The sequence below is a fragment of the Patagioenas fasciata genome, chromosome 20 (genome assembly GCF_037038585.1).
Source record: "Patagioenas fasciata isolate bPatFas1 chromosome 20, bPatFas1.hap1, whole genome shotgun sequence".
NCBI lineage: Eukaryota > Metazoa > Chordata > Aves > Columbiformes > Columbidae > Patagioenas > Patagioenas fasciata.
The window spans coordinates 992,458-1,132,649 of NC_092539.1; the positions used below are offsets into that span (position 1 = coordinate 992,458).

The 140,192-nt window shown below is 51.2% G+C and overlaps 6 protein-coding genes across 13 annotated transcripts; 2 read left to right on the top strand and 4 right to left on the bottom strand.

Annotated features, from left to right (window-relative positions):
- Positions 1–5,805: 5,805 nt before the first annotated feature.
- On the top strand, positions 5,806–13,540 carry LOC136110505 (ficolin-1-like). The gene is made up of 9 exons (XM_065853973.2): positions 5,806–5,884; positions 6,701–6,814; positions 7,555–7,608; positions 8,741–8,776; positions 10,008–10,043; positions 10,788–10,915; positions 11,345–11,474; positions 11,993–12,127; positions 13,017–13,540. Exons 1-9 carry the CDS (start codon positions 5,806–5,808, stop codon positions 13,262–13,264), a joined length of 960 nt encoding a protein of 319 aa, XP_065710045.2. The 3' UTR covers positions 13,265–13,540.
- A 2,778-nt stretch (positions 13,541–16,318) lies between these two features.
- LOC136110288 (dual specificity testis-specific protein kinase 1-like) lies at positions 16,319–62,238 on the bottom strand. 8 transcript variants are annotated; one of them, XM_071817451.1, is made up of 12 exons: positions 61,840–62,238; positions 60,827–61,046; positions 48,564–48,694; positions 32,290–32,489; positions 28,116–28,237; positions 27,913–27,979; positions 26,271–26,420; positions 24,460–24,600; positions 24,189–24,362; positions 23,535–23,618; positions 22,396–22,482; positions 16,319–21,024 (listed from the first exon to the last, which is right to left on the bottom strand). In XM_071817451.1, exons 4-12 carry the CDS (start codon positions 32,476–32,478, stop codon positions 20,923–20,925), a joined length of 1,116 nt encoding a protein of 371 aa, XP_071673552.1. In that variant the 5' UTR covers positions 32,479–32,489; positions 48,564–48,694; positions 60,827–61,046; positions 61,840–62,238; the 3' UTR covers positions 16,319–20,922. The 8 variants fall into 8 exon arrangements, with proteins under 8 accessions (XP_071673552.1, XP_071673553.1, XP_065709572.2 ...); XM_071817452.1 differs by lacking the exon at positions 60,827–61,046; XM_065853500.2 differs by lacking the exons at positions 60,827–61,046; positions 61,840–62,238 and adding an exon at positions 52,524–52,627 and having other exon boundaries at positions 27,931–27,979.
- Positions 62,239–62,314: 76 nt separating this feature from the next.
- On the top strand, positions 62,315–90,581 carry DPP7 (dipeptidyl peptidase 7). The gene is made up of 13 exons (XM_065853499.2): positions 62,315–62,449; positions 62,671–62,784; positions 66,100–66,239; positions 66,955–67,118; positions 69,319–69,454; positions 74,106–74,187; positions 75,847–76,013; positions 77,184–77,244; positions 85,922–86,040; positions 86,122–86,278; positions 86,579–86,643; positions 87,416–87,486; positions 88,039–90,581. Exons 1-13 carry the CDS (start codon positions 62,386–62,388, stop codon positions 88,178–88,180), a joined length of 1,482 nt encoding a protein of 493 aa, XP_065709571.1. The 5' UTR covers positions 62,315–62,385; the 3' UTR covers positions 88,181–90,581.
- Positions 76,779–84,994, bottom strand: LOC136110564 (kelch-like protein 9). The gene is given in 6 exon segments (XM_065854095.2): positions 76,779–78,472; positions 79,637–79,797; positions 82,221–82,473; positions 83,605–84,677; positions 84,680–84,887; positions 84,889–84,994. Coding segments are annotated over 6 exon segments (2,160 nt in total). The 5' UTR covers positions 84,955–84,994; the 3' UTR covers positions 76,779–78,073.
- Positions 90,582–93,459: 2,878 nt separating the features above from the next.
- Positions 93,460–116,952, bottom strand: MAN1B1 (mannosidase alpha class 1B member 1). Its single transcript, XM_065853520.2, has 13 exons — positions 116,732–116,952; positions 114,505–114,613; positions 113,619–113,755; positions 112,448–112,608; positions 111,002–111,111; positions 108,505–108,690; positions 106,220–106,368; positions 105,392–105,580; positions 104,209–104,399; positions 100,074–100,194; positions 97,281–97,478; positions 96,811–96,942; positions 93,460–95,975 (listed from the first exon to the last, which is right to left on the bottom strand). Exons 1-13 carry the CDS (start codon positions 116,870–116,872, stop codon positions 95,772–95,774), a joined length of 2,028 nt encoding a protein of 675 aa, XP_065709592.2. The 5' UTR covers positions 116,873–116,952; the 3' UTR covers positions 93,460–95,771.
- Positions 116,953–118,979: 2,027 nt separating this feature from the next.
- Positions 118,980–138,271, bottom strand: UAP1L1 (UDP-N-acetylglucosamine pyrophosphorylase 1 like 1). Its single transcript, XM_065853871.2, has 9 exons — positions 137,976–138,271; positions 130,508–130,712; positions 128,756–128,931; positions 127,514–127,686; positions 126,070–126,263; positions 125,131–125,271; positions 122,820–123,005; positions 121,997–122,063; positions 118,980–121,057 (listed from the first exon to the last, which is right to left on the bottom strand). The coding sequence occupies exons 1-9, from the start codon at positions 138,250–138,252 to the stop codon at positions 120,971–120,973; spliced, it is 1,506 nt and encodes a 501-aa protein (XP_065709943.2). The 5' UTR covers positions 138,253–138,271; the 3' UTR covers positions 118,980–120,970.
- Between the last annotated feature and the right edge of the window lie 1,921 nt (positions 138,272–140,192).

Sequence of the window (140,192 nt, forward strand, 5' to 3'; positions counted from 1 at the left end):
CCTGCCCTCCCAGTGGTGGGGAGATGACAGGTGAACATGAGGAATCACTGTGCCCCAGGGCTGTCACTGTCAACACCGACCACGTGTGTACTTGAGGACAGGCACAGTGGGGCACAACAGGTGCTAAAGGGCCATCAACTGCCCTATTGAAAGCTCTGGATCTCACTGGGGTGCACGCAAGATTAAAGTGCTCTGAGCCAGAAGTTACGCCAGGAGGACCTCTGGGGATTGAGACAATGTCAGAGAAACTGCCAGGAAAACAGGCAGGCTGGACACAGCTCCAGTGGATACCAAATCAGCACACAAGGTGTTGGACTGAGTGGCCAATGAACCAAATCATTAACACTGAATCTGCACCTTTCCTCTCCAGGCTCAGCTGAACACCATCACTATGAAACCAGCCTGAAAAGACTTACAATAAAGAAAATACAATAAAGTCCAGCCCTGCAGAAAACCAGGGAAGTCTGTCCCTCAACTCTCCTGAAAATCCAGTTCTCATTCTCCACATTAAGAAGTCCGGCATGTTTTTATGGCTTGTATTGCACAATGTCTAGAGGGAGACTGAAAACCTGGACTGGGCAACTGTGCTTGACACACAGCACTGCAGAGAGCGATGTCTGCTGAGGGAAAGCTTCCTGCTCTCAGCTTTGCAGCTGCTTAACTCTGTAAAGTCACTGGAGGGAAGTCAGGAGAGCAGGAAAATCCACCAGTGGAGAGGAAGGAAATATTGTTATGCAGCGGTCACTAAAAAATGGGACTTTTGAGGCCTGAAATGGGGGCGATAGGAGAAATGTATGTAAAACCTTCACCAAGAACCAAATAAGTCATGCATGCAGGTATACCTTCCAGTTGTGTGACATCTGTCTGGTCCAAAACCAGGCAAATTGTTGGAAAAATTATTCTGCTATTTGGCTCCTGCCATCCTTGTCTGGTGTGCACACCCCCACCAGATGTCCCTGCAGTGAGAACCGGCTTTGCCCCTTTCCTGAGCACATTCCTCATCCAACCAGTTGTGGCAGGGCAACCAGTCCCACTTATGTCTCACTGCTCCGTACATGGGAAAATTAATATCAGCAAAGAAAATGCTCTTGGGCATTGCCTTTCCACTCTTCAGGGTTCATCTGAACAGGGAGGGTGCAGAGCAGCTTCCGCCGGACCACAAGTCACATCTCTCTGCCTTTGCTCTCAGTGAGGAGCAGCTGCCAGCCTCTCACAGAGCAGAAAAGCTGTTAACAGAGATCAAAAAATAAGTTAGAAATGGAATGAAGCAGGAAATATCTTGTCAAAGCAGAGGCTGGTAGGGAAGAAACCACTAAAATTAAATACTTTCTGGGTGGGCTGTCTCAATATATCACCATAAAGAGAGTTAAGCAAAGGCTCTCCAACATCAGCTCTTAGAGGAAACCAAGCAAATGCCAAACCAAATGTTCAGCAAGAACATGCAGCTGGTGTGCAACAACTGATAGCGACCTGTCCTAATGGCTCTTGGAATTAGGAAATCACTGTGCCAGTGTATGGAAATGTGGCAAAGGAACCACTAGATGGAGTTTCAAAGTGGGTGCTCTATGTTCACAAATCACTGCCCTGCCTGGCTGCCCAGTTCTAAGCCGTGTGCTGCAGCCAGCACCAGCCATGGCTCAGGCTGGCTTTGCTCTGACCAGCAGGAAGGGTCTGTAGGCACCAGTCAAGACCAGTGGAACAAGCAGCTTGAGGTTCTCACAGCCAGGAGTTTCCACTGAAGCTGCCCTGTGATGCTGCCTTGTTCAGCGGCACAGCCTGTGAAACCCAAGAGGTGAGCAAGCGTAACTCCTCCCACTTCTCCCCCACATTTTTCCCACCCTGGTGAGGACAACTGTCTTTGGAAACTCTACCGGCTACCTGTGCCTTTTTGGAGCTTTGCTAATTCCTTGGAGCTGGTTTTGTAGTAAGGAAATGTGAAGCAGGGCTCTTAGTGCTGAGGGGCTTGGGCACTCAGAGATGCCATATGTTCACAAAACCCAGAAGCAGAAAGGGAAAAATAAGGGACATCTTTTGAAAAAACTACTGTCTTAGCCCACCACAGATACTAAGACTGGTTATGGGCTGAAGAAATTCTCCCTTAGATATTCATTAAAAAAAAAAAAAAAAAAAGAAAAAAGGTTAAAAGCTATAAATAGGACAGCCCACAAAAGGTGAAGCCAGAAGAACATCTTTCCTTGCTGATTTGGATGATAACCTACCCTTGCAGGTTGACATCAAAGTGCATGGAAGCTCCCCTTGCACTGGTGCCGACTCCCAAGCAAGCTCTTATTTCACATCACTTAGATCTGTCAGAGCTCCCCAGCGCCAACTGTCTGCCCTTCTTGCAGCGTTAGGAGTTGCGTGGCAATGTCCTTGTGTTGTCCCAAAGCCAGGGTTCTGCCACCTGGTGTGCAAAAAAAGCCAAATTGTAGCATACAGAGATGAGATATTGTTTATAACAGAGTTGTGCGAGCCTGGATGCTGGAATAGAGCCAGCACACCAGAAAGAAGATAACAGCCTTTATATACAAGATCTTATCACTACTCAGGGCAGTTCTAAAAAGTCAGTTGGTTACAAATTTGCATATTGCATTACATAATCCTTTTAGCGTACAGTGAGCAGCGTCCAGCTAAAGGACTCTGCATCCAACAGTCTTGAGATGTGTTAAAGCAAAACTCAACTAATTGTGTGGGCTCCAAAATGTCTAAAGCTGCAAGGTCAGTCTCTCTGATAAGGTGTTTTGCAAGTCACCCTTATCTTTGTGAGACTGACGTAAAACTGGAAGGATTTACATATCTTTAGGTTAGCAATTGCAGAAAGAAGTCATTTGTTTAAGTGGTGATGACAACACTTGGTTTAGTGTAGTGAATGAGGGATGGACTCTCAGTAAGGTGAAATGAGAGACATTTATTACGAATTCAGGCTTGCATTTATACTCGCCATGATACTTGCTCAAGCATTTTCTGATTTGCTAAGTTAGTCATTACATAAGCACTGTATTTTGTGTTCTCACCAAAATTACTGCCATAAAAGTATTTTTTGGTCTATCACAAGCTACCCCCCTGTCCTTGATGTACCACGTAGCATACAGTACATGCTTTTTTGTATTTTTCCACTAATGCTTGTTCTCACGCTGTTGACTCAGTTTCTCACAAGCCTGATCTTAGTGTGCTGCCACAGGTTAGCACAGATCAGAGGAATGCAATGACTGGGGAAACTGTTTGTTGTTTTAGGTACTTATGGCTTTTGCAGCTTGTCCCATCCTCCCTGCACAGCTCTAGCGTCCTGGTGGCAGCAGAGCCCCAGGACCCCACCAGAAGCCAGGATTTCACCTACAGTTCTGCATTCATCAGTGCTAAGTCCCCCGTTGCACACAGTTATGAACTTTTGGAAGCACTTCTGTCATCTGGTTGTGCCTTCTGGTATGCTAAGCTTCATTTCTTGGAGATTTGCAGATCATTTCAGTTCTGGGGACTTCGCTCCAGGCATTTATGTCTCCAGGGGTGAAGTGAGGGGTCGCAGTGCTCAGAGGTGCTCCCCATTCACCCAGGGTGCTTAAAATTCTCATTTTGTCATTCTCAGAGTGATCCTGGACTTCTAAGACTCAGAGGGGACATTTCCCAGGACTCAAGGGAGAATCTGCAAAGAAAAAAGAATTGCTGATGGTGTAAATGATCGGGCCCCTGCAATCTTCACTGGGCCCTGGGATGAGGAAAAGCAATTAAGGACATATTGATCACTGGGCCAATTTCAAAATCTACCCTGGGGGCCTGACCTACTTTGGACTGAGCTTATTCAGTGGCAGTTTCCTCCCTGTTCCCAAAAGCAGCTGCATCCACAGGACACTGCTGCTGTCCTCAGAGGGAACTGGGGTGACATCTCCAGGTGTTCCCCAGGCTGGATGGAGCCCACAGCTGGTAACACCCACGGGAACGTGTTGGTGCTGGGCAGACGTCACAGCTGTGCCCACAACGTGCGTTCTCAGCCCAGCCCAGAGCTGGTCACCCCCTAATGAGCACCTGGAACAGCTGGGCAAACCCGTTCTTACTTGTATTTTTTTTCCTTTTTGTGTGTGACAGGACAGGTCCAGCCTGGAGCCCTTGAGAGGCTGTAACAATGGGGTAATCTGCAAGGCCAGTTTTGCTTTTTGAAGTGATTTACCAAGAGAAACAGCTGAGGGCAGCAGCTTTTGCCTCCAGATAGTGGGAACAAGGTATTGCAGCCATTTCCAGGCACAGAGCGCAAGGTACAAGGCATTGGGCAGGAGAAGGCTCCTCAGTGCCAGGGACAGGCTCTTTTCATCTCTGCCTGCCCCATGGGGTGAACAAAGATCCATCCAAATGGGGACGGTGCATAAGTCCCTGCTCACCCTGTACCCGCCCTGCACAGAGCTCTCCCTCCCTGGCAGCTCAGAGACACGTGGTCATCCTGCTTCTCTTTCCTTCTGAAAGGGGGAAAAAAGAAGCTGCTCTCATTTCGCCCAGGAATTGTGTGCAGAGCGCTTGCCACCAATGAGATACTTTTTCCCATGTAAAGCAAAATCCAAACTGGAATGCAACCAGTCTGATCACAATCCCTCTGAATTCCCTTCACTTTTTACAGATGGGAGCAGGAAAGTAAGGTGTGCATTGCCCTGCCAGAATTGGTTCTCAGGAACAACAATAATCCTAACTGGATTATTATTTTATATGCATGTATATATGAATATGCATAAGAATGTGTATACGAGTGTATATATGGGCTATTTAGGGGACACAGAATATAAATGACAACCAAATGCTTCTCTCTCCCAGGCCTTCTCCCGTTGGCTTAGCATTAAAATAGATTGCCGTATATCATTGGAATTTCAGATGTTAGAGGGACTTCACGGTAGAAGTGAGTGTTTGAGGGAGAGCTGTGTTCTCCCTCTGGTATTCTGATAGCTGGGAAATGCTGCAAGAAATCACGGTCTGCTCGGAACTGGGGTGCAACAATACGGAGAAAGAACAATAAATTCTGCCCTCTAATAAAACTCATAAATTTTACAGGCTCTGTGTCTGAAGGTAACGTGGGGATTCCACTTGATGAGACAGTTTGGACCTCTAATAATGCTGCCACAAATGATCAGAGCATGGGGCACAGCAACAGCGAAGTAAAACAGAGGTGCTGCTCCCTGTTACAATGAACAGGGACCGGAGGAAAAAACAGGTGGGGAAACAAAATCAAATATGCTCTGCGCACTTAACTTTGCCTGGATACACAGAGTTTTAATTCTGTGTCAGCCATGGATCATGTACAGACTGAAACCTCTGTGTGGAGGGTTGCAAAGCGACTCTGGGCTGCAGAGCACTGGAGCACGAGCTGTGCGGCATTCCTGCCGCTGGCCTCAGCTGACCTCGCGCTTTCTGTCTCCCAGTGCCTCAGTTTCCCCATCTACACAGTAAGCTCTGCTTTTTGCAAATGGCCACGGGCAGGCAGGACGAGGGGAGCTGTCTGCACTTAGCAAAAACTGTGGGTTTTCTGGTTCATTTCCTCTATAAATACAACATGGGAGGGGAAAGGCATCCAAAATTTGCAGAGCAGAGGCAGACAGGCTGGGACAGCCAGGCAAGCGCTTTCCATCAGACTGTGGAAAGTGGCTGATCCGGGAAAGAGCCTGCGAAGCAGCCGGAGTCCCAGACCTGAGAGCAGGCAGGGGCCGAGCGCAGGGGTGGAGCTGACACGGTGGGTTCTGTTGGGTATAAAAGGCGTACGCGGGTCAATGCCAACCGCAGCGCCTGGGACGTGGCCGAGGGGACAGCAGAGAGCGGAGAGCAGTGCCAGCCATGGGAGCAGCAGCCCCAGCCCTCCTGGTCCTGCTCAGCCTGACAGCAGCTGTTTGTGATGCCCAGAACACCTGCCCAGGTGAGTGCGGCGCAAATCCTGCCACCCTGAGACAGCCTGTTTCATCTCCTCCATAACACAAGGAGCTTGGGGTGGAGGGGGATGGGGAAATATATGATTTTTTCCTTCTGTGCTTTTTAAAATTCATCTGAATGTGGGAGAAGGGTAAGGGGAGGGGGCTGAAATCTCAGCAGCCACTTCACAGAACTGCTGACTCCAACCAAAGGTGTAGCATCCTCCCCCACTCATCAGTGGGATCTCCAGGAACAGGCTGTCCCAGTTAAGATTTTCCATCTTGGTTACAGGTTTTTATACAAGGTGCCTTGGCCCAGTTACTAAAACATGCAGAGCAATACAAAGGGTGAGTCAGGTGCTTGCTAGGTGCCAGGCACCCGGCAACTCGGGCGCGCTGCACAGTGCAGCTCTCTGCCTGTGCTCCTCGGGAAGGCCGTAGGAGAGATTTCAAATTGATCTGCTGTCCAGAAATTAGGTAGAACCTTTACTGTCCACAGATCCATCAATGTCACTTACTCTGCTGTCAATACCCCCAAGGCATCTCTCTGCTTTTGTTTTATGAAGTACATTTGTCATGCATGTAATGCCATAAATAACAGCCTTCTCTCCCACTGAACTCCCTGGAAGACAGAAAGATTTAGTGACTAGCTCGTTTAATATGGGAGATCCTCAACGCTATCTGTTAACCCACACACCAACTCCAAACTCCCACTCTCATTCATTTTGTTTGCACTGTTCCTGAACCCCAGAAGGTTTGGTTTCCTCTCCAAGACATTTCAGAGCCCTAATAATCTCCACAAAGTCTGTCTCCATTTCCCTCAGATGTGAAAATAGTGGGGCTGGGTGACGCCGACCGGCTCGCCGTTCTCCAAGGATGCCCAGGGATCCCAGGCGCCTCTGGCCCAAAAGGAGAACCGGGTCTCCCAGGGACAAAAGGTGAGGCCACAAAAGCCAGCGGTGATCACTGCAACGTGAGATGGCTTTGCTGCTTTGGGCGAGGGGAGCAGGCAGAGGCCGAGGCTGGAGTGGCGGCCGGCCCGGCTCTGGCTCCTGTGAGCAGCTGGAAAGTCACATAGGAGTGGAAAACACCGCATCTAGAGATGTGCTGGTGTAAGTGGAGTCGCCTTTTTTCCCCTGAGTTCTGTCACAAGTCTGAAATGGTCTTGGGGTGTGAAGTGTCATAACTGATTTGGTTTTTTCTGCAGTAAAAATATCTAGTTATTTTCTGGATCACTATTTAACAGTCTGGGTGGGAGGTCGTGATGCTCCTGCATGTCTGCTGGGACCAGTACGGGAACTGTGCTGGCACTCGCCACAGTAAGCAAAGGAGATGGGGGGGTCCTTCAGGGTTTTAATGCCAGTCCATGGAGGAGGGGACTCACATTAGCAGACAGAGCAGATCCACCACTGCAAAATCCATGGACTGGCTCCAAACTGTACAAAACTCATAGGAAATCATACGTGAACTGCAAATTAGGACTTAAGACTGGCAGTACCAGTGTAGCGTAGCTTCAATAGCAGAAAAAGACTAAGATATGTTGCAAGATAGAACCTGATTAACAAAACCAAGTGTCCTTGTTCCTGTGAAAGCCAAGGCCCAGCTGCCTGTGCTTCTGTATCATCTCCCCTCGGGTCAGTTTGAAATGTGTGCACACAAACTGAGTCTTTCCTTGCAGGAGAAATGGGAGCACAGGGACTCCCTGGAAAAGCAGGACCACCTGGTATAAAAGGTAATGCATGACATATTCAGCCCTAATCCATAAATCTACCCAAGTTCAGGACATGCATTGGAAGACTGGGTCCGCAGAGATGAGCTATAGAGCTGGCCATAGTCCAAGAAACAGCCCTGAAGTAGGAAAGCAAGATTTGGGAGCATGAATCTTACATGAGGTGAGGACTAGAAACAGTGTCCTTGAATTGCACCACATCACAGAGAAAGAAACTACTCTTCTTCTCAAAGTTCCCCACTGGCCCTTACTAGCCTCCTAAAATCAGACGCTTCCCCATTCCCCACTCCCTCCCTAACCTGCCTCCACCACAACAAACCTGCCCAAGTGCCCCCTCTCTGAGGAGCTTTGGTGCTCCGGCCACGATGCTGAGCGCTGGCGCACAGACACGATGCTGAGCGCTGCCAGTTGCCCCCAGGCTGGGACTCAACCTGCAGTGGATCCCGTTTGACCAGAAGAATGGGGTCAAACCACCAGGAAACAGCTGGCAGAGGGTGAAGCATGGAGGGAAGGTTTGTTTGTTTTTGCAATGGGATGAGCCCCTGAAAAGAGCAAGGTGTCTGCTGAGAAATCGGCTTTCACTCCATCCAGGCTGTGCTTAAGGCCTTTAGCAGGATCTGTGTGCTGCAGACACTAGGAGCGTGTCTCTCTAAATAAAGCAGTTCCCACCACAGGGTGGCACCGAGGGACTGGGCACTGGTGCACTGACTGGCTGGGAAAACAGCCCCTTTGCATGCTGCACATATCGCTGTTTCCTGGCCAAAAGCACTTGAGACCTCAGCTGAAACCCCAGCCTGGGATGGATGAACCACTGAAAAAGCAGCTGTTGCCCAAAGTCTCACAGGTACCTGACTGAAAACAGAAAGGCCCCACAAGATATTACTGAGGTGGAGCTGTGGATCCCCCACACGCTCCAGCAGACGGAGCAGTATTGCAGTATTTCTCTCTCCTCGTGTTCTGCTCTTCCTGCTATTCCCAGAGACGCTGCCGGTCCAGAGTAGCTGGGCTGGGACACCCAGCACAGCGCTAGGGTTTCGCTCCAGCACCTCCTGTGCATTTGGGTCATATGGAGGCGGCCAGTTGGGGACCCGCAGTAATTCATTCACATTCAGCATTTTCCTCTTGTCTTTTGCAGGAGCAGCTGGAGAGCCTGGCTTCCCAGGACTAAAAGGTAAATCATGCTGGGCTGAATTTAGCATAGGAGCTGGTTTAGACTCTTCCAGCCTGTGCTGTCCTGGAACAACCCACCAGGTGGGAGCAGCTATGGAGAAACAGAAGTGCCACAGCCGGGGCTGTTTGGTGACAGTTGTGCCTCACCACAGGCTCAGCCCCAGCCGGGTGGGGTGAACAGCCCGTCTCCAAAGCAGCTGCTCAGCAATGGGGCTGCCCCAGGCTGGGGTGCCTGATCTGCTGCCCAGCACCCGCAGCTACAGAAACCGCAGGGCTTCACGTGCCCCAGCCTTAGGGAACAGCCAGATTTGGGCACACCAGAGGAACGTGTCCCTCTATCAGCACTAGCAATAGGGTAGGGGGAAAACAAGGTGGTTTTTTTTTTCCTGATGCCATCATCCTGCACGGAAGGGTCACTGTCACCCTTCACTGAGCACTGCCTGCACTGCAGCTTCCCCCACTGCAGCTGGGGGCCAAGAGCTGCTGATCTGGTGGCTACTTTGGCACATTTGCTCCAGCTGTCACAGCTGCTCCCAAATTACTGAGTAAAACCCTCTGCCAGCACCAATCATTCCCATCTTGGGCTTCTGACCCTGCCTTCCCATGGGTGCGTTTCCTCTTCCTTCCCACACCCGTATTCTTCTGTGCCATGTGTCCCAGCCCAATGGGATTGACTGGCACTAAACAGTGGTACCCAACTCCATGGGCTGGCCAGCAGCAGGCAGCCAGGTCCAGAAGAGACATGTCTGGTGTCAGCCTTGCTGTTTGGACCTCCCAGTCAGGGGAAAATATATCATGCCATGTCCAACAGCCCAAGAGAGTCAAGGCTGATGCTCGCTGTGCATCTCTGATGTGTCCCACTCCTCTGGCAGCCTGCTGTGTGACCTGGAGAGCTGGCCCCAGTGACCGAGGGTGCTGGGTGTCACAGCTCTGATCACGGGAGGCTGAGACTTGAGTTCCCACCTGCACAGATGTGCTTTTGATGGGATGGTGGGTCTCATCTGTCAGGCTCGGGGATGGCCAGAGCAGAACATATATTGACTTACCCTTTTTGCCAGGTCTCTCTGTGCCTCTGTTGTGCGTGGAGATGAGCTGAATACTCACTCTAACATCACAGCCCTCTACCAACCAGCAGGATCTGTCTCGAAATGCAAATGATGCTAAGTGCTGGAGGAGGGGAGGGCAGGGTTTAGAAAGGTGAAGAGGAATTGATGGTGTTGTTTGTCCAACAGGAACGAAAGGAGAGCCTGGATTTCCAGAAACATGGGGTGAGTTTCGGTCCTTCATGCCACCATTGGCTTTGCACAGCAGATGATGGGGAGTCCCTGTGCCAGGAGTGGGGTCAGGGCAGCAGTAAAGACAAGTGGAGGAAGGAGTAAGGAAATATCACTGTTAACCCATTTGCTTCTCACATCCACATGTAGCTTCTGTAAGCTGGGATGTCTGATGGGGACCATTCCAGTCAATCTTTTGGCATTTGTGAATCTGAGCTTCTGTCATCAGGTGTGGGTTTTGGAAGGAAAAATAAATGTATACCTAATACATATGTATATATTCAAAAGTGCCGTCTGTCCAATCCACAGAGGATGATCTGAGCACTGTTTTCTGTATTACAGGTAGGTGTATTTCTGTGTCACCACTCCTTTGCTGCCAACCACCCACACACTGTCTGTGCCCACCACAGAGCCCAGACAAATGCCTGGATCATGCGTTTGTCATCTTGCTCAGAGCAGCTCCATTAGCCAGACCTGCAAAAGAGTCATTGCAGAGGAGAGGAGTCTGAGCACCTTAGACCATCTCGTAGAAGTTGCCCATCTCCCCTGTGACACCCGGATGAGGTGCAGGGGGTTTGGCTCCCGGGAGGTGTGCGCCAGGGTCCTGCAGCGCAAAGCACTGGTGGGAGGATGAACAGCTTAACGCCTCCAGCTCAGGGCATGAGGCTGCTGCCCTCCCTGGGTGCAGTGAGCACGTTATAACTCTTCCCGCTTGATCTCTTTCCCTGCTTTGCACAGAAGCCAGGAACTGCCAAGAACTATCGGGTAAGGGGAAGATCCTGAGCGGCTGGTACACCATCTACCCCCAAGGCTGTAATGCCACTACTGTTTTCTGCGACATGGACACGGATGGTGGAGGATGGATCGTGAGTAGGATGAGGAGAGGGAGGTTTCTATGTCCCTGCACTTGTTTTTATTAAGACTGCAATGGATGGCATCAAAATAGAAACAAAAAGGGAGGAAAACACACACTGAGGGACAGCTGAGGTTCACGTCAGCAAGCCTGAGAGAATCCCTGTGGACGCAGGGAATGGAACTCTCCTGTGAGCTGTGTCTGGAAGCAGGCTGGGCACCACTGCCGGCCTCCATCTGCAAACCATCTCCTCCCCATTTCCATGGTCAGGCGGAGGAGGTCTGTGAGCAAGGGATTCCCCTGGGCTTTGGTCCCCAGAGATCCACAGGAGTGTCCTGACACAGGGGGAGCATTTGCTGTGGTGGGGCTGTGCCACCTGGGTGCTTCAGGTGGTTTTTTGGGGGTGGGTGGCCTGGCAGGGCTGAGTCTCTCCTTTCCTCAGGTTTTCCAGAGGCGCTGGGATGGGTCCGTGAACTTCTTGCGAGACTGGGATTCATACAAACGAGGCTTTGGCAGCCAGCTGACAGAGTTCTGGCTGGGGAACGACAACATCCACTTCCTCACCTCGCTGGGTAAGTTCTGCCTCTGTCCTGGGACGGGACCCTGGGAATCCAACCCCTGTACCACACGCGGTCATTAAAGGACTTTGAACTTGTCACATCCATCTGAGGCCCTCAACTCTTAATCCCAAATAACATGGACCTTAAAAAAGGGAAAAACTAGAAGCCAGGGAAGAGAATGAGCTGTCTGCATGACCTGTGCTGGAGATGGACCAACATATCTTCCTACCAGGACTGGTTGTGATGGAGCCACCTTGTTCACACAGCCTTGGACTCACAGTTGTGTGCAGGACTCCTGGGTGTGTAGCTCTCAGTGCCCATCACCACCCAACACTGGATCAGAAAAGGTGTTTCACAACAAAGCTATCAAAGGTACAGGAGGTTCTGCAGGAATTGCAAATAAATCATAATGTCTCAAGTAGTGGAAGCTCCTCACAAGTTAGCTCAGGGCTCCTAAAACCCTTCACCCTGAAATCCAGATGAGTACTCACTGTCAGCCCCGCACCACCACTGTCCCACTTCTCTTCTAGGACCCTGTGAGCTCCGCATTGACCTGAGAGACTTCGAAAACAACTACTATTTTGCCAAGTACGCTTCATTCAGAGTTTTAGGAGAGTCTGAGAAATACAAACTGGTTCTAGGAGACTTCCTTGGTGGAAATGCCGGTAAGTTAGCAGCAGCTCAATGGGAAAGGCTGTTTTCTGGAGCATGTCAGAAGTGTTCAGCATTTCTAGTGCAGAGCTATATCATGCAAACTCCTTGTACCATCTACATTTTGGGTCAATTTTTTAAAACTGGCCATGGTACTCCAGGTGGTAAAAGTGACCTCTGGGTGCAGGGAAGGACAGGGAAACTCGTCACCCACAGAAATGTGACCCAGAGCATTATCTACAAGCTCAGCCACATGATTTAGCAGCAAACATGGAGCCTGGTCCTGAGCAGCAGCTCATCCAGGGTAACCTTCCCAACAGTTCTGCAGCAGCTGGACCAAGTTCTGCTTTCGGTTACATTACAAGGAAATACTTGCCCATGAGGTCGGGCATTTCCAGAGCTGGGGTGCTGTTCAGTACTCGCAGCATCAGCACTGCATCCTCTTCATGCTTGATGCTTTGCTCTTCTTTGAAAAGCAAAAAATCCCCTGCAAAATCCAGTACCTTTCATGCAGGAATGAGTGAAACCAACACCTAAGAGCAGAACTCTGGGTTTATCTGGCTTTGTACATAGCAACTCTGTCTAATAGTCCAGAGCTCAGTTTGTCTGCAGAGAACCTGAGTGGTGCAAGACAAGTGACACCTGTGTAACTGCGAGGACAATCTGGCTCATTTGGTTGACATCGGTAAGTTCTCAGTGTGTTTTAGCAGTCCCGGCAGAGCTCAGGGTATTCCTTGTCTCCAGGACCAAGGAAGAAACTGAGCCAGTCAAGAGAATAGCAGGATTTACAAAATCTGCATTGCAACCAGCAAGACCTACTGATGCCCTGCAGTGGTGCAAAGACACGTTAGGTTCCCTTTTGTACCCTCTACTGCAGTAACTGTGAACATGTACTCTCTGCAGGAGACTCCTTATCATACCACAAGGACATGCCATTTTCAACAACAGACCAGGACAACGACATGAGCTCCTTTAACTGTGCCACAGAATACAAGGGAGCGTGGTGGTACAACGACTGCCACTACTCCAACCTGAACGGGATGTACTGGCTGGGTGCTCACGGGAGCTATGCTGATGGCATGAACTGGAAGACCGGCAAAGAATACCATTACTCCTATAAGCGAACAGAAATGAAATTCAGGCCAGTGTAACATGGCAAGAGGGTGTGTGACGAGTACCAACAGGAACCATTCAACAGCCAAGAGAAGACAATGTTATTCAAGGGCAAAATTGCACCAGGAAGGATATTACAGGGTGTGCCTTCAGCCTCGAGCAGACTTTTAGAGACCAGAAGAGATTGTTGCTGGTTTGACCTCCTGTAAGCACCAGACTCACCCTGGACTATCTCCAGCAGCCCCACAGATGCTGACTGAACCCGAGCATCTTTTTCTGAAAAGTGTGTTACCTTGGCTTAAAGACCAGGTGATAGGGGAGCTACTGCATCTCAGTAAAGCTCTCAGATATTGTTACCTTAAATGGTAATTACTGGTAATTTTCAGTCCAGTCCAGGTATTTGAAGCCTGCAGTGTTCTTGCAGCCTCTTTTTCTCTTGGACCCAAGAGCCATCTGAAGTGAACTGAATTCCTGACCCCTGGTCTCTCCCTGAAGGCTGTGATGGAGCCAAAATGTAGACCAGCGTGAACAGGAGTGAGCTTCCAGCACAGGGTTGTCAGCACTGCCGCCTCCTCACCTTCCCACTGCCTCACACAACGTGTGCTCCAGGACCTCCGGTGTGACCTCAGCTCCTGGGCCCACAGCAGCACTGCCCAGCACTTCCCACCATGACACCTGCAGCTGGACTCAGAGCAGCTCCAGCCAGGGCACATTTCTAGATCTCAGTCTTCAGCTGCTGCAGACAAGGAGCTGGCACAAGGCAGTCTGTCCAGCAACGTGTGGGAACAAGACACTGCAGCAGTAACAAGTCAGGCCTTGCACAGCTGGACATCGTGTAGCATTTGAAGATGGGCTGTCTGCTGGCAGGTGGAGGCAGTTCATCCACTCTGTATGATGTTTTAGCAGAACTGGTTAAAGGATCTCTTCTTCCTGGACACTGCTCCTGGCCTCCTCCTCCCCACAGCTGACACAGATGAGCAGAGCCTAATGATAACTCCTCACCGCAGGGACAGACCACAGTCGGTGGATGCAGAGTATTTATTTGTGTTATGTTCCTAATGGTCCAGGTTTACCGCACTGCTTATTGCACAGATGTGCAGCAAGGGCAGGTCCAACAGTGAATCCAAACCTTGTGAGTTGGAAAAGCAAAGAGGCCACTCACCCAGCACACCATGGCAGGTCAACAACGTGCTAAGAAATAATTGTGAGGTTTTGCACCTCTCTATTCACTAGGTGCTCACTTCCCCTTTTCAGGTACCATGAGAAAGTGCATCTGAGCAGAGAAGTCCCATAGTCACTCATCCATCTGCAGGAGCTCTGTGTTGTTTTTATCCTGCTCCCAATCAGAATGATGTGCCCTCAGCAAGAGCAGGACCAGGGTCCCGCAGCATCCAGTTCTGTCTCATCCAATCAGCCGGTCACGCTGTTGTCCACAAGCAGCTTCTCAGAGAGGCCCAAGCATGCCACAGACCCACAGACACCTCTGCAGAGACACACGAGCTAGTGCGACATCCCCAGCTTTAACCCAGCTAAAAGTGATGACTCTCCTTTCTCTGCTCCCCGCTATCCTCTCCTCTCACTACACAGAGGATTTCAACATTTAAATTTCATCTGTGAAGAACACCAATGTTAAAGGGATTCAGAGAACATCAAGAACAGCTTACCCAAGCTCATCTAGGCAATATGCCCAGACAGCCACCTGACTCCATAGAGGGAATACTCAGGTACGACGAGCCAACACCAGTGCTAGGCAAGGTGTTTTGGACCTGGCTGCAGATGTAAATTCTCTTGTGTCCCCTAGGCTGGCGCAGTAAGCCACACACTGGCACTGCATCTCATCCAGCACAAATCCCACCCATTTTCTCGCTAAGGGTCCCTGGAAAAAAAGCAGGATAGCCCCGATCAATCTGTGACTGATTCTGGCCACTGCTCAAGGCTTTTCCTCTGTGTCCTGGAAAGCTCAGGGATCGGGTTTCCATTTTGTGTTTGAAAACCCTCTCCTACTCATTAGCAAATCTGGAAAGGGCCAGCTCTGAAGCCTAAAAATTACAATGTCCCTGGAGTTTCTCCAGACATTTCCCTTGCTGCAAATAACAGCAAGTGAGGCTGGAGGAGTCACCAGAGGAGCAGAGGGCCAGGCTATGGGGCATGGGGAGAGGACCTGGTTTCTGCCGTATCAGGGAGCCAGACACATGATGAGAAACTGGCTTGTTGATTCATAGTCATCTGAAAGCCAAAGCAGGGACAAACTTGTCCTCTCTGGCCAGCCTCCTGGCCAGATCAAGGCTCCCTCTGGTGATTCCCCGCCTGTACTGTCTGGGACATGGGAAGATCAGCAGTCCACACCACCCATGGCATTACTGCCAGCCTCCAAGGGCTGCATGGACGTTCTTTCTGGGGAGGAACACAGGACTTTGGCCACACACAAGTGCCCAGAGAATTCACAGCTGTAAATCTGAAAGCTGACTGACTTCAAGAAACCGGACTTCAGAAGGAAAGATCTTTGTACCTAACACTGATGACTATCCTGTGAGGAGCTCAGAGAACTGAGCCTCAGTGCTGCCCTATGATTTGTGTTTGGATGTGGCAGACCCAGTGGTCCCGGTCTCGTGAACGCCCTCCTCCAGTTTCTGAGGTGTCTGTGCAACAGGGTTGCATCTGAAGAGTAACGAATGCCATGTACAAGCCAGCACAAACCAAACTGCAGCCGGGGAAGTGAAATAATTTCACTGCAGTTTGGTCCTTTTGGCTTACGGGCTGCTGGGGTGGAAAAGATGAATCCAACACCCTTCGCACTGTGCTTGTGCTGCTGCTGTTTCCTTGTGCCCACCCAACCGAAGTGAAGGGATTGACTTAAGACACCAGCTGTCCCTGCCACAAAATGAGGCACGGGTGGGCAATGGACTCAAAATACCACTTTTCATAGGTAATACTCTTCTGTAAATTACTTTTGATTAGAGGTTTATTATGCCAGCTATGCTGATAGAGCAAAGTTGTTCATTTAGTTGTGTTCCATGCCTATACTTGGAAAACAGGGAATTACAGCAGCACCACTCAGCAGACCCAGGATGATGAAACACAGCAGCCAGGGCTGATGTGGAAAAGAACCAATAGACTTTATTTCCAAATGGCATTTATAAAAACAAACAAACAAAGATACAATGGAGGACACAAGAGTGCACGGCCTGTGGGGTGCAGCATGGCCAGGTCCATGCTGTTGGCATCTGCCAAGCAAGTGGTCTACAGACAGAAGAGAGGCAGACAAAGCAGCTCCTGGTCAGGTCCAGCAAAGGCAAACCTGCTGCACGGCCCAGACCCTCCACCCACCATCAGAGTTGCTTCAGTTCAGTGCCAGGACTCTGAGACATGAAATTCAACCACTGACCTCAGCTTTGCATGAGACTGGTGTTGGGAAGCCCAGCACAGGGGCTTGTTCCTGGGCGGCATCTCAGCAGGTTTCCCATGCTTGCCTCCCCCTCCAGCTCTTAACAGTGAAGGGAAACTCTTCACCCAAGAGATGCACCAGACAAATTCCCAGACCTCTTCTGTTCTCTGCAGACTCCCAACATTGCTGCCACCTGCCCCTACAGCAGGAACTTCTAGCAAAGACCTGACAGCCTTCATTCTCCTGTGATCCAGCATGTGGCCTCAGCATGAAAGTGGACGGGGCACACAACAAGCCCAGAAGAAACACAGTTCTGATCCATCACAGCTCAGACCATGCTGGCTAATGCCATCCTCTGTGCAGAAAATACCCACCCCCTCTGGATCTGTTTAATCCTTAAGCAGCCTTCTTACACCCCGGCAGATAAATAAAACCAAAATATCTTTCTTCACCACAGCATCACTGAAGTACGCACAACTCTAGATACATCCTACTGTGTCCCAGCCCCATGGTTGTTGCTCTGCTTGACCAGAGTCAGATGTCCAGCTGGGGAAGGACCAGCCCTGTCTGCAGTGGGGCACCAGCAGTACCAGCCGTGCTGCTCCTGGGAATGGGGTGGCCAGGAGAGGAGCAGCCCTGCAGGGAAGTGACCTGGAACAAGACACCTTCACCCCGTAACAGGCTATTGGAGGGATCACTCTTCCTTTAGTCTACTCCTGTGCGGGGGTGCAGAAGAACAAACTCCAGCTTGGCAGACCAGGCAGCACGGGGAAGGCTGGTGAAAGGTTTTGTGAAAGCAATCCATCTAGCCAGGGACTGAGCCAAGGTGGACGGCTTCATCCATAGTGACCTTTGGAAAAGGTTTCATATTCTTAACACTTCGGGTGTTCGGACACACTGTTGGATTCCTCATTCTCAAGACTCTTCCTGTATGGATGAAGAGCCCAGAGGAGCCTGGGAAGCCTTGTGAGGTTGCAGTTGGCTCCTCAGGTCTGTCTTCTGGGCGCCAAACATATACCCTGTGATTTTTGTCCAACACATCTCTGTGATGCTGGTGGTGGCTGCCTCTCACTGAAAACACACACATATATCGATGCCATTTGTTGCAGTTCATTTCACTCCACTGGTATGAAGTCCACCAACTAGTGCAAGGCAAAAAGTGGCCACTCTCTTTCCTCCGGGTTGAAAAGCTTCCCTTATTTTCAGTCTTCTACTTCTCAAGGTTTTGCTTCCCTCATTGGCAGTATCCAGCCAGGATGAAGGGGTCTGCTGGGCAGTTTGCTGTTAAACGGGAGGTTTCTTGTGCAAATAAGTCAGTAACCCACAAATGCACAATGGCACCTCTGGGGAGTGAGGAGCTGCAGATCACAGAATCAGAGACTATGGAATGGTTTGGGTTGGAAGAGACCTCTGGAGATCATCTAGTCCAACCCATCAACCTGACTGCTAAAGCAGGTTTACCAGAGCAGATTGCATGGGATCACATCCAGGCAGGTTTGAATGGCTCAGAGAAGGAGACTCCACACCCGCTCTGGGCAGCCTGGGCCAGGCTCTGGCACCTCCCAGCAGAGAAGTTTCTGCTCATGTTCAGATGGAGCCTCCTGTGTTTCAGTCTGTGCCTGTTGCCCCTCACCCTGGTGCTGGGCACCACTGAACAGAGTCTGGTCCATCCTGACACCCACCCTGAGATATTGATCCATTGATCAGATCCCTCTCAGCTTCTCCAGCTGAACAGCCCCAGCTCTCTCAGTGTCTCCTCATGTGAAAGATGCTCCAGACCCCTCAGCATCTTTGTGTCCCTCTGCTGGACTCTCCAGTGATTCCTTGTCCTTCTTAAACTGGGGAGCCCAGAACTGGACACAACTCCAGATGTGGCCTCACCAGGGCCTCACGTGCCCCAGGTACCATTGGCCCCCTCGGCCACAAGGCCACATTGCTGACCCATGGCCACCCTGTTGTCCACCAGGACTCCCAGGTCCTTCTCTGCAGAGCTGCTTTCAGCAGGTCCACCCCTCACCTCTGCTGCTGCCTGGGGTTGTTCCTCCCCAGTGCAGGACTCTACACTTGCCCTTGTTGAATCCCACCAGGTTCTTCTCTGCCCACTCCTCCAGCCCATCCAGGTCTCGCTGGATGGCAGCACAGCCTTCTGGTGCATCAACCATTCCTCCCAGTTTGGGATCATCCGCAAACTTGCTGAGGGTGCACTCAGTCTCTTCATCCAAGTCACTAATGAGGAGGTTGATCAAGACTGGGCCCAGCAGGGACCCCTGGGGAAGCCCACTAACTACAGACCTTCAACCAGACTCTGCACCGTCGATCACAGCCCTCTGAGCTCTGCCATCCAGACAGTTCACGATCCATCTCACTGTCCATTCGTCCAACCCACAGTTCCTGAGCTTGCCTGTGACGATGTTGTGGGACACAGTGTCCAAAGCCTTGCTCAAGTCAAGGCTGACAACACCCACTGCTCTCCCCTCCCCTCCCCAGTCAGCCATGCCATCACAGAAGGCTGTCAGGTTGGTCAAGCGTGTTTTCCTCCTGGTGCATCCATGCTGACTACTCCTGGAAACCATCTCTTCCTCCATGTGCTTGGAGATGACATCCAGAATGAGTTGTTTCACCACCTTCCCAGGGATGGAGGTGAGGCTGACTGGCCTGTAGCTTCCTGGGTCATCCTTCTTGCCCTTTTTGAAGACTGGAGTGACACTGACTTTCTTCCAGTCCTCAGGCACCTCTCCTGTTCTCCATGACCTTTCAAAGATGATGGAGAGCAGCTCAGTACAATGCTTCCAAGAGGTGTGCTGAGCTCACTACCATGGTGCCATTTATTGCATCTCATGCCAGGTACCATTTCCTTATGATCCCTGGTGAAAATTCACCATGTTCCTCCACTATGCCTGTGTCCCAGCACACCACTGACATCCCTCTGTGCAGGCGCCACAGCACAAAGACATTGGGCTATATATGACACCAAATTACAGCTCCAAGAGCTTGAGATGGGGCCCTCAGGCAGGCCTACCCCTGTATGGGAGAAAAGCCATGGACTGAAGGCCCATTGGGCTGAACACTGCACAAATACTTTTTGTTGGACAGATGAACAATCTGTGCTCCAAGAGCTTACAGTCTACAGGAACAAAGCCACAGCCCCACCACTATACAGACATTACACCTATTTACACCCACAAACATTTTGGTCCCAGCAGAAAATGTCTTTCAGATCAATGGTTTAGCAATCAGCTGATCTGGGCACAGGCACTTGAGTGCTCATCTTTTTCTCTTAACTTGCAATGCAGACCATTTCTAGCTATTATTCTTTCCACCACGCGCTTGGATCTGCAGCCCCAGCACCCTCCTCTGGCCCACAGAAGGAAACATGGCGTCAAACCCAAGTCCTTTCCTGGAAGCCTGAGCCTTGGGGCCTGCACAGGTGTCCCACATCACTGAGAAGGTGCTGGGTCAGGCAGAGAAGTGTGTGAGATGCTGGATGATGCTGGACCCAGGTCTGCCTCGTCTCGGCCTCACAAGCTGCTGGCAGTGTGCTCATCTTTGAGCCCGGTTGAGTGTGGCAGGGAGAAATCCAGACTGCTGTGATGCTGGGACATGCGTCTGACAAAGCTTTTTGGAGGGGGGATATTAGTCAGTTAGTTTGCCCCACAATAAGGCACACCGACCCGTCGCCTCGCCCGTGCAGGCTGGCACCCCTCGGTGGCCCCAGCAGACTCTGAAATCTTGCTGGCTGCCTCTGAGTGCGGGTGCACCCAGCGCAATGCCAGGAGACCCAGCCAGAGCCCTCACAGAGCACACCTGCCCTACACGGCTGCCAGACCGTGCCTTAAGGCTTTGAAATATGAGGTGACTCTGAGGCCTCTCCTTCACACTGCACAGACTCCAGCCCCCAAGAGGCGATTCCCCTAGGCCATGAGGATGGAGAAGGGAAGACCCTGGGTCTGGGGGGCATGGGGAAGCAGGAGAGCATGATGTTTCTGTCAGGGATTTGGAAAGCATCCGCAAGGGAATTCAGGTGCCTCCAGAATCATTTGCTTTCAACAAGTAAACAGACAAAGGTTGCTCAGCATCCTAATTATGTCTGTTAAAAATCTTACCTAGGAAAAAGATACCCTTGCTAAGTCCCTTCTTCATTTTAACCATGTTTTCCATCCAAGAAATCAAATACCGAGACCATGATTAAATAAACACGAGTGCATGGTTTAGCTTTTCCCTTCCCCGCTTTCCTTCTTCACTCCTGATCCCCCAGGTAGTTCATTTACAGTTTGAGTGATTCTCTGCCCAGCCTCCCAGGAGGCAGGCAGCTCAGCCTGAAAGCTGATTGTCCCTCCAAGGCTCCAGGCTCTCCGCCACATCCTCCAGCTCCTCCAGGATTTCGGAGAAAGACGGTCTCTTAAATGCTTCTACCTGGAATGAGAAGGGAAAGCTGAAGAGGACACCCCAGACAGGAGGCGGGTGCTCTGCAGCAGCTCTGCTGGGTCCCCAAGGCTGAGCAACAGTATCCATCCATCGTTATCACTGGTCCGGGTCACACACCTGCTGGTGGAACCTTCTGCCACCACCCCTTGGTGATCCAGGCCCAGGCTGCGGCAACCGAGCAGCCACAGGACAGGTCCCATGGTGCGGTGCAGCTCAAGCACAGGCAGCGAGATGCTGAAAACAACCCTGACGTACCCAACCTGGACAGAGTGTGGGAACCGCTCATCTGAGAACCCACCCAAATGGTGCAGGGGCAGGTGCTGTGCAGGGAAAGGCTGCAGGAAGGAACCAGGAGGGAGGTGTATCAATCCCTGAGCCTTTTCCTGACAGTCAGGATCTGACTGTCTTGCCTCCCTGATGCAGCTCATCCTCAGTGAACTGTGATCCCCCAGCCCTCTCATTCCCATCGGGGTGTGCCCAAAATGAGGGACACGGCCCGGGGCACCACCACCTCGCACCCCCACCGTGCCCTCCTGGGGCTGCCCCCAAGGGCCATTTCTGGCAGAAGCTCGTTATTCTATCAGCTTGCATTAGGAAGCCACCATCAGATATACAAGACCTGAACACACATAAATGTAAGACGGCTGCTCACATGAATCATTCCTCTGATTCAGGGCAAGTTATTCAGAAATCCTTGAGACCCATGCAAGGATTTAATTCCATTTACTGCCTTGAACAATTAGGTGCATTATGATCACCCACCTCCTCCACTCTGCCTGATTACTGCCTTTGTTTTCTCTTCCTTTCAGAGATTAACTTGGATCCTTGTTTTCTCTCTGCTTGGCCTCCCGAGGCCTTGGGCAGCATGGGGAGGCCCCCTGGTTTTCACCATTACCTTTCAAGACAGGTTGAAGAGCTGTGCTCTGATGGTATCTGTGACACCAAAGCTGCTGGCAGTGAGGCAGTGCCCTCCAGACAGGATCAGTGGGTGCCCCTGCCTGCAGCCTGGCTTAGGGAGGGACTGGACACGACCACCAACCTGCGTCCCACTCCGGGGTTGACATGCAAGGGAACAGGCAGGACCTTGGGATGTTCTGAGCTGTAATACACAAACTAAACACTTCGCCTAGGGGCAAAACAGTTTGGTGGATGGAAGATCTCATCACTTCACAGCTGAAGTGGCAGAGCCACTCATTTGCAGCCAGCATGTCTATGTGCTTGCACCAAGAGCAGCTCTCCAGGGTTCACAAAAATTTTGGTCTCTGTCACACAAGTGTGATGCAAATCCAACAAAACAAACAGACACACACATACACAAAACAACAAACAAACAAAGAAAAACATTAGCAAGAATCTCACCCGACAGCAGCTGGCAGCGAGGTCCACCAGCCGCTTGGGGCATTCACTGATCATCCCTTGGAAGGCAGCAACATCCAAGCCATAATCCTGTGAGGAATGAGAAAAAATATGCAGGAAAGACTTCAGCTATAAATTCCTTTAAAACCTCTTCATCCTCTTCAAGATGTTAATGCACAAAATGCTCAGTGTTTAAAGCTTTTAGGATCTCCATAACAGGTATTTTACTGACAGCTATGCAAAATTACTGGGGCAAGATGAGCTCTGGTAGGACTGCACAGACGGTGAACCATCAGCAGAGCTGTGGGACTGCAGCACCGTCTGCCTGCTCTGTGCTCTCCCCGTGGGGCACCACGCGTCCTCCTGAAAAAGCTCAGACTAAGGCAATAAGAGACTCAAAGGCAGAGACCAGTGGAGGAACCATCACCAGGTGCTGAGGACAGGAACGCAGATAATCTGGTGTTGCAGCAGCAACTGAGGGTCACAGGGGTCCAGCCAGCAGTTTCCATAACTACAGCTTCATCCCTTCAGACTTCAAAGCCTCTGATATGTAATCCTCCTTCATCTTGTGAACACGCATGGAGAGTTAGCTCCTGTTCAGTCTCACAGGAACATGGAACAATCTCTGGTCACTGCAGGTTCTTTGCATTGCTCCTTGGAAAGCAGCAATTTGCTGTTTTCCTGATGGATTTTTCATCTCTGTTCAGGACAAACTTTCCCTTCCCACTTTGTGGAAGGGAAATGTTGCAACTACCAAAACAAAAAAGGCCATGTTTTCAGGGAAGACCACTGCTTCCACATGAACTGTGTACTAACTGCAACATATTTGAAAATAAATGTTTGTGATGAAAATTGTGTTTAACCTGGCACTTCAATGGAGAAGCTGAAATGTCAAAGTGAAATGAAATATTTGGAACTGAGATCTTTAAACAGAAGCACTTCCTCTCAAATAGGGTAGAAACTATAGATGCACTGAACTCTTGTGTACTGAAAAGCTAGAGATTGGATTTTCCCATGGAAAAACCGCGAGAAACCTGAGTGGGAACACATACACGTGTGTACAGACCTGTCTGGTCCAGAGAGAAGCCACAATCTGGTACCATGGAGAAAACACCTTTAGATTTGGCTGCAGGAACTGTTACCTTAGTCCTGGGAAGCACTTCAGGGTCAGCTGGGATCCTGCCCAGGGTTTCACAGAGGACAATGCCAAAGGAAAACACATCCACCTGCAGAAGGGGTGGGAGAGCGGGAGCGGGGACAGGGCACGCACAGAAGTAAAGCATGAGAAAGGGGAGTACCAGTGACAAGGTCTTTCCATTAGTTATGCAAAAGCCCACCAAAAAAGACCATTGGAGATGGAGGCAGCAAACTCCTAAACTCCTTCTGGGCTCTGAACCCCCTGAGAAACACCGCAGCCGCACTTGGACTCCAGTCCCACCTTCAGGAAGTCTGGCCCTGTGCTCTTGTTCAGCGTGTCTGGTGCTGCTACCACAGCTCTGGTACCACCTGCCACAGCCTCACTGGGCTGTAACTCATCAAACTTCTTCCACAGAGAGACTTCACTGTGTTTGCCCACGGCAGCAATCCATTTCTCTGAAAGTTTAACTTAACAAGGCCACAGAAGGAACTTCTGAGTGGAACACTATTAAGCAAAGGTCTGGCTAGCAGGGCAATGTTCCCTGGGGAAGGAGAGAAGACCTCTTCTGCTGTTGGGACATGTCACCAGCAAGCAGAGGAGATATCTCGCTCACTCAGAGCTCTGAGGCTGAGCAAGGAGCTGAGCAGCAGTGCCATACCTTCCGGTCATAGGGCTCTCCCCGAAGCATCTCAGGAGCCATCCAGAAAGCAGAGCCCACCAGAGACAGCTTCCTCTCCACATCCTTCACAGGCAGCTCCGTCACCTCCCTGGCCAGCCCGAAGTCCGTCACCAGCGCCTCGCGGCTCCGCGGAGTCAGGCGAATGAGGCAGTTCTGAAAGGAGCCCACGGGGCACGGCATGAGATGCCCGGTGAGGAGGAAAGGGCCTGGACACTTCACTGAGCAGCATCTCCCCAGCCCTCAGCCCCACCTTGCTGTTACAGCTCTCCCCTGCATCCTGGCAGCACATGGAGTGTGCAGGGCTCATTAGGGATGGACCAATCACATCTGAAGCCAGGAAAAGTCCTTTGAAGATGCTGCTCAATGAACATGATGATCCACATCCTTTTATCTGAAAGAGACTCGAAAGGTGCCTGTCGACTTTGTTCACCTGTCAGCCAAAGGCAGCAGGATCACAGCCGCAGCCCTTCTCACTGCCCGTGGCCACACACCTCTAACATGGTTTTCTGGAGAAATTCCCATGAAATTATCTTAAGGTTTCTGAAAACTCCAGCAATTTCAGCCTGTTCAGTTCCCCAGGATTTCATCCTTAGCATCTGTTCCCAGGGCTTTCCCTTCACTTCAAGTGAGCACATACATCCTTCTCTATCTTCAGCCATCGTCACTGCAAGCTTCCTGGGTTTCCCCGGAGAAGGATGAACCTCCCTCAGGACCGAACCACCACAGTGACACAGAAGGGAGCGGCAGGGACCTTCAGCACTTTCCACAAGCAGATCTGGAAAGCTCCTGAGCTCATCAGTCACCAACAAATAGGAAATTACATCTCACCTGGCTTACGAGCATAGTGGCCAAGAAACCTGCGCGCAGAGTGAACCAGTTTCTTGCCTTGTCCTTGCCTGGTGTTTGCAATTTCATGGTTAGTAACTGAGCCAAGTAAACAGTTTGAGATTACAAAGGTGAGTTTCATTCTGGTGCTGATGTCTCTCAAGACCGTAATGCTTGACTGGCTTCCCCACTGTCAACCTTCATCAATATTTCAAGCTTCTCTTAAAAAGCTCACAAAGCACCAACAAAAATGGCTGATAAGAGATACACCATGACCTATCCTGCATCAACTGCAAGGACTTGCAGGCTCCAATTTCACAAATCACCAAGCCAGCCTCCGGTGTCCCCTGATACACATAAGGTCCAGGCTGGTGGCAAATCCCTCAGCTCCCGTTCCCTGTGATATCATGGACATGCTGCATCTCTAGCTGAGGTTTGGATAGTTTTGCCCAAGAGAGATCAACAAAGCACAGTCTCCCCATGTTCCTACTGCCACACCAGTGGCAGAGGAAGAGCCACGTCAAAGCCTGTCCCCATGGACAAACCTGAGAGTGCAAAGCCCCAGCTGCCGTTCCTGCCCCATCAAGCAGCAAGAGCCCAGGCCGAGGAACGCAGCCTTCCAGCCAGAGGGCCAGTATGCCCGGAACATGATGTGCCTTTGGGCCTCCAGGTGCCAGTCGTCACAGCTGGCACACTGGCAGGGTGTGAAACCCATGGAGGTGACCATCCTAAAATAGGTGACCTGGACCCTCTGGATCAAGGAGGAACAACTTCTCTGCCCTTGAGTTAGGAGACACTCATCTACCGAGCTCTGCTGGGGCTCTGCAAACAGACAGGGACCATCTCACACAGCAGTTGCTCCAGAGCCCATGATCAGCTCCTGGTAGCAACAACGTCCTTCTTGCTGTGAGCAGGAAAGGAAGCCTCTAAATGTGGCAGAGCTTCTCCTGCAATGATAGGCAAAGAAAACCATGTGCAATACTGCACGCATTTCCATGTGGTTTCTTTTCTGACAACAACAGCCCTTGGAGCAATAAACTTTTCTCTCTGTCTGGGTTTCCTGCTTGGCAAGTTTCCTTGACTGCACAGGGATTAACATGGAGAAGAGGATCAGTGCGAGGCCTGAGGTCTCCTGGTTACAGCCGTAAGGGGTCCTTGTACGGTCCCATAGCACAGTTGCCTTCAGCAGCGTCATGGTTTAAGGTCTGGGGTGCCATCCCCTTTTCAGCTGCCTACCTTGGAGTTGAGATCTCGGTGGTAGATATTCTTGGAGTGCAGGTAGATCATTCCTCTGGTGATGTCTGACGCTAAGTCCACTTTTTCCTTCCACATCAAAGCAATGTCTTTGCAGGCCAGGAGCTCCTCCAGGCAACCCCCATTCACATACTGTGAAGAGAGACATAAAGCAGGTGGCTGTGCAGCTGGGCACAGGGTCCCCTGCAGCTTCCCGGGTACTGAACCTCCCTCGCCAACCCCGGAGCCCCTCTGCTGGGATGGAGGTTGGGAATTACACCTCCCACGGGGCACCTGTGTGCGGTACGGTAAAACACCCCTCCTGGCGCAGCTCATCACTGCTGGCCTCTGGGCTTTGCCCCGCTGAGGGACAGCGGTGTAAGCCAGCGATGTTCCTCACTCAGAGGCACTGAACTAGAGGCAGAAAGCCTGGCAGCGGCTCAGTGGATGTGTTCTGTCACCGGCAGCGCAGGAGCAAGGTGACACCTCGCCGCTATCAGCCCAGGCTTTTCCATTAGACCACATCACCATCCCAGAATCACCATGGAGGTCCTCCCACTCTCCATCTACTTTACTTTTGTGCTGGTTTGACTGAAAATGGGTTAATTTTCTTTGTGCAGTTAGAAACCTTTCTTTTCCATAGCCAGCACGGTCATTCTTTGGACTTAGTTTGAGAACAAGAGATACCAGCCCAGCACAGAGTTAATGTGTTTAATTGCTCTGGTCTGAGAGCCACGGACACTCTGAGCTGTGCCCACAGGTGTGAGGCAGCGAGGAAGGGGATGGACGGACAGAGCTGGACTGACAGCGGACTCAGCAGTGACCGCGTTCCAGCCCATTGGCGTCAGGCTCCAGATTTAAGAGTGGGGCCTTCTGGTTTCTCATCCCCTTTTCTCTTGCTCGTCTGCTCTGCTCACTCTCTCTCTGGGGCGCAGCCAGGGGAGTGCTTGGTGTGGGACGTTTAGTTTGTTCTTTTGCCATTTTGTAGAGGCCTCTGAGCCTTTCTGCCTTTTTCCTCCCTTTTCTCTCTCCAGGATCGGCTGTGGGACCAGGTGCCATTTTCTGGCACTGGCTGCTCAGTGTGTTCATGAGGAACTGCCCTGAGCTGCCCTGAGTATCTTTTATTTCTCTTTTTTATATATATATCTGTATATATATATATATATATATATATATTTACCAGCAGTGTATTAGTATTTTGTTTTTTTATTAAACCGTGTTTATCTCAATCCAATTTTCTCCCTTCCCTTTCAATTCTCTCCCCTGTTGGGGGCTGGGAAGGGGGTCAGTGAGCAGCTATGGTGGTTTTATTGCCAGCTCAGGCTAAACCACGACAACTTTCTACTCCTGCCCTCCATACCTGGCTCCTCTTCTCCCCGCCAGCTGGCGCATTCTGGCGTTTTGGTGGTACCAAGCCAACCTGAGGCACTTTTTGGCTTTCCTGCCTGAATCTCATGGCCCTGCAGTAACTATGCCCCACTTCAGCTGTGACCAGCTGTAGGGCAGAAAGGACCAGAAGCCCCTCCAAGGCAATCTTGCTAGACGAGAGCCATTCAGTGGTGCACGAGTCAGAGAGGTGCAGATATGCATTACAGGTTATCATCTGCCTGCAGATGATCTATCTCCCTGCCTACAGCACACTTACAAGCAAGAAAACCTTTACCTCCAGAATGGGGTACAGCTTGTCATCTTTCACACATATCCCAAGGTACCTAAGCAGAACACATTAAAAAAAAGAAAGCAGCCATCAATGTTGAGCCCAGTTCCTCACTGAAGAACTGCCCTAGAGACACCAGCCCCAGCCCTGCCAGCCAGGGCCCCCTGCGCAGGGCTGAAGGGTGTGCCCACCTGACGATGTTGGGGTGGGACAGCTTCTGCAGCAGGCTGATCTCACGCACAATCACCTCTTGGTCCACGTCGTTCTTGTAGATCTTCACCACCATCACTTTACAAGAAGCAGCCTGGGTCACCTGGAGCCAAGGTTGGAGCAGGACATCTCAGCTTCCAGAGGTCTGCCAGCCCCTCTGGACAGCAGCATCCCTTCTCCGTCACATCTGATTTTCCTGCTGCCCAGGGCTTTGCACAGTCATTTGCACAAGTGCAAAGTGCTGTCCCTTCTGCACAAGCTCCACTCCAGTGATGCCTCCCTGGGTGGCTGGGCACAGCTAAGTCCCTCCTGTTCCAACACATCACAACACTCTCTGCCAAAATGTGTGTGTTTCTTGGGCTGGTGCAGTTTCTCAGACCACGCTGGGTCATCACAGACCTGACCTTCTGTCCTCCGATGTGTTGCATTCAACGTCCTTTCCCAACCACAGCCTTCCCAACATCTCCATCCCTCCTTCCTATCTGGGTCTGATGATTCTGCAAGGCTGTTGGCCGCACTCATCCCCAATTCCTTCCGCAGCCCTGCCCATGGCCAGTTCCCCTCCATCCAGGCTCTGCCAGACAGATACAACAAAGAAAGTACAGAGCCAGTTTATCTCTCCCTCACATCCCAGGATGGAGGTCCTGTGTCTGCTACCCAGCTCTGTGCTAAACTGAACCTCTGCTGTGGACATGTCGCTCCTGGGGCTTCCCTGGGGCAGGGGCACCGGAAGCTGAAGAACAGAAAACAAAATTATTTTCCCCACTTTACAACACTGAACAGATTGAGCAAGCGTTTTTAGGAGGAAATTTGCCGGCCCCTGTGGAGGCCCCGGGGCTGGGCAGTACGGGCTGGGCAGTATGGAACGCAGGGCTCGTGCCGGCCGCAAGGACATGCGAGGTCCCCGGGCTCTCAGCGCTGACAGGACCATCCCGGGTCCCTGCGCTGCAGCTCACGTCACCTGGGCTGACAATCAAATAGCAGTTTCCAGAACACATCACAGAGCATTGTGGTACTTTACCATCTCCACCCTCAATTAACGTCTGTTTTAAGGAGACTCGTGTAAGGCATGGCCTACACTGATGTCCTGACAGGTCTCCCAAGGCTAGCAGAGAATCCAGACATGTTCAATTTTATCTCATTTTGAGGTTTGTTGAGTTTAGTTTGGTTTTTTTTAAGGCAAAAATAGTTTAGACACAGCATGAGCTGGCTTAAGAGCAGCACTCTGAGTCCCAAAGTCACCCGTTGCTCTCTGCGGTGGTCAGTTTACGGAGAAGGTTACTAGCCCTGGTGAGGAGAACTAAGAGCTGCATGTAAGACCCAGCTGGGCTGGAAGGAGAGGAAGGTTCGTTATGATCAGAGTCACAGAACAACCTGTCTTGGGAGTAACATGAACTTCCTTTCGGAAGGAACGCAACCTGATAGTTGATGTTGCCGCTGGAATAACTCTGCCTCTCTACTCGAGCGGGTTGGAAGGAAGCCAGGGCTCCGACACCCTCACCTGATGGGACTTCATAACTACCGACTGTGGGTCACTAATCAGATGTAACTGATTATTATCTGTAATTGCACAGATGTAAATATAAGAGATGCTATCAGTCATCATCACCCAAAGATTGAGAGTGCCCTTGTGCCCAGGACAGAGTACAGGGAGCATCTGAAAACCACAAGATCTGAAAAACTTTCAGAAGAGCTAATCCTGTGTTTCAGTGAGACATCTGTACCAACTCTGGTGGAGCCACTGAGCTACACTGAGCTTCCCGGTGAGGCTGCACGTCCCAGCGAACACCAACAGAGCTCACAGACACCGCCTGGGCCGGTGGAGTCGGTGAGAGCTGACGAGTTCTTGTCCACAAGGGAATGCAAAGTCCAGCCTGGTCTGGCAAAGAAATGACTGAAAAGCAATGACCCATACCCAAGAAACAGTAGCGGGAGAGATGGGCAAAGGTTAATGGGCTCAGAAGCCTCTTCCAAGAACACAGGCCCTCAGACTTTGCTCTGGCCAACATGGAGCAGCCCTTGGTCTGCTCTAAATCACATAAAGTGCCCGGTTTTGTCCTGGATCAGTGTGAGAACCAGGGAAGTGCAGAGGGACCTCCAAGGCATTCTCATTTCATGATAATGAGTGATGAAGGGCAAAGAGCTTGTGTCAGCCTTAAGTGGAGAAATGTGAAAATTCGGCACTGGAAACTGCAGAAAGACACAGAGTGGGACTGTGCTTCCTAAGGTGTGTGCGGAACTTTGAGGGCCAACAGAGAAAGAGTTCGGAGGCTCCTTTGGGCAGTGCCTTAGACCAGGCTCAGAGAAAATGAAGTCACATTGCATTTCTCTCCTGCTATTGAGCACCTCAGGACCCTACGTATGAGACAGTTGCCCATGAAAGCAGCTTCATGCTTTCCCCAGGAGAAACTTGAATAGTTCCTTATTGCACATCAAAAAACCTAAGGCAGAAAAAGAGGGAAAATACCTTGTGCCAGGGCATGCAATACACAACCCACAGAGCAGGAGGCTGTGCCCAGACCTTTCGAGTCTGAGTCACCAAGTAGAACCACGCAAAACCTCCTTCTTCAGCCTACCCACATATAACAACTCCTGAGAATTGGCTTAACAGAAGGACAAAGGATGGCAAAAGCAGGCAGCCAGCACTTCAGGGAGTCTGTCCTTGCTGTGGGAGTGCGTTGGAAGACAGCGTCTGTTGGCAAAGAGCTTCGAAGGACCATCACCAGTGACGCTTCACAGCAGGAGTGGTACTGTTCAGTACCAGTCCACAGGGCACTGGTTGACCCAGGAGGACCACAAGTCATCCAAGAACTTGATTACAGTCACGTTCAATTTCTCAGACAAATGTCAAGTCCCCACAGAGGACTGTCCTTGCCCCAAGTCCTCCTCTGCTGTCTTCTTACTAATTGATCCACAGCGTTCCATTCATTTTGTTTGCATCTCTTTTTCTGCTTCTACTTCAAGACATTACTTCATTTTCATGCAAGATCTGTGTCTGCAGCCAACTGCTGGAATTTCATTCAGTGCCAGGGCAAGAAGAAAATGCCACATATGGAGGAAACAGCAACTGTTACTATGAAAAGCTGCTAGATAAAGGAAAAATAAGGCAATGACAACAACGTGCTGCATATGCATAGAAAGCACTTACTAGAAGGAAGGCTGAGGTGGGGAGAGGTATTTGTCATATATTGCTCCAGTCTACAAAGAGATGCCATAGACCTTTGGCTGGAGATTCCCCCTGAACAGCTTTAGTGCACCGTCCCTGGACCTGAAGTTCACCCTTCACTGCTTTATCACAGCACCAAGCCCAGATGCAGGAGAGGAGGAGACAGACTGTTGAGAAAGCAATATGCGTTTATCTGTCCAACTTGCATGTTTTCTGCAGTTGCATGTTCCAGGAGCAGCATTGGAGGGGGAGCAAAGAACAGCATCCTGGATCCTGTGCTTGCTCAGAGAGGGTTAAACAAACTCCCACACCAGTGGAGCTTGGTGCAACAAGTGCCTCACAGCAGAGAGAAAAGCAGGTTTGCTCTGGTGACACACCATCTGCATGAGGCACTGGCTCAGAGGGAGCCACGGGTCCCCTGGCATTAAGGCAGCAGAGGCAGAAGTGCACGGAGCAGCAGCCTGTCCTGGCAGGACGCTGCCCCAGGTCCCCTGCTCTTCTCCAGCATCACCGCAACGCAGGCAAGAGCCAGGGAGGGGTGACAGCGCCGGTGTCCCCACGGGGCGTGGGTGGCAGGTATTCGGGGAGACACACACAGCTTAAATTTACATTCTTTTTCTCTATATATTTTGCTACAGTTTTGACAACAAAACCTGCACAGAGCATAGATATCCCCTAATCTCATCCAACACACAGCTTAGCTCCCTGACAAGCCTGTTGTATGGCCAGATGACAGTATCAACGAACATTGACTGAGTCCTCTCATCTCCTTTTTCACTATGGAAGGGGACACGTACATCAAAGGCACTGTGCTAGGTGCACAGAGGGGAGTGTCCTTTCCCTCCCTCACCCCATCCCACCCGCCAGGGTAAGCCGGGAGGTGTGAAGATGAGGAAATAAGCTCAGGCACAAGCTCCTCAGGTGAGGCACCATCTAAACACCCTGAGCTGCTGTCACACGGGTCACCGGCTGCCTGCGTGTCGGGTTACCTTGTATACTTTGGAGAAGAAGCCGCTGCCTATCAGCTCGGCGTTGAAGTTTTCCCAGAACTCTAGCTTCCTGACAGCCGTGCGCAGCCGCTGCCAGCGGTCCACCTGGCAGTAGGTGTCGGACGACTCGCCGTAGTACTGCGTGGGGCCGGAGGGCTCCGGTGCGATCAGCCCTGCCTCGCACATCATGGGGACAGCAGCTAAAACACAGTGAACCTCATAGTGAGCCAACAGCAGCATTTGGACATTGAACAAGTACCTGCACTAGAGACCAGGACTGGACAAAGCCTCAGGAACAGAGGGAGAGGAGACAACGCGACAAGATGGGTCTTATGAGGAGTGGTTGAGGGAACTGGGGCTGTTTACCCTGGAGAACAGGAGTTGAGGGGAGACCTTATCGCTCTCTGAACTGCCTGAAAGGAGCTTGGAGCATGGAGGCTGTTGGTGTCTGCTCCCATGTAACAAGTGACAGGACAAGAGGAAATGGCCTCAAGTTATGCCGGGGAAGGTTTAGATTGGGTATTAGGAAAAAATTCTTCCCAGAAAGGTCTGTCAGGCACTGGAACAGGCTGCCCAGGGCAGTGGTGGAGTCACCATTCCTGGAGGGGTTTAAAAGGTGTTCAGACGACGTTTTTAAGGACATGGGTTAGTGCTAGGGTTACGTTATGGTTGGACTCGATGATCCTGAGGGTCTCTTCCAACTGAAATGATTCTATGAGTCTAAGGTGATGCACCCTGCAGCACACGTTGCACTGGAAGTGCCCATGGGTGCTGTCTCCTGGATAAGTCACCCCAGGCCTAGGCCTGCCTCATGCAGATTGTATTTGGACTTCTTTAGAATAGGACCTAAAATGTCAAATTAGCACATAGTCACTCACATGTTCTAAAGGTTTACAATAGATAGGATGTATTACCTTCAACACATCATAGTGCAGCCCACGAAAAGTCAAGGGGACTCTGTCTTGCTTAGCCAGCTTATATTGGGTTAAAAGCCACTGTCTTAATTGGGCTCTTAGCATAGGTCACACGCCACATCCTGATGCCACATCCACGACCCCAGAGCTCCAGACAGGGCTCAGCTCCTATTGCAGACAGAGGGTCACGGCTGGAGTGTGCGAGTAAGAAACACTCAACCTTAAAAGGGTCCTCTCTTGGCAGATGCCTACAGTTCATTACAAACCCTAAAGAATCACAGAACAAGGAAATGCCCCAGCAACCCTCCTCCTGTCTGTGTATCCCAAATTTGACTCCAAGCTCCATGTATCTCCACTAAATTGTCTTCTTTTTCCACTGCTCTGATTCTCATACTTCCCTCTCCAGCCCCCTCCCTCTCTTCCACCTTTTATAGCATCACTTGCCTCCAGTTATTAATATTTCTAAAAATGCAGGGAAAGCAAATCCAGTGGAAAATGGGCCTCCGACACCGAGTGAGGTGAATAAGGCACCTGTTTCGGGATAACTGCACACAGCTGTTGGTACACAACACGGCTGTCTGAGCACCTTCCACTCACAACATGTGCTCAGACTCCCGGGGGCTGGTGAGCTGCTTTTCTGATTGCAACCAGATGAAATAACAAAGATGAGCAAAGGTAAGCTCTGCCCTCCCTGCGTTTCTGTCTTGGGTCTTTCACCAACCAAGGAGCTGCACCAGCATCCCCTGATCTCATAGATTATTTCATGGCTGCTTTTCTTCTACAGGGTGAGGCAAAATCTGCACTGAGACACATACAAAACATTTGCACTGGCCACCTCGTCACCTGCAGCCCAGCCAAGATCCAAAGAGAGAGCAACCAAACGTGGGCAGACAGATGTGATGCAGGGCTGAGCGGGACAGGAGGAGCTGAGGGCCGGGACATGGGACAGGCAGACGGTGCTGAGCAGGCAGGATCCCTGACACCAACAGCAGGCGAGCTCCAGACTGAAACTCAGGGAGCTACAACGCAGGGGAACAACAGCATGGACTTGTGAAAGCAGGCAGACCGCAAAGCTGGCACCAGAGGACAGTACCACACAGGGTGCAGGAATCAGGGCTGACTGCACCGCAGACACCTGCAGGACCAAAGCCTCATGAACATGGGAGCCTGTGGCCGTGATCACTCAGATGAAAGAGGTTACAGAGACACAGCTTCACCCCTGCTCTAAGCCAAGGACGCACAACCAAGGAACATCCCATGACGGGACACAGCTGCAGGGACTTGCCTGGAGGTTTTTGCCCGGGGACAGTCACTGCTCCTGACAGCACCATCCGAAACGCAGCCGTGCTGGGCACCCTCCCATTGAGCCTGCACCAGGTGCTGCAGACCGGCACAAGGGACAAAGGAGCTCATACAGAAGCAGGGGACAGCACCCACACCAATGACACTCTGCTGCTAAAGCCACCCTGCTCTGGCTGTGTCACTGGAGGTATCACCTTCCCACAGGGACAATTCATCCAGATTCTGCAAGGGTCTCTCTGGTGTACAGAACGCCCAGCTCTGGCAGGGCTTGGGGCACCAGTGCAGCAGGGCAGGGGCAGCAAAGGGCTGTTACTGCCCAAGGCCATGCTCAGCATGAACGGCCGAGGAGCAGGAGGGCAGACACAGGAGGTGCAGCAGCTCCAGGCCAAGCAAGTGGTGCTTCACAGTCAGCGAGACACAGAGGAGCTCCTCCACATCCTGCACAACCGGCCAGGACATAAGGGGATGCTGACAGGATCTTACAGATCCTGCTGACGCCAAGACCCCAATGAAACACGGAGAAGTGGCAAAGGGTCACCTTGCGCATTGGACCCATCTTTGAGGATGCACTCCCAGGGTTTATCAGCTCCTGCCCCCCAGCCCCGGGACACAGGGGTGCCCCCTCCTGCTGTGTGGGTGGCAAAACCCCAGAGTGCCAGTTGCTCACTGGCAGAGCAACCGCTGCTCTCGCCACCAGACGTGTCTACCCAGCAGGCTCTGAAAGCCGCTCCCTCCACTTCAGCACCCTTCAGTAACAAAGGAAGGAGAAAGGGAAGCCTTTCCCTGGCAGAGCAGCAGGTCTGCAGGTGCCCTGAGGCCCAGCCACCCGGAGCCCCTCCTGCCTGCACAGTGACCTGGGCACGGGTGTGACGGGTCAGCTCGGGCAGGGCAGGCTGCCTGGGCCTGCCCCTTCAGCAGGGAACGGTTTCCTTTTCAGAGGCCTCTCTGTTCAGTGCTTTTCCCATGTACCATCTCCTGCCATGACCTAGTTCATCAATTGCTGCTTTGTCCAGTAAAGAATCCCTGCAGCACCCCCAGCATGCTGGGAACGGCCCCTCATGTTATGCCGCTGAGTGGGAGTTGAGTCTTTATTTTCTGCTTATAAATGTGGCTGTTTGTCCTCAGATTAGTGATGACATGTAGGCTGGAGGAGAAAATGGCCTTTCAAAATGCCAAGAGTTATTTAAAGGTTTCCTAGGAGCCAGGGAAGGAGGGTGGGAGAAGGAGGGGAGCGGGAAGGGCGGGCTGGGGCACAGCCCACGGCCCCGGGCAGCCGGGCAGGCGCATCCTCAGCCACCAGCAAGGTTTGGAGCACCCAGAGCAGCGCTTCTGTCTGACCAGGCAAAGAGCTGGGGCAGCTGCCTGTACCTGCGGTGATCCCAGCTTGAATCCAGCTGATGGGTGGGTGACCAGGCTCCAGCACGGGAGGAGGCTCATCCCCTTCAAGGCAGGGAGATGGGAGGCAGAGAGGGGACCATGGGACACCGGCTTCCACCATCCTCTGGGGAAACTGCCCATGTCCCCAAGCTTTCAGCTGCACCTGCAGTGAGCAAGGAGTTCCCTCTGTACAGAGAGGCCAACACGCACCTCCCGGCTCCCCCAGGGCGGCAAGAAGCACCGAGGAAGCAGCTCACAGGCAGCCAAGAAGTGTTTGGATGCTGTGACCTTTCATTGCAGGGAACCCACTCCTTGACAGATTAAAAACATGAAGTCAGTAGCCATTTTGAAAAGCAGACTTGAGGCACTGTCTTCCTCTGGGCTTTCCCTGTCTGCAGACAACAGAGGCACCCGCACACCCTCCAGAGCAGCTCTGCCAGACCCATGCACAGCCAGATATGGCCCGACATGTACCCAGGCCCAGGCTCTGCTGCAAGGATGCAAACCCCAGGCTTCAAATCCCTCTTCTAAACAGCAATTTTCCTGCCCTCACCCGTCAGACAGCCCATGTGCCGCCCCGCCACCGCTCCCAGGGCTTCCCCTCATCAGGAAAGCCGGGAGCTTCTCCCCAGCCTCCTCTGCTGGACCGGCCTCAGGGACCCCCCTGCACCAGGCAGCGCAGCAGGATGTGAAAGCTCATCTGGTGCTCAGTAACACGGCAGCAAAAGCCGCCTGTGAGTGGGACCACTCTGAGACAGAACATCTTCACCAGGACAGCAGGGAACCAGCACTGGGGTGTGTGAATGGGGTAACCCCCTGTTCTGATGGAGAAGCGCTGTGCACTGTGTGTGTGCACGTGCGCAGGATTTGGCCTTGGGGGATCAGGTACAGAAGGATGTTTACAAATCTGTGGGTGCTTATGAACATGTTGTAAGCACCTAGCACTGGGGTTTAACTGTCGTGTTGCTGATCCTGACGCTTCACTGATGGCCAGTTGGTTACACCAATAAATCAGTAAATCACTTCATTCCCCAAATGGTTTAAACCACGAGTTGAGTGTTTTCTCTTGCAGCACAGGCGCGGGGGGCACGGGGGTCCCTGCAGCCCCCCCGTCCTGCCCTGCGGCTCTGGGCTCACCCGGCCCAGGGCTGAGCAGCTCCCAGGTGAGAACACAGAGCAAATCCAGATAACAACAGTGACATTACATGAGATCATCTGTTTAAGCCAGATGAACAAAACACCTCCGTAGAGTTAATCACCATTTATCTCTGCCAACAGAAATGGACTTTCTTCCATTCTGGCTTTTTATAACTGACACCAGCAAACCTTCCTGTAGCATGAGGAAAATGTAGCAGGTCAAGCAAAACCAAAATAGTTCTGCTGACCAGTACTATGTCATTGATCCCTAAAAATATATCATCAATATTTTTGAGTTCTTGACCCACAAAGAAAAAAAGAAAGGAAAAAAATCTTTCCCGAATACTCCCAGCTTGGGAAGGAGGCTGAAGAGAGACCACAGCTCGCGCTGCACACTGGAAGGGACGGTTTTGTGTGTACACAGTGACCTTCACAGCTGCAAGGGCGCCGGACAGCCCCGCAGCTCCCAGCATCAACCAGCGTCCGCGGGGCCCAGCTGGCTGTCCTGGGTGCAACTGCCACGCAAGTGAGCAATCAGCTTTCTGTAGACATCCTCACACACAAGAACATCAAGATAGTCTAAGCTTGGCTGTTTCCCTCAAGCTAATCCAAATATATCTGATCTCTACAGCCAAAGAGATAGTACCTCTTGAAAAATAAACAAAACCAAACCAAACAAAAAAACCCAACAGAATCAGGAAGGAAAATTCCTCTCGCCACAGGAAGACAAATTAAAGTAAATTACACAGCAGGGATAAAGGGATACTTGCATTTCATTTGAGCATGAATGCATTTTTCATAAAACAAAATACAAACAGCCCAGAAAGTAAAACTTTAAAAGCTCAGGACAAGCTACTGGCAGGATAAATGATTTTTACTTTGCACATGCAAGCGCCTGCTACGCTGCTGTCAACATGGGCACCTGCGAGGCACGGAGCGGTTGGAATCCTGCCCTCCCGGGACAGCACCGTGCTCACACGGCCAAGATCACATCTTGGACTGCAGTCCCAGTTGTGACTTAGCTGCTCTGATTTCAAACCTGTTCCTTGCCAGGTAAGAAAGAAACTGTAGGAGAGATCTAAAATCTGGGAAATCTGCTTCCCCAGGAGATTTCAACACAAAGGAGTCAGGAGAGAAATGATGGCTAAAATATCCTTTTGTTGAGGGGAAAATGCCAAGTACTAGGGACAAGTGAATTATAAGATCCAGCAAACAGGAACTCAGATGATCGAAGAGGACAGCAGGTTCTCTGCACAGCACAGTTCTTTGTTATAACAATAAATCCCTTTCAAAATCTGAAATAGTTAAAAGATTCCGCACGTTATGCTGAGAAAGGATCTAAGCATTGGAAAATCTGATGAGGACAACAAGATGCGTGTTATTCAGAAAACAACCTAACCAAAAAGCATGAAGTTTCCAGGTGAAGATCTAGGGCTGATGCCATCTGCAAGGGGGAGACAAGCTCTTCAGATCTTCTGGCCCCAGAAATCAGTATTTCCCCAAGGTTTTCAAGGAGAGATTGTCTGTAATTCTAGCTTTAGCAATGAAGATTTTTGAAGTGGAGAGGGACTGGCTCCTCCAGCAACTTTGACCCCTCCCCACACAAGTCTCCAGGGGAATGAAGACACAGCCAGTCCCACTTGAAATGGCTTCCACAAAACTGGTAAAGACCCATCAACCAGGATGCATAAAGACATTTAGGCAGGTTAGACACAGTTTGGCCTCTAGCAGAGTTAAGGACAGTCAGGCGCCCAAGTCTCCCAAGAAGAACTTGGCTCTTCTGTACTGTTTTGCACGCGTTGAACCCAACCACGTGTGCAGGTCTGTGCGGGTCCTGCCCAGTGACTCTTCCCGAGCTCAGAAAGTGCCACAGCACTGATGGGTGTGTGTCCTGAAAGAAGGGAACAGGACAGCACAAGTGAAGATGCCTCCAAGTGTGCCGGTTTGACTGAAAATGGGTTAATTTTCTTTGTGCAGTTAGAAACCTTTCTTTTCCATAGCCAGCACAGTCACTCTTTGGACTTAGTTTGAGAACAAGAGATACCAGCCCAGCACAGAGTTAATGTGTTTAATTGCTCTGGTCTGAGAGCCAAGGACACTCTGAGCTGTGCCCACAGGTGTGAGGCAGCGAGGAAGGGGATGGACGGACAGAGCTGGACTGACAGCGGACTCAGCAGTGACCGCGTTCCAGCCCATTGGCGTCAGGCTAATTATTTAAGGAGAGTTGGGAGCTTCCGGTTTGGTCTTTCGCTTTCTCTCTTCTCTTCGCTCCTTTTGGTGCAGCCAGGGGAGTTTTTGGTCGGGACGTTCAGTTCTGCCTTTTGCCGTTTTGCAGAGGCCTCTGGTTTTTTGCCTTTTTCCTCTTTTCTCTCTCTGGGATCGGCTGTTTGGACCGGGTGCAGCTTGCTGGGACTGGCTGCTCAGTTGTGGACAGAGTTTGTGAGGAATTGCCTTGAGTATCTTTTATTTCTATTTTATATATATATATTTACTAGCAGTGTATTAGTATTCTGTTATTTTATCAAACTGTGTTTATCTCAATCCAAGTTTCTCCCTTCCCTTTCGCTTCTCTCCCCTGTTGGGGTTGTGGTGGCTGCACTGCCAGTGCGGGTTAGACCGCGACCCCAGGGCGGTGAGCAGAGAACTCGAGCTGGCTCGCCTGGCACAGCGGCTGGTGATCGACTGGGCACACAGCTTCCTTTAAGATGGAAAGGAGCAGAAAAGAGTAGAAAAAAATGGTCGTAACAACTCAGCAGTCACAAGCCCAGTCCCACACATTCACTGTCTCTCTCTGCTCCCTTTGCTACGCTCTTCATGCATTTTCTGTGATTTTTATTTTAATTCTGGAAACTCGTGATACAGGACCCCTAATTGATGTCATAAGGCACTTATTTCACCAGCATATATAAACTTCATTTTCCACTGATATTTAATTGACGCTGCACAAATGAAAGAGCAGAACAGAGCACGTGGGTGTTTCAAAGGAAGCTCAGTGTGTGGGAACTGTCAAGCGTGTGAGCTGGTGAGAACACCCCCAGCCCACCCTCTCCATCAAGAACACATTAGGATGATAAAAGATACCGTGACCTTACTGCTGAAGCACTGAGGCATCACCTGATAGCAATTGCTGTCACTTGTTCTCGTTACAGCCCAGAAACGAGGGCTGGAGGCTGTGGAAGGACCGAGGAGGGCGGTGGGGGCCGCGCTGTCAAACAGCCCATGAAGGGCTGGGCTCTTTGCAAACCCGAATGTGCTCCACAGCAGGTGAAAACTGAGCCCTTTGTCTTTGGGGTTTCCAACCAACACCTCAAAGATAAACCTCAACCACTCTGTGTTTTTTCCAGAAGCCAAGAGATGATTTGTAGTTCAAGGATTGTTCTCAGTGCAGATGGGCAGAGTCCTAAGCTGGAAGAAAGGCTTGGGCTGTCTGTGACTGCCGGTGATCACCCCAAGGGGAACGAGCCTCTGTGTCCATCCCTCCTCAAACGCCAAAAGGCAGTAACAGCACTTTGCTGGTATTGCAAGACATTCTGATATCTCAGCAAAGAAAATCCCACGTGCAACAACCAGCACTGCTCCTCATCAGGGAGAACATGGTTTCCTGCCCCTTGAATTCTCTCCTGCATGTCTTGCTCGGCCTCCTGAAGCGTTTGCCACCTCCTGTCCCTAGCACGCCAGGCTGGAGATGGCCACATGCTGGGAGTGCACCGGCAGCTCACCGCAGCATTAACCACCTGACATTAACAATGCTTTAGATGCTCAATAAGCTGCTGGAACTGCACATGGTCTTTGCCAGCTGTTTCTGAGCGATGCCAAAGCTCCTCTGCTGAGCTTCACACACAAGCCATCACTACACCGGGTAAGCAGCTCTCCTCCTAAACCTGGTCTCCCTCTTTTCAAGCCACCAGACAGCACTTGGTTCCTGCCAGCTCTTATATCCAATGCATTAAACACCCACAAAAAACCACTGAATATAAACAGCACCAAATCCCCTGAAAGCACTTCATTTGGGAATGCTTAGAGGGCATTAACTGCACTTTGCACTTTGGGAACCAGCTGGGGAGAAACTTTATTTTACACACAGAAAACCATCAGGAAATGGCTCAATGTCACCGAACTGTCCCAGCACCATTTTGGAGAGGACCCAGCAGACCTGAGACCCATGCTCCAGCCATATCTCCATCCCTTAAAGACATGGGGATGAGTTGGGTGAAGAAGACAGCTAATGGGGACCCAGCTCCTGTTAAACGCTGTATCCACAGAAGGAGGAAGGAGGAAGGAGGAGACCAATGGGTCTGTGGGGCTGTTGCTGTTGGGGACAGGGACCATGAAGCTCTGTTCTTTTGAGGCTGTTCCTAGGGAAACACTAACCTGACAAACATTTTAAGGTCTCTGAAATCCGTAAGTGGGCAGACACCAGCGTCACCACTGTGACCGACCATGCTGCTCCATGAGATTATTCATGTAACGGCACAGAAAAATCCTGCAGAAGTGAGTAAGGAGCTGACTCAGGACCCCTGGGCTGCAGCCCCAGCCAGCATCTCCTCGGCATCACTTTTCCTCCTTCTTCCTCTTCTTGGCTTTCCTCAGCCCTTCAGGACAGGGACCAGCTCTTAACCTGCACAGAGCTGATAAAATGGGGCAAGTGCTCCCACAACACTTCCCACCATTTATCCCAGTGGGAAATCTGGCCTGGGAGCCCCTGAGCACAAGGACTCCATCCCTGGGCTGGGGATGAAGGGACGGTACCACCTCGGCTAACAGCACTTGCTTGGCCCCCTTCCCCTGCCACACAGAAGCTGTGCTGTCTGCCATCTCCTGCCCGCTTTGATACACTGAATGCTCTCATTAGGCATCAGTTCAGCTGAAAAACATTTTTGCAGGGCTTGTTCTCAGCTGGATGAGTCCCTGCTGCACCTCAGCACCTCCAGTGCTGTCTCACAGGCAGGATGGACCTTCCCTTCCCTTTGCAGCCTGGACTGGTGCTGGGCGAGCACTCGTCTGTTGCAGCGTCAGCCCGGAGCAGAGGCCGCAGCTCTGCGGTTGAGGACGGGCACGTTCCGAGGTGCTCCAGGCTGGGCAGCGCAGCCTCCAGCACAGCCCCTTGGAGGCTGGATCAGTGCAGAGCCGGCACAGCCCGGCTGCTGGGTCTGTCCAGAGCTTCATCTCACACAGTCACAGAGTGTCAGGGGTTGAAGGGCCCTGGAAAGCTCATCCAGTGCAATCCCCCATGGAGCAGGAACACCCAGCTGAGGTTCCACAGGAAGGTGTCCAGGCGGGTTTGAATGTCTGCACAGAAGGAGACTCCACAACCTCCCTGGGCAGCCTGGGCCAGGCTCTGATACCCTCACCAGGAAGAAGTTGCTTCTCAAATTCAAGTGGAACCTCCTGTGTTCCAGTTTGTACCCATTACCCCTTGTCCTGTCACTGGTTGTCACCGAGAAGAGCCTGGCTCCATCCTCCTGACACTGCCCCCTCCATATTGATCCCCATGAATGAGTCGCCCCTCAGTTTCCTCCAGCTCCAGAGCCCCAGCTCCCTCAGCCTTTCCTCACACGGGAGATGCTCCACTCCCTTCAGCATCTTGGTGGCTGCGCTGGACTCTCTCCAGCTGTTCCCTGTCCTTCTGGAGCTGAGGGGCCACAACTGGACACAATATTCCAGGTGTGGTCTCCCCAGGGCAGAGCAGAGGGGCAGGAGAACCTCTCTGACCTACTGACCACCCCCTTCTAACCCACCCTCCTCCTGTTCAATGCAAAGCACCCTGAGCCAGGGAACTGCGCGCTCCCTGGCGCCTGACAGTTGGCCCTTTGCTGATATTCATGCAAAGCCGTATTTGCATCAAGCTGGGGAGGAAGGAAGGGACAGCCCTGTGCAACCTGTTGCTGGCCTGTTTCCACAGGAAAGCCACACTCTGCAGCGTCCTGCAGCCAAGACGGGAGGTGGAAAGCCATGGACACAGCACAGAGCATCCGTGTCTCTGTGAATCAGCCAGGGGCTTTTGCACCATCTGCAGCCAGCCAGGGAAAGAGCATCTGCTGTGCCCCTGCTCTGACTCCAAATGGCGTTTTGGCCCCACATCCACTTACAAATCAACACTTCCCACCACCTCGGGCATGCAGCAATGCAGGAAAAGGTGATACTTTTTTCAGACATCTCAGGTACTTCATCAGTTTAAGGGAGAGCAAATAAACCCCTGGCTCATCAAGCATGAAAAGCACCCATTCATCACCTGCATGTCCCATTCACCACTCTCAGGTGAGCAAAGTTTCTCATTCTAAGTCCAGAGCTGCCCAAAGAGCACCACTGTCATCATGGGCGCCGCTCTCATGCCATGGCACCGAGCATCAGCACAAGGCACTGTGCGACATTTAAATACAGCGCAAACGGGAACCAGAATAAGCTCTTCAAACTGCTCCAAGCCGTTCTTTGGCAGGTGTACCGACAGAGCAGAGGGTTCAGTTGAAACTGGCACATAAGAAACAACTGCGGCAGCTGTCCTGAAACAGGGCACCTGAAATAAGATGTGGTCCATTTGGGATCCTGGGTACTGGGGCTGCCAGGAAGCTTAAAGCTCTCAACAGAAGAGTGAGGGATGCATGTGTGCTGGGCATTCGAGATCTGATCATTACGCTAACTGGAGAGGGGGGAAGCTGCTCTGCCCCGCAGGGCTCTGGGGACGCTCCCAAGGGGCTCCCGATGGTGGGAGCGCAGCCGTGTCTCCAGGGCAGAGGAATGGAGCTGCGGGCTGGGCTGTGCTCCCACTCAGGGACAGCGCCTGCCCACCTGCCCCAGCACCCAAAAGGACCTGGGCAAGGCAGGATGCACCCTGCACCCGGTACCGAGGACACAACAGAACGATACCCCAGGAGGTGGGATCAGTCTTCCTTGGAAAGTGCTGCTCTTTCTCCAGTGACAGTTAAGATGACTAGGGACCCACTTGGACCAGGCCCCCCACTTTCAGAGAATTAAACCTGGTGAGAGGTGACCCTGGGCCCCAAATACCCTCGAGGATCTGAGCCTTAGTTTGCCCTTCTGCTGACAGCAGCTGAGAGACACCTGAGGGAAACAGCTTGAGAATTAAAACGAAGAAAATCCAGTCTTTAATGTAAGGGCCACCCCCATTCTGGCAGGGGACAATCCCTCGGCTGAGGGAGCACAGCTTGGCACAGAGACGCCAGCACAAAACACCAGCGTGCAGGGAAATCCAGATGCAACACAATGCTCTAACTCAGGCTCACGCCAATGAACAGCCCACTGGATCTGGTCACAACAGAGGTGCATTGAACAGCCTCTGTGCGCCCCTTCCCTCACCATCACGGCTTCCCACTCTTGCCCTGACGCCCTTTCCTGTTCAGCGATGCTTGGACTCTGCTTCATTTTCCAGGCATGCGACACTTAAGGCAAAACCAAAGCACCACCCTTGTGTTAAGCAGAAATTGTTCATCCTATTCCCTTCCTAAAGAGACCACTTTTCCCCTCTGCACTTTTGCAGGTCATGGTTCAAGGATAAAGATCAGCCAAAGAGCTGCTGAGAGGACAGAGAAAAGCTGCCCTGAGCAGACACACAGCAGGCACCCCCAGCTGAATCCCAACCCTGCATAATCAGCTGTGAATTGGACTCATGCTTCCTAATCCTGTCTCCAGGGAAGGATGCATGTGCCTCCCTGGGGGGACAGCTCCAATGTGACTTAATTAACTCTTGATCCACCATGAAAGGAAGCTTCCCCTGGGCTGAGCCATGCCAAAATATCCATATTCCCCAACCCTTTCAGTCTGGCTGCCTTGGAAGTGAAAAGATGATCACTCAGAACCAGGACTTCGCATGCCCCAGATTGCCCTCTGGATGTGTTTCTCTACCTCTGTCATCCACAGAAGTGTCTGGGGCACTATCCAGACAAATCACAGCCCAACACAGCGCCCCCACAACCCCTCTGCGCCTCATTTCCCAGTCTGCACAAGCAGAAGAGCCCAAGCCCCCCACAGCCGCAGTCCCTGCAGAGGTGGCACCTCGGACCGAGCCGCCCTGTGCTGGGCAGCGTGACGAGGACCAGGCGGTGGTGGGTCCCCAAGCAAGAGGCATGTGGGCAGCAGACCTGAACCCAGCAGGGGACACAGACGGGCTGGTGAACCTGGTGTGGGACCTTGCTGGTTCAGATGGGTCACCCTGAAAGAAATCCTGCCCCTTGGAAGCTTGAGAAGCCCCCCAGCAGATGCTTCCCCTTGCCCATTTTCCACTCTCCAGCCAAAGCAGGATCGTAGTAAATATGCGGCAGATAGAGCTGAAACCCAGTTAGAGCACCTCAGATATTATTTTTCCCAGCAGTGAAAAATTAATCACAGCAGCCCTATTGACTCCAGCTGCTCCGTCCCCAGCGCTGGAGCTCTGGTCTTCAGCAGCTGAAAAACTGATCATTCCAGGCAGTTTAAAACAAATTAATGAAAGACAAACAATTTGGAGTAAATTTTCTCAACCTGTCACAGATAAGGAGCAGAAAACCACTTTTCTGCTTCTTAGCCCTCTTCCTGCAAAAAACAAGAGCAAAATTATTTCAATGGGTTTGGTAGAGTCTGCTGTTGCTTTGAAGCTTTCTCTACACTGGATAAACACATTTTCAGGGCTGCCGTCACTGCACTGTGCAGCACGGGAACCACGCGCTCCCTCTCCCTCTACACGAAGTCAGGAGCTGATTCACCAGCTCGCTTCTCAGTCTCTGCCACCCAAACCTTCCCAGGAGCTGGTGTGACAGCCAAGGCTGTTAGGCTGGTGCAAAAGTAATCGTGGGTTTTGCATTGTTGAAATTTGCCATTTGATATCGGAATACCTGCTTAAATAAATGGGGTTATGATATACATCACATTAATGCACTTTTCTCACTTTATGTTTTTTTGCTACTGACTTATTACTAGCTGTTGATTTTATATTTATTTCAGACTATAGAAATTATGTTAGACAAAAAGCAAATTTGAGTGATTTTCTTATTCGAGTTCAAAATGGGTTGTCAAGCAGCAGAGACAACTCGCAACATAACAACGCATTTGGCCCAGGAACTGCTGCACTGCAGTGGTGGCGCAAGAGGCTGCACGAAGGGGCCGGGAGCCCTGGAGACGAGGAGCATAGTGGTGGCCATCAGAAGGTGACGATGACCAACCGAGAGTGATCATCTCAGATGATCCTCTGACGACTGCGTGAGAAGTTACTGAAGAACTCAATGTCGACCATTTTATGGTCATTCGGCACTTGAAGCAAATTGGAAAAGTGAAAAAGCTCAATATGTGGCTGCCTCATGAGCACCATTTTGAAGTGTTGCCTTCTCTTATTCTACGCAACAATGAACCATTTCTCAATCAGATTGTGACGTGCAATGAAAAGTGGAATTCATACAACAACTGGCAATGACTAACTCAGTGGCTGGGCCAAGAAGAACCTCCAAAGCACTTCCCAAAGCCAAACCTGCACAAAAGAAAAGGTCACGGTCACTGTTCGGTGTTCTGCTGCCAGTCTGACCCACTACAGCTTTCTGAATCCCAGCGAAACCTTCACACCTGAGGAATATGCTCAGCAAACCGATGAGATGCACCAAAAACTGCAATGCCTGCAGCCAGCATCGGTCAACAGAAAGGGCCAAATTCTTCCCCACGACAACGCCCGACCGCACATCGCACAACCAGCGCTTCAAAAGCTGAACAAACTGGGCTACAACGTTCTGCCTCACCCTCCATATTCACCAGACCTCTTGCCAACCGACCACCATTTCTTCAAGCACCTTGAGAACTTTTTGCAGGGAAAATGCTTCCACAATGAGAAGGATGCAGAAAATGCTTTCCAAGAGTTTGGCGAATCCTGAAGCATGGATTTTTATGCTACAGAATAAGCAAACTTATTTCTCGTTGGTAAAAATATGCTGATTGTAATGGTTCCTGTTTTGGTTAATAAAGATGTGTTTGAGCCTGGTTATAATGATTTAAAATCCACGGTCCAAAACTGCAGTTACTTCTGCACCAACCTAACACCTCTGTTCCTCTGGCTGCACCAACGGGCACACAAGGAGAACACACCGGCTGCAAGGCCCTGTGTTGTGAGAAACGTGACTGAGGCTCTAGGTCTCGGCTGTGGCAGAGATTTTTGAATTGTAAAAATAGATACATTAATTCAGGTTTGTTGGGTTTTTTTCCTGCAACAGATTAATGCGTGTCCAGAAAAAAAACACTTCAAGAAACAGCTGCTGAGGACAGGAGGCCAGTGAGGGAGCACCCCATGGGCACCGGGCCCCTCCATCTCACCTCTGCTCAGGGACTGAAACCACAGCGATCCACCTGCCAGAGGCTGTGTGAGATCGGTAAGTCAGAAATAATTTAAAAGCCCCTGCTTTGAGAGGGAGGTAACTGGACCCAGCTCAGCAGGGCAGGCGAGTGCTTTCCCAGGAGTTCAGCATCTCCACAGCAATCTGGGCACCACAACCGCCCTGCGCTTGGCTCTTGCGCTGGTCCCAGCAGCCAGGCTGCAAGGACACGGGAGAGATGGTCTCGGCTCCAGGAGCCCCCGGGACACGTCCTGCAGGACAGGAATCCTTCCCAGGGAGTGAAGGAGGGTGAACTCGAATCCTGCCATGTCAGGGCAGGGTTTGTCTGTCTGCCTTAGGGCAGTATGCCAAGCTGAGTTTGCCTCAAGCACCCAGGCCTGCTCTCCTGTAACACCCTGCTCTCCTCTTACCAGCTCCTGCTGCATCTCAGCCACCACTGGCTTATTAAAGACCCTATTTGAACACGAGCCAACAGTGGGTCCTCACAGCCAAGAAGGCCCCATGTCCCGGTGCACCCAGCACAGCACGGCCAGCCGGGCAGGAGGGGATCGTCCCGCTCTGCTCTGCTCGGCCTCACCTGCAGCATTCACTGTGTGCAGGGCTGGGGACACAGGAGAAAAGGAGATAAAGCTGCTGGAGGGTGTCCAGAGGAGGGACAGCGAGTTGGGGAAGGGTTGGAGGGGAAGCCGGATGAGCAGCGGCTGCAGTCCCTGGGTTTGCTCAGCTGGAGCAGAGCAGACTGAGGGCAGAGCCCATGGGCTGCAGGTTCCTCAGCAGGAGCAGGAGGGGCAGGGCTGAGCTCTTCTCTGTGACAGTGACAGAGCCCAGGGAACGGCAGAAGATGAGACAGGGGGGGTCAGTGGGACATGAGGAAAAGGTTCTTCCCCCAGAGGTGCTGGACACTGAACAGGCTCCCAGGGAGGTGTCACGGCCCAACCTGACAGTGTTCAACAAGAGACTGGACAGCGTCCTCAGACACACGGGGTGACCTGTGGGGTGTCCTGTGCAGGGACAGCAATTGGAACCGATGATCCATGTGGGTCCTTCCAGCTCAGGACATTCTATTCTATGATATGACTTGTGGGAAGTTGAACTTCAGCTGGCTGAGAAGATGCCCAGTTCTCCTGCACACCTCAGAAAGTCAGGTTACCCCTGCTAGGGAAATCAATCAGTCACTGACACCCATTAAATCAGTTTCTCCATGTAATGGTATATAAACAAGCAGTATTTGCACGAGAACCTGTTATAAGAAGTTTCTCAAGACAAGCAAGCTGTTTCACAGAGCTCCGCACACATCACAGGCAGCCGATGCCAGGGACGCTGAACGCAGCCCAGTCTCTCTCCAGGGAACGAGGTATCGCTCAGCAGCTCCTAAAGGGCCAAGGAAAGAGAAATAAATTTGCGCCCAAGATGAACATTTTCTTACCAATGTAGCACAGCAGACTGAGCCCTAAGGCAATCCCAGCCCTGTACAGGGGTTCCTTCATACCAGTCCACAATCACAAAGCAAGGCTGTTGCTAACAGATGGGAAAACTAAAGCTAAAACGTAGGAAAAGCAAGTTAAGTGACTTGCCCAAGGCCACATGATGAGCCAGTGTCAGGGCGGAGTGTCAAGTCTGAGCTGTGAGGGCTAAGAAGGGCCTCCCTTCCCCTGAGCTCACAGACCCAGCTCTGCCCATTTGCCTTCCAGGCTTCCACTTGCAGCTCAGCACGGAGGGGACACAGCGATTTGTACTGAATAGCTCTCCGTGCGTGTTTTGCTCTGTGAATCTGACCAGTAAAGCTTTTGAAGCTACACAAATTTTTAGAATCATAGAATCATTTTGGTTGGAAGAGACCCTTGGGATCATCGAGTCCAACCATAACCCAACTCTAGCACTAACCCATGTCCCTGGGAACCTTGTCTAAACTCCTTTTAAACCCCTCCAGGGATGGTGACTCCAGCACTGCCCTGGGCAGCCTGTTCAATGCCCCACAGCCCTTTGGGGAAGAATTTTTTCCTAATATCCAATCTAAACCTCCCCTGGCACAACATGAGGCCGTTTTCTCTTGTCCTATCACTTGCTACTTGGGAGCAGAGCCCAACCCCCTCCATGCTCCAAGCTCCTTTCAGGCAGTTCAGAGATCAGAAGGTCTCCCCTCAGCTCCTGTTCTCCAGCTGAACCCCCCAGCTCCCTCAGCTGCTCCCATCACACTTGTGCTCCAGCTCCTCACCAGCTCTGTCACCCCAGAACACACCTCGGCCAGAAGCTGCACAGCTCGGCGGCTCCGTCTGCTGCACGGGGAGCAGGATCAGATCTGCTGAGACTGAACAACCACGTGCTAAACAGCAGCAACACGACACTTCATGTTCGATGGCAAGAGCCTTAAGCACTCATGTTGAAGATCAGATGGGGTAGGAGCCAAAGCATTTGCCATCAATGCTCAAAGTTGAAAGTTGCCTCAGAAACTGTGCTCCAAGTCAAAACCCCATGGCCTGCTGCTTTACATAAACTTCTCATTGCAAAATCTGCCCTTTGGGGAGAAGATTGTGCAAGACCCAATTTGAACAGCAGGAATGACCCTGGTGTTTTTTCTTTAAAGGCTCTGATGTTTTAAACTCTCACTGCAGGAAACCACCAGGTTTCAGTTCCTCAGCAGAAGAAAACCTACTTCTGTGCTCACAAGGCAGCACAAGCAGCAGCTTCTCCATACAGCAACAGGCCAGGAGGTGGCACAAAAAAAATCACCATTTCTGCCATAAGTGGGCTTTCCCACTTACGCCCCCTGCTCTCCAGATAACTCCCATGCTGCTCTGCAGGTACATTTGGGTGCAGTTTGAAGATACAAAACATACTCCCAAAAGCTTTGCCAGCTGGTGCAGAAAGGTGCTTTGGTTACAAGGCGACCTCCAGCTCACACATTGCTTTGGGATCCTCTGAAAAATCACTAGAAAGCACCAAGCCTGATGATCACAGGGCTAATTATTTAAAGAGAAAATAACAACAGCGTATCAACAGCAAGCATCAGCAGTGCGGACTGCTGAGGGATTTACTGGACCGTGCCTTGAGGACCAGCACAAGAGAGATGCTGGACACAGAGCTGCACCTCACCCCACACATCCTCCTCACCAAGTGCAAGCAGTGACACTCCTGGTAAAGTGCCCATTCCCGGTGAGCAAGATTCAGTGGGACAAAGACGAGCAAAGACGTGCCGGGTACCCCGAGCGCCTCAGCCCTGACTCTTGCCCGCGGAAGGACCATGGACCAGGTGAACCCTCCAGCGAGGTCCCTGCGGGGCTCTGGGTGCACGCCTGGGTGAGCTGATGTCCCATCCTGGTGCACCCTCATCCTTACTGCCCAGGCCCAGCTTCAGTTTATGTTCTTTTTCTGTTCAGGGACAGGAGCACTTTAACTCTTGCCTTATGATTTATAACCATCCACACGCAGGTGGCTCCATTTTGAACACTTCAGCTCCAGCTGGTGCCTCTTTGGCCTCTTGCAGGTTCATGCCAGGCTGTGACTGACCTTGCAGGATATGAGCAATTTTTTTCACGACTCAGTGGTGGCTTTTTACCATTTGTTTACCCCACAGATTTACCTACACTTTGCACACAGTTTTTACATAGCCTCCAACTCAGTTTTACCTGCTTTCTGTTTGTGTTTGTTTGCTGGTTTTTTTCTTTAAAGAGGAACAATATGCATTTGGGACTGAAGCTGAGGGCAGGATCCTGCAGCTCAAGCATGCTCTCTCCTGGGGACGGTTTCTGCACTGGAATTGCTGAATTTGGCTTGGAAATGGAACCAGGAGAGCCTGGAGGTGCTGGGCCACAGAGGTGGGAGAATCCTGCCCGAGCCGATCTGAGCCGTTCCTGCGGCAGCACCAGCTCCTCGGGCTGCTCTTGGCAGATCCATATCGCCAAGCCAGGTGCACCAAGAAAGGGTGGGGAAAGAGGGACCTTCTCTGCAAAGCAGAAACTGGGCTGAAAAACATATCTTTCCTTCAGCAAACCAACCTAAGTCAGCGTGGGTACCATCTGTGCAAGCGGTATCGGAGCAGCATTGATGGCAAACTGTTCCATAGAATCAGAGAGTCATCCTGGTTGGCAGAGACCCTCAAGATCATTGAGTCCAACCATAACCCAGCCCTGACACTGCCCCATGTCCTGAGAACCTCATGTCCGTCTGTCCAACCCTCCAGGAATGGTGACTCCAGCACTGCCCTGGGCAGCCTGTTCCAATGCCCAACAGCCTTTTCTGTGAAAAAATTGTTCCTTATATCCAATCTAAACCTCCCCTGGTACAACCTGAGGCCATTCCCTCTTGTCCTATCACTTGCTACCTGGAGACCAACACCCTCCATGCTACAATCCCATGTCAGGCAGTTGCAAGAGTGATAAGGTCTCCCCTCAGCTCCCTGTTCTCCAGGCTAAACAGCTCAGACATAATTTGCTTGGACATAGGGAAGGATGACACAAAGCAACTGTCTAGAAACCCCACACCAAACACAAATTCTACTCCACACACACTCCCACCCATGGAACCTGCTTTTTCCTCGCAGTCTTCCAAAAAACCCAGAGCCCTTCTCTGAACTAAGCCAAGGGACACTGCCAGAGACACTGGGCTCCATGGACCACCGAGCAGGTCCCAGGAGCAGCAGCTAGGAAACCACGCCTGGCTCTGCTCAGAACCAGCCCAGGCCAGGGGAACCGCGCTGACCCGGAGCCGCTCGTCTTCGCCATCACCCCAGGAGCAGCAGGTCCCCACCCCCGAGCCGCTGCCGCCACGGCAAAGCGCAGAGCCGGCTCTCGGGACCAGAATCAGCTCGGTCTCCATCCACTGAAGGAGGGAGCTGGGCAGCGAGCAGGGCTCCATGAACAGAACACTGTCCGCTCGCAGCTCGCTCCCGGCAGGGCCCCAGTGCCGGAGGGACCGGGGCTGCCCGCCCTGGACAGCGGGACCGCAGCTGCGGGTGGCGCCTCTGCCCGGGCTGGTTCCCCCGCCCGCGGCTCCGCTCCTGGAGAACGGAAAGAGTCCGAGGGCGCTCGGGGAGCGGGGCGGGGAGGCCCGTGTCCCGCGGGGTCAGACCCGCCAGCTCCGGAGCTTCCCGGCGGCGGGACACGGCGGGACACGGCGGGACACGGCGGGACACGGCGGGACACGGCGCGAGGCAGCCCGGGCCCTGGCTCAGCGCTCCCGCCCTGCCCGAGCACCGACTCACCGGCTCCGCTCGGCCCTGCTGGGCCCAGCTCCTGCGGGGCGCGCTGCCCCGGCCCCACAGCGGCTCGGCTCGGCTCGGCTCGGCTCGGCTCGGCTCGGCACGGCGCGGACACGGCGCGGCTCGGCTCGGCACGGCTCGGCTCGGCACGGCTCGGCTCGGCCCCGCCCGCCCCCCGGCGATGCGCCACCCCCCGTGCCGTGCACCTGCCCCCTCCACATCATCCCCTCAGAAACACGCCCTCCCACCCCCCCAGGGCTCTCCCGGTGCCGCTGCCCCCGCCCAGCACACGGCACCGGCTCCGCTCCCGCTGCCCCGGGGGGTTCCCCACGCCCAAGCTCCTCCGTGGAGCAACCAAAGGCGACCCACAGCTGTGCCCCCCCGTGCCCCCCTCCAGGTCAGGAATGTCCCCGTGGCTGGCCGGGCAGAGCCCTTGCCCTGCACGCTGGCCCCTGGACGATGGCTGAGGGCTGCTCAGGGCAAAGTCCGTTCAAATTCCAGACACGCTGCACATGCCGGTCTCGCAAGGGCACCATCGTTAGACCCCGGGCTGCTAAACGGTGACAGATCCTGGCACCGGCACTTCCCAGTACGTGCATGAAGCCAGAAGAGCTTGTAGGACCCCAGCCTGAGGAAAAAAAAGTATTTCCTATTCCCATCTCAGACAGCGGGCCAAGTCTCCTCACTTCTCCATCTCTGCCTCCTCTCACAGCTGCTCTCCCATCCCTTCACCCCCAGGATAAGGGTGCTCGTACACGTAGACACAGCACCCACCACCACTCCAGCTCTCCAGGACCCCCAGGGCAGGAGCAGGATGAGCCCCCTCTCATGTGTAACAGGCACTGTCACATTTCTCCATCAATACAAATGGTGCTGCAACACAAGGTGAAGGTCACAGCAACCCCACTACGAAGGCACCCAGGACTCCTTCAGGTTATTTGATTAGGACAAGACAAACAAAAATGTGGGTCATGCAGGAGGCAGCTGGGACTCGAGGAATGCAGCTGGTGACAAGCAAGGCTGGGCAGCCACAGCAGGTACAGCTGTGCCGCGGCAGTGACCGGGGTGCTCCCAGGCACGGTGGGGCTCCCAGGACTGCAGCGTGGGACAAGGAATGAGCTCAGCCCTCTGTCCCCCAGCACTCCTGTCCCCACTGAGCAGCAGGGTCGGGGAGCGGCGCAGGCAAGAAGGGGCACTCAGCCCCTCTCGCTGGGGACAGCCCACGCTGCCACTGGGGAGGCACACGGAGCCGGGGCAGCGTTTGTCCCGGGCAGTGACACAGGCTGGAGCTGCCACACAGGCTCTCCTGGGTGAGGGTCTTCAAATCCCCTCTGCAGAGGGATTAACCCGCCAGGGGAGTTTCCCTCAATAAGAACAAAATCAGGCAGAGCAAAGATGGCTGGTTGGATATGGCAGGAAATTTAATTTTAGGGGTGTCACAGACCCTCTTGCCCAGAAGCACTGTGGATCCCTCCCCCAGAGCTGGTGTGTGGAGAGCAACATCAGCTGTACAGACCACAGGCAAGTTCTGCCCACATCTCCCCAAAGCCTCAGACACCATGTCTTGAGGCCCTTTGTACTTCTACATGACAACAACCACCAAGAGAAGCAACAAAAATGCCTTCTCTCTGAGATATCCAGGGGTCACGTGAAAGGTAGATTTTGCAGCTCACAACACAGGATGCATTTTCAGAGCCACTTTCTAGTACAGAAAGACAGCACTTAGACAGAACTAGCTGTTAAAGCACTTAATGGCTTGTCGATACCCAACTTTAAGAATATTTACTGCTGTCTCGTAAACATGGTTGCTAAGATGCAGCTGTACAATGAGAAACCACGTTCAGCAGTGTCCTTGCACTGCAGCGCAGGGTCTGGGAGCAGCTGGGGGGCAGTGACGGCCCCGGGGCTGCGCAGCACGGGGTGCTCACAGGTCAGGCTACAAACTCCTCCTCAAAGCGGTGACCATGTCAGGCACATTTTCCTTACGAACAATGCCACAAACGCAGTGGGAGCAACCAGATTTGAACGTGTGGCATTAGGAGCTCGTCAGCCAGGGCTGTGCTCTGGGTACCTATAGCTCTGTGGCTCCGTTTTCTTTAGGGGAAACCGGGAAAGGGATTAACAGGGAGTAAAACCAATTCCATTCATGGGGCAGATGTGTCAGCAATCTCAGCAAACCCAACAGGTCAGCCAGGCAAGTCGATTTGCAGGGTGAAACTTCCATGACCCAAAGCACACATTTGGACACGGACGCATCTCCAGTTACTTTTGTGGCCAGTTCCAGGCACATCTCACTGCAGTGCAGCTGTGGCTGGCATGGCCTGCTCCCCCGGCAGCTCTCCTGCTGTCCCTGTCCTCACTCCTGCCCCATCCTTCTCCAACGTCCATCACAAGCAACATCCTCAGTGCTAAGGTGAGGACCCCAGCTCCCTTCTCACCTTTCACTTTTCTAAGCACAGACGTCCCTTCGCAGGCCGGGTACCTGTGTGATGCACCCAGCCGTGGTCACCACAGAGCGCCCTGCTGCGCTGTCCTGCCTCACCTGTGAGCATGGGTCATTCTCCCTGCAACAAGCAGCCCCAGAGCAGCCCTGCCTGCCCGTACAGCTGGCAGGGCAGCAAACACCAACGGGTGTCCCAGCAGAGAGGTGCTGTGCCCATGCTCAGCCGCAGTCCAGCTGCACAACACACAAGCAGCCCCATCAACACCAGCTGGATGGCTCAGTGGCCCCAGTGTCCACGTCATCAAGGTGAACGGACTCCAGACAGACAACCAACCAGTAACATGGCTTTCAGGCAGACACAGTGCCAGTAACGACCTGGCAGACTTGATGGCTGAGAAGCACCTGCATTACTCTGCAGAAAACCACAAGACCACCCAGGTGTAAGTACCACTTACATTGCCTCTTGTAAGAATTTCCTTCTCTTGTCCAGGTGCTTTTCTCCTCTGGCAAGACCTAAACTGTCCCATCCCTCGCAGCTCCCCCAGCCGAGCCGGCCCATGGCCCCAGGCACAGCAGGGGCTCCAGCAGCACCCCCAGGCAGCAGCTCTGCTCTGACAGAGGCTCGAACACCCTCCTCCAGCTCCGCTTTGAATCACTTCAGGATTATCAGGGGCCCTGGGAGGTTGTCGAGGATGTTCTTTCCTGTGCGCCCGCAGAAATTAAACACAGGTCAAAGGGTGTACTAAGCCTTCCATCTGAAGCCCAGCCCACGACACCAGGTGGTTCTGGGCATTTCCAAGTCACCCAGCAGCCAGACTGCCCCATCGGGAACTGGTGGGTGACAGCTGCCTGTCCCAAACGCTGGAGGTCTCTGCAGGTGGACGTTGAAAGATCATTGACAGATCCATAGGCATGACAGCCAGAGCCAGGATTTGGTCCCAAAGCATCAGCCTGAAGAGGAATCTCTGTCACGTGCAAAAGAGCACAGCAGAGAGGGTCCAGCATATGAAAATCCCTCTGCTGAGGATGGATGGGACCCCAGGTGCGTTTCAGTGAATGCCCTGATCTTGGGAGAACCCCTGGGTAAGGGACCTCTGGGACACCCAGCCGGGCCTGCAGACAAGGGCAAATACAGGAGCAGAAAGACACTGGAGATGGGTCTAAGCATCTCCTTTTTCAGACCCAAACTCACAGGAAGGCCGTGTCCTCCAAAGCCCAGCCTGATCTCACTCTGTGGGTCATTCAGTGCAGTGCAAGATATTTCTTCCCTTTGTGCTCATTGCTCTAGAAAAGACTTGTGCAATCACACTTCCTCCACCTGTTTGTCCTGCCTTGGACAATTTTGGGGCTCACTTGTCATTTCAGCCACATTTGACAGAAGAGTTAAGGCCTCAGAGGCGCTTGGTTTTGTGAAAACAGCACATAGGGAAGGGAGACCCTGTTTGTGCTCTCAGTGCAGGAGGGGCTGCAGCCTTTAGCAGACAGCTGAGAATCCACAACTGCCCGAAGGCCCAGCAGTGGGAGAGGCTCTGGTGGGAGCTTGTACCTTCTTAGACACTAAGAATAGCATAGCAGCTTTCCCAACTGAGAGAAACCCTTGAAGAGCGCCCCTAGTCAGCACAGAGACTGCCCAGGTCTGCCAAAATATCTGCAGCAGCTCCTCTTGCCAGCCTGGAATGACCAGGGGATTGTTGACACTGAATAGAGCACCACAGAATTGGGTCCTGCCAGAAGGGGGAACTTTATAGCTTGAGAAATTGTGTGTATGAACCCTTCTCATACCCCAGAGAAGGAAAAGTCTGGTTGATGTGTCACCCACAGGCACCGTGGCTCACTTTGGTCCTCTGAACAAGCCTGGGGTTGCCACTGAGTCCCGTCCCACACCAGCACCTCCCGGTTTGCTGCACAGCTGTCCCAGCCTCGCACACCCCTCAGCAGCCGCCCCAAGACCTTGTCCTTGAGCACCCTTGAGGACTGATAAGGTCCCTGCCTGCCAGCCCCAACACAGGCAGACGTGTGTCCTGGTGCGTTCCCAGCCACGGGACCTGCTGCACCCTGTGCGGAAATGGGAGAGGCCGGGACTCCAGGAGGAGCAGCGAGTGCAGGGAGACCCTGGCCTCAGCTCTCCCGCCTGCAGAACGTGACTCTCACCAGCTGCTCCGTGTGAGGAGCCGCTCACGGCTGGGACGGCCCTTCTGTCACTGCCAGCCCAGCCACTCTGCCCATGGGCAAGTTCCCGTTTTCTGGCTTGTGAAAATCACTCTTAGCTTTTGGCATCCCTGAACCTTACTCAAGGATGGACCGTGTCCTCCTGCAAAACACAACAGCCAAGTGCCACCGGATGTCACACACAGCCCAACCATGCCCCACACCCAACTGGATTGGGAGGCATTGCTTGCAGAACAAATTCAGAGCAATGAACACCTGCCAGCAGTGCACAGACTGCTCAAGGTAAGAAAAGACAATGGTGAAAGTGCAATTTCTGGTGGCAGAGCCCCTCACCAGCATTCACTGACACCTTCCCCAGGCTACACAGCAGCTGCGGGGCCCTTCTAGTTTGTGCCCCCTCTTCCCTGCAGTGTGGAGCTGCGGGCCCCATGGCAGCCTGTCCCCCAGTGCCATTAGCAGATGTGGTGCACCCAGAACACCAATCATGGCATGTCCTGAGGCCGTGGTGCCCAGCGCCAAGGATCTGACGCCCTGCACGGTGCTGCTCTGCACAGCAGAGCTGCCCTGGCCCGGCCGGTGCACCTCACCGACCACCTCAGGGAGGTCTCGGTGCCACTAAACCTGACCTCCTGAAAGCCTTGTCAGAAGGCTGGTGGTGTAGCACCATTTCGCACAGCACATGCACATCCTGCTCTGGCAAGATTGATGTTAGCACTTGGTCACCCAGCTGTCACAAACCACACGGCGCCTCCTGGATCCACCGCTCAGCGCTGCAGCTCCCAGCTCGCTGCACTCCCCAAGACATGGATCCTTTGTACCTCCAGGGCCGCCACGCTGAGCTGTGGCTCAAGTAGCTGCTAGCATGGCCTCAGGAACATCCACCCAGTGCTTTACAGCAAAAGACAAGGCCAAACCTTTCCTCTGACCACCAACAGGTCCAAAAGAAGATGAGGGGAAGCACAACCTCTGCAAGGAGGCACCCCAGGCAGACACTGCAGCTCTCTGCATCACGGCTACCCCATCACTGCCCCCAAGCGCCCCTCACCAGCACACACAGCAACGGCTGTGCCGGTTCTGCAACCCAGAAGAAATCCAGCTGCCACCGACAGGCATGGCCGCATCCTCCCCAGCGCTGGCACCAGGCTCTGCACCACCTCGTGAGCCAGGCCTGAACACCAATCCCTCAGAAAATTAACTCAACAGAAGGAAAGGGAAACTGTTTTTCAGCTGTCTCAGCTCCTGGCTCCTGCTCTTCACCCAACACCACAAACCCACACCTGGTCGGGGAAGGGGTGCCCCCTTCTCCGAGCTCTGACCAAGTGGTCAGGTAAGCTCGGCCTTTCTGCCATTACAGGGCCAGCTTCCCACCCCCGCTGCCTCTTTGGCCTCAGAAGTACACAGACCAATGTCCAATGCTCCTCTTTCTCAATCCTTGACCACCGCCTCCTGTGTTTTTCTCCACTGCTCCACACACTCAAGTGTAGGGATCTCTTCCAAAATGAAGCTGCATTTTTTTTTTTTGTCCCAGGGGATGTTCAAGACTGTCAGCTGTGAGCAAGGGAGAGGACACAGTGTCCAAATACACAAGATCTGTACACTCAGTGAGACCGCTCCAAGTCTCGGTGCTGCTCCACGCTGTAAGAGAAGCACCCTGGGGAGCAGAGGGAGCAGAGTGGGGCAGAGGAGCCAGGACTCTCATCTGGGCACCGCTCCGGTGTCACGGGGTGGGCGCTGACAGCGCTCGGTCTCAGCCGTGGCTCCAGTGCTGCCCAGAGCCCCCAGCCCCGCAGCACTGTCCAGCCTGTCCTGGGCATTGCTTGATCCAAAGGAGCTCTGGGAATTTTTGTAAGCAAAGATACATAGATCCCGCTTCCTCCGAAGGGGGGAACTGAAGTCACACAGTTACTACGTGCATGGCTGTTTATAACCCACTATAGGCTCAACCCCTCTTCCTACTATCAGTGTGTTTCCATCCTGCCCATTAGGACCACAGGACCCTTAGACTGGCCGTTCTCCAGCTGACACAGACAATGGGAACCAGCCCATGGCAGCGCAGTGCCACGGGTTATCAGAACAAGACATGCTGCTCAGTTCAGACAGGACAGGTGCCCGATGTCTCTGCTTTCACAGAACAGGAACGTAGGAGCAGTGAACCGGGACAGATGGAGCAAGGATTTACATTATTTTACATGAACAGACAAAATACAAAGGCAGTCTAGAGATACAGGACGGTGCTGTCTGGGTCCAGAGGTCACTCCAAACACCCCCTGCTCTCTCATCCCACCGAGGCCAAGGATTCGATCAAGCAGGGTTGGAAGGCGCGTGTCCAGCTGGAGCTGCCCAGAGCCGACAGTCAGCAAGAGCCACCAGGGAAGGACTCGCCTTCTCAGTTTAGTATCTTTGGATGAGTTTAATATTATTGACAGAAGAGGGACAAAACCAGACTATTTCTTTTTCTTCAGATCTTGGCAAGGCTTCGGCTCTTTGTCCTATCCACCAGCAAGTATTTTCATTTCTGAAGATACTAACAGCCCTCTAAAAGGCATTATTTTATTAGGATCTGTTAACACAAAAGGCTTTGGTGAAGAAACCTTTTCCTCAGCCCAGGACAAATGTCTTTGCCCGTATCACCTCACGGATTTCCCTAACCTCTTCATACAGCTTGGCAATGAGTACAAATCTGCTCTTCTTCCCCTAAGCCCTGGATTACACACCTCACAGCCATTTCTAGGAGCCTAAATCTGCAAAGCTCCTTGGGACCAAATTTAGATAATCAGTAGTCTGAAAATAAGATCTTAATCCTGGTCCATGCAGCACAACCCTGAGTCCACACAGGACCCGCTCCAAGGACCAGTTGCAGCCTTTCCTCTCCACTGCAAAATCAAATGATTTCCTGTTAGTATGTTTAGTTTTCTTTGTATCAGGTCACATTTTAAACTAACACAAGTCTGCCAACTCTCCAGTGGTTTATAAAGTGAAGAGGCTCCTGTGTCACAGCCGCCTTCTCTCTCGGGAGATGGGAAGAAAGTTGCTTGAGCCTCATCCTTTGCAGAAATAAACCTGTTCAGGAGCATCGAGCTGAAACTGCTTTTAAAACAACAGTTCTTAAAAAATCTGGGACTTCAAAGTCTTAATTATAAAGCTACTCTACTGAAAGCACAAACCTGGGAGTGCAAGAAATTGATTTTTTTAAAAATAACATAATTGAAATACTGCTCAGAACTCCTCTGAGTATAATATTTTAATTCTATTAAATTCATAAAGCATAAATCTTAGACAAGTTTCAGACAAGAAATAGGCAGGATCTGTGTATCTCCTCAGGTGGGAACCCAAGTACACAAATCAGCCCTCGAGAAGCCCTGGCCAGACACTCGTGTGTCCTGGGAGCCTGGTGCTGTCCCTACATCATGTCAGACAGGCCAGATCTGACTTCTGCTGATATTTCAATCCTGTGCCCGCCTGGCCCAGGCCGACCTCTCACGCTGCCGTTGCCTCTGTGTGGCTGCAGATGGTAACAGCAGATGTGAAAATGCTCCTGCAGCGTCCCACCCATTACCAGATCCTTTAAATCCTCCGTAACAGCTCCTTTGGCCTTCAGTGAGCTAAAACCCTTCCTTGTAAAATATAAACTTCGACGACATTCACAGACATCTTATAAATTGCAACATTTTGAATAAGCTGACAATGTACTGACCCTTTGGGGTAAAACCAGGCCCTTTTTTGCACGTTTACACAGCACTTGGCATCAGAAGATCAAGCCAGATCCCAGGTACTGCTGAGTCAGCTCGGCCACGCTGTCAGGTCCAGCTCTGCACAGTGTGAAGTGTGACCTTCTCCAACCCCCTTTTCCTTCAGGGCCGTGGGCTCTTTGGGGTAATTGCTGAGGAACCAGCAGCATCTCTGGAACCAAAAACCTAGAGAAATCACCCATTAAATAACTTCATGCTGCTCTCAGAGCAGCGTAAGATTCTCTTTCCCCAGTCTGACCAACCTGAGGGTCACCAGTGCGTCACCACCAGTGCAACACCACCAGTGCAACACCACCATAAGGACGGGCTCTGCTCTCACCACACACTTTTTGCCCAGAGTGAGGAGCATCCCCCAGCTGCCCCCTCACCCACTGCTCCTCACCAGAGACGTGGACACGAGTCGACAAACCCCCCAGTGGATCCCTCCCGGTTTCCTCCTGTGCCACATCCCCTCTCCTGCCCTCGCTGGGTGCTGAGCCGAGTGGCCGTGGCCCCCGCACTGGCTGGGCTTTCACGCCTCCTCAGCTCCTCCTTCTCACTCAAAAACATCACGGAGGACACCTGAGGTGCCACCATCTGTCCTTGCAAAGGTGAAATAAATTAACTGAACAGCAGAGTCAGTTATACTGTTAAGTGGCATTCATTATTTTATCAGCACTGGGGAGCTCTGGGGATCATCCTCCATAAGTGCTCCAACGCCCGGATGCTCTTGCATTGCTTATATTCACATAATTATTACATATGCATTACAGTTTTTGAAAATTTTGACATACATCTATACTAAAAATGCTTTAATCAATAAAATGTTATAAAATAAAATGATTGTTATAATTGTTTAGTTTCTTACAATACACCTATTAATTATTAGTTAAATATAAACTAAGCACTCCACTTGTAAACAATGTGTTCATCTTGGCTCCCTCTTGTCATGCAGAAGGATCTAAAACTTGAAAAATACCCCTTCGTTTTGCAGGTGGTCAGAAAGCACGGATCTCACGTCGATTGGTTCATGCCGGGTACATCTTCTGTAACTCAACCACAGCGCACACGAACCCGGCCGCTTCTCTTCAGGGGGCTGCGACCGTTGGGCACCGGGCGGCAAACGCTGCAGAGGTTTGAGGAGCAGGAGCCGCAATGAGAACCCGGGACACCCGGCGGCGCCGCGGACAGCACGGTACCGAGGGGCGGCACTGAGCCCGCGGATGCCCCCTCAGCCCCGCTGCGGGCCCGGGCCGGGCCGGGCTGGCCGGGCAGCGGGAGAAGCCGCGGACACGCGAACACCGCTCTGCCCCAGCCCCAAACCCCTGCACCCCGCAAAGGGCCCAGGAGGCGACGCCCGCCCGCTGCCCCGTCAGGCATCACAGCGGTGCCTCGGTAGACATGGCGCTCACGTCGTCACGTGACGGGGAGGCAGGTCGCCACGTGATGCCGCTGCTCCGGCGATCATGTGACCAGCTGCCCGGGGTTCCCACGCGGGAGCACGATCCGCGCGCTGGAGGTTGCCATGGGAACGCGGTGGCCGCTGCTGCTGCTCCTCCCGCCGCTGCTGCTGCCGGCGGCCGCTCCCGGTGGGTGCCCCGAACCGCCCCGGCCCTGCCACGGGACCCACGGGCAGCCCGGGGCCGAGCCCGGAGTGGGACCCTCCAGCCGGCCTCCCTGGGCCCCGGACGGGGCTTCGAACCGTCCTCCCTGGGCGGGAGCCCCCAGCCGGGCGGGGAGCGCTGGGCGGGTGCCCCGGGGTCCCCCGGGCCCGGTTGCCGGTTCCCGTGTGGTGATTGTTCCGCTCCAGCTGCCGGGCCGGCGGGGCCCGGCCTGCAGGAGCAGTTCTTCCCGCAGGTGCGGGATCACTTCAGCTTCGAGCGTGACGGCAACGAGACCTTCCCGCAGCGGTTCCTGCTCTCAGGTGGGTCCTGGGCTGTGCTGCCCGAGCCGCTCCCGGCCCCGCAGGGCTGTGCCGGTCGGGTTGCGTTGCTGAGCCATCCGCTCCTGCAGCGGGCAGAGAACGCCCTGGTTGGGTGCTCAGAGCTGCCAGGAGCCGGTGTGAGCTGAGCGCCGGTCACTCGGTGTCACCCGTGTCCTCCCTCCGGTCTGTGGCTCTGGCCGCGGGTGCGGGACTGACCCCTGCGGCAAGAACACGCTGACAGCAGCGGCCGTGTGAGGCTCACACCAGGGCTGGCTCCGAGCCACGGCGCTGACACGGAGAAATAACCTGAACAGCAGAGTCAGTTACACTGTTAAGCTGCGTTCTTAATTTTATCAGTGCTGGGGAGCTCTGGGGATCATCCTCCGTAAGTACCCCCAAGACTGAATGCTCTTGCATTGCTTATATTCACATAATTATTACATATGCATTACAATTTTTGAAAATTTTGACATACAATACATCTAAACTAAGAAACAATTAATGATGTTAGTTCTAGTTGTTTAGTTTCTTACTTACAATACATCTAGCAATTATTAATTAAATACAAACTAAGCATTCTGCTTCTAAACAATGTATCACTTAATCTTCTGTCTCCCTCTTGTCATGCAGAAGGATTTAAGCTTGAAAAATATCCCCTCGTTTTGCAGGTGGTCAGAAAGCATTTATCTCATATGGATTGGTTAATGATGGGTACGTCTTTTGTAACTTAATCAGACCGTACGTGAATTTGGCAGCTTCTCTTCGGCATCCCTTACAAGCGCAGCTCAGTGCTCTTAGTGCTGCAGGAAAAACAAATAGTGACCTCAACAATGCACTGTGTACCCGTCATTCTTAGGAGTGAAGATAACTGCTCTTGGGTCAGTGTTTTGCATTATTCAAAGCCCTGCACCTTTAGATAGCTTAAGCCGTGCTGAACAATGAGGGTGCCCAGCAAGGAGCCGGCAGCGTCCTCCTTTCTTTCTAGTCAAATAACAAGTTATCTTCTGTGCACCAGACAGGGAGAGGAGGCTCGGCTGAGCAGCCTGTGACCTGAAAGATGGCACTTTCAGTAGCTGCTGTCGCGTGATTTCCAGTGCTGCCTGCTTGGAGAAACCCGGGGGAGAACAAGGGTGGAGCTGTGAGGAGCAGCAGCGCGGAGCGGCCCAGCCGAGGCTGCACCCGCGGCCTCTCCCTCCACATCCCGGTTCTCTGCAGCTTGTTCAGCACCCGCACCCACTCACAGACGTTTCACCAAGCGTGAATTCCTGGATCAGTTCAGCCCAGAGACAGGGAACACTGGTGACTTTTGATAGCGTGCTCAAGGCTGAAATGTCACTGATTAAGTGGCCATTTTTGAACAGAACTTCAGGATCTCCTAGTTGTGCCGCATTTCACAAGTTTGTTTTCTTTTTAAAGTGTTGTTTTGTCTGTGTGTCCTGGGCAGAGCTGAGCGATATTTCTGAGAAACAAAACATTAAGATCACATTTCTGCTGGTTTGCAAATAATTTCTTACTCAAAAATCCTGTGAGAAGTTCCGTCCCGTCCACTGCTTCTTGTGCAATATGAGACTTTCCACATTATCAGTGGGAACTTGAAGGAGACTGTTATTTCACAGCCAGGCAGCTGACTGTCTGGAGGTTAGCTGGCGGTTCCCCGGGGTTTCAGTCTAAAAATAGACACCTTTCTAAGCAACCCATATAGTTTGGTTTTGGCTCCTATGAATGGTTGTTTACTGCAGGAGCCACGAAGCATTTCAGACGAGAAGCCAGAGTAAAGACAGCGCTTGAGTTTCCTGCCTGGTACCCGGAGCAAATGCAACACGGACAATCAGGCTCTTTTTTTAGCAAAGAGCAGCAGTTTTGCTCACAAAAGGTTTCAAGCCCATTTCCAAGCCAGATCCTGCTTTGGCAAGTCAGTGTTGAGAATACCAAGAATTAAATTCACATATCTCTGTTAATAGCAGTAGCCTTGTGTGACATGTCCATAGGGCAACCGCTGGTGGAGAGTCCCAGTGGATGATGTGGCAATGCGTTGAAATCAGCATTTAACTGATGGTCTGGGGTCTGCTGTTGAACAAAGCTATTTATTATCCCACTCAATTCCTGTGCAACTTAAGATAAGCTAAAACCAAACATTTGTTAAAGTCAGCAAGCATTAAAGCAACTGTTTGTTAGATAAGCAAGTGCTTGTATCATAGAGCAGCTTGTCCTGCCAGGCACAGTTTGCCTTCAGTTATAAACACATCAGAGGGTGAAGCACATCATATGTCATCATATATATGTGTTATGTCATATGATAAATATATGTGTGTTACGTATATAACATACATCATCAGCAGCAAATCCTGGGCTGCATCCCCAGCCCTGTAAGCAGCAAGTTTGGGCGATCCTGCCCCTCTGCCCTGCTCTATGAGACCCCCCTGCAGTGCTGGTCCAGCTCTGGGTCCTCAGCACAGGACACACATGGAGCTGCTGGAGAGGGGCCAGAGGAGCCCCAGGAATGACCCGAGGCTGGAACAGCTCTGCTGGGGACAGGTGAGAGAGCTGGGGTGTTCAGTCTGGCCTTTCCAGACTTAAAGGAGAAAGACGGAGAGAGATGTTTTACCAAGGCCAGTAGTGACAGGACAAGGGGTGATGGTTTTAAACTGAGGGTGGATTTGGATTGGACGTAAGGAAGACATTTTTTATTATGAGGACGGTGAGACACTGCCCAGAGAAGCAGTGGACGCCTCATCGTGGAAGCGTTTGAAGTCAGGGTGGATGGGGAAGGTGTCCCTGTGGGAAGGGGCTTGAGCTGCATGATCTTTGAAGGCCCTTTCCAACCCAAACCATTCTGCCATCTGTGATCTGCAGCCGGGCTCTGTGTTACACATCAGAGCAGGGGCAGCGGGAAGATGCAGGCAATTCCCTGACATCCGTTCTGTGGGAAAAGTGTTTTGGGATGAGTTGGGCTGAAAAGGGTATATAAGTAGGAAATTGCTGGTTTGGGGGGCAACTGTTTCCAAATGCCTTGCAGAACTTTAGATTTTAGGGATTTAAAGGCAGAAGTGGAAGTTCCAGGCCATGTGCTGATCTCATGGAAGCTCTTATTTACCCCACTCAAATGAGAGATTTCTCTTGCCTGGCCTTTCCGACACCTTCGTGCCCTGGCTCAGGTCCTGGGGATGAGCCTGTCCACAGTGCTCTTCCTTGTTAAGCTCCTGCCCAAACTCACCAAAAGTAGCCCCGTTCCATGATGGTGTGTGGTTTTGGTTTGGTGGTGGGTTTTTTGCTTGGTTGGGTTTGGGTTTAACTTTCTTCTGTCTATTATCTCAGCAAAGTTCTGGAAGAAAGGATTTGGACCCATCTTTTTCTATACTGGCAATGAAGGTGACATCTGGATTTTTGCTCAGAACTCTGACTTCATATTTGAATTAGCAGAGGAACAGCAAGCGCTTGTGATTTTTGCCGAGCATGTGAGTATTTTAGTCATGCATACTACAGAGTCTTGTCATGTTCAGTATTGCCGAATTCAGCTTTCTGTAGGTCTGAAAAATCCTAACGCCTCTTGCTGTGAAGCTGAAGTACACATGCCGTCAGCTTTCTCCCCACGGTGGAGCTTTGTACATAACCGTGGCCTCTGAAGTTTTTTTCCTATGCCTACCAGCAGTCCAGGGCACAGACTGCTGTTCCAGTACAACCTACACCACTGTGTATTTCCTTTAGAACAGTGCTTTTGGTAGGAGTTTCCACAGGCCTTGAACTCCACACTGGACTAGGAAGCTATTTTGTTTGGATAATATTTAATCTCTGTAGCCTGCGAAGTCCCAAGGCAACCTTTCCCACACCACTCTATTAAATTTGCTATTCCATAACTTATGCATGAAGAGATTACTCTGTTCCCTTTTCTAGCTGGGGGTTTCAGGAGAGAGACACATGAGAGAGGCACACACCAAGGGCCCACTTGGCACCCACTGAACTTGTCATGGAGTGTCCATCCTCTCCAGGGTATGACCTGCAAGTCTCTGTTTATCAGACGCAGGAGACAAGGCAGTTCCTCAGTTACAAACTGGAGGACACCGTGTGTTCTGTTATCGTTCCTGTTTGCACACACTTATCCCAGTTCTATAGTGCGAACAGAGAGACCCAGACCTGGACAGCAGCGTTTCCACAGCATCTCTTTCCTTTCAGAGGTACTATGGGAAGTCTCTTCCATTTGGACTTGAGTCAATGCAGCCGAAGAACACCGGTCTGCTCACCGTGGAACAAGCCCTCGCTGACTATGCAGTGCTAATTACTGAGCTTCAGCAGCAGTACGGTGCTGCGGACTGTCCTGTCATTGCTTTTGGAGGCAGGTAAGGGTTGCGCGCTCCTTCCCATCTCCACCTCCTTTCCCAGCCACAGTCGTGCTCTTCTCATAGATCTGTTTGGCTCTCAAGCAAGTTGTAAAGGCTGAGCTTTACTCTGTGGGATAGAGAGCAGATCCACCTGTGCCTGAGCTCCTCAGAGCTCATCACCAGGTCCCAGCCAGCTCTCCCGTGAAGAATTAGTGTTGGTCATGATTCCTTTGGGGAAGCACCGCTGACTGGATGTTTCTGGGCATCTTCAATGTATGTCAGCCAGGTCTTCAGAAAATGAGAAATTCTTCCTGCACAATAAGAACATTTTACAGTGGAAATACAGGAGACTAAAAGTTGGTGGAATATTCTTTCCAGGGGCTACCAAGCTTTTTACTAAACACAGCTTCTTTAGCAACATCCACCCATTTTCCTTGCAGGCTTCTTTATAATTCTGCTCTCCAGCCTGCTGCTTGGTTGCTCCTGGCTTCCCAGCAGAAATCCTTCCCTAAAGCGCTTGCTGTGCTCCAGCTCTAAGCTGCGTTGGTGTGATGTCCTCGTCCCTTGGGTGGCTCCCCACACTTACAGCAGAGCAACGTTTCCCTTTAAAAAGCTTCCACTGAGTGCAGGGCGTCTAACTGAGCTGCAATGAGCGAACAAGCACTGGAGCTGACACTTGTCACTGAGCTTCCAGCTCACAGAGGTGGTGCTGGGCCTGTTGATCTCGGGGTGTCTGTGCCGTGGCTGCCGGGCCAGCAGCGCTGTCAGCAGGGCCGGAGCTGTCCTGGGGTGGGGGCTCAGACAGCTGGCGGCGTCTAAATCAGTCCGCAGCAGCCCCGAACAGCACTAACCCCACGTGAAGAACACGGCCATACAGCCGTGCCAGAGCAGCACAGCATTCCCCATGGCTGGAAAAAGAGCCCTCTTCTGTTGCTTATAACTTGGCCAAACTTTAACCTGAAATTACTTGTAATAGGCTTCTACTAATGCCTGTTTCCAAGACCAGGGTTAGAGAAATGCATATTTCTTTACATGTGGGTGATATGGAAATGATATTTACTGCAACCACTTGAGGTGGTGGGGAGGGAGACTTGAATACCTGGAAGCTTGAAGTCAGACTGGGTGTTACCTGCATTTTGGGGATTTCATTTGCCACCCCCAGGAGTGACCACAGAGTAACTCCACAAACATCAGCATATCACAGAATCCCAGAGTGTCAGGGGTTGGAAGGGACCTGGAAAGCTCATCCAGTGCAATCCCCCATGGAGCAGGAACACCCAGCTGAGGTTCCACAGGAAGGGGTCCAGGCGGGTTTGAATGTCTGCAGAGAAGGAGACTCCACAGCCTCCCTGGGCAGCCTGGGCCAGGCTCTGCCACCCTCACCAGGAAGAAGTTTCTTCTCATATTTCAGTGGAACCTCCTGTGTTCCAGTTTGCACCCATTGCCCCTTGTCCTGTCACTGGTTGTCACCGAGAAGAGCCCGGCTCCATCCTCCTGACACTCACCATTTATATATTTATAAACATTAATGAGGTGTTCATATGAATGAATGTTGTCCCCTTGAGTTTTTCTAGTAACCCTTGATATACCTGTACATATATACCTGTAAGACTAGGTTATATATGCCAACTGCCCTACCTGCTGCAGGCCCTGACACCAAGGTGTCTTTGAGGTTTTTTGTGGTATTTGTTAATGTCTTCCCTTCCCTCCACCAGTGCTGATCACCTATGCAGCTGTTATTTGGGGATACTCTTCACTTCGCAGCACTAGGGAGGGCTGCGTGTTCTGTAGTGTTCGGGGCACCCTATGCTAAAAGCCTGGCTGGTCTTTATAATCCTGTCTGCAAAACGTGTCTCCTTCCCCCATTGAAGAGCTTCACTTGAGCCCCTCTGGGTTCTGCGCTGGAGCTCTCAGGGCACACTCAGGATGGGGCAGAGTTCAATCCTCGGGCAGGATTTGTGTTTGGCTGCAGAAGAAAGCTGAGCTGCTGTGTTCCCACCGGCGCTGGCTCGAGCGAAGGCCAGTGAGAACACACTGTGTGCTGCCCACTGCCCAGAACTGGACCTTTTCACGTAAGGATGGCATCGACTAGCTATGCATAGACTTGTTGCCTTGGGTTAGGTGAGCCTGTGAATGCTGGCCTTAACTTTTGAGTTACTCTGTTATAAGCTGTCTGTTAGAGGAAATATTAAGAAGTCTCTTGTTTGTCCTGTGGCAGCTACGGAGGAATGCTGAGTGCTTACATGAGGATGAAGTACCCAAACATCGTGTCGGGAGCATTAGCTGCCAGTGCTCCTCTGCTGTCTGTGGCTGGGCTTGGAGACCCCACGCAGTTCTTCAGAGATGTAACAGCAGTAAGTAGCATCTCTTTTGAGGAGCATTGTTTTTCTCCTTTAAGGAGGCTGGATGTTTTTCCTCTTCCATGTGTTTAAACATATTTCTTCGCAGCGTCAGTGCTGGGCAGAGAATGCAGTTGAATGGGAAGCTGGAAGGAGCAGCAGCAGCTGCAGATGTGATGCTGAGCTCTACCATAGCTGTGGCACTGGGCCCAAAGGTGCTGGTCTGTTGAGCAGCACAACTCAGTTCCAGCACTTCCAGTACCACTAGGGATTCACTTCCCCATTTCTAGTGACTTAATTGTATTACACCCTGAAAGTTTTCCTTTGTGCCTGGCTGAACCCCCTTTGGGTAATTTATTCTTCAGGTTCTCTCCCAAAATGCTGTATTTTGCACTGATGTCAATACCCAGAGGAAGGTGGTATTGCTTAGAACTGACTTAGTTTGTAAGGAAATGTACTGCCTGGTAGTACTGAAATCTTGTGATAGTGTCTGTTTTGCCTCTTTTTCAACATGAGTTTCTAGACTGGGCTGACACAGGTGGCTCTGCATGAACTACCTGTGTATGAAACTTGTGGTCTTTTTGCTCTTATTTACATATATGAAAACCTTATTTCAATGCAGAGAGTTACAAGACAGATAGCATTACCGGTAAGTGTAAAGAAGATACTATTGTATGAAAACAAACACAATAGCATTAGAAACTCTAACTGTATAAGAGAATAAAGACATCTTATCTTAAAATTACATGTTTTAAAACAAAAAATGTGATAGTACTTAATCATCTAACGGGTCCTGCAGTGGGAATGCTTCCCTGGTTGAAGCAGATTCCTTCTCAGAAGCCCTTTCCAGCTGAGAGCTCTGTCTTGCTTCAGATGTGAATATATTGTGAGTCATTAACACACCCCTGAAATTAGGGCTTTGACCTTTACATGTGAAAAAACATTTCCAGTTGATTTTAAAATATGCTCTGTCTGCAGTGGTAAGCCGACCTCTGCGCTGAGAAAGCAAGCACTTTGCGTTGTTTTCAAAGTAGTTCCTTCCACATTCAGTGTGTTCACATAAATCTGAATTCAATTGTTCCTCTTGGTGAGACAACCCGTGGGAGCTGTTAAAACGAATGAAGACACAAACCCTTCATGAGTCATTGCAGGAGCTCTCTCTTCTCTGAGTCACAGTGCGTTGTCTCAAAGCAGCTTTCTCTGTGACTTCTGCTGACCTTTTCCAGCTCACTTCATAAGCCTCCAGGTCACAGGGCAAGTGAGCAAAGGGCAGAAACCTGATATTGCATAAGGCATTTGGGTAAGATCAGGTTATATATGCCCACTGCCCTACCTGCTGCAGGCAGAAAGCTCCTGTGTGAATACACACATAGAAACATAGAATCATTTCAGCTGGAAGAGACCCTCAGGATCATTGAGTCCAACCATAACCTAACCTGACTCTAGCGCTAAACCATGTCCATGAGAACCTCGTCTAAATGCCTTTTAAACCCCTCCAGGGATGGTGACTCCAGCACTGCCCTGGGCAGCCTGTTCCAATGCCCCACAGCCCTTTGGGGAAGAAATTGTTCCCCAGATCCAACCTCAACCTCCCCTGGCACAACTTGAGGCCGTTTCCTCTGCTCCTGGCGCTTGTTCCTGGGGAGCAGAGCCCGACCCCCCTGGCTCCAAGCTCCTTTCAGGCAGTTCAGAGATCAGAAGGTCTCCCCTCAGCTCCTGTTCTCCAGCTGAACTCCCCAGGTCCCTCAGCCGCTCCCATCACACTTGTGCTCCAGCCCCTCACCAGCTCCGTTCCCTTCTCCCAACTCGCTCCAGCACCTCAAGGCCTTTCTTGGTGAGAGGGGCCCAGAACTGCCCCCAGGATTCGAGGTTTGGCCTCCCCAGTGCCCAGCACAGTGACACAATCACTTCTCTAATCCTGCTGGCCACACTATTCCTGATACAAGCCAGGATGCTGGTGGCCTCTTGGCCACCTGGGCACACACTGGCTCATGTTCAGCCGCTGTCACCAACACCCCCAGGTCCTTTTCCACCGGGCACTTTCCAACCGCTCTTCCCCAGCCTGCAGCGTTCATGGGGTTGTTGTGACCCAGGTGCAGGACCCGGCACTTGGCCTTGTTGAACCTCAGACAATTGGCCTCAGCCCAGCGATCCAGCTGGTACTTCCCATAAGGCAGGAGCTGCTCGGGCCGTTACCTTCAGATCAGACATCTGGATGAGGTGGAATTCAAAAGAGTAAAGGTGGCAGTCTGGAGGGAGAACAGCTTTCCTTGGAACGGCTGTAATGCCTCCTGCCTCTGCTTCTGCAATAGCTCCGCTGAACTGGTCCTGGGTCTGCAGGGGAGACTGGGGTGGGTGCTGGTTCCTCAGCAGGTGAGAACAGAGCAGAACGGGTGCTGGTTCCTCAGCAGGTGAGAATGGAACAAGTGGTGGTTCCTCAGCAGGTGAGAGTAGAACAGGTGGTGGTTCCTCAGCAGGTGAGAGTAGAACAGGTGGTGGTTCCTCAGCAGGTGAGTGTAGAACAGGTGGTGGTTCCTCAGCAGGTGAGTGTAGAACAGGTGGTGGTTCCTCAGCAGGTGAGAGTAGAACAGGTGGTGGTTCCTCAGCAGGTGAGAGTAGAACAGGTGGTGGTTCCTCGGCAGGTGAGTGTAGAACAGGTGGTGGTTCCTCGGCAGGTGAGAGTAGAACAGGTGGTGGTTCCTCGGCAGGTGAGAGTAGAACAGGTGGTGGTTCCTCGGCAGGTGAGTGTAGAACAGGTGGTGGTTCCTCGGCAGGTGAGAGTAGAACAGGTGGTGGTTCCTCGGCAGGTGAGAGTAGAACAGGTGGTGGTTCCTCAGCAGGTGAGAGTAGAACAGGTGGTGGTTCCTCAGCAGGTGAGAGTAGAACAGGTGGTGGTTCCTCAGCAGGTGAGAGTAGAACAGGTGGTGGTTCCTCGGCAGGTGAGTGTAGAACAGGTGGTGGTTCCTCGGCAGGTGAGTGTAGAACAGGTGGTGGTTCCTCAGCAGGTGAGAGTAGAACAGGTGGTGGTTCCTCAGCAGGTGAGAGTAGAACAGGTGGTGGTTCCTCAGCAGGTGAGTGTAGAACAGGTGGTGGTTCCTCGGCAGGTAAGAGTAGAACAGGTGGTGGTTCCTCAGCAGGTGAGAGTAGAACAGGTGGTGGTTCCTCGGCAGGTGAGAGTAGAACAGGTGGTGGTTCCTCGGCGGGCGGGCAGGGCAGCAGCCCCGCGCTGCCTCGTGGGGAGCTCAGCTGTTGCAGTAGCCAGGGCAGACCTGCTCCTCTGCCCCAGGCTGATCCATCCCCACACTCCAATTAGAGCCATTAGTAGATGAAGATCAGTAAGTGCATCCAGAAGGAGATCTGGAACTCCTAAATAGATGGCCAGGTAAAATGTGGAAAACTCCACAGTGGTTTCTCTAAGCCTAACTAACAGGCAAAGGCAGAGTTAAGAATAAAAGAAAGGTCTCATGTTTCTTTTTAGTTGAGGTTGGGTCTTTGTAATAAAAAGGCTTAACTAGTGATTTGTCACTACTTAACTATTGCTCTAGCAGGGCAAAGGAACCTTAAAAGAGCCCTAATAATTCTTACTATGACAAAGCACAGGTTGCCAGCAGATCTCAAACTGACTTGTGATCTGACAGAAGAGAAACAGTTTGGGTTGCTAGAGCCCTTAGTGGCAGGAACAACTTGTTCTCCAGCATAACCAGCCACAGCTCTTCAAACACACCGTAACTGCTTTTTGAGGATCGGTGATGTCTTTCCCAAGCAAAAGGACACGGCCTTCTTGGTCAGCTGGCAGGTCACCGGCAGGCCTAGGGAAAGCAGGTCTGGGTTCCCAAGCCAACTCTCTACCCTCCGTGTATAACTGACCTCTGCACGGCTCCTTCCCACAGACAGAGTGCAGATGGAAGGACGCTGTTGTGTGTTGAAAAATAAAAAATAATAGTTATAAAAATTTAAAAAAAAAGTCTTTTGGGCCTAGCAGCCTGGTGTGCTCTGCCCACGTCCTGGCTGATGTGTTTCTGCTTGCTGCTTCGTGTTCAGTCCAGTGGCTGCACTAAGTGCAGAGTGTTGTGCCCACCAGCTCATCCCATGGCCTGGTGACACCGCTGCTGTGCTGTGAGTGCTGCAGACTGCTGGTGTCTGCTGGGACGTGCTGGTTGTCAGCGCTGGTGTCTCTGCTGGGATGTGCTGGTTGTCAGCGCTGGTGTCTCTGCTGGGACGTGCTGGTTGTCAGCGCTGGTGTCTCTGCTGGGATGTGCTGGTTGTCAGCGCTGGTGTCTCTGCTGGGACGTGCTGGTTGTCAGCGCTGGTGTCTCTGCTGGGACGTGCTGGTTGTCAGCGCTGGTGTCTCTGCTGGGACGTGCTGGTTGTCAGCGCTGGTGTCTCTGCTGGGACGTGCTGGTTGTCAGCGCTGGTGTCTCTGCTGGGATGTGCTGGTTGTCAGCGCTGGTGTCTCTGCTGGGACGTGCTGGTTGTCAGCACTGGTGTCTCTGCTGGGACGTGCTGGTTGTCTGGAGGACAAGGCGGAAGCGCTGGTGTCACTGCTCCTGGAGATGCAGATGAGGTTCTGACCATGCAGTAACCTGTGTCACCTCCTGGCACTCCAGGCAGTTCTTCCCGGTGCAGCCTGTGCAACCCTGATCCTGTGTCTTTTCTGTCCCTTTAGGATTTCGACAGGTCCGGCCCAGGCTGCGTCCCAGCTGTCCGCAAAGCCTTCCAGCAGATCAAGGATCTGTTCCTGCGTGGAGGTGAGCAGAACCAGCCCCGAGATGGCTTCCCAAGGGCAGCCAGTGGGCAGGCCCGGCTGCCTGGAAAACACTGGTTTGGTTTTCTTCAGCTAGGTTTTGAATTGGTTCAGCTAAATCAATGCAAATGCCTACCCGGCTGCCTTTTTCTGCTTGCATGATTGATTTTTTGTTTAGTGAGCAGTTTCAGTTAGCATTAAAATTAGTAACTGACACCAAAATGAATGCATCTATGTGGAAGCTTGTACAGTGTTAATGAAACCATGTTTTCTGCACAAGTGCGAAAACACCCGCAGGTGCAAACCACTGTCATTTTATGCTGGCAAAGCCTCATGTTTCACCAGATATTTGTCCTCAACACCCACACCACTGACAGCTCTTCAGGTGGGTATGACAGCTGCATGGCTCAGCTCACTAGACATAGCTGAGAAATATTTGGAAAGCAGTGTAGGTCTCAAAGCAGCTGTCACGATCTCCTTCGTCCCCGCCTGGGGACAGTTAGGTGATGTCAAGGGCAGGAACCGATGAAGACCTCTGTGATGTCTCCCAAGTTGACCAGGCTGGATAGTGTGGGCCGATGCAGCATCTCCTGGGAGCCCTGCGTGGTGCTGGAACCGTCGCAGTGGGTCCGTGGTCTGTCTCAAGGCCTGGTTTGGGCTGTGGTGCTGCGGGGCAGGGTCTGCGTGCCTCCGACAGCCGCTGTCACTGCCTTGCTGCAGGGGCTGCTCCTGCCATTGCCCAGAGAAGCCAGGGGTCCAAAACCCCATTTAGCTTTGGGTCAAAGCAGGAAATACGTTACCATTAAATAGCCAACGTCTTCAAGGTCCGTCTGGGGCCACACTGTCTGCAACGGGATGGATAAGGTGGGATTATTTAAGACTTAGGCCCTCGAGTGAGTGCAGGTCCCAGACCTTGGGTTTCCAAGTACAGACGGCCAGGCTGTGATGGGAGCTTGTAGGGTCGCACCGGGACAGACAGGAACTGCAACTCCAAAACATGGGGAATGGAAATGAAGGGAGTGTGTTTCCCCAGCAGAAATACAAAGGTATATGAGTGCAGCTTGAAGGAATCTCTTCTAAGATAAATTTCCTGACTCCAGCTGACCCGAAGTTCGAAGGCACATCTCAGGAGTTTTTGTGACTTTGTGAGGACTGTTCTTACTTGGCAATTCTTACTGCAAATGCACCCATCTCCCAGGGAGCTCTTGTTTTGTTTTCCTGACAGCTCTTCTGGCTGTTGAATCCCGCTGGGACCTGTGTGCTGGACCCTGCTCTCCTGCGGAAGAGCTCGGCTGGGGATGCTGCCCTGCAGGGTGCACTGCAGTGGGGAGGCAGCCGTGGGACACCGAGCTGCTCTTGTGGCTGTGCCAGCGGGGCTGCTGCTGTCGGGGGGCGCTGACTCCTCCGGGCACACCTGGGGGTGTCCGTGGCTCTGGCAGGGGCAGCCCCTGGGCCATGGGCCACGTCAGGCCCTGAGGCTGCACCGGGAGCTGTGCCTGAATAACCACATGTGTGCAAATTCGGATGTAACGTGTCCTTCCCACTAGAAACCTTATCTGTGTGTTACAGCATCTCCTTATGCCTGAGTGAAACAAGATGCTGAAGCCTGATATTATTTTCCTCTGTTGAAGTTTGTGCTTTTTTGTTTTCCTTCCTTCTGCAGCCTATGATGAAATCAGCAGCAAAATGTCCACGTGCAATAAGATCTCTACCAAGGAGGATGTTTACCAACTTTTTGGGTTTGCTAGAAATGCCTTCACCATGATGGCCATGATGGACTACCCGTACAAAACCGATTTCATGGGCCACCTCCCTGCCAACCCAGTGAAGGTGGGTAGTACCGGGACACGAGCGAGTCTCCATTTCTGGTGTGCACCTCGGGGGGGGCTGCGCAGGCCGGGGTGCGGTCAGACGCACATCGGTGATGGCGACACGGGGTTAGTGGTGGATGTTGCAGCACTTCCACTCTAACAGTGAATCTACGCCTTTTAAACTCCTCTGTGACGGTGAGTGCTGTGTTTGCAGTGCATTCCTGTAGGGCCCATCAGGAGGGTTTGCTGGAGCCGCTCCTGCCCTGCTCTGCCGTCACCTTAGACACCTCAGCCTGTGCAAACTGGTTGACTTCAGCTTTTAAACACTAAAAACCTATAGTGTTTGAAAAAATGTAGTTTTGTTGTAGCCCACCTCAACACTATTTCATAAATGTCTTTTTCTTAGTCGGTAGGGATAGAGATCCAAAAATTAGGATGCTTTGTAAGTAGCGCCTAGGAAGATGACGTACCTCAGAATGTAATGCAGAGAAATGTCTGCTGCTGTGGGACTGGAAAACCTGTAAACTTTCAAGAAAGACGGAGATGGCAAAGTGTGGGAAGGCACCTGGTTCTTCGTGGTGACAAAGATTCCTCAGACAGCAGCTGCTGTTGGAGGTCCCAGCTCTGAACCCACATCAGCAGCTGCTGTTGCAAATCTGGAGCGCGGTCGGGCGGGTGCTGCCGCTCACCACGCCGATGCGACTCGATTTGCCTCTGGCTTTGTGTCGTTTATGGTTTGAGTCCTACCCGGAGCAAAATGCATCCTGTGCAGGAGTTGGTAGGGGCTGCGCTGTGCTGGGAGCCGGGAGCTGCTGTCCCTGGCTCCACTGGGCATCCAGCTTAACAACCTGTAAGGTGGAAATCATTATTCTACCCTCCCTTGAGGAGAGCATTGAAATGTTCTGACTGCAGGAAGTAGGAACTGCTGTGTATCACTGTGGCCTCTCCACAGCTGTTTGACTTGGAAAGGGAACTGTTTGTCCTGGCCCTGTCTCCTTGTCTCTATGTATTTTGTTACTAAAAGGGAGGAAAACAAACAAACAATCAAAAAAAACCTCTTGCATTAGGCCCTTGGAAAGCTGCTGAACCATAAAATGTGTGATAATTTGAATGAATCTTCCAGCTTAGCCCTCCTGTGGAGCTGAGACTGTTAACCGTCTGCAATTTACTTGTAATGTGTCCCATCCAGGTTGGCTGTGAGCAAATCCTTACCCACACAGACCCAATCCGAGGCCTGGCTGCTCTTGTTGGTGAGTGAGTGTAGCATCAGTTTTGTCTTTTATCTCACGCGCTCTGCTCCAGAAGCACCCGTAAGCAGAGCCATTGCGTTGGGGTGGGTTGGGTGTCCTGGGAGCTGCTCTGACTCCATCTCCCACGGGGACGCTTTGCTCCATGTTGGCTTTGTCCGCCGGGATGTCCTGAGGTGGCCCATGGGTTCATTCTCTCACCTTCCCAGACTTCCCCTCATCAGGTTTTTCAGCCGTTGCAGCCCTTTAGCCCATCTATTGTCTGGGAGATGTGGACTTCTAAGGTACTTGGTTCTTTCTAGAAGTTCACCCACCCTCCGGTTCAAGCAATCCAGGTTCAGTGCACACCCACTGGAGGAAATCTGCTCTGCTTGTTGAGGACAGGGTGGGCACCACAGTGCCCTACAGTCTTAAACCAGTGGCAAGACAGACTTAAATACATTGTGTATATCTATTTCTGTGAGTCCTTAATTTGCCAGCCAGCAGTGTTTGTAAGGAAATTATTAGAGACAGAATCCAAAGCTCTTTTGAGGACTTCCTCATAAAATCTCTCAAGTCGCTCATTAAAAATACGTTCTGTATTGGTCATTATTCAGAAAAACAGGTTCTGAATGACAAAAAATTGATTTAAGGAATTCTTATGGGTTTAATGCAGCTTAGTAGGATTGGGAACTAACGCTTTTTTTGCAAATTATACATGTCACCATGACAGCACCCAGTGGAACATTCCAGTTCAAATCACTGCTCAAGGGGTTTGGCCGGCAGCTCCGAGAGTTGTTGAAATACGAATCCCTTGGCAAACGCTGTAAGATCTGCTTGACGTATTCACATCCTACTTCTTTTCTGAGGCAGAGTGGGATTCTCGTTCCTTTGTGATGAACAAGCTGAGGGCAGGTTCCTTTGTCCTGCCTCCAGGGGAGCACTTGGTGCCCCTGCCCGTCTGCGCAGCCGCATTCCCGTGGGACAGTTCAATCACGCAAGAGGCGTGATCCACCAGAGCCTTGGGCAGGGGACCGGCTTTCTGCCAAACCCGCCCCTCCGTGTTGTACAGGAAAACGCTGTCTGCTTTCTGCATGTGCTGCAGCGACGCGCCCCCCGTGAGGTAGAGCACGGGCCCCAGGGCCGCGATGCTGAACTGGCAGCAGCTGAACGGGGACAGTGTGAGCGTTGTCCACTGGTTGCTTCCAGGGCAATAATACTCGGTCTCGTTGACGTGGATCCATTCCTCCACCTGCAAAGAACCAGAGCAATGCTCATCCGCTGCACCGCACCCTGAGTGGGAGTCACTGGCACATCAGGCTCACTTGGTTCATGAGAAAGAAAACCAGTGTCTCAACAGCTATTTGAATGCTGTGGGGCTCAAGGTGCCTGATTTTTGATCCACCCTCAGCAATCAGAGCCTCAAAAGAAACTGAACAAAATACCAGAATGGCTTTAAAGGAGCGTTCTTGGTAAATCAGAGCAGTGAGCTGAGCAAGGAGTCACAGTGACCTCTGGGAACTGGAATAGCCCAAGTCCTGCCTGCTGTCCGGACTTTTAACTTGTGATGAAGGAAACCATCTCATTGCATTGAGTTGTGGACAGTAACTGAGTGTGTGTCACCTGGGGGAATTTGATGCCAGCAGTTTTCCTTTATAGATTTCTATCCCTTCCTCAGCAAGCAGTTAAGTGCTCTGACATGCCCGCACTCCTTCAAAAGAAACCCTACCTGTCGTGGTAAAATCAGGTCAGGCCTGCAGTCTTTACACTTTCAAATGGGAACTGCTGAATGATCTCTGAAAACTCAGTTCTCTTGGCTTCAGGGAATGGGATTCTCGAGTGAGTCTTTTAGTGCCTGTCCGGCCTCCTCCCAGCAGGCTGGGCACTGCGTTCCCTCTCCAGAGAGGGGAAATACAGCTTTGGAGAGACTTCCTTTGCATTCCAGGACTTAAGCCCATCTTTCCTTTAGGAAAGGGTTTTAGTCTAAGCTCCTGTCATCACTGCAGTTCATTCCTCTTCCCGTCTGCTGGCATTGTGCCCCCGCTCAGCTCAAACAAAGGAAATCAGGTGCTCAGTGTGTTTGGGGCAGCAACGTGACCAGTTTTACACTTGGGTTTGCCTGTGTGAGCAGGCTGGGCCTCCACCCTATGTTTTCTCTGCTTAAAAAAGCGCTTTGAACAGCCTTTGTGCTCTGGAAGATAAGAGTGTGACAACAAGGCAGCTGCTAATGCGCGTGACTGTAATGGCAGACATGCTTCATAAGCAAATGGGCCTGACTTGTGACCGTGCCAGTGCACTGAGAGCCCAAAAACAATGGAGTCACGGGTCACCCTGTTGGAATAAACCAGGCAGGGCCTAGCAATACAGAGACCCCATTTTAGATCAGATTGGGGATCATAAGAACAAACAAACTTACTCCTTTCAGTGTCCTTCCTCCCATGCAGAAGATCCCATCCCTGACCGCGGCCATCCCGTGGTCACAGCGGGCAAACGCCATGGGGCTGCTGCCAACCCAGCGCCGGAGCCGAGGGAGGTAGCTGTGAGTGTCTCGTAAGGTTTTGCCCCCAGAGAAGCCCCCTGGAAGGAAAGGAGGAGTCTTGACAATGTATCCACCACCTCTGACATCCAGCAGACGTTCTGCAAGCACCAGCAGAGCCGATCGGTTTTTTCTTTAAAACACCTAAGCAGCTCAGGTTTAACGTTTCCCACATTATGCAGAGCTGACGCAGTGTGACATCTAAAACCTGAGCTGCGTAGGTATTTTAAAGAGGAGAAAAAAAACCCGACCCACACAGCTCCAGCTCTTTGTGTAAACAGCTTCCACGAAAGATTTTTCAGTGAAGTTCTTGGGGTATTTCAGGTGTAACCGGAACAGCTTTACTCAGGGAATCTGCTTCCAGCACCCGCAGTCACAGAATGGTGCTTTCAAACAAAAGTGTTCAGAGCTTTTTTCAGAGCCAACCTGTGAGTGCTGTTGTTACCTACTGTGCACTCATTCCTGTATTTCAGGGGGGCAGTGTGAAAAGCTCTGTGCAGAAGGAAGGTGCTGCTGTGGGAAGGGTCTCCAGCTGCCTCTTGCTGTGTGCGGACACTGTCTGTGTGGAGCTTGTGTTTAGATCTTGTACCAAAGGAACGCTCTGAACTGTTGGGTTTGCTTGGGCAGGGCTGTGGGCCAGCCAGGTCACATCTGCAGTCACCCCACTAGTGGAGAAGGAAACACACACTATGGGTATGTCAGATATTACACCCGAGGGGTGTAGTGTTATCCAGCCTAGATCACTATGGTATGTTTGAAGCTCTGTGAGGCAATTTTGTCCTTGCTCTCTGGTAGGAATTGAGACCAATGAGGGTTGGCACTGTGGGCCAGCTGGGTCCAAGCAAGGACTTGACCCTGAGCCTCAGCCATTCCCCATCTGGACCGTTACCCATGGACGCTGCCTGTGTGGGACCTGCGGGCTCACCCCGGGCAGCATCGCCCTGTGCTGCTGTCACAGAGTCACAGAGTGCCAGGGGTTGAAGGGACCTGGAAAAGCTCATCCAGTGCAATCCCCCATGGAGCAGGAACACCCAGCTGAGGTTCCACAGGAAGGGGTCCAGGCGGGTTTGAATGTCTGCAGAGAAGGAGACTCCACAGCCTCCCTGGGCAGCCTGGGCCAGTGTTCTGTTACCCTTACTGAGAAGACGTTTCTTCTCATCTTTCAGTGGAACCTCCTGTGTTCCAGTTTGCACCCATTGCCCCTTGTCCTGTCACTGGTTGTCACCGAGAAGAGCCTGGCTCCATCCTCTTGACACCCTTTATATATTTATAAACATTAATGAGGGGCCACGGGAGGACAGTGCAGAACTTCATTGCAACTGTGCAACTGCTGTTCATCTGCGCTGGACCAGTACAGAGATCCCAGCTGATCAGAACTGGTTTATGATCGGGGAGCCCACAGCAATGGCAGCCTGGCCCAGGACTTGGAAGTGCAGAGACAACATCACAAACAGCACGGTGCTTTTCCTAGGAGAAACCAAACATTGTCTTTCAAGTCCAAATTAGTAGCTGCAAAAGCTAAAGATCCCACAGCAGTTTCCTGAAGTGTTCAAACCCATGCAGCTTGATTGTTAAACATCCTGCGCCATCTACCAACGATCACTGTAAAGACTGAGGATCCCTCGTGCAGCAGGAGCTGTGCTCAGCGTGTAAGAGCCTGCATTGCACTTCTTTTTGTACGGGACAGTAGGGTTAGTCCCACATCTCACATTCAGATTAATGCCAGGGTTCAATCCCATCCCCAGCACTGTGGCAGCCTGCTTGCGCTTTACCTTTTCAGACCACCAGGCTTTGGGATTTGGCCAGGATTGCAGGCTCAGGGCGAGCAGGGCCATGTGGACTGCAAGCAGGTGATGCCACCTGTAGTGTCTTGGAAAGAACTGGTGAAGACTGGTGAAGGGACTCGAACACAAGCCCTATGGGGAGAGGCTGAGGGAGCTGGGCTTGTTCAGTCTGGAGCAGAGGAGGCTTAGAGGTGAGCTCAGCACTCTCTAGAACGACCTGAAGGGCAGTTCTAGCCAGGGGGGATTGGGCTCTTCTCCCAGGCAGTCAGCAATAGGACAAGGGGGCAGGGGCTTCAACTCTGCCAGGGGAAATTGAGGCTGGAGATGAGAAAGCAATTCTGTGCAGAGAGAATGGTCAGCATTGGAATGGCTGCCCAGGGAGGTGCTGGACTCACCGGCCCTGGAGGTTTGTAAACTGAGATTGGCCATGGCACTTAGTGCCATGATCTGGTAATGGACTGGAGTTGGACCAAGGGTTGGACTGGATGATCCCTGAGGGCTTTTCCAACCCAGCCCATTCTGTGATTCTGTGAAAACAATTCCTGCCATTCGGGAGGGCAGTGAGGCTGTGCTGACACAGCAGGAAAGGGACACTGGAGCTGTGGGTGCAGGCTTAGACTGTGACATTGAGATGTCAGCGACCTGTAGGAAAACATGCTGCTTTCTACAAGCTCTATCACCTGAAATATAGAGGATTCCCTTGTGGGTTGTGCCAGCGTGATCAGCAATAGGCGTGGGGAGAGGAGCTGCGAACTCCCACTTGTTGTCCGCGGGCTGGTACCACTCCACAGTGCGGGTGAGGGTCCCCAGCAGCGTCCCACCGCCCACAGCGAAGATGCGATCGGACAGGACACCTGCGTGGAAGCGCGTCCGCCTCTCCAGCATGCTGGCGACCTGCAGCCAGGACGCGTTGCGGGGATCGAATCGGAAAACCTAGGATGGCGGCAGACGGGTGATGGTTAGCGGAAGGAGGGCGGCTGGCTTGCGTCTCCTGTGGCTTCAAGAACTGATTGATAAGCATTTTCCCCAGGCTGAGGAAGGTTTTACATTCAGACCTGGACAGGCTGACCCAGCAATACCTCCCAGTGGAGCTGGATGCTCAGTTACAGCCTTTCTCAAGGTCTGGGGCCTGGGAACGGGTTGTGCTCTCAGTTTGCAGCAGCAGGAGGCAAAACACATTGGCTTAGTGAAATACCTGTTTCATACACCAGCTATGATAGCACATGTCAGCCGAAAACTGTTCCAGTGGGATTTCAACAAGCACATTTTGCATCTCTGCTACTGTTTGAATGCATAGTAAAGACAGCAGCTGAGCTTTGCCTGCTGCTCGTGCCCGGGGGAGGGCAGGAGTTGCCTCCCCCCATTCCTGGTGCCATCAAGGCAGGGGCACAGCGCCCTGCTCAGGCTGGGCCTCCACTCATGTCTTGTTCAGCACTAATACCTCCCCAGCCTTGCTTGTCAGCTGTGGTTAGAAAGCCCAGGTCCCTGAGCAAGGGCAGCATGTGCAGAGCCACAGGCGGTGGGTGCTGAGCCCCGCTGAGCGGCCTCCCAGCCGCAGGCAGAGCTGCTGTGCGCAGGGACAGCCCCTGCGAGCATGGGAAAGAAAAACACGCTGGCTTTTCTGGCAAGCGCACTGGAGCTATCTAGGAAAACATAAAATCCTGCACAAGTCTTTTCACTCTCCAGGCATAAAGGGAAGGTCCTGGGAGGTAAAGCAGATGGGCCTTTCAAGGGCAAAACAAAGGAAGGAGCAGTTCCCAAGTTCCCATGCCCCATGCCCCCTGGGCGAGTACCAGGAACGGGAGTGGCACTCATGGCATTGATCGATGGACTGACATGGACCTGGCTGAACCGGCACTGTGGAGGCTGCGTACAGATCAGGATGGCAGGAGTGAGGTGACAGCAGAGCAGAACCTGACTCCTTCCGGGAGAGTTCCCGAGGGCTCAGTACTGCACAGAGCGCTGGGAAATCTGTAGAGGTGGGAGATCTGTGGGAATGATTCCCGCCCTCCTCCCTTCCTCACTCAGCCATTTTGCCAAGGCTGAAGGTTTCTCCCGACTCACCTCGTTTGACGGCTGCTTTCCAGTGGGATCAAATTTACACTGTCCCCCGATGATGAAGAGAAAGTTGTTGATGATGGCGACGCAGTGGTTGTACACGGGCACACAGAGCTCCCCAACCTTGCGCCAGGTGCTGCAGCTCTGGTCCGCAGCCCACATCTCCCTGCACACACCGTTGTCAGCGGTTCTGCCACCGGCAACCAGCAGCACGGTGGAAGCGCCGCGGAGGCTCGTGCTCCGAGTCTGCAGCACCGGCTGAGCAAACGGCTGGGAGTGGTAATTCAGAGCCTCCCGCAGGTACCGGTGGCAACCTGACCCCAGCCTCATCAGAGGCACCTCCTGGACATAGCTCTGCAGGTCCTGTAAAGGAATGAGGGGGAACCTTATGTGCCTTAAAACGTCTGTCGCGTGTTCCAGCCGCGTGCGGTCGTGCTGCAGCCAGCCCACGGCGGCTCTGAGCAGCTCCAGCTCGCTGCATCCCGCCATGTCGGTCCTGTCTAAAATTTCACAAAGGGTTCCTCGGTCCAGGTCTTTCAAGCACTGGGGGTCAGCCAGGATCTGTTTGTAATGCTGCCCTACATAGCACATTGCTTTCTGTCTCAACTCCGCTGGGCCGAGTTTCTTAGCAATGTTAAGAACATCCATGCAGTTCTCACAGTTCAAGCAGCCCTCCAGAAAGCGAAAGCACAGCTTGATCACCTCCCGAACCAGGAGGGTTTCTGCGGCTTTGAAAGTCTCCTCGACGTTCTGCAATGAGAGATCCAGTTTGTTGGAGTAAATGAAGTTGAGAACATTCCTCAGCCCCACAGCACTGACGGCTTTCAGCCGGATGGGGCCATCCGGGCTCCCCGCTCTTGTCAAGTTTCCAACAAATAGGATCTTGCAGTAATTACTTGCTGACGCTAAAACAACCTTGTGGGCTGGAAAGCAAACCCCTTCAGCCTCCAGCGTGACGTCGCACAGCGCGTTCTGTGAGCGGAGGCTGCCGAGCCCCTCCAGCAGTTTCCCCAGGTAGGTGTCCGACACGAGCCCCGTCGCGCTGGCCGAGCTGAGCAGCATCGCTCTGGCGGGTGCAGCCCCAGGACTCCCCGCTGTGCACACTCAGTGCATCTCCTGGCCGGTCGCCTGCGGCCAAACCAGCGGTTTCGTGCTTTAGGGAGCTGGGGCTGTGCCGCCCCCACCACGGAGCCTCCAAAAGGCAGCGGCTGCAGCTTCCACCCGTCTCGGTGGCAGAGCCGCAGGGGCAGTTTGCAAGTGGAGCTCTTGCTGCTGGTTGTCACACAAACCCCGGTGTCTGTGGGTTTTACTGTGGGCTGTGGCGCTGGCAGCAGCGGACGCCCCGCCGAGCCACATTCCTCCTCCTCGCTATCTGGTAACTACCCATCTGCACAAAACAGCAGCTCCCCAGCTATGCTTCGCCGGGCCCGCTGGTCAGGAGCTCTTTCATCTGGGCAAGCCCACACATGCTGCCTTTCCCTTCCTGAACAACAGGCAAACAAAATCCTGTCTGTGACGTAACACCCTTGGCCCTCTGAGTAAATGCAATGGATTCAGACAACATCTCCTTTCAGGGAGGGGGTGGGCAAGTCTCAGCAGTCGTGGCCCATTCAGTTTGGAGGGTTCGTGTACTGTGCCGTACACAGCGGCTCCTGCGTGTGCCTGGGCTTGGAAGTTCGGGCTCTCACAAGGACATTGGCTTTTGGCACAAACAGAGAGCAGAGAGCGAGCACCTGGGAGGCTCCTGAGCTGTGGACACAGGAGAAGTAAAGGGGATCACACAATGGGCTTGAGGCCATTGAAAAGCTTTGGCATAAAGTTGGGATGGTGAACCAGCACTGGTGCAGGGCCTGCCAGCTCTGCCCCAGCTCTGCCAGGAGGAGACTGAGGGGTGGCTCGTTCATGGGGATCAATATGGAAAGGGGCAGTGTCAGGAGGATGGAGCCAGGCTCTTCTGGGTGACAACCAGTGACAGGACAAGGGGCAATGGGTGCAAACTGGAACACAGGAGGTTCCACTTAAATTTGAGAAGCAACTTGTTCCTGGTGAGGGTGGCAGAGCCTGGCCCAGGCTGCCCAGGGGGGTTGTGGAGTCTCCTTCTCTGCAGACATTCAAACCCGCCTGGACACCTTCCTGTGGAACCTCAGCTGGGTGTTCCTGCTCCATGGGGGATTGCACTGGATGAGCTTTCCAGGGCCCTCCAACCCCTGACATTCTGTGACTCTGTGACAGCTGCTCCTTGGCTCGGTCCCGGCCGTGATGCTGGTGCGGGATCGGTGGGTGGGCAGCACTGACCGGCTTTGTGCTGTGTTCTCCCTCGCAGGGGTGTTGTACAACTCCTCCAGCTCGGCGCAGTGTTATGACATATACCAGCTGTACCAGGCCTGCGCCGACCCCACGGGCTGCGGCACCGGCTCAGACGCCGAGGCCTGGGACTACCAGGTATGTTTTGGAGACACCAACAGCTTTCACTGCTGCCCTGGTTATCCCCACACCCCATGACAGTTCTTGTACCTCTCTTAGGTTTGCACCGAGATCAACTTAACTTTCAACAGCAACAACGTGACCGACATGTTCCCCGAGATGCCGTTCACAGAGGCCATGCGAGAGCAGTACTGCTGGAGCAGGTGGCGCGTCAGGCCCCGCGCGCGCTGGCTGCAGATAAACTTTTGGGGCGGAGGTGAGTTGTGCCGGCTCTCGTCCCTTTGTCACCCTGTGCCTGTGCGGCTGTGCCCCCTGTGCCCGGCGGAGCTCGGGGAGTCCAGCCCAGCGAGCCTGGCACAACTCAGGGCCTTGTGCTGCAGCCAAACAGACCTTTCCGTGCCTCCTTGAGGCAGAAGTGGAAAACCTAAAAACTGCCAAGAATTTGTTTCATTCTCCCATGTTTTCTGTTCTTGGCCATGTTTGCTGCAGTAGCCAAATAGATTTGGGTAAATGGGCAGGAAAGGCACCTCTCAAATGTCACCTTTCTGAATTTCAGACCTGAAAAGTGCAAGCAACATTATTTTTTCGAATGGAGACTTGGACCCGTGGGCCAGAGGAGGGGTAAGCACGTGCACTCCTGACACCGAGCACAGAGCAGCTTTTCCAGGTGACACAGCGCCCCCTCTCCCTTTCAAAGCAGCTCTGGTGACTCATCTTCACCATTCTGAGTTTCTGTAAGTGGTTGTTTTCTGCTGAACCATTCAGGAGCCTCAGGACACGTTTGAATGAGTCCATGAGCCAGGAACACTGACACAGCAAAGGTGGCTTTGCCAGTTCAGAGACAGCAGGAGCCTCCTGAACCAGCACCCGGATCTGGAGCACAGCCCTGTCGGTTTGTGTGCAGACGCGGGCTCGGTGCTGACAGCCCCGTGCTCCTCGGTGTGAGGCCAAACAGCTGCTGCAGGCAGCACCTCGACCAGGGTGTATTTTGGTTTAGGTTCAACGAGCAATGGTAGAGCTCTAGTCAAGATGAACCAGAGCTGGATTTTGAGTTAGTTGAGCGCCTGCTTGCAATGCACAAGTACCTTGTTTTAGGCTGGCTTGGCAACCCCAGCTGCAGGAGGAATGGGCTGCTTAGGGTGCATCAGCCAAAGGAGCCTGTTAGCTGCAAACTGCCGGTACTGGAACAGGCTGAGTTGGCTGAGCTTTCCTCTTGGGGGAAGACAGATCATTTGGCTCATTAGGACTGTGAGTCGCACACACAATATTGGCCGTACCAATGATCCTGAGCTTTCCCTCAGTCCTGCCCAGCTGATTTTCCAGTTTTCAGAACTGATGCCCAGTTCCGCCCAGCCACTTGGTGAGAGTTTGTCTTTACTCCTTCTCCTTCCAGATAAACAGCAGCCTCAGTTCTTCACTAATTGCGTTGACGATTAAAGGAGGCGCTCATCACCTAGATCTGCGGTAAGTACTGACAAACCCTCCTGCCCTGGTGTTTGATCTTAGCTGGGCACAGTCCAAAGAAGCAGGACACACCGTACCTAGAGCGGGCTGGGTACCAGACTGGTGCAGCGTAACCGCAGAGCAGCACATCTGCCCCGCACAGCGCTCTGAGAGCCGTCAGGGGAGCCGGGCTCTGCAGAACTCAGCACTAAGCTGAGTACTTTCATTACTGAGTACTTTGATTAGAACACGTTCTTGCACAGGGATGGGCACCAGTGTGAGGCAGCCTGTAGCGATCAGTCACATGAAGTAGTCCAGCGTTTCTTGGCATTTGCCAACAGCCCTCAGGGCAGCAGAGAGGGCAGCCCGCACTGATGCAAGGGAGCGCTCAGGACTCTCAAGGCTGCCTCCCAGCCTCCTGGGGGGTGCGACACTGTCACTTGTTTTCCAGGGGATGAATATGAAGAACAAAATAGATAATCTCTGTCCTTCAGTTTCCTGGCTTGGCTTTCCCTGTGCAAGAGGCAAAGAGCTGCTTCCCACTCCCAGCTGACATTGCTCTGCTCTCTCTAGAGGACACAATCCAGCTGACCCCCCGTCCGTCACAGAGGTGCGCAGGCTCGAAGCGAGGATCATCAGTCACTGGGTGAAATCCGCACGGATGGAGAGAACATCAGGGAAACGCTGGGAAGCTTCAGCAGGTGGATGGGTGTGAATACAACACATAGAATCACTTTGGCTGGAAGAGACCCTCAAGATAGTCCAGTCCAACCATAACCTACTCTGGCACTGCCCCATGTCCTGAGAACCTCATGTCCGTCTGTCCAGCCCTCCAGGGATGGTGGCTCCAGCACTGCCCTGGGCAGCCTGTTCCAATGCCCCACAGCCCTTTGGGGAAGAAATTGTTCCCCACATCCAACCTCAACCTCCCCTGGTGCAACTTGAGGCCGTTTCCTCTGCTCCTGGCGCTTGTTCCTGGGGAGCAGAGCCCGACCCCCCTGGCTCCAAGCTCCTTTCAGGCAGTTCAGAGATCAGAAGGTCTCCCCTCAGCTCCTGTTCTCCAGCTGAACCCCCCAGGTCCCCCAGCCGCTCCCATCACACTTGTGCTCCAGCCCCTCACCAGCTCCGGTCCCTCCTCTGCACTCTCTCCAGTATTTCAATGTCCTTCTTATGATGAGGGGCCCAAAACTGAACACAGGATTCGAGGTTTGGCCTCACCAGCACCGAGTACAGTGACACAATCACTTCTCTAATCCTGCTGGCCACACTATTCCTGATACAAGCCAGGATGCTGGTGGCCTCTTGGCCACCTGGGCACACGCCGGCTCATGTTCAGCCGCTGTCACCAACACCCCCAGGTCCTTTTCCACCGGGCACTTTCCAGCCGCTCTTCCCCAGCCTGCAGCGTTCATGGGGTTGTTGTGACCCAGGTGCAGGACCCGGCACTTGGCCTTGTTGAACCTCAGGCAACTGGCCTCAGCCCAGTGATCCAGCTGGTCCAGACCCCTCTGTATGGCCTTCCCACCCTCCAGCAGATCAACACTTCCAACCAACCTGGTGTCATCTGCAAACTTACTGAGGGTGCACTCAATCCCCTCGTCCAGATCATTGATAAAGAAACTAAACAGAACTGGCCCCAGTACTGAGCCCTGGGGACACCACTCATGACCGGTCACCAACTGGATTTGGCTCCGTTCACCACAACTCTTTGGGCCTGGCCCTCCAGCCAGTTCTTTGCCCATCGCAGATACACCATCCAGGCCATGAGCTGCAGCTTCTCCAGCAGATGCTGTGGGATACGTTACTGAAGTCTAAGTACACAACATCCAGAGCCTTTCCCTCATCTCCCACATGGGTCACCTTGTAGAAGGAGATCAGGTTGGTCAAACAGGACCTGCCTTTCACAAACCCATGCTGGCTGGCCCTGATCACTGGGTTGTCCTGTGTGTGCCTCAGCATGGCACTCGGGTTGATCTGTTCCACGACCTTCCCCAGCACCCAGCTCAGACTGACAGGCCTGGAATTCTGCAGATTCTCCTTCCAGCCCTTCCTGTAGACGGGCGCCACATTTGCCAACTTCCTGGGACCTCCTCAGTTAGCCAGGACTGCTGATAAATAACTGAAAGTGGCTCGGTGAGCACCTCTGCCAGCTCCCTCAGCACCCTTGGGTGGATCCCATCTGGCCCCATAGACTCGTGTGTTTCCAAATTCTGTAGCAGGTCACCAAACATTTCCCCTTGGATTATGGGGGCTTCATTCTGCGCTCTGTCCCTGGGGCTGGGTACCTGCAGCACAACCGGTCTCACGTTTAAAGACGCCGCCATTGCCTTGTCCTCTGTCACTCTGTTTCCCCCCCCTGCATCCATCAGGGGGTGGAGGTTCTCCTTAGCCCTCCTTTTGTTGCTGATGTATTTATAGCAACATTTCTTGTTCCCTTTTACAGCCCAGGCGGGCTCAGCTCTAGTGGAGCTTTGGCCCTTCTGATTTTCTCCCTGCATAACTTCACAGCATCCTCGCATTCCTGGAGAGCACCTGCCCCATCTCCCAAAGGCTGGAAATTCTGCTTGTATTCCCGAGCTCCAGCCAAGCTCCGCTCAGTCCTGCGCACGGGGCGGCCCAGCGCCCCCCACCAGGATACAAACGTGTCCCACCCGTCCCTAAGAACACGCTAAAGAAAAAAAGGCCAAATCACTGACTGAAGCCCAAACCCCGCTGTGTGGGTTTCACACTCACTCAGAATGAGAAGGCATTATAACTGGTGGAAATAAAAGTGTGCCTTAATACCCAAGATTGATCATTGTCCTGGAAAGCACAGTTGCAGGAGGCACACGAAGGCTGAAGCAAAGTTGTTTTTAACCAGTGGAGCAGCAGAGGTGGGGCTCCCCGGGGACCCTCCAGTGACCGGTTGTATCGGCCTCATCCAGTGCTGCGGGTTTGGGTTGGTTGGTTGTGTTTTCAACTTGTACCGGAGATCCCCAGTTGTTGAGCTGGAGATTTACAGCAGGTAATCGTGGTGTGTGCTGCTGTCACTCGGGATCCCGCATCGGTGACCACCAGAGCACGCTTCACTTGAGAAATCTGCCGGTCTTCTTAAAATAAATTACAAGTTTATCAAAGTGTGTGATGTAATTTCTTTGCTTGGCAATATAACCAGAGAAGAAAAAAAGATATTTCTCACCTTTCCAGGTGGAGTAAACTCATCTTTGCACATAAACAGGTGGATTCTTACCTACTGGAATTTCTATCCTCCAATAAATAGTAGCGTACTTGCAAAACTATTAAATCCTGGTAATCAATGTCATGCCTCAGGTGACCTATTTATAACCATGTCATGAGTTCACAGAGGAGCCTCCCAGGGCTTACGGTACTTACACAGCAGTCTCAGCGTTGTTTGGTTCCTGGGCCATTGCTCAAACACGCGCTTTGTGCTGAGTATTCGCAGCGTGGGGTCCTCGCTGCCACCACCGAGCAAGAGCTTCCCAGAGCCCCCGTGTCAGCCACCCGTGCTATTTCACAACATTCAGGTGCTGACAAAAGGGGTTGTTTTTGCACACAATCCGCTCGCCTTTTCCCTGTTGAGTACAAAAGGCCAAAGCGCCTGGTCCCCGACCTCGCTGAGGAGTGCAGGGAAGAGCAGGAACAGATGAAACCGCTTGTCAGATCTCTCAGGTGTGTGCAGATGAAGGACAACATATGGAAGACACAATTAGTCAAACTCCAGCCCCCAAAGAAAAACGCTTTAAGACTGTTGGTGGAACTACATCCTCACTAAGACCCACGTCTTCTCCATGTGTGCTGGCAAAAACCTCCACGCCTCTGCTAAGAGCTCAGACTCTTTGCTCAGACTCTGCTGGAACTGCGGCTTATCCAGCGCTGCCCCTCACGGCCTCACGGGGACACCAGGGTCTGGTATTCGCCCTCCATGCCCAAGGAGCCCCGGCCTTTCTGAGTTTAAATCTGCTGTACCCCAGCAATTTGTCAGAACTAGCACCACATTAAAAAGGCAGACAGCAGTGGATGTGTCTGCAGACAGAGAGGATTACATCTCCGTTTTATCACCTTTCTAACAGCACCCTTAGCTCCCAGCAAGCAGGCAGCCTAATTAAAGCAAGCCAAGTTCATTATGAGTCTTTTGGAAAGTGACCTGCAAGTCATCACATCTGGCCAGAGGGTTGGTTTGTGCCTTTTGACCTTCCACAAGGATGAGTTCTTTAATCCTCTTATAATACACTGTCCTGATCCCGTATTTTCCTCTTGCAGATAGTACTTGCCTCAAAGGAATCCACATAGTGCAAGGGACACAAATGGTTTGATTTACACGGTAGGATAAGCTAAAAGTTTCCAGATGCCATGGCAAAGGGATACATCAGATATACATGGACTTCCATGCAGATGATAGATGAGCAGCACTAAAAATGATGACAGAAACAGGCTTCAGAAACTGCAGCAGATGTCTGAAGCCACTGCCACAAACATCCGTGACGTTTGGAAGCTCTGGGCAAGGAAGAACGGGAACTAAGCGGAAAGCCCTGGGCGGGCGGTGCCCTCTGGGCTGAAGGGCCCCGAGCAGCAGCCGCAGGTCCCGGCAGGAGCGCAGGGGGACACAGAGTCTGTGACCCAGAGCAGCAGCCACGCGCGGAGCCCCACGCGGGGTCAGCGCTGGACCAGTGCTGAGAAAAGCCTCGTCCGCCCGATCATCGCCAGCGGGAGGAGCAGGACCAAGGCATCGCACACAGCAGTGAGAAGTGTGTCTGGTCACACACCTTTGGGTCAGAGTTTCACAACTGATGGTGCAACCCAGCAGGTTTTCCCAGCAAGCACGAGTCATGCGTTTCTGAGCAGGGTTGGGTTTTAGCGGCAGCCAAGGCCTCCAGACTTTGACGGAGACAAAAACCCAAGCCTTTCTCCCCGAATGCAAAGTCACGAAACTCTTAACCCTTCTGTTGAAGCACCAGGCTTGCCAGCCAGTGCGGAGCTACCCTGACACATCAGCCTCGCTGGTCTTGTTAAATACATGGAGTGTGGCACTGGAAATCGGTCCTGAAGGGCACGAGGACACAAAACTGTGCAAACAAAACGTGTCATGTCTGTATCCGACACTGCGACGTCACACTGGTGCAGAGCGGGAAACAAAGCGGATTCTTTGCTACTGTTTGGAGGAGTAAATACAGCTGGATCTGAGCGATGTCAGAAACCTTGTCAACGGGAAGCCCTGTGAAACGGGGTCGCTGTCAGCCAGCACCGCGGACCTTGAACGCTTCCAGTTTTAAGACCTGTGGTGAGATCTCAGTTCTCAGAAAGCTCAGAGTTTAGATGCTAAATGTGGCCCTATAGTCTACGAAATTTGTACTGTGTTTGTTTCTAAGATGTGGCTTAAAGCCCCGAGTACAAGAGCCGCATGTCCTGCACCGCGCAGCCCTCGGCAGCCGTGCCAGGACAGCGCCCGTGGAGGGGACAGCTGGCTGGGGAGGGGTTTGGGCTGTGTTATTTTAATTAGGGAAGGCACTCAGCTCTGGGAAGGAAACCAAGGCAGCTCTTTGTGCAAAAGCACAGAATCACTGGTAAAGAGGTGACCTTTCCGTAACACTCAACTCGGGCTCCAGAAGCACCAGAACAGCGAAACGCGACATGGGGACAGACCCCGCGGTCCAGGCCTCGGGTCAAAGAACCACAGAGTACTCGAGAAGACTCTTCCCAGACGTGCGAACCCTCTGTTGTGCTGGGGAGCACACGGAGCAATTGAGATGGGCTGTGACGCTCAGAGACTCACCTGACACAGGAAAAAGCAATGAGCTTCTATCGGGTGATTTAGGTTTTTGCCATCTCACACGCGATACAGAAATGTGAAACAAGCATTTTTCTCAAAGGTAGAACTGAACAATCTTAACCTCAGATTTAAAGGACAAGGACAGTAAAGCCACTCTTGGCAAAGAGATTCAGTTTCCCAGGAACAATTATGTAGAAAAGAAGTCAGTTGGACCAGCACACTCAGGATTGTGTTTGGGAAAGTAATGATTTATTCTCCTTTCTTTCAACTCATTGTGAAATGAATTATTACTCTCAACCCAATCATAAGGCAAAAAAAATCACAACACAGACTCCCACAGTCCCATTTGTAGAGTCAATTATATTAAGACTTCAACAACAGAAGATTTTTGGTGAGCATTGGTATGTGTTCCGCTGCCTAAGAAATCTGTTTCCTCTACAAAAAACTCTGGGAGTTTTACAAACCATAGCAAAGTCATTAATTAAATGATTAACAGGAGCTTCAATTGAGGGCAGAAGGCCAAAGCAATGCAAGTCAGTAGGGTCTGGGTAGTTTCACTGCTTTTGTCTTTGTTTTGTTTAATCTCGTTTCAAGCCTCCAGCTCTCAGGCAGCAGCAGCTCCTCAGTAACACCAACCCCCGCAAACAAACCCACTGCAGGGGTTTCCTCCCAGTCTCAACAGCATTTTCCTTCTTTGCTGTTATGTCAAACAAAACAGTCTCAGGAGCAGATGGGTTGTGCACACAAGGCACCGCCCCGGGCTCCACGGCACCTGTACCGGAGACATCGGCTTCCCGGGCTCCTGGAGCCACGCGAGCTGGGGAGCGCGAGCGTTCTGCACACACTTGTCATGCTTTGCAAATCCCAGAGTTCTCTGAGGACACAAAACCGTGCGTTTAAGGAATTCGTAAGATTTCTCCAATTCCATAAGCCATCATTAGTACAGGGAATGATAAATACTCTTTAAAAGACTTAAATAGTGGTCCCAAGGGTAACTTCTGACTCCAGCAAACAGAATTATCAGCATAAAACAAAGAGATGCATCTGACTTTACAAATACTATAAAATACACACACCCCCCTCAGCCACTGGCAAGTTAATCATTACAGTCAGCTTTAATTAGTTCCGTCTATCAGTCCCAGGCTCGGAGGGGACCGTCCACCGCAAACCAGCCCCTTCCTGCCACTCCCGCTGGTGACGGGAAAGGACATTTTGGTGAGAACCTCTGCAAGAAATACGAACAAGTAAATTTCTGAGAACTCATCTGTGAATACAGGACTGTCCAAGTGGCCACAAAACCAAAAGGAAAAGCACTACAGAAAGCTGACCTCCAAATCCATGCTTTGTATTCTATTCGCACGAATAAAAATGAAAGATCCCAGGGCTGACAGAAGATTCTGAAAAAACACCTGGGTCTGTTTTGTATTCGAGCAACCAAACAGATTTCACTAATTCTATTTGGACCAGGAACTGTTGTAATACACTCAGACTGTTTGCTTTTCATACCACTAATGAAAATACTTCTACCCAAAGTGTTTCCAAGGACAAAAAAGAAGAAAACTTCTCCACAGTTCAAGAAACAATGAATGTTTGTGGTACAGGTGCAGGTCTGTTTGCAGCGGTGGATGCGAACGGACGAGGGAGCCGGACTGACAATGACACCCCATGTGCTCTCAAGCTTTCCCGGTGTGCAGCCTCAGAAAGCAGCTTTCAGTCAGAATACCTGAGTCTAACTGACGCAAATAATATAGAAAATGCATGTGTAGTTTCACTTGTGTTTCACATTATCTCCTGCATTCCTGCAGATAAGTTAAAAAACCGCAATACCTCTACAAAATTAGACACTACTTTGAGCCAAACCAGCAGCAAATTCTCTTCCATCATTCATTTCAGCCACGGCTCGAACTGACGGTTCAAAGTGCTCTATAAAACTAAGACACTGTTCAATGGACGCTTTGCTGCTCCCACCGTGCTGCAGCAGAGCTTGGTCACAATGACACCAGAGCGTGGGCAGCGACGCTGACAGCTCAGCGCTGCCCGACACCGCTACGGTTCTTCAGTTTACCCCACTCACCACCTGAAACACCGGGCGCTCCTAGGGCGGAACGGCGCAGTAACCGAGTGTTTCGGTGAATCCAGAATAAACCAGGAACCTGTGGGCTTGTTCCTTCTCTCCAGGGACAGTCCTGTGCTGTAAGACAACTCGCTGCACTCCTGATATTTAATGAGCGTTTAGTAAGACTGACACATGTGAGTTCTGGTTCACCAGAGCCTCAGGAACGTCGTGGTCCATGCTACAATTCTTCTCTGGACCTCAGCATCAATATGAGGAAAACCAGCTCAGTATGGCACAGCTTGTCCATCCCCGAAGCAGGGATTAGATTTAAGACTGACATGACTTCTCCAAACCAGAGATGCTTTCCTAAAGGTTTTGTTTTAAGCCAAAAAAAAAGGTGCACTACAGCATCTCTTAAACCCTGAACAGTAAAGTGACTTGAAGACAAAAACACCACCATTGGAAGGTCAACTGAGCCCCAGTCTACGCTGGCGCCCAGATAGGGAGCGGATGAGCTTCTGTGTTAAATACGTATTTGTCGAGGTTGATCAAGTCTATGTCATCTGAGAAGAGCAGAAACATGTATTTGAGTGTTTCCCCAAGGAAGAAGCTCTCCATCTTATCTCGCGGCTCTGGGTTGCTGGGGTTCTGGACGTTGTTAATGGAGGTGTAACCGCCTGTAGAAACCTGCGCCAAAAAGAGAAAAAGAAATAGTGTATATTTTGATAATCTAAAATAGGTTATTTTCACTTGTTAACATCCAGATGTGCTTTGAGAAAGTAAGTGCCAAGAAACAAATCAGCATGTTTGTCATTTGCATATAAAACTTCAGTTATGAAAAAAATCTCATTGCATTTTAAAAGAAACCACAAGGATAAAATGAAGCAACATGTCCATTTAGGCTTAATTTAAAGAGGTTTCACAAAAACCACACCCTTGAAGTTCTGGACAAATGTACAGAAAGTAACCAGTGCAATTTCTACAGGAGAGTTGCTTGAAGTACCATGTCTATTCTCTTGAGAAGAGACCACGGGTATTTAATGCCCATGGGTGTCTAGGCCACATCTCACAGCACAGAGCGATATCTGTGTAGTCAGCATGAATACAAAATCCCTCTATTAAAACATTAACACCATTTTGTGGCTGTTTTGTTCTTTGTGCCATCACCAGAGGGTCCTTCCGAACCAGCCAGGTCCTCTGGGCGCTGAGTTCTAAAAAAGACAACAGCAGAAATTCTGGCAGGTTCCGAGAAGACGCAGAGACCCTTGGGCAGTCTGCGTGCGGCTGCTGCATCCTGCTTTCACATCCACGTAACACCAGCTCTTTCCCGACTGTGCTAAGTAGCGTACGTCAAACTGTATGGCACTGCGGGAACTCAGTTCCTCTCTGTGTTCTTATCAATTTCCTCATAGGCATTGGATGGATCTTGGAAGAGAGTAGGTTTCCACAGCTCTTGTTAGAGAGGGAATGAGTGAAGTGAACACAGTCCTGACAGGACAAGGTTGGGACAAGCTGACCTTACCCGTGTGTATTTATTGAAGTTCTGCAGGATTTCCCAGCCCCAGTCCTGGTATTTCTTATCACCCGTGAAGCGGTACATATAAAAAAGGCTTTCCACAGTCTCTGGGCGCAGTAAGTTGTGCCTGTCTGCAGGCTGGAGGGAGAAAAGGCAAGAACCGTCAGACAAGGGATTTCCTCAAGGACACGTGCAGGGAGAAAAGTAGTGATTCCCATCTCCATCTACCACAAAGAGCTTATTATGTATAACTCAGCTTCTAAGTACACTACAGAGGAAACTAAAAGCAAATTAAATTAAAAACCTAGAATAATAAAATTAATTAAACAATACAATTAAAAACCTAGAAAGTGAGGCAGCAAAAGAACAAGCTGCCCCACAACAGAGCACATCACCAATGTCCAGATGGGAGTTTGGACAGCAGAACAGATACAGAGAAACCATCAAATTACAATTCAGGCCAGCCAGTTGCTTACCTTGATTTCCACATCTTTGTGGCCCTTTTCTGCATGGAGATTGAAGTGCACGATCTCTGGACTCAGGCCCGTCTCTACCTGAGCGTACATCTGGTAACAGGTTTCTATAAGAGCTTCGGCCAGCTGCATATGATCAGCCGTCAATCCGTTGTGAGCCCCCAGCGCCAAAGTACCAGGCAAAAAGCAAACCAGGTGATCCTGCAAGACAAGACAACTCGTACTGGGAGAAAATGACACAGCAGACATGTGTGTGCGTGTGCGTGCGTGTGTGTGCACCTCTCTGTCCCCTACCTGTGTGTCTTTTCTTCATTTGGGTTTTTTGTTGTTTTGGTTTAGTTTTACGTTTCAGGTACCAATATCTTGAGGGTAACTTTTTAAACAATCTGACTTAACGCAGTGTGAGGCAGGCAGGATCATTACAGACACATCACTCATTGGACAGATGTACAGGATGGTGTGTTTTTCTGTCAAGTCTCTGAAAGGGCTGAGGCCAGACCAAGGGGGAGAGAATGACTTTTGGTTTCCAGAAGTGGCCATTTCATAGCAGCTCATGAAGGGGGGTGGGCAGAATCCCCCCAAGGTTTCTCAACAGACACAACTCAAGGGAGAACATAAGGGACAAACTGATAACCTGAATTTGATTTTAAACCTACAATGGAACAGAGATGAGAGTTGGCCACAGAAAACAAAGCTTTGGAAGAGGGGGAGAGGTCAGCTGAAGGAGATTTTAATAACTCTGAAATAATCACCTCAGCATCACTATAGGAGAGGCAACAGCTGCAGAGATCGTCAGATCCACTGACAGCACTGGAAAACATTGGTGAGCTTTTGAGCGCATTTCTGTCCGAAGGCTCAGCCCTTGCGGCAACGTTATTTGGGGTACAGAAACGGTTACGGCTCAGGTCTAAAGGCACTGAAGATGCACAAGCACCGTTCTCCTGGAGCCGGGGTCCGGCTGGTCCATGCGCAGCCCCCGCTCTGCCGCCCGTCCTGGTCACAGCACAGACACCTCCACAACCGCTTCAGCTGTGTCTGTAGGGCCGTCCAGACAGTTCAGTTCACCTCCACAACCGCTTCAGCTGTGTCTGTAGGGCCGTCCAGACAGTTCAGTTCACCTCCACAACCGCTTCAGCTGTGTCTGTAGGGCTGTCCAGACAGTTCAGTTCACCTCCACAACCGCTTCAGCTGTGTCTGTAGGGCCCGGGCCGGCGGTGTGAAGAGCGCTCCTGCCACCTTCCCAGCCAAAGCAGCCACACTGAAAGGGCTGGGGGCCCACTTCTTTCTTAGCTTTTACTTGCCACAGCAAACAATTTGTTCAAAGGCCAAGAAGACTGGTGTTGCTACAAGAACTGTGCAACATTTGTCAACAACCAAGATTAATTTAGTTAACTTTCCAACAATACATTAAAAACCAGATTGTATGAAATGCCCAATACGCATGCCCAGCAAAATTCAATTTACAATACAAGGCTGATTGCCCTCATTGAGGAGCTAATCCAGCACTGACATTGCAAACGTAACCATTACAGATTGATGTCACATGGAATTTCAAATGATTCTTACAGTTCAAAATGAAAACCTGGGTTTCATCACCCAAAACCACAGTGCAAACACCGCACAAGCACCTGGATGGACCTTTGAAAGCTTTGTCCAGTCCTAAGGGAAACGGTTGAGGGTGGGGAAGGTCAACACGGAGACAGGAGATGAACATCCCTTGTTTTTCCAGTTGGTCGGGGTGCAACACCTGGGGAGCCTTTCACCCAATAACGAACACCAAACCCCCGGGACAGAACCAGGTGCACTGACACATGCAGAAACCCGAGCCGGATCTGTCTGAACTGAACTGTGTCACAGCGTGGGATGGGGGTGCCCCCTCCACCCAAACCCAGCACATCTGAACAGACTGTGGGAAATCCCCTGGAAACCAGAACCAACCATCTCAGAACCACTCCAGCAGGAAACCAGACAAGTCAAAGCACTCACTGAAGCTCACTTCAGGTATGGAAACACAACGTGCAAGGCTACACAGACATGAATAACACATCTTAAAAAGCCACACACACATACAACACTTGCACGAGACTTTTAACTGAAAGACCTTAAAATATATGTTAAAAAGTATGAATGCACAGATTAAGAGAAGGGTGTTAAGCTCAATCAATTTTCCCTACAGCTAACATCAGTGCTTTACTAATCCCACATATAGAAAAACAACCTAATGTCATGAATGGACAGAACCCTCCAATATTATAACACTTTTCCTTTAACCCAGTAGCACAGCATTGGATCACCTGCTGCTTTTGATGCTAACTCTGAAAAGCCAGGTGTGCCAGTGTCCACATGTATTTTTGAACTATGGAAAATAAAAAGATATATAAAATAGGCACTACCTCAACAGTTTCAGATGCTGGAATTTTATGACCAAAACAGAAAAAGAAAGAAAATTTGTCTCTAGCACCAGATGTTCAGTCTTATAGGAACACAACTGCATTTACTGCAGGAACTCAAGGTGAAGGCCCCTGGTTTGCACAGGTGACTGGTGCCTACAAACTAATTACTCAGCACTGCCACCACAGACTAGATATACAGTCCTGGCTTTTTCACAGCTATTTTTGTTGTTTTTTTCTGGTTGTTTTGTTGTTTATTTGTTTGTCTGTTTGTTTTCCTGGGAGGGGGAAAGACAGCACAGCAGTTTTGCATTTGCCCACCCATATGTTTGGGGACCCTTTTTGGTGGCAGTTTTTCAGTTCTTTTGTTGTTTTTCTTTTGTTTAAACGCAGTTGTACTTCTTACCATCTTGGCACTGAAGTGGCCGTGAGCGAGCTCTCCCACGAAAGTGAGCTGCTTGGGCTGCGACCTCTGCACAAGATGCTTTTTCACCCCTTCTATGGCTCTCACGTAGTCTTCCAACAGCCTGTGGAGTGAAATCATTCCCAGTTAGTCACATACATGCTGTGAGAACACGTTTAATCACAGTTGACACTCAACACAATCCTTCCGGAGACTGCTATTTCAGTCTAAAAAACAGTATTTAAACAAATGTGAAAACTGACATAAAACCCTCAAAGTCACCATCAACAGGACATTAATTAGTTACCCTCGCAATGTGGCAACACGGGGTTTACTTTTCAAGTAAAACCTTTATTTAACTATTAAACAATCACACAATCCCAGCCTGGTTGGGTTGCAGGGACCTCTGTAGATCCCCAGCCCAGCCCTGCTCACGCAGGGTCACAGAGCAGATCACACAGGATCTCAGGGGGTTTGAATGTCTCAGAGAAGGAGACTCCACACCCGCTCTGGGCAGCCTGGGCCAGGCTCTGGCACCTCCCAGCAGAGAAGTTTCTGCTCATGTTCAGATGGAGCCTCCTGTGTTTCAGTCTGTGCCTGTTGCCCCTCACCCTGGCGTTGGGCACCACTGAACAGAGTCTGCTCCATCCTCTCACACCCACCCTGAGATACTGATCCACTGATCAGATCCCTCTCAGCTTCTCCAGCTGAACAGCCCCAGCTCTCTCAGTGTCTCCTCATGTGAAAGATGCTCCAGACCCCTCAGCATCTTTGTGTCCCTCCGCTGGACTCTCCAGTGATTCCTTGTCCTTCTTCAACTGGGGAGCCCAGAACTGGACACAACTCCCAGGGCAGAGCAGAGGGAGAGGATCAACCTTCCTGACCTGTTGCTCACACTCTTCCGCAGACGCCCCAGGTACCATTGGCCCCCTCGGCCACAAGGCCACATTGCTGACCCATGGCCACCCTGTTGTCCACCAGGACTCCCAGGTCCTTCTCTGCAGAGCTGCTTTCAGCAGGTCCACCCCTCACCTCTGCTGCTGCCTGGGGTTGTTCCTCCCCAGTGCAGGACTCTACACTTGCCTTTGTTGAATCCCACCAGGTTCTTCTCTGCCCACTCCTCCAGCCCATCCAGGTCTCGCTGGATGGCAGCACAGCCTTCTGGTGCATCAACCATTCCTCCCAGTTTGGGATCATCCGCAAACTTGCTGAGGGTGCACTCAGTCTCTTCATCCAAGTCACTGATGAGGAGGTTGATCAAGACTGGGCCCAGCAGGGACCCCTGGGGAAGCCCACTAACTACAGACCTTCAACCAGACTCTGCACCGTCGATCACAGCCCTCTGAGCTCTGCCATCCAGACAGTTCACGATCCATCTCACTGTCCATTCGTCCAACCCACAGTTCCTGAGCTTGCCTGTGACGATGTTGTGGGACACAGTGTCCAAAGCCTTGCTCAAGTCAAGGCTGACAACACCCACTGCTCTCCCCTCCCCTCCCCAGTCAGCCATGCCATCACAGAAGGCTGTCAGGTTGGTCAAGTGTGATTTCCCCCTGGTGAATCCATGCTGACTACTCCTGAAAACCATCTTTTCCTCCATGTGCTTGGAGATGACATCCAGAATGAGTTGTCCCATCACCTTCCTAGGGATGGAGGTGAGGCTGACTGGCCTGTAGCTTCCTGGGTCATCCTTCTTGCCCTTTTTGAAGGCTGGAGGGACGCTGACTTTATTCCAGTCCTCAGGCACCTCTCCTGTTCTCCATGACTTTTCAAAAATGATGGAGAGCAGCTCAGCAATCACATCTGCCAGCTCTCTCAGTACTCACGGCTGCATCCCATTGAGGCCCATGGATTTGTGGATGTCCAGTTTGCCTAAATTCTTTCTGAACGAACCCTCCTCAACCAAGGCTAACTTTCCCTTTTTTCAAACTTTCTCTTCTGTCTCTAGCGTCTGGGATTCTGGAGTGCTGGTCCAAGCAGTAAAGATGGAGGCAAAGAAGGTATTCAGTAACTCTGCCTTCTCTGTATCATCTGTCACAAGGGCACCCTCCTCATTCAGCAGCAGACCTACATTTCCCCCAACCTTCCTTTCGCTGCTGATGTACTGGGAGAAGCCCTTCTGATTGTCCTTCACACCCCGGCCAGATTTAATTCCAAGTGGAGCTTGGCCTTCCTCACCACATCCCTGCACACTCCAACAGCCTCCTCGTATTCCTCCCAGGTGGTCTGTCCCTTTCTCCACATTACATAGACATCCTGCTTCCACCTGAGTTTTGAATGGAGCTCCTTACCCATCCATGCTGGCCTCTTAGTCCCTTTACTTGATTTCTTGCTCATAGGGACACATCGGTCTGGAGCTTGGAGGTGATGTTTGAATATCAGCCAGCTCTCTTGGACCCCCTGCCTTCTAGAGCCCCACCCCATGGGATTCTTTCAAGTACGACCTTGAAGAGGCCAAAGTTCGCCCTGCTGAAATCTATGGTTTTAATCCTAATTGTTGCCCTGCTTCCTCCACACCGGATTCTGAACTCCACCATCTCATGGTCGCTGCAGCCGAGGTTGCCCCCAACCCTCGCATCTCCAGCCAGTCCCTCTTGGTTTGTTAGAACAAGGTCCAGCATCACCCCTCTCCATGTTGGCTCCTCCACCACCCGCGTCACAACGTTGTCACCAGTGACCTGGGGGAACCTCCTGGGCTGTGCGTGCTCAGCTGTGTTGTCTTCCCAGCAGCTGTCCAGGTGACTGAAGTCTCCCGTGAGAACCAGCGCTACTGTGAGGCTGCTTCCAGCTGTCTGTAGAAAGCCTCATCAACCTCCCCAGCCTGATTGGTTGGCCTGTAGTAAACACCCATGACTGTGTCACCCTTGTTAGCCTGTCCCTTAACTTTTACCCATAAGGACTCAAGTTGTTTTTTCATGCCCTCCTAGACAGTTCAATACAATCCAGTTGCTCTCTCACATGAAGTGCAGCTCCTCCAGCTCGCCTTGCTGGCCGGGCCTTCCTAAAGAGTCCAGAGCCCACCAGGACAACACTCCGGTCGGGTGAGCTGTCCCAGCACGGCTCTGTTGTTGCAATGAGATGATGTCCTTGTGACTGCACCTCTTGGTGCTCTGAAGCAGATTCAGTCAGATCAGGTTGCCTGAGGGCTTATCCGTGCATTTTTTTAGTAATTCCATCCCAAGATGTAGTAGTATGTCCATCCAAAGACGGAGATTCAATGACACTGAGCAAACTTCTCCAATGTTTGACCACTCTTGTTGTGAAATATCGCTTTACAGTATTTAATTGGAATTTTAATTGGACAAAAACTCCATCAAATGATTCCATTTTGAGGCTCACAAAATGCCATCATTCACACTCCCAAGGACAACGGTTCTCCATTTACAGTGAGGTACGGCTTGGAAAAGGCAGTGACACCAACTTTCTTTGTAGAGATGCACCTGCTCTGATGTAAAGGAATGGTTCAGAGAGGCACACTGTCACTCTGCAGGCATTAAACCCCTCAACATGAACAAGTCCAATATAATTCGCTTATAAGCAACACAAACTGCTTAGATTTTTTTGTCTTGTTTTGAAGGAAACCTTTTCTGACATCTCTAATTCCTCTGCGCTCTGCAAACATTCTCTTCCACTTGACTTAGGTAAGAGAAGCATAAGAGACCTAAAGCAAAACTTACACAGACATCAAACTTCAGTCTCTTCTGTCTAAGAAAAGTTATTGCCTCTGGACCAAAACTCCCACCTCAACCATTTGTGGGATTCACCTTTCCCCAACAAACCCAGAGAAAACACAGACATTGTTGATGAAACAAAGTATCATAAGTATTCCAGAAGCATCTAATTATGCTCCATATCCGCTCCAAAGACTTAATTCTCTTCTCCTGTCTGTAACACTCCTCACGTCTGATGCTGCTGAGGAAGCAAAGCTTTCTGACTTGTTTTTGAGACTAAGCCTAACTCTCATGTTGTTTGTACAAGTTACCACAGGGCCGCTTGCTTGCTTAGCTTGCTTTAAAAAATATATATTTTTTTTGTTTTTCAGTTGACTGTTGGGCACATACATTATTTTTCCTTAGGCAGAAAACCAGGACAGAAGATTTTACAGCTCACACCGCTATGAGAAGTGGAAAGAACTTACTCGTTTTCTTTCTTCCCTCCCTGAATCCATTGCTTGAGCAAATACTCGTAGTAGCTGTCAGCTCTGGCTCCCAGGGTATAGACCCCCAAGTGAGTGAACTGCCCACTGTTGGTGTTTATGAACATAGGCACTAGTCCATCATTTTTCCCTGAGAGGGTGTGAACGTGCTTCATCACCTCATCTACAGCTTTCTAGAAGAAAGAAAACAGCACACAGAAATTACAACTACCAATGATGTACAAAACTGTGGTAGTAACTTCACACCCAAAACAAATCTTTAACTATTCTTCCTCGAATCTGCATCAGGGACATCATGTTCAGCTCATACAATCTACTGAATACAGCATTTCAAACTGACTCTCAAAACATAGTGTTCTGGGTACAATTCAATACTGTGAAATAATTAGTTATTTCCGTTCCCTCCAGTAAGGCCACTCGAACGCCAGTGCTATGGCATGGGACCATAACCTGACTTAAACACACTTGCAAAGTAGATGTCCAGCTAAAACAACAGCTACGTGAATCATGCGATAGCTCAACCTTCAGCTGAGGATGCGGTTTAAAACAATAAAACAACATCGCCAAACAAAAGAAGAGCAGGAAATATTATTTCCCCTGGAATTCTTTTCATTTCAAGTGACTTTCTCTTAGGCTGTGGCCTGCTGTCAGACCCTTATCTCGTGAGTCACAGTTTAGCTCCCTGGATGGCAACACCAAAGTTTTGTTCTTCGCATTTAGATAACGGCATTAAGAAACCACACGCAGAGCTCTAACCACATTAAGCAATGCGCAGTTTCACACTCTGCTGTTCAGCTTCGTATTTTTTCAAAATCTGATAACCTGGCATCAAACGAGAACGTCAGTGACAAAAACAGGGAGCCTGGGGGGGTGGTGCTTGTTTGGGTTTTGTTGTGGCTTGGGTTTGCTGTTTGCATTTTTGTTTCATGTGTTTCTAAATCAAAAACTGTTTCTGAGGGAGGAAAAGATTATTTCCCTCCACTATTGCTTTCTGAGATTTAAGAAAATAATTGGAATTACTTTTGTTTCTTTTCCTTCCCCCAGAGTTTCACAACTCACTCAACGTCACTTTGAGACTACAGAGAGCAAGTATATTGATGGAGAGTCAGTGGTGGAGCTGTGGAGAGGTGAACAAAGAGAAAACCATCGACCGATACTTCCATACCTGGAATTTCTCATCTCCAGTGAGACGAGAGAGCTCCCTGAACTCCAGCTGAATGCTGGTCACCTCGGCCACGGTGCTGTCGGATGTCCAGCGGGGTGGGTGCGCGGTGCCCCGGCCGATGTTCACATCCGAATACGGGATCTTGGACGGGGTCTTGAACGCTGGCATGAGCCTGTTCCCAATGTCTTTCTAAAGAAAACCCAAGAACACAGGACAAAACAACAAAACCAAAAATAATTATGCACACACATGCACATCCCTTTAGACTTCATTTCACCAAGCAGACAGGAAAAGAAAGAACAGCAGCTTAGCTTTAGATGTCACAAGAGAGCCAAGAATTAAAAAGGGTCCTGGATTTATTGATAGCAATGAGTACAGAGTTTTAATTTGCTCCCAGCATCCCAAGCCATGGCTGAGTCTGCAATCCCTGTGCAACACTGATATAATCCTGACATCAGTCACTGCACCCAGCTAATCTACAGAGGCGGCTGATGCTGTAAAAATGCACAGAAAGGGCAACAAAACACAACTATTACTCTTTTCCTACCATTTCCTTCTTTTTTTGTTTCACAATCTTTATGACGCTCAGCTCCTCACCAACAGAAGAACAGGGATATAAGAACACCTGATAAAGCACAGCGCGGCTCCGAGGTTACCCAGAGAGCAAACAGAACCGCAGGCTTAAAAGATTAATGGTAAATCCCTTTCCCTTCACTTTAAACATGAAGCTGTTAAAACCCAGCAACATTTAACTCGCTGGTGAATCCTCCCTCAGCTCTGCCCGGTGTGGAACACCAATCCGGCCCATCGGTCAGACGGGTCACTCACGGCTTTCTCCAAGAAGAGGCTGTCTCCAGAGAGGTGGTAGGTGCTCAGCAAGCCCCCCAGGATACGGATCGTGCTCTCAAACAGGTTCACATCCACGTTTTTATCAAATACTAAATCGTTTGCTACCCATTTTCTTGCTTCTTCAAACTCTGCAAGGTATAAAAAGTAGTTCAGTTACGAATTTCTGGAATGTTCCAACAACCAGACTAAAGACATTAGTGCTCCATATATCCATGGCAGCTACTTAGAGCTGTCTACAGATATCCTAATGATAGGTGGAAAAGTAAAATGAATAGCACATGCTGGAGAAGCTTGACTGCCATCAGCTCCATTCCCATCCAGCATGCCCCGCAGACACGTACAGACAGGAACAGCCAGCAAAAAGTTTCTAAGAGTATCTCCTGAGACACCAGGGGTCACTTTAGTTAACAGCCGTCGGTCCAGCAACGCGCTGCCGCCTACTGACCCACAAAACCCCGACAGTCTGGAATTGTTTTCCCCAGAAACAAAACCAGTTGTTTACCGCACTACTGATTCCAAATGGAATGTAAAAAAGCCATTTTAGATTCAACAGCTGGTTTATCAGCAGCATCAGCCAGTGATGGCTTTGGTCCAGGGTCCAACAGGAGGGAGTTCACGCGTCACCACGCAGGCCGAGAACCGAGAACCTCCCACAGAACCTTCATGTACACCGCATTTTGTACCCAGCAGAAACCCCAGGAGCTTTCTGAGGCCATCAGCAAAAGAACTGCTATCAAATACGCAGCCTTCACCAAGAACACTTCTAAATTACTAATATTCATTTGAAAAGCTCTATGCAGTTCGCAATGAATTTTTAATCGAGAAAAAAAAAAGCAGCACAATGTCAACACGATGGAAGTTCAAGACAGGCTGTTCAGCCCTAGAGCTGCAAACTCATGATACGGAGTTCTCATTCGATTTAGTATTTTACACAAACTCCAAAGGCAGACGAGATAAACCCATGGAAAACGTTCACTGTTTATTGTCACTTTACTAGGAGCTCTGTTCTTCCTATCTTGACACCAAAAATGTGCATGACGATGAGTTTACAAAGGTGGTTCTATCTACCAAGGTTAAATAGACACGAGTTCCAGAAATCTTCAAATACCACTAAAAAAAAAAAAAACCACCAAAACACACACACAAAAAAACCCCAACCAATAACACAAGCACCAATACTCTTAAATACTGATTAAGCACGTTAATTAATTAATTAATTCCTTACAGAAACAACCTTCTGAAATTCAAATATGAAATCCTGGTGTTAGGACTGATAAAACACAACCTGGGGGTTGTCAGCTAACGACCTACGAGCAGCATCGGGCAGCAACCCCAGAGTGGCTGTTCAACGGCACAAAGAGAGCACTTGGGTCTCAGCACAGTGTCCTGGTTCTGTTAAAAACAAGTTTCTCTTTTAGTGAATGTGCCTGTCAGCTAAAGCTTCATATGAGCTGCATTTTCCTGGAGAACAGATCCATGTTTTGGTGAACACAGCAATGGATGTGAGGTTACTGATAAGGACAGAGTCACATCTTGCGAGAGGGGCAACGAGAAACAGGTGACCAGAAACTGACCAACGGACTCTAACATCCCATTCACGTGAATACTTCATATAAAGTGGGAGATCACGAGGATCCCGGCCCTTTTCCTTATGGCGACATTAAGAGAGGACCTTGCTGGTCGTCCCTGCGAACTGAGGCCAGTGACAGACTGAATCCAGCTCCGGTTGCTGCAGAGTCCAGTCCAGGACTTCGGCTGCCAGCTCTGCAGTTCCGGGACTTCCAAGATTGGTTTTGTATATTTTGTATTATTTTCTCTATTTTATCAGTGGCATCAGTAAAATATCTTTAATTTTTCCAACTCTCTTCTCTCTGTCCTTCTTTCCCTCCCGATCGCCTGTGCTGAGTGGGAAGGGGGAAAGGGGGTTAACAATACATCTGCCAGGGTTTTATTGTCACCCCGCAATCTAAGCCTCAACACACAGAAACAAAAGTCAGGAGGCTTATTAATCCATTCCACAGTTTCTAGGACATATCCACTGTTATATGTAATGGTAGAATATTTTTTCTGGCTCAAAATTATGTCCTTTAACATAGTTGGGTTTTTAAAAAATATTTCTTTTTATACATAAACATATATGTATGTATTTACCCTCACAGGAAAACTAAACTTATTGGCCACAGGTAATAAGCGTTCCCCTCAAAGTATTTTGAGTATGCGCTGCCTCAACAGAAAACAAGGAATTCGGAGGAAAAAAATACTACCTTCTTTTAAGCCTAAAATCCACATGGTATCCAAGGCGTCAATTAAGGTAAGGCCAAGTCCAAACCACTCGCTGTAGGACTTGGACAAAGGCTTCAGCTCATCGTGGCCCCAGGAAAACTCCTTGTACCCCTTCCAGGCATGGCGGAACGCCTCGATCACGGCCAGCTGGCGGTCATTGATGGGCACTGCAAAGGGAAAACAGCACCTCGCTCAGGACTTCATCTTGACTTGAGTAAGGCATTTGACACAGTCCCCACAGCATCCTCGCTGCAAAACTGAGGAGTGGGTGACCGGGTAGTGAGGTGGACTGTGAACTGGCTGAAGGGAAGAAGTCAGAGAGTCGTGGTCAATGGGGCAGAGTCCAGTTGAGGCCTGGATCCAGTGCAGTGCCTCAGGGGTCAGTGCTGGGGCCAGTACTGTTCAGTATATTCATCAATGACTTGGACGAGGGAATAGAGTGACTGTCAGCAAGTTTGCTGGTGACACCAAGCTGGGAGGAGTGGTGACACTGGAAGCTGTGCTGCCATCAGAGACCTGGACAGGCTGGGGAGTTGGGCGGGAAAAATTTAATGAAATAGAACAAGGGCAAGTGCAGAGTCTTGAATCTGGGCAGGAACAACCCCAGGTTCCAGCATAAGTCGGGGAACGACCTATTAGAGAGCAGTGTAGGGGAAAGGGACCTGGGGGTCCGGGGCACAGCAGGGTGACCATGAGCCAGCACTGGGCCCTTGTGGCCAGGAAGCCAATGGTACCTGGGGTGGGTTAGAAGGGGGTGGTCAGTAGGTCAGAGAGGTTCTCCTGCCCCTCTGCTCTGCCCTGGGGAGACCACACCTGGAATATTGTGTCCAGTTGTGGCCCCTCAGTTCCAGAAGGACAGGGAACTGCTGGAGAGAGTCCAGCGCAGCCACCAAGATGCTGAAGGGAGTGGAGCATCTCCCGTGTGAGGAAAGGCTGAGGGAGCTGGGGCTCTGGAGCTGGAGGAAACTGAGGGGGGACTCATTCATGGGGATCAGTATGGAGGGGGGAGTGTCAGGAGGATGGAGCCAGGCTCTTCTCAGTGACAACCAGTGATAGGACAAGGGGTAATGGTGAGGGTGGCAGAGCCTGGCCCAGGCTGCCCAGGGAGGTTGTGGAGTCTCCTTCTCTGCAGACATTCAAACCCGCCTGGACCCCTTCCTGTGGAACCTCAGCTGGGTGTTCCTGCTCCATGGGGGGATTGCACTGGGTGAGCTTTACAGGCCCCTTCAACCCCTGACACTGGGATTCTGTGATTTCTGCAGGGGAGTTATGCAGCTGTACCAAACAAATTCTGCTGCACTCTACTCAAAACAAGCCTTTTTCCAAACTAAATGATCAGTGTAATGGAAAAACCATCCTCAGATTATGCTTTTCCTCTGCAGAATCACCAGCCAGGGTTTCAGGTCAGCAGCTCAGCCAGGTGGAAACAGTGATCTCTCCCTGGTAAAAAAACAAGTCACTTCTGCACACAAAACATTAAAATAATCACACGCAGTTAGATGAGTATCAGCAAAGTTCAAAGACCTGAAAGTCAGGAAATACCAGAATTCAGACTGATTAAATCAGCTGCAATTCAGCTGCTGAATACATTCGCTTAACAATACGATTCTAGGCTCATTTACCACATGCCATTTTCTCTTCATCTTCCCAGTCTCATTCATTGCTTTCTTCTAAATTTAAATCCAGTTATACAAAACTATTTCTCTTGAACTTTTCATTTAATACAAAAAAGAAAGAAAATTTGCATTTTCCATCTTGGACAAAGCTTTGTCTTTTTCCATGGTTCTACTGAAATTTTTGCTTACAGTTTCCCATGAAGTTGAGCTTATGTTACACACCCAACATGAATCATTTCAAGCCTCCTAGCTGACATTTTTCAAAGCCACAAACACAGATTTCTGGAGTCAGAAACACCAAGCAGCACAATTAACTCCACATATATTAAGCCAGCACAAGCCGAATGTATCACACTGCAATGAGCCATGTTCATTATATCAGAACTTCCTTGTGTGAACGCAGAAAGCAGAACAACAGCTTCTCCGCTCCATGACGACGGCAACTGCAAGACAACTGCTGCGGCTCCCTGGGCAGCCTCAAAAATAGCTCCGCTTAATTCAGGGAGGAAGGAACTTCCCGTGTTTGCAGAACAAAAGTAAAAGCGTTGCTGAGAGGGAAACGGCCCTTCCCAGCCCTCGTGTTAAACTGCCTGTTCCTGCAGGGAATGGGATCTCTGCCTCCTCCCAAAGGCTGATTTCAAACATCTGTCACTACAACTGATTTTCAAATTCTGCAAGCCAGTGAGGCTGTCAGGGGGGAATAAGGACACCGAAAGACTTGGATGTTCTAGGTAAATAATCTTTCTGACATTTTTTGTTTAAAATGAATAAATAAATATGGTAGATGTGTGTGGGGAAGAATTGCACAATTTCAATCATAAAAGGGAACAGAAATAAAAGGATCATTAACTGCACTATTTACCTGGTTCCTTCTGGTCTTCGGCTTCCACAGATGAAGGTTTTTCTGGTTCCTTTATTTTACTCGAGGGAGGTTCAGTGCTTTGGTCGGTTTCTATCACTGCTCCTCTCCAGCTGCAAACACAAGGGATTGTCATTGAGCCTTAATGTGATCAAAGGTCAATGCAAATGAATAAGACTTATCTCTGCATTTCCCTTCCCTCATCATACTTTAATAAAACAGGAGTTGGATTTTGTGTCAAGGATCAAAATAACCATGTTATCCACAAGACATTTTTTCTGTTCAAAGAAACTCATTTGCACCAGAGAAATTTCACTGGATTAAGAAACGTGTCTTACTGGCTCTTGGAATTTCATTAAATAACTTGGTAACAGAATTTTAAAAAGACCTTCTAAAAAGAATGACAACATCTGAAAATGCTGCATTAGATTTATTTTGTCACCTATCAGTTCTGAAACGATCGCAAGAGTCAATAACACTAAAAAGTATCACGCCATGACGATCATCAAAAATTCATGAACGAGCACAGAGGACGGGCCATTTTAAAGTAGTTGCTTTACTGTCTAGGGGTTCCAAGCCTTCCCTTCCGCCACGGAGGCATAAATCAGTTTTCAGAGGGTTTTATTAAGAATCTCCTGAACGCGAAGACTTTCAGAATGGACTTCAGGTCAGGCCAAGTTCATATTAAGATCAATCGATCTTGACCATGCTGTTTAACACACAGATATGTTGCCTTTGAGTTCATGATATGCCTCCTGAGGGAACCAGGCTTACAGGCCTTTAAAGTTTATAGTTCACAGTCAGCATATCTTACAACTTACATAAATCCCATCATTTAATTTCCTACTTCCATTCTTCAAACTGGAAATGAGTCTCCCCTACGGTTTCATTGCTTTCCTAAGTTTGCTTGTTACCACCCCTTGAACTCTATGAGTTATAGCGTAAGTGGAAGCACAAGAATAAGACACTTCCAGTCATTCTGAGAGATTTCTGGACAATACCAAGAGCCAAAACGCTGATGCAGGCAGAGCGCTGCTGCTGTGATCAGCTCAGCTGTCAGCGCTGAAAAGAACACGAACATTAAAAAAAAAACCCTAGTGTTCCAAATCTTAAGAACCTTTGCTGAACTTGTAATAGTCTGTTCTATACCCAAGTTACAGACCCTCACATATTCCCAAATCAAAATATTTCAGTCAATAATACCTTATGGAATAACTCCATATAAACGTAATCACAGCAGCACAGACTGTCTGTAACAGATATTACTGTGTCTGCATAAGGGGTCTTTGAATTGTATGATTTTTCTTTCATAAGGAACAAGTGTATCTTGTACAGCTCCCTGCACACAACTACACACACACATACAGAAAAGCCTCACAATTTTCACTCCAACGTCCAATAGATTTGGGGGTCTGGCAGAGCACTGCAACTTGCTGGGAACTTTTCTACCTGATGACAGATTTCTCTGTTTTCTCATTTCGCTCAGCTCGGACCAGCTCGTGTCCGACACTGCTGGTGTCATGGCGGCTCTTCGGCCGCACGTCCCTCCGCGGCGGTTTGATCTGAAGGTTGGAAGGACCGCGCCGAACGTGAGGCGGCTTTGGAGGCTTCTGGAAATAAAGAAAAAAAATATGCTTGGTATGTTGCAGAGATGGTGAAATTCCAAACCATAAATCACCAGCATACCAGTGTTACAGATAACTCCAGATAAATCTTATTTTGGTATCTGCCCTGAGTGGAAAATACACTAACGACCTTGCTTTTTCACTTACCTTTGGTAAAATTATCCAGTTCGTAAGTTTACACAGAGAAATTACTTTTAAACTACCTCTAGTGCTACCAGATATTAATTTAACACAAGGCACTGCCAAAGGATTGTAAAGATACCTGGTTCCATTTTATTAATACTAGGGACAGTAAATGCAAAAAGCACGCAAAAGAAAATCCTACCCAATGCCGATGTTAGATAATACCAAGAATTACTATACAGTATTACGTGTACATTTGTGCATGGTGAGGGAAAGATTTAATACAAAATTTCATATCTATTAAATGGAAATCCCCAAATTCGTGAGGTAAATACATGAAGAGCAACCAGTATTGCCAGTATTCCTCAGCTCCACTAATCCACAGCGTGCTGCTTTCCCATCGCATCCCCCACAGACGGAACCCTTCACAACTCACTAACATCGCTTCTGTTTGCAGTTACTCTTCAAGCCAGCAGAACAGCCGTTCCCACTCAGTGTGATGCTGACGGTTTCCTACATCTCACACTCCATCCCGGCTCCTCGCAGCAGCCAGACTGCTGTCCAGAGCGCTCCCAGCCCAAAATCATTAATCACAGCAGGAAACTGCAGCCTCAAGAAAGAGGTGACCATGACCTAAAGCCCTGGCACTGCTGGGTGTACCAGTCATCGAGAAATAACACACTGAACACTTAAATAAAAATGGTAGAGCTAGGAAATACTACACCAAAGGCCCTTCTGAGAGGAGAGCGATCCACCCAGAACAGCTTTTTATTGCGAGTCCCTTTTCCTCAACAACTGTTGGAAACAAGCATGATTTGCAGCTTTCACAAACTCTTTGGCAGGTTTATAAAACTCATTTCTTCCCATAGTACCTGTGGTGAAAGCTCTGGGTAGTCTCCACGGTTGGCATCTGCTTTCTGGGGTGCTGGGAGAACAGCTGGATTTGCCAGCTTTAATCCAGGAATTTCTGGTTCTGTGTTCTGCTCATCCAGTGGTTTGTTTGTTAGACCTGGGCACACAAACACTGCTCAGCACAATGACCCAACAGCTCCCGCTGCACATCTCTAAGTTTGCTGCACATCTCTAACAGTTTGCTGCACATCTCTAACAGTTTGCTGCACATCTCTAACAGTTTGCTGCACATCTCTAACAGTTTGCTGCACTCACACACCAGATGTACCTCCAGAAAGTGTTTCCATTCACAAAACGTGGATAAACACTAATCGTTAGATAAAAAAGTGTCATTTGGTATTAACACTCTCCCCAATATACACAGAGGCTGCTAAGAGGCACATGTTTTTTTTTTTTCAAACTACTATTATTTTAGCTTCTCAGTAGATAACATCAAAGGTAAATGTGCCTTCACATTGTAGAAAAGCATGGAATTTCTAAGGTGATGGACAATCAAAACCAAGAGAGGATGACCTTATCCTACTGTTTACCAATATCTACATGCAAACATAAAGAAAAAACACTCACAGCCTCCAAATTTTGATCAACTAAAATAAAACGTTGCTCTAGTCAAGATAAACAACAAAAAGGCACATGAAAAATATTTCTAATTAAGTAGAAATAAGTCATTGAAACACGTCCCATAAACTCATCTCACAACTGCACTTTAATGGATATACCCAGTCATTGCCAACAGAAATCAAAACTACTTATAAGAACTACAAATTAAAACTAATTATAAGAACTACAACAATCTCTTCAATGCAACAGCAATTCCATTAATTCTGAGCCCCACGGAACACATACTTTTCCACGGTTCCCCCACGCTTGTGTAGGAAATGACTCCACAGACGGTCAAGAAGGCAAACACAAAGAGAATGACGCTCCGCTGTAGTCGAGACAGTTGCTTCCATTTCTTTAGGAGAGAAATAAGAGTTAGAATATTTAGCATGACGGTAAGAACCTACTCAGTTCAAAAATAAACTCTCTATCAGTTCTTTCAGAGTAAGAAAGAAACCAAGTAGGTTTAATTTTACCCTCTGTTTCCAGCTGCAGACATCCATTGGTTATTTTGTTTGATGACAGAGAAAACAGAAACATAACCCGCCAGCACGGCAGGTTCAGAGAAACATCAGAGCCACGTGCTGCAAAACGTCCGAGACAGGCGAGGGCCAAGAGCCCCAGAGAGCACCACCAGCAGTGACCGGCCTGCACAGCTGCCCAGATGTTAACTGCAAAACAAGCCCAAAGCCTCTTTCCTCCCTTCTGGCTGGGGAGGTGCTGCAGAACACACGTGCAAAACAAGAAACAGAAGGTGGTAGGAAAACTATAAATGTTACTGCAGCAAAGAAGGCTCAAAATAAGCTAAGGACCGTCCAGCAGACAAGAAAAGTCTCTGGAAAACATGTATGGAACTGTCACACAGATCAGGCCCTGCCACCCCAAATAAAATCACCAACTCGCAGCAACATGAAAATGAAGCAAGCCAGCAAGAGCAAGCCACGATGTTTTCAAGTTTAGTCCTGGGCAAAACTGTGTTTTTAAAACTGAAGTATATACAACAAAATCACTAAAAGTCAGACAGCAAATGCTACATTAGTCCGAGACATTTCCTCCATTTAGAGAGGGAGCAGTTGGAGTTAAACATTAACTGCTAAGTTACTATTTTGTTAGATTCCTGCCATTCCTATCAAAATTCACCAGAGCCGCATTTTGTTCCTCATCGCTGTTTTTTACATACAGAGGATGCCTCAAAAGTCAGTGCTACACTCCAGAACAACCTGCAGCTTCCTAGGAAGCACCTACACCCCACAGCACCTCCAGTGCTTCTAACCCTCTTAATAACAATCAGTAGCTGCAAATGTTTCAGTGAAGCACCATCCATGTGCTCTCATTGCCCAGCCCCACAGCACATGTCCTGTCTTCCTCCCACGCTGCTGACAGGACACCAATCCTGTCCACTCTTCCCACGAACACAAGATGCTGATCCCAGTCCTTCACCTTCGACTCTGTCTCATCACCCAAAGTTGCAGAGGACACCTGGAACCAGCAGCCCTGTGTCTCCTCAGGGTAGGATGGGAGAAGAGGCACTGACTGCAGAGTCTTGAGATGGTAGGAATGAGGCACAAGAATATACAATGACATTCACCACCATCATGCTTTTTTTTTTTTCTGACAAAGAATAAGGATAAAAGGGTAAAACATCCCCACATGTCCTCAGCTGTTAATAAGAGAGAAGCTGCCATATTTGCCTCCCTGAACGAGTTCCTCATATGCTTCATGTAACCACCTATAGGTAGCGACACCTCATCCCCTATTGCAAGGAGGGTCATCGGGTCCTTTTGACTCAGACTCTCCCACCTGCCCCCTCAGCCCAAGACTCCTGCCCCAGGCAGACAAGGTCACATCTGCACAGACCCCGTTCCTCACATTTCAGCCTTCCCACAGAAACCAGAACTGTTCCGTTTACTTTCCCAGGGCAGAGAATGGGGCTTCCCCTTCAAGTCCTAAACCAGGGGGCAAAGGCATCAAGACCAAATCTCACCCCCCTCCACTCCTGCTCAGAGAATGCAATGTTGCCCCCCCAAGATGCCTCCAGCAGAGAGCAGGATTCCCCTCAAACACACCGCGCATCCTGCTCATAAAAAATAAAGCACGACCTGGAGCATCAACCAGCCTGCGCTGCACAAAACCCCCAGCCGGGGAGAGCTGCCCCGAACACGCGTGAACAGAGCGCCGTCCTGAAGCCGCCTCCCCAGAGCACGGAGCGGCCCCATTACCCAGGCGGCCTCACGGCCCGGGGCGGCCCCACTGCCCAGGTCCCGCAGCTCCGGGTCCCTCCCCAGCTCGAAACGGCGGCCCCAGGGCAGGACCCAGCACACAGTCCAGCTGCACCCAAGGCCAGGGATAGCTCCCCCAGCCCCAGAGCGCTCCCTCAGTGCCCGATACCCCGGCACCAGCCCGCGGTACCGGTCGTCACCGCCCGGCTCTCCCGGCCGGGCCGGGGCCCCTCTCGGTCTGGAGCCGCCCTCACCCGCCAGCAGGAGCGCCGCCTCCAGGCCTTGCTGTTGTTATAGCCGCCGACGCCCACCGCCTCCTCCGGGCTGAGGGTGACGGAGATGAAGTCCCGTCGCGGCGGAGAGGAGGAGGCGGCGGCGGCGGCAGCCGAGTACATGGCGGCGCCTCAGGGCCCGCAACCCGCCCGCCCAGCGCCCGCCATGATGCCGCTCCCAGCACAGAGCGCGACGGAGCGGCCACTTCCGGGAGTCGCTCAAGCTCTAGAGCACTTCCGGAACTCTATGGCGCCCCTAGCAACAGCCGCTCCGCGCCCTGGCAACGGCGGGTCCGCGCTCTCCGCGGATGCCGCGGGGTTGCCGCTCTCGGCCTGAGCTCGCTCCGGGCAGCTCTTTCGGGCGGAGCGGTGGCCATTCGAGGCTGAAGTTCTTTCCCTCCTCCCCTGGCTGGCCTCGCCTGACCCGCCCTCACCAGAGCCAGGCCCTGCCCAGAGAGGACTTCAGCTTCCCCAGGTGGGAAACGAGACCTAAGGACAGGCCGGGAGTCCTCGCTTTTCCTATGTGTTGTGAGATTATAATATAGAGACCAGTCACAGAAATATTGACATGAAAGGAACAAATGGAAATATGCACATGGGAGGTCATCAGGAAAAACAACTGGACAACAATTAACAGAAGGGCCTGCCCATGACCAGAGCTCAGGAAGGTGGGAGATCCCCCTCTAGTGCAGCCACAGCAGCGACGAGGCGCCAGGAGGTGGCTGCATGCAGACCCATCGCTCCTGCGGACCCATCGCTCCAAGACTCATTGCTCCACAGCCCCATCGCTCCTCCGGCCAGGAAGGCGAGCCTGGCAAAGGAAAACCCCAAACACTTGTTGGCTCCCGAGGACAGAGAAGAGCTGTTCCATGTCATTATCACCTGCCAGAGCCAGGTCTGCCAGCCAGCGTCCCTCATGATGCTCTGCATCACACACGCAGAGTCCCGGGCAGATGATCGGGGAACGCAGGCCTGAGAGCAGACAACTGAAATCTGTGAGAGGATGTGTGAAAAGCAACTTAAATGGTTGCCCAAATAAACCTGTAAGATCTGGCACTGTGTTTTGGTACTTAGCAGGATCCACTTGTCCCACACAATTCCCTCCCTCACCTGCTTCTCCACAGACCCCCAGCAAATAGTGCAAATAGTTCTCTGCATCTTCACAGGGCAGAGGTGGGACGTGATTGCTGTGCACAGGAGCAGGGAAGGGTGCTGTTCAGTGATGTGCCCATTCAGCCCCACACCACGACTGTTTTTCTAATAACCATTACTTCTAGATCGGGTTTGTAGTCCAACAGGAAAAAGACAAACATTGAAGCAGCTGCTTTAAGACTCCTGCTTCAAATACTGGCACTGAACTCCCTTTCAGCTGTGCCTGACTATGCAATTATCATACATCATTTGAACCTTTACATTCAGAATTTACCTCACACTAGATTTCCAGATGAAACTGAAAATTGGGTGTTTTTCTGAGTACTTCATGATTAAAAAAACTAAGCAAGCAAATACTTCTGGAAGCTATGAACACTTGGAGGAACAATTTAACAGAAATCTGAAAGCATTCATGCATTTTTAATATTTATTTTCCTATCACAGGAAACTACTGATTCATGTAACTTAAAACCACATTAAAAACCCCAGCAGCTTTCACATGGGCACCAAGAGAGAAACATGGGGTGAAATAGGTAAGGAAAGAACAATATGCTGGGATCAAAACTAAATGCCCAGAAGAGGATGACCTGTCATTTGTGAAAAATTACCAACTGCCCCTACTGATTGTGCTTTAAACAGAGCCCTGATTAGAAATTGCCTGCCACGAGAAGCCGAGCAGAAGTTGCATTACAGTGAGTACCCGTTACCTGCACAACAGCTGCAGAAGCCTGACTCAGATCCAGCTCCCACAAATCTTCTTTAAACAAAGGAAAAACACACACCACCCACAATTAAACTGCCCTCAGTAAACTGAGTGGAAAAGCTTGAAAGAAAGAAAAAATAAACAACACCCAAACCCAAGGCTGCAGGCAAGAACACAGTCTGCTGGTTTGTGATGGAGAAACACATCCCAGTGCCAAACCCTGTCAGGAATTACCCCCCACGCAGTTCCACCTCCCCTGTAAACCAGTGTGGGCACCGCAGCCCCAGCCACCAGTGACACTGCCCAGGGGGGACAGCACCCAGGACGTGTGGGGACAAAGATCATGGACAGGAAACACAGACAGACACAAAGAAATCACAGTAACATCTTTATTATAAAAATGCTTAGGTGTCCAAAAGTTTCTGGAGTACTACGGGACCTCTCTTTGTTTCAGGTACTTTTTTCATTTCATGATGCATACTAGAATTACTTTTTTAAAACAAAAAATCTGTCCTGTATGTAACAAAGTTCTCTCAAAATTCTATGTTCCAGTTTAAAATGTGAAGAGTCCTAGAAAAAACAAAGCAAAACACAAAACCAACAGACATCCAGCATCCTAATTCAGGTTCTCCTTGAAAACAGCTTTTAAAAGCCACGTCAGCAGCTCAGTGTACAGATGATTGAAGCACACGGGAACTGAAGTTTCAAAAGAAACATCCTTTCTTTATAGCACAGTGAAAACGAGCATGTGCCTGAATCGACAAGCAATACTCACAAAGATACAACACAATTTGTTCTCAGATGTAAAACTTGACTGACAGGAATGGAATGACCCATAAAACACTGCGGGAAAAAATACAGAATTGAGTGTCAGGGAAAAATGTTTAATTTGTACTCAAAATGCGAATTGCTGGCTGCATGTGCAAAATGACTCAATCAGAGCTGTCGTTACCTGGTTGCATATGCAAAAGGCTCATTACTGACGTGCACACAGATACACTTTGCGCTTGAAAACTCTGCCACTGACATTTAGATGCTTTCTTTGGAAAACATGAGCCTACTCACAAACTGTATTTCCTCTCGAAGCCATTTTTATACCTCCCCAATATTCTAAATACAGCTTCACATCAAGAATTACAGAAAGCCACGCAAGTTATTTTAAAGATTTATGCTTAACAAAAATAGCATCAGCAACTCCTCAGTGGAAGCGGATGCATGGAATAACAAAATTCCAGAAGAGGCACCTTCCTGGACGGCTGATGGAGGGGAGAAGCAGCGAGTGCCGGCCCGGCCGCCCCACGTCCTCAGCAGCGTGACGCGACTTTGGTGTGTTCAGCGCTGCCTCAGCGGCCAAAGGCTGAGCAGGAACGGGCATTTCTGCACCGTGGCCGCCCAGGATCCCTCGGCCAGGGCTGAGTTCACATGCTACATATGTTCTGGCAATTAGCGTCCTTAATTAGCTGACACTTAGCGTTACATTATGGTTAGTAATATATTTAAAAGCAAGGCATCTTAAGAATTATTTCATAAGTGAAAGTGCTGAAAACTACCTGGCCAGAAACTAGAAGCAGAGGCTGGTGGTTCATTGTCTACACTGGTTATGCTGGGATTAAGCCTCTTTTTTTTGTTGTTTTGGTTAAACAATAAATTCTACCATCAGGATTTGTTCCTTTTATTACTTTCAGGTACTTTGAGGAATACGGTATATATTAAACAGAAAAATGAACAGTAAAATAAATGGCATCAGCGAGCCTGGATAGGCAAACTATGTGCTGTGGGGTCCGAACCCGGCACGATGTTCACACACAGCGGGGGTCCTGCCCGCGGCACTGCGGCGAGAGGATGCAACTGCTCAACTGGATCTTCTAACCAGCACAGGATTAGGGAAGAAAGAGATCAAACGATTTCTTCAGCTGTGCGCACGTTTCAAACCAAAAAATTACAAGCAAAAAAATCCCAATCCCACCAGCACAAACAAGATACCTAAAAGGCACTGAAGAGATTTAACCTTCCTGAATGCAGAGCTAATTTATTAGGCCCTAACTGGCTCCTTTACATATTCGTATGCACAGCAATTAAGAAATATAAAATCTGTTCGGTACCCAGAAGTTCCTAATCTTCATCTGCATCCAAGTCTACAAAACAGATTGAGGTAAAAGGCACAGCCCTCCAAGTGACCAACCAGAACTGCTGAGCACACACGTGTGTAAACACAACTGCTGCAGGGATTTGGTATCGATCTGATATTGCAAAGCAGGTTTGGTTTTTTATAACACACTTCATAGCTGACATTTGAGTAATGTCAGTTCTTACAGAGGATCTGACAGAGGGATATCTGATTTAAGGTGGAAAGGCCTCCCTCCTTTTCAAGAATTTCCTAGGATTTCCACTTTGTTTTCATCGAGCACAAAGGGAGAAGGGAAGTCTTTGTTCTTCATGTGCACCTCCAGCCCCTGAGAACGGGTGAAAACAGCACTGTTAGGTTGGAAACGCATCAGACTGCTTCATTTTAATATTCTCAAAGAACGACTGACTACCCAAAGCTAAAAGGCTGGGGAAGGACAGACACCAGCACCAGTTTCCCCAGTATCAGAGATGGATCAGCCCCACACCTGGGGTTCAGGAAGGAGAGGGACCCATGAACCGTAAAACAATGGAGCTTGGAAACCACCTCCCTGGAGAGGGGCAGGCACGGGAGGCTGTCCCCTTGACTCACGATAATCCTGGCAAAGAAAAGTCAACTTAAATTGCCTTGTTTTCATTTTGTTCTTACAACACACTGATTGTGATGACTCTGCTGCCTGCACATGGAAACCTCGCAAAGAGGGAAAGTTTGATGAATTCCACTTGCCCACAGTGCCCATATATCCTCCTGCAATCCACTCACCCCATCTGCCCAGCACAGGGAAGCTCCTCAGTACTAAACGGAAGAAGCTTTCCCAGGATCAGTTCTTTTCAGGAAGACAAACTGGAGGAATCTGTTCTAAGATCCAGTTTCTCCTAAGCCAACGCACATAGTGCACTTGGGTGGTCAATCACGGTGGGAGCTGGGCACACACTGGCACAGAACCACACACAGTGACCTCATGGGGTTTGTAATTCCAATATTCTGCACTTTTCATCCAGAAGATCTCAAAGTACTTGTGAGTCTTAATGAAGCTGTGCAGACTCATTGCAAATCTCATTTTACAGATGGCTACAACTGAGAGTGAACGAACTGCTGAGGAGTAACCATAGCGGAACCACAAACATAACACAGGACCCAAGTCCTAGTTCCCTGGATCTTACCATTGCTCAGCAAGCCCAGACTAAAGAAATTCCCTGTGTTTGGAAGGAAGTCAGACACAAACCTGCCCACTCTTAAAAATACCTCCACAGAGAGTTATTCTCACCTCTCCAAAGTAAGACACTAATGGAGAAATCTCACACACAGCTGGAGGATCTTCAGTTCCTGAGAGACTAGAGAAGAAAACACAGGATTAACTTCTTGCTGTGTTTAAAAAACAGTGCATCTTCTTCAAAACATCATCAGGAACAGGATATCCAGAAGGATAACACAATTGTTAGACTAACGTTCACCAGACATTACTTGAACACAAAGTGTGAAAATAGAAGGGAATTAGCAAGGTCCCAAATATTTCTCATCCAGACAAGAACACCACCTCTATAGAGGTGCTTTTCAAGTCAAATTAACAGCTTGTGGGTTTATGCCCACAAGGAGTTGATGCAGTAGCCCCATGGGGTAAAAGAAGCTTCCCATCCACCATGATGCAGGAAGGATCTGAATTGGTAACTGCTGTAATAGTTGATCTTTAAGCCCACCTGAGAATATTACTGAGCCTTAGCACTGGGGCCACAGTCAGAAAAGCTGGTGAGGACTAGAAATGACAATTGCTTGGGCTGGCTAAATCCAGAATGACGGAAAAGGTTGCCCCTGCCTAACGAGTTCCTATGTGAGGAGTCAACTCCTGACTCGAGGGCAGGAATCTCTGCCAGAGATAAAGCCCAGAGCACTGTGAGTTACTGTCGAGAGCAAATCAAAGTCAGTAGCAGAGCAGGAGCCGTGACAGACGTTACTCTGCATGTTCAGAAAAGACCAGCTGAACGAAAATGATGCCAAGTCACCCTGTGATCAAACTAAGCCCAGTTTTGTAGAGCGCGGTACCTGCCAGCAGCCACACACAGAGGAGCTGCAGAGATCACAGAGGTTCCTACCTGAGTTTCTCTGGTATCCTGCAACCATTTTCATCCAGAAATGTGGCCCCGGCCCTGAGAGCCCAGCGGTAATGCTGGGCCAGGAGGGCTTGCCGAGCGGTGGTAGGAGTGTCCTTGTCAGCTGTGTCTGCGTTTTTTAGTGGCGAGAATTCCTCTTCTCTCAAAACTTCAAATGCCACAAAATTCCTACCAGCAAAGGGGAGAAAACAATGATAATGATCAATAAAGCTAACTATCTTGGTGCAGCAACAACTTTCATGGGGAAAGGCTCATATACATGTTAGGGAACAGCGATATATGCAGCCTGGGGCAGCCAAGCTAAGGAAAGCCCATCTCCCATCTGAAAAGCAAAGTATCACAGAATCCCAGACTGACTGCGGCTGAAGGGACCTCTGGAGATCATCTTGTCCAACCCACCTGCTAACACAGGTACCCCTGGAGTAGATTGCACAGGAAGGTGTCCAGGCGGGTTTGAATGTCTCAGAGAAGGAGACTCCACACCCGCTCTGGGCAGCCTGGGCCAGGCTCTGGCACCTCCCAGCAGAGAAGTTTCTGCTCATGTTCAGATGGAGCCTCCTGTGTTTCAGTCTGTGCCCGTTGCCCCTCACCCTGGCGTTGGGCACCACTGAACAGAGTCTGCTCCATCCTCTGACACCCACCCTGAGATATTGATCATTGATCAGATCCCTCTCAGCTTCTCCAGCTGAACAGCCCCAGCTCTCTCAGTGTCTCCTCATCAGGAAGATGCTCCAGACCCCTCAGCATCTTACAAACATGGCTCCAAGGGCTCTCCATTGGACTCTCTCCAGTAATTCCTTGTCCTTCTTGAACTGAGGAACCCAGAACTGGACACAACTCCAGACGTGGCCTCACCAGGGCAGAGCAGAGGCGGAGGATCAACCTCTCTGACCTGCTGCTCACACTCTTCCTCACACACCCCAGGTACCATTGGCCCCCTCGGCCACAAGGCCACATTGCTGACCCATGGCCACCCTGTTGTCCACCAGGACTCCCAGGTCCTTCTCTGCAGAGCTGCTTTCAGCAGGTCCACCCCTCACCTCTGCTGGTGCCTGGGGTTGTTCCTCCCCAGCTGCAGGACCCTACACTTGCCTTTGCTGAAGAAGCACCCGTGCTGTATGATGGAAAAACACCACAAGAAGGCCAGTTTCTCTGGGAACATAACAGCCTCACAACCCTCCAGAGCTGTGCACAGGTAAGAGGAAAAGCAACAGTTCTGCAGAAACAGTTCTGCAGCCATGAGGAGACTTGTGCACAAAATCCTCAGCTGTGAGCACGGCAGGACGGACAGAGCAGCAGCGCCTGGAGGTCGGACACAGCGCCAAGCTGCACGGCTCACGTCAGAGCACCGCGCCGCTGCGCCCAGAACTGCGCTCTGCAGGCACGGAGCAACCGAGGCCACCAGCTCCCAGGGATGAATAAGCAATATGGGAGGATTCACGGCTGAATAGTAAGTACAGCTGTTTACCAGAAATGCAAATTCAAAAAATCCCACAGTAGCATCTGCGCATTTCTGCATTTCACGTGTGAAGAACAGCTGCCAAGCTGGCTCTGCAAGTATTAGTTAAAAAGCACAAGGTTTCACTGCTTGCAAATGAGTCCTTTCAAAGCTCAGAACTCAGCACTGTTTCCCCCACGCTGGTTTTGCCTTTGGTGAGATATTTCTGAATACTTGTCAGGAAATGGAGACCCATTCAAATCTTGAGCTCTGTATCCTGAAGTGAATCCTCTAAAAAGAAAAATACAATCCCCAAACAATGATAATTCAGTTTGCCGACGTCTCTTTTTGCCATTTATTTAAGCCTAAAATGGAGACTTTATTGCTGAATTTGAGACTCTGGAAAGTAGGTTTTATAAGAACACATGCTAAATTTCTAAATTATTAAACTCCCATGTTCCCTAAATACAAAGTATTCCCGACTGCACTCACACTATGGCACAGCGCTCTTAGCCCTGGTTTAGAGCTCGGCACGTCAACACTGACAGTTCCCACAACCCCAAGGTGCTTAAGCGACTTGTTTTCTGAGCACAAGGGTGTGAGCTGCGCCGGTGTGACACACCAACACGTCACCAGAGCTGCAGTTGCCATGGGAGCCACAATCCTGAAAGACTTGATTTCTGCGAGTCTGAATACTCCAGCTTGGGTTTGTATTAGAAGCTGGCTTTGTGCTCAATTTCCCTTTCTAACAATCCACCCCCAAACCACGCGCTCCAAGCAAGGCCTGTTCCAACCTACAGCCATTCAAACAAACATTGGGAAGGGAAGGATAAAAAAATCGTATCTGACACTAACTTAGAGAACTGGAACACATCAAACACAAACTTCTCCAGCTTTATCCCGTTTGGTTTTAGCGGTTTTACCAGATTTCCCTCCTCGTCAATGTAAGGCACCTTCTTTATGGCTACATGATGCCTCAGCTGCGGCTCATATTTCCTGCAAAAGGAGAAGAAACAAGTTCATTTAGTTCATGCCCACTCTGAAAAACGTAGCACACTGCTGGGAAGCAGCTGGTTTATTGCTGCTCTGGCTCATCTCCCAGCTGCTGCGGGTGTTGCTGTCTCCAAACCGATCCAAGTCACATCCAGGGAACACTGCGCAGGGCAGCCCGGCCAGCGGCACCGCCTGCACCGCTGCGACAGGACGGGGCAAAGCAAGAGGGAGGACCTTGAGTCAGGCTGAGATTGTATGCAGAGAGAAAAAAGGTAACCCAAACTGTTATCTGACTGGGATGGCAACGGAGCAGAGCAGATCCCTCACACAAGGATGGACTGAGCTCTTCAGGAAGGTCGCAGGGCTGCTCACCCAGTGCCCCATCACAGCCCCATTGCCCAACACCAAGGTGCAGAGACCTCCCCCAACTTCACTCCCTGTCCCCAGCTCTGCTGTCCCAGGGGTGGCATGGCTGACAGTCCCACTGAAAACCCTCAGCGCGGGGCTGCACCGCTGCCACACCGCAGCCCATGCTGCTCACCCCTGCAGGCCCAGGAAAGTCACATCCTGGTGTATGTCAGTCGATGCAGCTACAGCAAAGCATGCAAGCTCTTCACTGGGTAAGGCCTGAACAGCATGCTGAGGCTGTCACAAAAGGGGATACAGCTGTTTTGAACTGTTTGGAGGAGAGAGGAGGTGAAGAGCAGAGCAGGAGGTACCCATAACTGAAATTACAGGAACACCCACTCTTGGAGGCATTTCTGGGCTGCACAGCTGCCTAGCAGGTCTGCTGGAACTTACTGGGCCACCATCTCCAGGAACTCAACCGTGAAGAAGTGATTGCAGATATTGCCAGCGCTGTACACCAGTCCCCCGTTGGGGCCGCGCTGCTGCGCAGTCTCCAGGCTGATCTCGCTGTATTCCACCACCTGGTAGAGCCCGTCCACACAGCACACCACCCCCACGGGCTCGGTGGGGTACGCCTTCTCCACCACCTGCAGCCACAGGACAGATGGCTGTGACGAGGAGGAAGAAAATCCCAGCACTATTCCAATTCCTGCATACAAACGATCCTACAGCTGATCATCAGGCGCCTCAGCTGCACGGACAAGGCAGTGCTGGGGGTACAGAGGAGCCTGCAGACACATTTTGCCCAACAGTGAGGTGGAGCAAGTTCAGAGAAGGGAACAGAGCTGGTGAGGGGCTGGAGCACAAGTGTGATGGGAGCGGCTGAGGGACCTGGGGGGTTCAGCTGGAGAACAGGAGCTGAGGGGAGACCTTCTGATCTCTGAACTGCCTGGAAGGAGCTTGGAGCCAGGGACCTCAGGCTCTGCTCCCTGGAACAAGCACCAGGAGCAGAGGAAACGGCCTCAAGTTGCGTCAGGGGAGGTTGAGGTTGGATTTAGGAACAATTTCTTCCCCAAAGGGCTGTGGGGCATTGGAACAGGCTGCCCAGGGCAGTGCTGGAGTCACCATCCCTGGAGGGTTGGACAGACGGAGATGAGGTTCTTGGGGACACGGTTGGTGCTGGTGCTGGGTTAACAGTTGGACTCGAGGGTCTTTTCCAACCAAAATGATTCTATTCTATGATTCTCAAACCCAGTACTGGACCACTTAATTGCACAGTTGCTCAGAAGATAAACTAGTCAAAAGAAATTGGCATACTGTGGGGCACTGCTCTTACCAAGGACTGGGACCTGGCATTAAATGAAAAACGTTTGCAGCTATCGGCCCTCAGCTCCCTGTTTGCATGAACAGTGTTCATGATTAAAGCAATATTTATTTCTGCTCAGTCACCTGCTGCTTTATGGTGACAAAACCAGGCTGGTTTGGCTTTCCTCATCTTCCACACTGGGGCATAATGAATGCCATTAGACTCAAAGATGCATTTATATTAATAAAACACAACCCAGTCCAATACGGCTTCTAGATACCCCCTGCGCATTCACAGAAAGGGCAGGGCACAAAAGGGAAGCAATTACAGTTTGTAGTTTCCTGTGCAGTTACAGTCCCTGCTCTCACTGAAGCTTATTTTCCACAATATTGCAGGAGGAGGGGAGGACGACGCCGGCAGGCTGGGATTCTGAAGGCAACGCAGGCAGCAAGCGGCCTCTGCTTGGAGCGAGCCACTGTCCGACCAACTGAACACCCCGTTCGTCTGCGCTCCCCCTTCACCAGCAGCTTCCAAATGTAACCGGACCGTAACTCCCTGTGAGAGCATGGCCCTGCACTAGCACCGCCTCACCTTGGCACCGCAATCTGCCCCTTTGGACACACAGAAGCCTATGAAGACTGGATCTGCCATTTTCACGAGGATATTATCCACACAGTATACATGGACGTACTGGATTCCACGCCGCTTCATGTCATCCAAGATCTTATTGTCCACCAAAGCACGGTATAAGCCACCATTGCCATCTATAACGCAAGAGAAAAGAGAAAGCCCTGGTTAATGAGTGATTTAGTGGGGGTTTTGTAGCTAAGAGGGAAAAAGCTGGAAGTTCTGAACAAACTTTCCTCACCAGCAGAGGATGGAATGTGTTCTAGCTAAGTCAGTGCTACCAGATCTTATTCCCAGCTCTGCCACACAGCTCAGCACAAGCCTGCTCCCCGCACAGCCCAGCGCCCTCACCCGCAGAGCGGGACCGCGGGGACCAGCCTCACGGGGAAGGGTTTTCAGACTTCATGAAGCCCTGCAAGATCCTCAGAGGGAAAACACTAAAGGGAAAAACATTATGCAGAGGATGGGAAAAGCCTGTTACATTTCTTCTCTTCCAGTGCAGAGCAAAAGCACGTTTCAAATTCAGCTTGAAGAAAAACACTAAAATAAACTTTATTCTCTGTTTATCTTCCCCCCACAGCTTCCCAGTGCCTTTGAACTGCAGCTCTACAAAAGACACCTGGACATTTGTTCACCACAGATCACTCTTTCACAGTTTCTCCTTTGACACCCCTGTCAGCTCAAGAAAACCCCTCTGCAGCTGCAAAACCGCATCCCTGCCCGGCCGAGCAGGCTGCCTTCACCCGGCCTCTTAACACGCCCAGGTGAACAGAAGATAAGAACTTTACAAGGTGAGATATTGCAGTCACTTTGGAAAGAGTTAATCTTCTTGCTGCTTTTTCACCCATTTCCAGCTATCAGCCTTGAATGGGAGCCCAGCTCCCAACAGCTTCACCCCGGGACCTCCTGCACAGCCCCACTGATGCACATTGCTCCTAATCTGCAGTTGCACCACTCCTAATCCTGACAATACTCCCCGGCTTTTATAAAGCCCATGTGCTGTGGGCAAATCTCCAGCAACAACTAGACAGAGACTGATACCTCTTGATTACCAACCTGAAACATTTAACTGAACTCTCACACTAATCAGAAGCGTTAACGCTGACCTCCAACGACTGCTCTGTGCACCAAGGCTGGCTGATGGCGAGTAGCAGCTACCAACACAGGTTACATCACTGTACCGTGTAAGAGTGATCAGCGGGGTACCTGGAGCCATAGCAATCTTCCCCTTCTCCTCCAAGATGGCCTTCCCATCAAAGGTGACAGCGGGCAGCATCCTCTGTTCAAACATGACCACATTGGATCGATCCAGGTTGAAGTAGTTGTGTTCTACAAAGAACTCCTCCGTCGGCCCCAGCGTGAACTCACTTGTCATGATGTACCTGGGTAGAAATGGGTGCTGAGCAATGAGTAAGAAAACCACAACCGAAAGACAAAAGTACAAACAGAATACAAAAGAGAGGAAACCCAAGAGCATTAAATGAGAGACACTATGGCATCCTGCGGTGTGCGGGGGAGTTCTCCTCCAGAACTCACGCATGACGATACTCACAGGCTCAGTGCCAGCCAGGGCAGAAGAGCCTTTCCCTAAACGTGAATGACATCTGGATATCCATATGAGCTGGAAAACAAGGAAAAGGACAATACAACAGCCTCATTCACCTTAGATTCAAACTGATGTTAAGTGTCTAAAGAAGCATTGACGAGCACAAGGTGCTGAGAACGAGCTGTGAATCCCCAGCGGTGCAGTCTGCCAGCAGAGGCCATCAGCAGCATTTTCAAATGTTGGTTGCATTATTAGTTTTTCTCTTAAGTTTCTCTATTTCCTCCTCTCCTTCCAGCTCCACTTTGCTGCTGTCTCTCCCTCCACTATCTTCCTCCTTCCACAGTGGCCAAGAGCCATTTTCATTATCTACCTGTCAAGCACTTCAACAACTCCTGGCACAGGTATGCGGGGTCCTCTGCCAGCACACCAGGGGAACCAACGCCGTGCACGGGAGAGCCTGGACCTCACATCCCCCGATTTACATCCTTGCAGAACAGTGCACTGCAGCAGCCAATGGTAACCACCCTGCACACAACCGTCCGGGCTCCCAGCAGCACCCGGGAGGGTGCATTAGCGATTCATGTAATGCATGCACAGTGTCAGAAAGAAACACCGTATGGACTCAAATCACCTTTGATCTCCAGTTTGGACAACAATGTGCTACCCTGAAGACCTCAGACACCTGCTGTTTCATTCTTCCCAAATCCTGACTCAGACCAGTGGTTTCATAAATGTATCTCTCTGTAGTCTAATGAACAACACTTAGAAAACATTTGCAGAAGTGAGCTGCAGCACCTTCCTCTCTCTCACCCACCACATCTCATAGGCAATTCACATTTTGCACCTTGTACAGAGACAGTCTCTTTTGAAACCTTTTGGAGGCTCTTGAAAGCCAGGAGAGACAGCAGCCAGCTGTAAACAACAGCAGGGGGTGGCCTGAAAATGGGGCACGACAAGCGTTTATTACTGCAAGGGAAGGAGGTTTTTTGCTGTGGCAGAAATTGCAGACCAGGGGAGGCAGGGGCTCGGAAGGTGAGCTCTAGGCAATCTCTCCCTCCATGCAGGAACCTGAGAAAGCACAGCAGAAACAGATGAAATCTCTCATAAAGCATCAGAAACAATCACTGAAAAGTTCTGTTTATAGTGTTGTCAGGGACTGTGCTTGAAAAGGCAGCATGGTACAGCAGTTAGGGTGGTGGCCAGTGATTCATGGCCACTGACATCTGCAGACACGGACCTGCCACTTCCCACCCCTGTGCACCCTCCTCCAGCTGCTGGCATCGCAACTCCTGCAGACAAAAAGCTCTGCCCGACGTGTCTCTGTACCGCACCCAACAAAGTGCTCCAAGAAGACAACACAGTCAAGCTGCAACACAAAGAGCACAGCAGGTCTGTGGCTCCAGGTCACCTACCAGGGGATGGCACACTTGCAGTGGTGTCTCTGGCCAGCCAGCTGCTCCACTTTGCGGATTCTTTCTGCCTGGATCTGGTACAAGGTCTTGCCACTGGGCAGCCCCACGTCGTACATGCCCTTGGGATAACTCACACCCAGGCGGGTTCCTTGTCCTCCAGCCAGGAGCAGCACTGCCACCTTGTTCTGTGAGATCTGATGCAAGCCTGAACAGGAGAAAGAACCCCGAGGGAACATAAGAATCACAAAAGCAATCAACACCCCCTGCTCTTCTCCTGAGCCTTTCTGCAGAGCTCAGGCAACAACCAGAAGCTGACAGTCCAATGCCCAGGGCTGGCAGTGTAGAGACAAATACAATGCTGCATGCACCAGGAAAATAAATCATTTCACCTCTTTGATGGAGCAGTAGATGGTGTAACAACAGAAACAGCCATGAGTTGCACCTTAAGAGGTTCAAACTGGACATTAGGATAAAAACTCTTTACTGGGAAGATGGTGCAGATCTGGAAAAGGTATCCAGAGAGATGGGGATGTCCCTTAAGGTGTTCAGGGCTCACTTTGATAAAGCCATAGCTGGCCTGACCTAGGGCTGGGTATGGTCCTGTTCCAAACAGGGGCTAGACTAGAGCCTCCAGAGCACCCTTGTCACCAACACTTAAACGTCCCAAAGAAGCAAAGTCTCATAATCTCCAGTAAAGCACGGGCACTTCTGGTATCTGCCCTAATCAACTATCTCTGCTTGTGCTCCAGCTTCTGTTCAGCTGCTATCAGGACTAATAAGAAAGCCCAGCCTGCAGAAGTGCAACTACCACAATCTAATTAAAACCAATATCATTTTTCCTGACAAACCAGGGAAGTCCAGAACTTGGGGAAGAACCAGACCACAGAATAAACACCCAGCTCATTGACAGTCTTTGTTCCCTGCCTTCTCCCAAGCCAGCACCACAGTAACAACAACCGGGAGCAAGGTTTTCCCTCAGGGCGCACTCTGTGCTGCTCCGGGAGCGCGGGCCCTGCACTGCCCGGATCAGCAGCCTCAGCTCTGCTGGGCACAGCTGCCAGAGCCTGTGCCACCCCACGCAAGGAGCCTCCCGGACATCGCCCAGCCTGGTGCTGCTCCCCGCGGTCCCAGACAGCACGTGCTGCACCCCAGCCTTCGGAGAGAAGACAAACATACAACTCTAACTGCAACTGGGACTGAAAAATTCCTAACTTGGACTGAAAGACACAGGGACCGAAAATATTGAATTAGAAGAAAAACAGGGTTGGTTTTATGCTCATCTTTAAATAATTGGCTGTTTAAATGAGCAACAGAGGGAAAATCACAGAATTGCAGACTAGTTGGGGTTGCAGGGCCCTCTGCAGATCCCCAGCCCAGCCCTGCTCACCAGGGTCACAGAGCAGATCACACAGGTGGGTCCAGGCGGGTTTGAATGTCTCAGAGAAGGAGACTCCACACCCGCTCTGGGCAGCCTGGGCCAGGCTCTGGCACCTCCCAGCAGAGAAGTTTCTGCTCATGCTCAGATGGAGCCTCCTGTGTTTCAGTCTGTGCCCACTGCCCCTCACCCTGGCGCTGGGCACCACTGAACAGAGTCTGGTCCATCCTCTGACACCCACCCTGAGATATTGATCATTGATCAGATCGCTCTCAGCTTCTCCAGCTGAACAGCCCCAGCTCTCTCAGTGTCTCCTCATCAGGAAGATGCTTCAGACCCCTCAGCATCTTACAAACATGGCTCCAAGTGACTGGTTGCAGTGAGAAACCAAAGCCAAAGTCTTTGGTTCAGGTCACTGCTGTGGCAGCCACTCCGTGTCCTGTGGCAGGGCGAGAATGGGCACAGCTGCAGCAGCGAGTGCTGCCACAAGCAAGAGCTCCTGCCCATTCCCCTCTGCTGCTCCATCCCAGAAAAAGGAATAACAACTGTCATGGTGCTGCTGAGCTCGACCAGCGCAGGGAGCCGATCAACCACTCTGCAAGGAAGCCATGGGAATTCTCCCATTCTCCTGAAGTGTTGTTCTGCAGAAGCTTGTCACCACCAAAGGACAACTACAGGCAGTTAGCTAAAATGTTAACTTCTGGGCTTGTGAAGAATGAAATCGTATTTTCCCTATCAATCTTCTAGAATATCACACTAACAGAAGTGGACTTCTCTCAAATATGAATTGCCTCCATTCGCTCACTATGTACCACAGTCCTAGCATTGACTCAGCCTGGATTTGGGACTGAAAGACTCCACTATTTTTTATTCACATTTTAATATCTTGCAATAGCTTTAGAGGCTAATAGAAAGAAAAAGCAGCAGAACTACATCAGTTATGTAATACATTTGTTATATCTGCAACCCAACCTATCAGCCAAACTTGATACATTCACTATGCTGAAAAATCAGAATCCTTATCGATATGTGAAATTTATGACTCCGCCCTCTTGCTGGGCCAATCTGTTCGTGAGCAACGTTATCACAGAATCACAGAACAGTTTGGGCTGAAGGGACCTTCCCAGCTCCCCCAGTGCGCCCCCTCTCATGAACAGGGACATCTTCACCAGCTCAGGTTGCTCGGAGCCCCGTCCAGCCTGGCCTGGGATGTCTCCAGGGATGGTTCATCCACCACCTCTCTGGCCAACCTGGGCCAGGCTCTCACCACCCTCAGGGCAACAATTTCTTCCTCCTGTCCAGCCTGAATCTCCCTCCTTTAGTTTAAAACCATCACCCCTTGTCCTATCGCCACAGGCCCTGCTCAAAGTCTGTCCCCATCTTTTTACGCACTGACAAGCTGCTCTAAGGTCTCCCCGGAGCCTTGGTCTTCTGGCTGAACACCCCAACTCTCTCAGCCTTATGCTTCATCTTGGCCTCTTCACAGTAACGATGAGCCTCTCATAAAGCAAGATAAATAGTGGTGTCTAAGCAAAGAAAAACCCTTGGCCATGAACAAGATTGTACTTGCCATCATTGCCATGGCCAAGGACAACACTGGATGTGTCACCCTCCAGTGATTCCAAATCGCATTTAAAACCCACAGCAGATGGACATGGGCCCGGAGAGCCAGCAATGTGAAGGGCTCTGAATGTCACCACGCTACAGCCACCCAGGGCTGAACGAGTACCAGCCGGCAGCACAAATCCACCACAGGCAGCTGTGCAGGGCTGGCAACCCGGTCAGCACATCCGACCAGGCAGAGAAGCCAAGATGGTGAGACAGACAGACAGACACGTTACCATCCAGCTGGCTCCAGCTACTTGCTCCTCAGGATGCAAGCACACAGCTCCTTCCCAGCTGCACCAGCTGTGCCACACCAGTGTCCCACTGCTCTAGTTAGGGGGGTCACAAGGGCAACAGCGTGAAAGGAAACACACAACCTTCTTCTGGCATCAAGAAGACCAGCAGTCCGCCAAGAAAGCAAACCTGCAGCTCTCTAAAGATCTGAATAGCCTTGGGCTGAAGTTGAAGGCTGAGGCACATGGTGAGTGAAATCAAAGTACCTGCCACAACCCACTTGGGACTGTTCCAGACAGGTGGAGCATGGAGAACAACAACCGCTCCGTGGAGAACAACAACCAGGAGAACCGCTCTGTGGAGAACAACAACCAGGAGAACAGCTCCATGGAGAACAAGCAGGCGGAGTGAGACAGCAAGCTGTGGTGCAGCTGCAGCACGTCCATCGCCTGCCCCACCGACACGGCACTCCTCTGTGCTCCAGAGCCCCCTACTCACTAGTGCTCATCCTTACTTAGGCCTTGCCTTACTGAGCTCTGAACTCAGCATCTGCTGGTCTCAGGGGCTGCAGCAGAGTGGGTGTTGCTTTGGGGTGCAACTGAGATTCATCCACCAGTGGACCGAGCCAGGCATTTGCTCCACTCCAACCCCACCTCAGCATCGCTGGGCTCACGCTGACATACACACTCTGGTCCTGATGCGACAGATCACATCCCACTGACCTCAAACTAGAGGTTTATGCACAGCAACAGGCTCCAACCATGGGGCGTCACTCCCATGAAGCTCTGGAGCAAACGCTGTATGGGAAAAGCCTGCAAGGTCTCGCTTTGTCGTGCAGCATCTGGCACAAGCAGCTACGATGCTTGGCCATGACCAGGGGAACCAGGGCTGGCGTCACCCCACTGAAGTGGGGATGTCCCAGAGGAGACGGCAGCTCTCAGATGTTTTCCACGCAGTGATGAGATGACAGAATCTGCCCAAGGGGGATTTGGCATCTCACAGCCACCTCCTGGAGGGGCCTTTTGCTGCAGGGACCAGCACCTCGACCTAAGTGGGACGAACCCAAGTCCACAGCAATACCACTGATAACATCAATGGTGTCGGTCACCTTTTCTCTTCCCAAAACCCAGCAGACTGACGGGGCCGTATTCCTGGGAGATGGCAGACCAGGCACACACGAACAACCGGCAAGGGGACTGTCCTTCCCATCAGTTGTGGCATTCCCAGTATTCGTGGTGCAACCCTACAACTACAGGAGAGTTTTTCCAAGTTTCTGATCTTGGTTGCCATGAAAACCAATACCCCCCAAGATTTGAATAAGCAGGTCTGCTCTGACTCCCCAACTGTAAAACTGCTAATACTCATGACTAAAATTCATAACAACTGACTCATCTCACTGCACATTCCTGCAGTAAATGGAAATATTTATTCCTCTTAAAAAAAAAATCCATCTTATTTTCTGCAGCATACGAAACATGAACAGCGCAACCAAACAAAAACGGGAAGATGAGTTGCTGTTAGATACACACCAATGCTGCTGTAAGTCCTATTCTGCACAGAAAATAAAAAAAGGCAGAACAGTTTTGAAGGAAGAACAGCTTGATCTCGTACGAACTGACTGAATTCTCCTACTGGACAGGCACATCAGCCCGATTATAGCAGCACTCAGCAAGAGAATAAAGCAAAACACCCCAAATCCTTAATTCTGCAGAACAGTAAAATAACAAGAACGAATGATCAAACCTCCTGATGAAAGGGGAACTGCACTGTGGCCCGTGCCAAAGACTCAGATTTCATTAATAAAACATTCACAGAATGTAAAAGCTTTATTTGTATCATCATCCCTGAGGCTGCCTAGAAAATGCGATCACTTCATGTTTGTGTTTAGGACCTGAAAGCAGATCTGCCCATGCTAAGTTTTATCATCTTAAAGACAATAATGATATACACTTTTTTAAACTATTAAAAAGTACCTTGGGTGTTCCCAAGACTAAGTTTTGAGTTGCCTGGTTCTTTCAACCACCATTTTTTATCACAAAAAAGGGGGAAGGGCAAAGAAGGAGACATCATTTCAGCTGTTCAGTCATTGCAGAGGACACTGCAGACGGAGCTGCTGGGACTCGGACCCCCATGGGCAGATGAGCTCAGCTCAGCGCTGAGCCTGACCCAGAACCACGGGCTGGATCAGCCCGACACACAGCCACGGTTGTATCAGCTCTGCAGCCTCAGGGACGTGGAGCAGCGGCTCAGGACGGCTCGGGACAGCTCAGGACGGCTCGCTCTGCTCCCGGCCAGCCCAACACCACAGTAGCTCACGGAAACAAGAGCCTTTCAGCACCCGTGTCCCCTCAGGGACCACAACCCCTGCAAAGCCTGCGCCATGACACTGGGCTCCACTGGGAAACACCACGCAGGGGAACAGGACCCCACGGGGATGAAACCACGTCCGCAGGGATGCCTGGCACACCAGTGCCGCGTGGGTTTAGCAGCACAAAGTCTTGCTCCCGATTACCCTCCTCTGACAGCTGATTCCCATCTCCAGCATTAAACTCCATCATAAAAACAAACCAAAAGGAAACAGAAGAACCACGTCCCCCTCTCCTGGCAGAAATGACAAAAATCTGCCTGCAGGACGAATGTGGCTCAGGGACTGGACTTCAGGACCAGCTGAGCTGTGCACGATGCTGGTGGTCCCAAACAAAGCAGCTGTTCTGGACCCTGCAAGCTCTGCTCACAGCACAGCATGCCTGCCCTACCTGCTGCCAACGTGGCACGAGGCTCCTCGCTGGCCCAGCAGGGCGGAACACAAAGGACCCAGTTTGGCAAAACTGTTAATTTAACCGTGCGGCCTTGACCTAGACCCATGTGCCTCTAGAATTCATTGGTTCCCTTTCTGACCACAACACCCTCAGGTAAGAGGCAGCGACCACCATCAGGGTGGGTTCCCATCAAACCGCAGCAGTGTCTGGGTGGCCGCCGTGGTGCGGGGGTGCTGACACGCTCCTCTGCCGGGCTGGAGATGTCACCATGGCTGGTGGAAACCCTGGCTGGATCAAGCACACGTGGCCTCGGGTCACCGGTTTCCTCCCGCTCCCTCCATCACCGCTCAGCCCCGTCAGCCAAGTCTGACGCGGCAGAAAAGTCCTCTGCCCCGTGACTCTGCCACTTCTGGTTTTGTTCTTGTTTGGAAATCTTTACTCCCCTTTCCACACATCCCAACCTCTGCTGGCAGGTTTAGGTCAAGGCTCTGCAGACACTTGCAAGCGCCTCTCCAACCACAGCTGTTTTTCCTGGCTTCCTTTTTTTGTTACAGTTATTTTTAACAGTACTGTTACATTTTATAAAGAAGGAGGGAAGACAATTTGAATCTTTGTAAATAAATGGAAGAGAGCACCCAGGATGTCTGTGTAAGACGTATGTCCTGTGGGGGCACAGCACCCACATCCAGCCATTGCCTTCCCCATCGCTCCCACCCTTCACACGTCCACGGCGTGACCCGGGAAAGCTGCCAGCATCTACTGGGCTACAAAAATCAATGACGCTGGGCTTTGCTGGGCTTCTTCCACACCACCCATTCTGCTCCCATACGCCGTCTCTGTCCCATGCCAGCCCCGGCACCACCACGAGATCTGCCCTGCACCCGTAGCAGCCTGGGGGACCAGCAAGTGTCCCCAGCAGCTCCCCAGGGCAGCGGCAACGCGAACCCTCCCCTCACACCCTCCTCGGGGACTCGGCCTCCATCCGTGAGCCACGGCCTTGACCGAGTCCTGCGATCACGTGCTCTCCAGCCTCACCACGTCTCAGCCCCAAAGTGCCCCCACAGCCCTGCCCATGTTCACAGCCCGGAGCTACAGCCGTAACCCCAAACCTCTCCTGCTCTGCCTGCCTCGCATCCCCCATACCTGACACCAAAACACCCCCAAAGCCCACGATGCTGGGCCGGAGCTGCCCCCGCAGGACACGACTTGGCCGCGGGGATTCCTTCAGGAACAGCCCCGGGCCCCGCGGGATGGACGTGCCCGCCGAGTCCCCGTACCGGGGCAGCTCCGGGCCCCGCTGTCGGTTTTAGCACAGCCCCGGCTGGTTTGCAGGACATGCCTCAGTATTTTGGGCACCGAGTGGCGGGAGGGCCACGCTGGGCAGCCCGTCGGGAGCAGGCGGCGACACCGGGACAGACGTTCCCGTATCCCCGTCCCAGCCCGCAGAGCCCCAGCGCCCGCCCCGAGCCGACGGGCGGCCCCGCGCCCCGCTCACCTTCCGCCTCCCAGCGCTCCAGCGCGGCGGGGCCGCTGCGGCGGGCGCTGCCCAGTAGCCAGCCGGGGAGCGGCTCCATCCGGCCATCCAGGCGCTCCGGCGGCCCCCGCTGCCGGGCCCCGGCCGCCGCCGCCAGCCGGCAGTGCTCGCCCAGGCCCGGCGGCAGCGCCGCCAGCAGCGCCCCGCGCTGAGCCGGGCCCAGCTCGGCCCAGAAGCGCAGCACGTGGCTCTGCCCGCACCGCGCCAGCCGCGCCCGCGCCTCCTCGGGCGGCCCCATCGCCCCGCGGCCGCCGGGCCCGCACCGCGGCCACCTCTGCCCGGAGCGGGACCGCGCGGGGCGGGGAATCGGCTGGACGGGGCGGGGAAGGGCGGGATTCGCGGGTCACGGCTCGGCCCCCGGCTCTGCACGGTTCCCGGGACCCGCCCGGGCTCCCGGGGTTCGGGTCCTCGGATTTGCGGGACCCTGTGGGTCTGCGCCACTGCGGGGTCTCGGCAGCGTTTCCCCCTTCCCCTGCTGGCTGTGCCAGCTGAGGCGAGGTGTTTTTGGGGGCTCAGTGGTACCTGACAAGGGTACCAGATATACTCCCCAGGGGTGCTGGGATCTTTGTACCTGGGAAAGTCTCAGGCCCCTTCTTGCACGCACATTTGCAAATGTGTCAAAAACTCTTGGAGTGACTTCAGCCCCCGGTCGCAATGGCTGCTGCGGGGCCAGGCCACCCGGCTCACGAGTCTGGCTCCTCATCAGAGATGCAGCACCAGCAGCACTGAACTGACTGGGCACAAACCTCCAAAGCCCGAGGCTGTGCCAGCCGCGTCGTGTCAGAAGGCATACAGCGCGGCAGCCCCCGCCGGGGTCACAGGCTGCCCAGTGCGGACAGCGCGATGTCCTGTGCTTGAACACCCCATGTATTCACTCCACTCCTGCCACTGGGCAGCCTGGCACCAACTCCCTGTCCCAGCCACCAGCCTGTCCCCGTGGCATCCTGCCTGCAGTTGAAACCTGGCTGCACAGGAGACGAGAAGACAGGCAGACAGATAGACAGCTGCTCAGAGATACCCACCTCCCTGCATGTGACCAGGGTCAGGGGAGCTGGACCCCATCCGGATGTGACAATCAGGTCAGGAAGAATCCCTGATAGCTGTCAAAGCTTCTGTCACGCCGTTTCCTATGTTATGTGACTCAACACAGCTCCTGCTGGGCAGAGGCCAAGGGTTTCCAAAGCTCCTCGCTCTGCTCCCGTTTACACATTCCTGCTATGGTTGCATTCCCTGCCTTCCAGCTGTGTGAGCTGGTGCAGGTCCTTCCACATACGTTCTGCCTGCATAATCATCGACCCTTATTCATCAGGAAAGCCTCTATCAGATCCAACTTGTAAATCCAGCCCTGCCTCTTCCTGCGGAACTTGCACAGCCTTTGCTCCCTCAGCTTGAAGGAACCTCAGCATGCAGCTGTGAGATCTCGTAGCCATGAGATCTCAGCTCTCCTGGAACAACCACAGCAAACCATGCTGGTGAATGTGTTTCCACTCCCCACATCCAGCCATCCACCAGAACACGTTTGTCCTGCTGCAGTCTCCTGGGCTGATTCCACAACCTGTGAGGGTAGAAATTTAACCTGTAAAGCAATAAAAACAGTGGCAGGTTGGATCAGATATACCAGGCAGGGCAACCTGAGACAGCAGGAAGATCGGCTGGGGCCAAACAAAACACAAGCTCGCAGGAGTAACAGGAAATTTGTCATTAAAAAGCTCCAGCCCCCTGAAAGCAGACAGATGGCAAACACTGCTCTGTCGGGGTGAGGTATCCCACCAAGAGAGAGGCAGAGCTGCTTCAGGCATTGGTACGTAAGTATCCACCAATACATTCCCCAGATAAATGTGTTTTTACAATCGTTCCCTGAATAAGATGAAAGACTGGGTAGTTAATGACTGTGGCGCGAATGCTATGTGCTGTCCTTAGGCACTCCTGGCTTCATCGGCGGCAGCAGAGCGTAATTCATAATATGACAGAGCAATTGCTGGACAGACTCTACTCGCAGGCCTTGCAGCACCTATCATGCTTTCCTTTAAGCCCCAGACAATTCCCTATATTTAAACTCATCGTGCTGAGACCATTGGCTGGAGGGGTGGGGGTGAGGCTGGACACGAGTGGCTGCCGTGTGCCCACCAGCACAAAGTCTTGCCTTGCAGAGCCAGGCTTGTCGCAGGGTGAGCAAAC

Bases quoted from the DNA above. Each gene is read 5' to 3' on its own strand.
- MAN1B1 (XM_065853520.2), bottom strand. From the start codon at position 116,872: ATGTACTCGGCTGCCGCCGCCGCCGCCTCCTCCTCTCCGCCGCGACGG. The intron at 112,609-113,618 runs GTACTATGGGAA...CTTTATTTCCAG, and splicing joins ACCCAGAGCTTTCACCACAG to AAGCCTCCAAAGCCGCCTCA. The intron at 105,581-106,219 runs GTGAGTGACCCG...GGTTTTCTTTAG, and splicing joins GCCTCTTCTTGGAGAAAGCC to AAAGACATTGGGAACAGGCT.
- DPP7 (XM_065853499.2), top strand. From the start codon at position 62,386: ATGGGAACGCGGTGGCCGCTGCTGCTGCTCCTCCCGCCGCTGCTGCTG. The intron at 62,450-62,670 runs GTGGGTGCCCCG...GTTCCGCTCCAG, and splicing joins GCTGCCGGCGGCCGCTCCCG to CTGCCGGGCCGGCGGGGCCC. The intron at 74,188-75,846 runs GTGAGCAGAACC...TTCCTTCTGCAG, and splicing joins GGATCTGTTCCTGCGTGGAG to CCTATGATGAAATCAGCAGC.
- UAP1L1 (XM_065853871.2), bottom strand. From the start codon at position 138,252: ATGGGGCCGCCCGAGGAGGCGCGGGCGCGGCTGGCGCGGTGCGGGCAG. The intron at 130,713-137,975 runs GTGAGCGGGGCG...TCTCCTGTTCAG, and splicing joins GGAGCGCTGGGAGGCGGAAG to GCTTGCATCAGATCTCACAG. The intron at 127,687-128,755 runs GTACCCCGCTGA...CTTGCGTTATAG, and splicing joins GAAGATTGCTATGGCTCCAG to ATGGCAATGGTGGCTTATAC.
- LOC136110288 (XM_071817453.1), bottom strand. From the start codon at position 32,478: ATGATGTGCGAGGCAGGGCTGATCGCACCGGAGCCCTCCGGCCCCACG. The intron at 24,363-24,459 runs GTGGGGCTGAGG...GGCTCCTTTCAG, and splicing joins GGGAGAGCTGTAACAGCAAG to AACTGCCTCATTCGCCTGAC. The intron at 21,025-22,395 runs GTGAGATTCTTG...TTCTCATTCCAG, and splicing joins TCGCTGCCAGCTGCTGTCGG to GTAGAAGCATTTAAGAGACC.
- LOC136110505 (XM_065853973.2), top strand. From the start codon at position 5,806: ATGGGAGCAGCAGCCCCAGCCCTCCTGGTCCTGCTCAGCCTGACAGCA. The intron at 6,815-7,554 runs GTGAGGCCACAA...CTTTCCTTGCAG, and splicing joins GGGTCTCCCAGGGACAAAAG to GAGAAATGGGAGCACAGGGA. The intron at 11,475-11,992 runs GTAAGTTCTGCC...CTTCTCTTCTAG, and splicing joins CCACTTCCTCACCTCGCTGG to GACCCTGTGAGCTCCGCATT.